We start from the raw sequence: 142,336 nt of genomic DNA on the forward strand, positions 1-142,336 counted from the left end.
CAGATCCTCAGCTAGAAACTTGCCAGCTATTGATTTGATTTCTGTCTTGTTGTCTTTCAGGTGGGGAATGTGAGGTAAGGAGTTTGTCGGAAAAACTTGAGGAGCCACGATATCAAAGCCAACGAACTCTCCTTTGTTTATTTAACAAATACATCGTGGGTGGTTGCGAGGTGCCAGGCTCTGAAGAAACAGGAAGAAGTCATCTAGGATAGAATTTACCTTCCATGAGAAGGTAAAAGATGAAACACGAAACTGAAGGGAAAGGAGGAAAACTGTCAGGAGCCAGCTGAAGAGTTAAATCATTTCGCAAAAGAGGGAAAAGGGAAGAACCGTGCAATTTTATGGCTCAGTTCGTCAGGCAAAACACACTCTTTTTATTAGTTTCAAGAGGATTTCATCATGGAAGAAGTATTTCAATAAGGGGCCTTTGGGCAACAGAACAGATGATTTTTCTTTCTTTTTTTAAGATTTTATTTATTTGAGAGAGAGAACAGGAGTGGAGAAAGAGAGAGAGAGAGAGAGAGAGAGAGAGAGAGAGAGGCAGACTCCCTTCTGAGCAGGGGGCGGGGGAGTCAGGGCTCAGTCCCACACCCTGAGATCATGACCTGAGCCAAAGGCAGAGACTTAACCTTCTGAGCCAACCAGGCGCCTCAGATGATGTTACTTAGTAGCAATTTTTGGTTTTTGCCCCAATATCTTATGATGAACATTTTCAAACATAGAGAAAAGTTGAAAGAAGGCAAACACCCATATACCCACGTCCTACAGTCTGCAAGTAATATTTTACTGTACTAATTGCAATTTTTTTTTTTAAAGGAAGTTCCACCTAGGGCAGTTTCAAGTATCAACTTTTCCTGAGGATATGGTAACCTTGTTTTTCCTAGGACAGGATGGAGTGAAGATGTGGCAGGGGAGAGGGATTTCAGCTCTCTGGGAATCAGACTGGATGGGGTTGCGGTGGGGGGGGGGGTACAGAAAGCTCTGAGAACCGAGTTCTGCTGACCCCTGGGTTCTCGATCTTGCTGTGTGGTCTCAGCTAGTTCACAGAACAGGAGTCTCGTGGCCGCTTTTGGCAGGAGGTCTAAGGGATCATCTTTCTCTTGCTCTAGACTTGCAAAGGGTAGAAGAAGACAGCCATGGCGGCCCTGGCGTCTGCCCTGAGCACGGGAAAGCACAGGAGAACCCTCGAAGAGCTAAGCTGGGACTCCGAAGGGACCCTGAATTCTGCAGCTTGGCAGCCCGCCCCTCCGCCTGGCCACGCTCCCCCGGGTGCTGCAGCCGGAGCGCCCGGGAGAGGGGTGCCGTCCTGCGGCAGCTGCGGGTCTCTGCCCGGCCCAGCTGTCCCCGCGACTCCAGGCTGCCGTCCCGGGCGGAGTGGGCTCGGGGAGGGACCAGCCTCCGCGCTCCACCCCCGGCCGGGCCGGACTCGACTCGGCGCGCCCGGGCGCGCGCCCTTTGCATAAAGCCCTCCTCCCCGGCCAAGGTAGAGGAAGTTGGGCTCCCGCCTGGATGGGAGGCGGGAGGGAGTCCCGCTCCTGTTGTTTTCCGCGAGCGGGAGTGGGTGGCGGGCGCAGAGGGCGGGGTGCGCCCTCCCACCTCGGGGCCGGGCGCTCCGGAGACAGAATCGCGCCGGCAGCCCAGCGCTGCTCCCACCGCCGGACATCGGGCTCAGCCCAAGCATCCTTCCCGGGGGCTGTGGAGAGTGGGGCTCCCCTGTCGTTCTGAGGACCCGGGAGGAGCACTCAGTACCCCAGGGACCGGGGCCCTGGGGAGGGGGACGCGCACCCACCCAGCTGGAGCCTGCGTTTCCTGAGGAGCCCCTGCCGGCATCTGGGGCGAGATGGCCGCGGGTGTCCGGGCGTCCCAGCCGCAGGTCCTTGTCTGCCTCGGGGTGCTGCTGGCCCGCTGGGTCGCCGCAGGTAAGGGGCCGCGATCCGGAGGGAAAAGTTGAGTTTCGCCGGGCAAAGGGGAGAGCCAGGGACCCAATTCCCTCCGACTCCGCGGGAGCCAGTTGTGGCCGTGGCCACACAGCCGCCCCGGGAGGGTCTTGAGTTTCCTGCTCGCTGCTCGGCTGTCTTTGCAGGAAGGAATTTTCCCGGGCGCCTGATGGAGGGCAAGATATCCCTAGTCTCTTGGAGTGGGCAGCCAGCGAGGCTGCAGAGGGCCTGCGGAGAGGCGATGGGAGAAGTGGGGAATTTGAAGATGGAAATTTTGAAGATGGGAAAATTGGAGAAGCACGTGTAGGGGGGAAATGTTATTTTGTTGTGGTTTTTTTGTTTTTGTTTTTTTTTATTTTTTTTGGTTTTTTTAAGCGTTGGATGTAAATTTGCTTTCTGGTTTTTACTTGCTGCACTGGGGCTCAAACTCGAAGCTCCTTTTTTTTTTCTCTCCTTCCTCTGCCCAAGGTTGAATGAACTTGCCTTACACTTGTAACCTTCGGATTTCCCTACACACCCCTGCAAGCGGACCTGTGCGGACTAGCACATTCAAAACCTTGCCTTCCGTCCTTCACCCGAAAGAAACACAAAACAAAATCTTTTTATTTTGAAGTAATTTCAGACTTTCAGAAAACTTGCCCTTCCACTTGACGTGATTGGCAGAAGGTCTTAAATGCTTAATCTGTGCTCGCCCCTGTAATGATAAGTTTACAGGGTTGCTTACAAAAATATATAGGATATAAAAATATTGAAAAAGCATTTTTTAATCGAATGCACCAGCGAATGTGTGTGTTTTGTGTGCAGGGCAGGGTGATAAGCAGTGAGAGCGAGGACTCAGGTACAGGGAAAAGAGATGGGGCCAGGAGGTGGTGTACCTTGCCAGAATACTTGGAGTGTTATTTTCTGTGTTGCCCATGCCCGCACACACTGCTGATTTATTCTTGTAGGTTCCTGCAGGAATTGCCCCGCCTGAGCTTCCTAGCAGCAAGTGCCAAAAGTTCCTAACCATTAGGCTCACTTAAGATTTTCTTTTGTTTTATTTTCAGCAGTCATTTAAAAGCAGTGAAATTTCCCATAATCTAGGTTTCCAGTTTATCTGGAAAAATCCGATGATCTGGCAGGACAGGGCTTTTCCACCTGGAACTGAGCAGTGGTCACCCCTTCTGTCTAGGGCATGCAACCCCAAATTTGTTCCACCTCTCCTGCTGTAGTACTTACCCCTGATCCTCTTCAGTCATGGACCTTACCTGCTGGCCCCTGCTGGTATTTGACTTAGTGGTCACTGTGCTATGGGGAGGAGGGGAGGACAGTCTCCAGTTGGCTCTTTCCAGAAGTTAAAGGTGATTGTTCCCTTCTCTCCGGCTGTCTGCAGTGTTTCCTGCACTGTGAACATCAGGGGCCTTGGGACATCAGAACCCTGGGTGAAAATCATCATTCTGGAATGAACCAGCTTTTAGCCTGGCTGCAGCTCACCACACAGAGACACTTCCTCCACTGCCATGCCCGGTGCCAGGGAACTTCCCTAGCTTGGTGTATTTTTGTTTGTTTTTCAAATTGGGAGTTATCTTAGGGGAAAAAAAAACAACAAACCTGTCCCTTTACTCCAGACAATGTTCATGCCTGCACAGTCACCTCAGCTTGTAAATCCTGGGTCATTGTTTGGGTAAAGTTGGTAGGAAAAAAATAAGTTTTTGGGTACAATCCCAACTCTGTGAATAATAATATGAGGGCAGCATTGGGAAATGGTTGTTTATATTGCTTCCTCCTTACGTCCATATTCTGAATTTAAGGTGGGGGGGCATTTGGGGACCCTGTGGATACCATGTGGACAACTTCTAGTAACACAAACTATTATGATGTCTTATTGTCTCATCCTGTCTGACCGGGAGACCAGGATAAATCCCTATGACCCAAAGGATTGAAGACCTCAATGGCAGTCCCAGCTCTCCCAGTGACTTGTGTGGGCCCTTAAGGAAATCATTTAAGCTCCCTGAACCTCAGTTTTCTCATCTGTGAAATGAGGGAGCACGGGATGATCAAGTGTGGAACCAGTGTGCCTTCAGGGACTGCCCCTGCGTGTACATGTCAGACGGACATCACTAACTGATGATTGTATTCTTTTCCACTGAGCTGGGGCTTAGCCTGTCTCCTCTTGAACCCAGCCCCTCAGGACTGCCACATCTTAGGACGAAATGACCTCCAGGGTCACCTTCAGCTTCAGTGGTTAAAAAGAATGGAGTGAGCAAAGCCAGGAGGAGTGAAATGCCTTAAAATGGTTTCTTTTGTGATTGTGTCTTTCTGCTCCTTGGAGGAGAAGACAATGTTAGCTCAAGTTCCAGAACTAGACTTCTGCCAGGGCTTTTCCAAGTTCTTTCTTTATTCATTTGCCAGGGAGCTGGGAAGGGGCAGGTCCGTAGGTCTCATGAACACATGCTGCATTTGTAATTCTACAGTGTATCTTCTCTCCTCCGTGGGCATTGCCACTGAGACTTGGGTTCTCAGGACTAATTGTTTAAAAATAATTCTCACTTGCTTTTCAAAGTGATTGTTCAAAGTTCAACAACACTTTTCAAAGTGATTGCTGTTTGGGAATCTTTAGCATTAGATGACATTGTCTGCCTTCCAGTGAGTGGCTTAGAGGTTTTTGGTTTTTTGTTGTTGTTTTTTTTTTCATGTTGTCCTAGCATTTGGGAGTGGTGTGGCCAAGATGAGGAGAGAGTTGGAACATCCTGTAGCTCCAGGCTGGCTTCCAATCTTTCTTTCTTTCTTTCTTTTTTAAAGATTTTATTTATTTATTTATTTGACAGAGAGAGACAGCCAGCGAGAGAGGGAACACAAGCAGGGGGAGTGGGAGAGGAAGAAGCAGGCTCCCAGCAGAAGAGCCTGATGTGGGGCTTGATCCCAGAACGCTGGGATCACGCCCTGAGCCGAAGGCAGACGCTTAACGACTGCGCCACCCAGGCGCCCCTGGCTTCCAATCTTTCAAATGGAGCCCCTTCTAACCAGACAAAAGGCCAAAGACGGATCACTGTTACTCTTTCCTTTATAATAGGGAAGGATTTTCAGAGGCAGGTGGCAGTTTATTCATTTATTTTTTTACTGCTTTATTGGGATATAATTTACATACCATAAAACTCACCCTTTTAAAGTATATAATTTGGTGGTTTTTAGTATATTCACAAGATTGTGCAGCCCTCACTACTGACTCCAGAATGTTTTCATCACTCCAAAAAAAAAAAAAAAAAAAAGCCGTATGCTTGACTATTAGCAGTCACTCCTCACTACCTCCTTCCCCCCAGACAAGCCACTTTCCCCAGCCCTAGACAACTGCTAATCTACTTTCTATCTCCATAGATTTGCCTATTTTGGACATTTCATATAAATGGAATCACACAGTATGTAGTCTTTTAGGACTGCCTTCTTTCACTTACTGTAATGATGTCAGGATTCATCCATGCTCTATGTACTCATTCCTTTTGATGGCCAAATAATATTCCCCCTGTATGGATGTACCATATTTTATTTATCCATTCATTAGCTGGTGGGCATTTGGGTTGTTTCCATCTTTTGGCAGTTAGGAATAATGCTGCTATGAACACGCGAACACATATGTAAAGTCTGTGTAGACATATGTTTTCATTTCTCCTGGATGTACACCTTGGAGTGGAATTGCTGAGTCATAACGTGACTTTAACCTTGTGATGAAATGCCACGCTGTTTTCCAAAGTAGCTACACTGTTTAAAAATCCTACCAACAATGCATAAGGATTCCAGTTGCTCCGCATCTTTGCCAATATTTGTTCATTTGTTATGGTCTTTGATTTTAGCCACTCTAGTGGGTATGAAGTGGTAGGTATCTTACTGTGGTTTTGATTTGCATTGCCCTCGTGACTAATGATAAACATCTTCTCATGTGATTATTGGCCTTCTGTATATCTTTTTGGAGAAATGCCTGTTCAGATTCTTTGCCCATTTTTAAATGGTATTATTTATCTTTTTATTGTTGAGTTGTGAGTGTTCTTCATATGTTCTGGAAACAAACCCCTCCTCAGATAGGTGATTTGCACACGCTTTTCTCACTGTCTGTGGGTTGTCTTTTCACTTTCTTGATGGTGTCCTTGGATGCGCAATGATTTTTATTTTGACAAAGTCCAATTTAGCTGTTTTTCTTTTGTCACTTGTGCTTTTGGTGTCCTGAGAAACCACTACTTAACCCAGAGTGACAAAGATTTATTCTTTTTTTTTCCTAAGCATTTTATAGTTTTAGCTTCTATATTTAGATCTATGGTCCATTTTGAGTTAATTTTTTTTTTTTTAAGATTTTATTTGATAGAGAGCCAGCACAAGTAGGGTGAGCAGCAGACAGAGGGAGAGGGACAAGGAGACTCCCTGCTGAGTGGGGAGCCTGATGCGGGGGTTGATCCCAGGACCCCGGGATCATGATCTGAGCCGAAGGCAGACGCTTAATGACTGAGCCACCCAGGTGCCCCCATTTTGAGTTAATTTTTATATATCATGTGAGGTAAGGGGTCCAACCTCATTCTTTTGTACCTGAATACCCAGTTGACCCTGTATGGTTGTCAAAGACAATTTATTTTGTAATGAAATACCACCTTTCACAAACCTCAGTGTAGTCACATACTTTGAAAACTTCTGATATGGTGGAAAAAGAACATTGTAGAGAATAGCAAGAAGTCTAGCTTCTGGTCCCACCCTGGTACCTCCTCCCTGTAGGACTTGGAGTTAGCCCACTTTCCCTTTTGGCATCACACCTTTCTCATCTACTGAGTGCGAAAGTATGAGTAGAAGACTCCTAACAGGTTCTGCCGATTAGTCCTGTGCCTGTGGCTGCTTTGTATTTGGACGCTAGTCGTGGAGGGGGCTGGGAAGTTTCCACACTTCTCAGCAAAATGGGCTGCATTTGTGTCTTGTTACCTGGTGACAATCTGTGCCAGATCAGTTGCCCTTTGCACCTGTCAGTCATGAGTGAGCATCAGAATCACCTGGAGGGCTTGTTAAAATGCAGTGCTGCCTTCCACCTCCACCCCTAGATAGGTGATTTATCTGATTTAAATGTTCTGGGGTGGGACCTGATAATTGGCACTTCTAATAGCAATGCTGCTGCTGCTTATCTGGGCTTTTGAACATGCTGTTCCCTCTACCTGGGAACCCCATCTTCCTGTCTACCTGGCTAATTCCTACCTGTCCATCAGATCTCAGTGTGGCCTCTTGGGGGAAGCCTTCCCTGGGAGTCACCCCAGCTGGACTTAGGAGCCCCTTCTCTGAGGCCGTGTCATGGTATTTATCACACTGGATCATAATTGCCAGTTTATTGTCTGTTTTCCCCACTTGACTGTGAGATCCTGGAGGTCCCTCTCTGTTTTGCTCTTCATTGGCTCCCCAGTGTCTAACACAGGGCATGCCCAAAGCTGGAACGACAAGAGAGCTTTGACTTCCAGAATCGTTTGCACCTGAGATGGCGAGAGCCAGCAGTAGGAAGGTGGGAACAAAGCCCAGGCCCTCTTCCTTCCATCTCTTCTGGATCCAGGCAAATAAAACCGCTTGGGTTCTGTATCGGTTATTTATTGCCACATTAGTACTGCATAACAATCACAAAATGACCGTACGTGCTTATTATAGCTCAAGAGCTGGGGTTAGCTCTGCTGATCTTGCCTGGGCTCACGCACGTGTCTGGGCGTCCACTCGGTGGCTGATCTGGAACGGCCTCAGCTCAGATGATTGAGACACCTGGAGTCTGCACGTGTAGCTTTCACCCTCCTCCTGGGACCTAACCTGGGCATGTCCTGCTCCAGGGGATGGTAGGAGGTCATTGGCCAGAGCAAGTCACGTGACCCAGCTGAGCGGGCGTGGTGCGAGCGCAGAGCAGTCCTGCTGTGAAGGGCACGGATAGCGCGGGGAGGGGGAGAGTTGGGACTATCTCTGCGATTGCCATTTACGGCAGGTTCATTAACATCAGTCCTGGCCAATAATCCCCACAGAGTGTGCTTAAAAACACACACCTGATTTTTTTTTTTTTAAATCCTAATGCGGAGGGACGGTGTGCAAGGGATGGTGTTCAGATTTGAAGGAATGTAGTAACAGCCTGACCTTTCCTCGTACAGGATTGGAGGCTCTGGTCGTTGGAGAGGTTCACGAGAACATTACTCTGCACTGTGGCAACGTCTCGGGACCAAGGGGCCCGGTAACCTGGTACCGGAATGACTCGGAGCCTGTCTTCCTCCTGTCCTCCAATTCCAGCTTCCCACCTGCTGAGCCGCGCTTCTCTCTGGCAGATGCCAGCTCCCTGCACATCAAGGCGCTGAGGCCGCGGGATGAGGGGAACTACACCTGCCGGGAGGTCCTGAACGAGACTCGGTGGTTCCGAGTGTGGCTGCAGGTGGCCAGTAAGTGCGGTGGCAGGGCCCTGGGGCCGGCTGGCCAGGCACTCGGAGCTTTGGGTGGGAGGAGGGCTTTGGAGTCGAGCCCGGGTTTCATTCTGGGCTCTGCTACCTGCAAGCCCAGTGACCTCTCACACCTGGGTTTTCTCATCTGTGAAATGGGGATGAAAAGAATTACTGTGTCCTAGGATTGCTGCGAAGACTGGGTTCTGGTTTATGTAGATAAAGTGCTGTTAATGGCTCCTGGCATATTAGCGATTGCTCCCAGCGTGTTAGCATCATCCTTGCTGTTAATACCATTTTATTATGCGCCAGAGTCAGAATATATAACATGATGGAGTCAGACTGCCTGAGTTCCATTCCTGAGGTTGTGTCACTGTAAGTAGCTTAAGATCTCAGAGCATTAGTTTTGCTTATTTGTTAATTGGGGATAATACATCACGGACCTTGGTACGTATAGTGCTCTTACGCTCCAGTGCTCACTATAGGGCTTGGCGTGAGCTACTATTATATTACATGCTGCAGTTTCCTCAAACAGTATCTTATCTGTGGATATACGCGCATGAATTTAGAATAGGGATTGGCAAACTCTAGCCATATCTGTGGGCCATATCTGGCCTGCAGGCTACGAATATTTTTTACCTTTTTAAATGGTTGAAAAAACCCAAAAGACGAATGATAATTGTGACATGTAAAAATGATATGAAATTCCAGTGCCCATAAAGAAGGCTTTATTGGGACACAGCCACACTCATCCATGTACATCTTATCTCAGACTGCCTTTGGTGCTATCATGGCAGAGTGGAGTGGCAGTGATGCAGGTCATATGACCTGCAAAGCCTAAAATATTTACTCTGTAGCGCTTTGCAAAGAAAGTGTGCTGTTTACTGGTTTAGACGGATACCCAGATTCTAGACCCAGAGTGTGTCATTTAGTAGAAATATACACATGATTCCTATTGATCCCTTGTTCCCTCATCTGTAAAATAATTTACTTATTTCTTTATTCACCATATATCCATTGAAAGCCCAGTGCCAGGCACTGGTCAAGGCACTGGGCCACAGGAGTGAACAGGACAGACAAGGCCCCTGCCTTCATGGAGCTCACATCCTAGTGGGGGAAGATGGACAGTAAGCAAGTACATGAATGCATCAGGCAATACCAGAGTGATGAGGGCTATGCAGAGAGTCGAGGTGCGGTGATTCTCAGAAATAGTTAAAATTGGGGAGGTCAGAGAGAGCCTTTTGGAGGAAGTGACATTTCAGCTGAACGATGAGTAGGAGCCAGTTTTGCAGAGATGAGAATGATTCAGAAAGAACTATATCCAGTCCAAGATGAGTTGAGTGTGGTGTGTATGCAGATGGGGAGAAGGCTGGTGTGGTGGGAACCCAGTGTATGAGAGGGTGGGACTTGTGTTATGGGTTGAATTATATTCCCCCAAAATATTGAAGTTCTCACTCCTGGTATCTGTGAATGTGACCTTATTGGGAAATAGGGTCTTTGCAGATGTAATCAAGTTAAGATGAGGTCAGTGGGGTGGGCCCTAATCCAAACTGACTGGCACCCTCCTAAGAAGAGGAAAATGCGTGTGAATATGAAGGCACACAAGGAGAATATCATATAAACACAGAGGAAGAAAGCAGAGGGATGCACCTGGAGCCAAGGAATGCCAGGGACTGATGGCCACCACCAGAAGCCACGGAAGGAGCAAGGAAGGATTCCCCCCTGCCCTTCTGACACGTTGATTTCAGACTTTTGGCCTCCAAAGCTGTGAGAGAATCCATGAATGTTGTTTTAAGCCACCTTGTTTGTGGGACTTTGTAAAGGCAGCCTCAAGAAACTAATACACCTGGCAAGGAATTGAGATTCTTGTTGTTGCTGTTGTGGGTGCCAGAGGAAACTCCTGGAGCTTTAAGCATGGGTGTGGCATTATTTCAATTACACATGCAGGATGTATGTGTGTGATCTCAGGAAGGACTGATAAAAACAGGGAAGCCAGTTGGAGCACAAGATCTTGGTGCCCAGAACCAGGGCGGTGGCAGCGGCCTTGGTGAAAATGCACAGCTTCAGAAACGATTTTGGAGGTAGACCAATAAGCTCTGCTGGTGAATTGGAAGTGGAGGATGAAGAAAAGCAAGGCTTTGAGGACGCTTCTAGATTTTTGGATGGTCTCTAAGGTTACTGCCAACTCTTAAGGTTTATGGAATTGGGGAGTGCAGTGGTTTTGTGTTTGAAGATGCCACAGTTGGACTCCTGAATGGCCAAGAATGGATGTGGGTGTATTAAAAATCTCACCCATCTTGGCCCAGCTCTGTTCAGTTCCTACTGTGAGCCTATGGGCAGCTCACTCCAGCTGCCGGTCATTAATAATTCCTCATGGCAGTCTCCTCGATAAATGCCTTCTCTTTTGACCACAGAGTAAGACGGCGTTACAACTTGTTGCTTTTTTTTTTTTTTAATCATCCCTCTTTCCAGTTTATGATGACTTTACCTGACATTGATTAATCATTGACTAGGTTTGTTGGAGGGTGGATTAGTTTCATTATTGCCCTGTTAGGGACATAAATGCAAGGCCTTTTTACAATGAACGTAAACTTCCATCTTAAAAGAATCACTAAACTCACATGGCTCTTGGGGCTCCCTGAGTTACTGTGATGTGATTAGTATTATGGAAACTTCTTCATTTGGAAACACACAATGTCCTCAACTGTTGTAGGCTTGTTTGTGAAAACCAGATTCCGACCTTGCTTGGGCTCCTGTAACAAAAGTAACATAGGCTGGGGGGTTTCAACAGCAAACATTCTGGCAGTTCTGGAAGCTGGGAAGTCCAAGATCAGGGTGCTGGCAGATCCAGTGTCTGTGTGAGGCTCACTTCCCCGTTTGTAGATAGGTCTTCTTACTGTGTCCTCACTTGGGCAGAGAGCGAGAGGAAGGAGGGGTCTCTCCTTACAAGGTCACCAGTCCCAACCATGAGGACTCAGCCTCATGACCTCATCAGCTCCTCCCAAAGGCCCCACCTCCACATACCATCATATTGGGGATTAGGTTTCAAAATGAATTTTGGAGGGGATACAAGTATTCAGTCCATAGCAAAGATGTCCTCTGGTTTCCCATGTACCAGAGCCCTCCAGAATCTCAGGGCTTGCTCCCATTCTAGGACAAAGCCTGGCAAACACACACAACCCTCCGGGCATCAGGGAGCCCTGTGCTGCCCCTCCTCAGACAGTGGCTGAAGGTGAGGCCTTGACATCTCAGATGGGACTTGGCCCTCATTTTGCATGGAAGATTTTGGAATATGGATTAGGTTTGATCCGACTGCTATTTCTGGGAAAGGAGGGCCATGGTATTGCTGAGTGGCTAAGAGCATACACTGAGGTCTTGCTGCCTGAGTTCAAATCCAGGTGCTGCTGGCTGTTGTCCTTGTGACATGGGGGAAGTCCCTTAAACTCCTCTCACTTCAGTTTTATCATCTGTGAATCAGCGGTGACAGTCGAACCCAGGCACAGACTTACTGCGTGCGTTCATGAGATTGACATGCACAGCCCTCAGCACAGAGCTGGGCACACGGTATGCACTTGGTTCATGTCACCTCGACCACCTGGTTAAACAGGTGATGGGATTCCCGTGGGAAAAATGCATCTCAGGTTCCCAGCAATCAGTTAACATCCAAGCCTTTTGAACAGGACCTTCTGTGGGTCAGGGATTCTGCCTGTCCAGATCTTGCTTTCCCTGTCTTTTCACTGACATGGTTGATAACTTAGTTTCTTAAGGAGAAAAGTTTGGAAACATTCGAACATGGCCTTGAAGTGAGGGAAGAAAAGTCTGAGATGTGACAAGTTGTTATCTGTAAGTGACTTTGAGTGTGTGAGAGGATAGAGGTGCTGTAGAGGCACAAAGCTGGCTGTATGTGGGCCAGTAGCTTCTCCCTCCTTACTGTTTGGATCTCTGCTTAGTGATCAGGGGGCATTTGGTGTCTCTGCCTTCCGGGGAGTCAGGTTTTCTATGGACTGGGATGATCTAATATGCCTGGAATGGGCACTGCAGCGTAATTTTGTTATTTGTCTCAGGACCCAAGACTGTACTGTATTACTTGTTAATTTAATGGTGCAGTTGAAGAGTCTTGCCCTCCGGATTGGGACTGCTGCTCCTGAGAATACAGAAATCCTTCAGTCCAGAGCAGTTCAGCGCTGCCATGGCTATTTATTTCATTGACTTACCCACCCTCTTCTGCCTCCCAATTGGGGTGGGCAGAAGGTTAGAACTGCTGTGTGTTTACCTGCAGGAGGGCTGGAGGGATGGGCAAGGTAGCACAGACCTGGACACATTCCACTAGACTTTGTTCTTCTTTAAGGATATCAGCTCTCGTGCACTGGGGAGCTGAGTGATCAGATGAGCCCGTGGAAGCCCGCAGTCAGACTTCATGGTACGTGGTGCCAGAGTCTCCCTGTGTCTGTTTTTCTCAGGCCAACCAAGTGTTGAGGGGGCATGTGAGCTGGATGGCACATGGACTGTGAGGAAGCTGGTTTGTATCAACCTCCAAGAATCTCTTTGGAGTCAGCTGGGGTGTGGGGGATGGGGAGTGCTCCCGTCTAGCGAGTAATGTGGCCATCACATCAGGAAAGGCCGGGAAGGGGCCTCAGGAAAGTCCCATGTTCCCTGACTAATTGGGTTCATCTATTTGCCCTCGTCCTACGATGCTGATGGTGACGCTGTGTCTCCTCACAACATAAGGTCCTAGGGAAGGCGTGTGTTGGCACACGGAAGAAAGATTGTTGGTTCCCTTCAGAAAATGGAGGATCCTTGCCTGGAGGTTGATTAACTTGAGTCTTGCCAAGATCATCTGCAGCAGAGATGGATGTTTATAAGAATCTGAAGACCTCTGGGTTCCAGCTCTTTGGATGGGAACAGCAGTCACTAGGGAAATCGGGAAGCAATGGGGTTGTTGCATGTGTCTCTGCGTTCAGTCTCTAAAAGTGATATCGAAAAAGTCTCTGTGAGTTTCCCCAAGGATCTTATCCCATTCTAAAACTATAGGTGTGCCCACTGATTAGCAGAGACTAGCTGGTATATTCTTAGGTCATTTTCAAATCAAAATGCTAGTATGAAGAGCAAATGCCTGACAACAACTCTTCCTGTTGTCAGGGAATCCAAGACATGGAGATGAGAGTCTCCCATTTTGTGAGTCCTTGAGTTGTAAGTCAACCCTTTGAGACGCTTGACTGGCCAAACTATGTTTATGGAGGGGAAGGAGAGAAGTGAGTTGTTCCTACGTCAAGAATGTCTGCAGAGAAGAGGAAGGCAGTGGCACTGGTAGATTGTTCTAGAACAGGAATCCAGCTTTTTCTGTAGAGGGCCACATGGTAAATATTTTAGGTATGATGGCCCAACGGGTAAAGTCGAGGGTGTTATATAAAAACTTACATAACAAGAGTGAAAACACACTTCCACATTTTAAAAAATGATTTTATTTATTTTGAGAGAGAGTGCGCGAGCATGAGCAGGGGGAGGGAGGGGCAGAGGCAGAGAGAGAAGCAGACTCCTCACTGACCAGGGAGCCCAAAGTGGGACTTGATCCTAGGACCCTGAGATCATGACCTGAGCCGTAGGCAGACACTTAACTGACTGAGCCACCCAGCCACCTCTATATCTATTCTTTTCATTTCATATGAGAGAATGAGAGTGATGGGCACTTGTCCAAGATTGTCTCTCTGTAAGTGGCAGTAGGATTTACACCCAGGTCTGTGAATTCAGAGTACAAGCTCATGACCGCTAGGGCTAAGGCATCCCTCCAACAAAGAGCCGAGAACTCAAACTACAGTAACCAAGGCCTCAGACCTCAAACCTTTGTGACTGCTCTCTATTTTTATTTATTTGCTCTTTTATTTTTGTTTCCTCTCCCATCTATTTGTCTTTCTGAGTGATTGCCACCACCACCCCACAAGCAAAAAAGAGCCGGTGGGCTTCTGTTTGGGAATAAACACGTGGGTGGAGAGAGCAGTAGAAGGGAAGGAAATGGGTACCTCCTTCTGTGTAGTAAAGTCAGAGCAGGGGAGGAACCCCAGGGGATCAAGAAGATGGCGTCAGCTTTAATTAAGAAAGCAGACCCAACCCAAGGGGTTTATGTGAGCTGTAATCCCTAAACACTTAATTCAGGAGGCTTTTAAGGTTCTCTCATTTGATTTATTTTTCTAATCCCTCCACCTGTTCCTTCTCATCCATTCCCTGTATCCAACACTGTTTTTTGCTTAGAATTGTGCTGGTCAAAAGCCCCTCCCAGCCAGGTTCTGGGGGTCCACACTGTCCATGCCTGGCCACCGTGGCCCTCCAGGCCACAGTTCAGAAGGCCCAGGCTGTCTAATCTAACGCACTACATTTGCTGGCCTGGGCTTTGATTGTTAGTACTCCAGAGATACCCTCTGCTTCACTGGATGTCTGCCAGCTGTGGGCACGCCCTGTTACCTGTTGGTCTGCATACCTAACCAACTAGCCAGCAGCAGTAAATGGTACCTCCCAACTAATGGCATAATTTTTTCCACAGACCCTCTATGGGAGGTGACATGATTCCAGCAGATCCATACAACTATTAGGAGCGAGCCCCGACCTGAGAAGCATATTGTCAAGAATATTGTCCTGGGAAACCCACCATTTCTGTAGTTATATAATGGCCTCAGACATAAGTGAAGTAGATGCTGTACTTTGAGGGGCTCTGGGAGAGCCTTTTCCTTCCCCCGAATAATTTTTCCCACCGGTCTCTTTCTGATCAAATTCTGCAGTCCTAGTTGTATTCCTTTGGTCAAGCATTGCCCTTCCTGGATTCTTCTTTTCCAAAGGGGAAGTCTTGGGGCGTCTGGGCGGCTCAGTCAGTGAAGTGTCTGCCTTTGGCTCAGGTCATGATCTCGGGGTCCTGGGATCGAGTCCCACATTGGGCTCCCTGCTCAGCGGGGAGTCTGCTTCTCCCTCTTCCTCTGCCCCTCCCTCCTGCTCATGCACGCTCTCTCTCTCTCTCTCAAAATAATAAAATCTTTTTAAAAAGTTGTTTTTATTAAAGATATATATATTTTAATATTTTATTTATTTTTGTCAGAGAGAGAGAGCACAAGCAGAGGGAGGAGTGGCAGGCAGAGGGAGAAGCAGGCTCCCCACTGAGCAAAGAGCCCGATGCAGGACTCGATTCCAGGACCTGAGCTGGAGGCAGATACTTAGCCCACTGTGACACCCAGGCCTCCCTAAATAAATAAAATAAATAAAATCTTAAAAAAAATAAATAAAAGGGGTAGTCCCTGGGAGAGGTAACACACTCAATGGCTTTAGTCTAAGTAGATGTTAGTTATATTCCTTTCATCAAAAGAGATGCCGCATCTTGGGTGCACTGGGTACCAGCCGTGGGAGGGCATTTCTGGGGATGAGAAAGAAATTCAGAAATGTCAGGGGGACCCACATAAAACCCAGCACTTACCAAGTGCTTCCAATGTGACCAGCATTGTTCTGAGTGCTCTCCCGTATTCACTGAATTACCACCACAGCCCCCTGCGGTGGGTTCTAGCACGGCGGAAATGGAGGCTCAGAGAGGTTAGGTAATCTGCCAAGGTCACACAGCTAGTGAGTGGAGTCCAGAGTTGGTCCTGGAGCCAATGTTTCTTGTCTTTCAGTGTGAAATTGTGCTTGGACTCCCCAAGCCTACCCCCAGGCTCAGTGATTCTCTAGGAGAAGTCCTAGAACTCAGCATGTAATTTGATTTATTACAACTAGAGGCTACAAAGCAAAATCAGCAAAGGGAAAAGGCACATGGGATTAAGTCTGAGGAAAACCAGGAGCTAGCCTCCAAAAGTCCTTTCCCAGGGGCATCACATGGGACACAATTCCTCCGGGAACAAGTTATGGCAACATGTGTGAAATGTCTCCCAGGGAAGCCCCTTAGACACCCAGCACCCTGGATTTTCACTGGGGGCTAGTCACATAGGCACCCTCTGCCTAGCACATAGCAAAACTCCAGACTCCCGGAGGGGAAGCAAGCGTTCAGCTTAAACCACACTGTGCAAATGGTTCAGGCCCAGTGAGCCTCACTCTCATCAGTTCTGGGAATGGCAGACACCCTCCTGAAATCCACATTGCGGGCACCAGCCAAGGCCAACCTTGCAAGCAGGCCTGCTATGTTCACTAATGAACAGCCGATCCACTCACCAGTGTTTCTGAAAAGGAGCCATTTGCATTTTTCCCTTTTCTACAAGGAGTGAGCCCCCTACCCCCAATAAGTCTACATTTATCTCAGGATTAGAATGCATACGGATACTTAGCATAGCATTTATCGCATAATAAGTATCTGATAGATATTGTCATCCTCATTGACTGCTCCTTGATCATTTCTGTGTCTGTTAGATCTGGTAAGGAGCTCAAGTTAACTCTTAAGTAATTAATGCTTTCTGCATTCCCCTTGTCATTCCCAGGCGGCCCCTATGAGGTTGAGGTCAATATCTCCAGCACCGGCAGGCTCCCCAATGGCACCGTCTATGCAGCCAAGGGCTCCCAGGTGGACTTCAGCTGCAGCAGTAGCTCCTGGCCTCCACCAATGGTTGAATGGCAGTTTCAGGCCCCAGATTCCAGCACCGAGCCCTTTGGAAACAACCTGACAGTCAGCAGTTTCACTCTGCTGCTGATGTCACAAAACCTCCAAGGAAACTACACCTGTTTGGCCACGAACCTGCGCAGTGGGAGACAGCGAAAGGTGACCACCGAGCTCCTGGTCTACTGTGCGTAAGAAGCACTCCCCTCTCCCTCCCCGACCTCCTCACCTTGACCCTTTGTGAACTGCATGTTTGTGCCTCTTCCTTTTGTCTACAAAGGCATGCCTGCTGCACGGGTCCTAACGTGCTTCTGCAGCTCCCTCAGCACACACGTACACACCCAGGGCCGTGTGTCAAGAGAGGGAGTCGCTTCTAGAAGCTTGCTGCTAAGTAGGGTTACAGGAGAGTCCCTGTGAGCCACAGAAGGAAATTAACGCCAAGCTTCATGCTTGTTTGTTTTTTTTTAATTGAGGTGAAAGTACAGAACAACCGTTTTAAAACACACGACTCCGTGGCATTTAGTACGTTCACAGTGTTGTGTGACCACCACCTCTGTCTAGTTCCAGAACATTCTCATCACCCCAGATGAAGTCCCATCAGCACTGAGCAGTTGCTCCCTCTTCTCTTGGTCGCTCCCTGGCAACCGCCAGTCTGTGTTCTGTCTGTCTGCATCTGTCCGTTCTGGATGTGTTGTGTCAAGGGACTCATAAAACACGTGGCTTGTGTGACTGGCTTCTTTCACGGAGCATCAGGTTTTCGAAGTTCACTATGTTTTAGCAGGTGCCAGCGCTTCATTCCTTTCTGTGACCGAGTTAATATTCCGTTGTAGGGAAGGACCCCAGTTTGTTCATCTGTTCAGCCATCCTCGTTCTATCTGTGCACTCGGGCCCTCTCGCACTGTTAGAACCAGCAGTTCACGAGCCTTTACTCTGGGGCTGAGAACACAGCAGGCTCCTTGGACGAAAACCACCGCAGACATGCCGAGTGTGCTCATAATCCATGCTAATGAGGGGGAGCATCAGAACAACAAATTAGTGGACAGGATAATAACACCTTTCTTAATTCATACGTTATTCAGAGCCTTTATAAGTTTCTATGTTCCCTGTCATAAAGGACATTGATTGTTTATGAAGTCATAGGTGCTTGTTAGGGGAAACAGATGAGCGTAAAGAAGAAGAGAATATTCTAACCATCATTTTGGTGTATTAGCAATAATTTATCTTGTTGATGACATGTATCTCCCCATCCATGTAAGATCCGTACTTACTTCTATTTATGTATATTGTATAAAGTATATAAAACATGATAACATACATATATAATACCTAATACAATATACATATATATACATAATATACATCTATACATTATACAGTATACATAAATATACATAATGTATACACAGTGTAATTCATATGTGTATAGATGTATAATATATGTATAACATACATATATAAAATATATATTATATACATATATTGTATACATTATCTAATGTATACAGGTGGGGGTGAATCCCACCTGTACCTGCCCCTGGGGACCAGCACTGTCCAGTAGAACTTTTTATGATGATGGAAATGTTCTATTCTGTGTGGTCCAGTACAATAGCCACCCACCACATATAGTTCCCGAGCCCTTGAAATGTAGGTGGTGAGGGGCGCCTGGGTGGCACAGCGGTTGGGCGTCTGCCTTCGGCTCAGGGCGTGATCCCGGCGTTACGGGATCGAGCCCCACATCAGGCTCCTCCGCTATGAGCCTGCTTCTTCCTCTCCCACTCCCCCTGCTTGTGTTTCCTCTCTCTGGCTGTCTCTATCTCTGTCAAATAAATAAATAAAATCTTTAAAAAAAAAAAAAAAAAAGAAATGTGGGTGGTGAGACAGAAGAACTAAATTTGTAATGTAATGTAATTAATACAAATTTAAAGAGCCACATTTAATGTCCACTGTGGCTAGTGAGAAATGCAAAGATGAATGAGGCCCACAGCCGTGGAGATTTAACACTCAGCAGAGGAAATCTGCCTGTTGTCACACACTAACTCGTGTCAAGGAGCTATTTCAAGGGTGCTACCTGGGCATGATGTTTCTCTGATACCCCGATTCTGTAATCCTTAGAGCCAGCCCAATGGTGCTCTCAGAGTCTGTGACTAAGCCCACATCCTCTGGTGTTTTGCAGTCCCCCCTCCATCAGCCCCTCATTGCCAAGCAGAGATGTCACAAGGATCGCTCACGCTGCAGCTCACCTGTCGCTGGGACGGGGGATACCCAGACCCGGACTTCCTGTGGACAGAAGAGCCAGGAGGTGTGGTCGTGGGGACGTCAAAGCTGGGGGTGGAGTTGCTGAACCAGTCCCAGCTGTCAGATGGCAAGAAGTTCAAGTGTGTTGGGAGCCACATAGTGGGGCCGGAGTTGGGAGCCAGCTGTGTGGTACAGATCAGTGAGTCTGGCTTGCCTTGTCCCGGGTTGGGGTCCACCCATCTGTATTCTGAGAGAACCAGCCGCAAGGTCTGGAAAAGAAATCCTACGATGTTGCAGTGAACTGAATTGTTTCTTCTTTTCTTTTGCTTTATGTTTTCTTCCTTTCAAACTTTAAAGATGCTTAACCAAGCTTCTGGTTCTCATCCAAGCTGTTTTCCACTTGACAGATACTAATTAAGCACCTGCTAGAGGCCAGGTACTGTTCCTAGGTATTAGAGATGGAGCAGTGAATAAGACGGGTGTGGTTCATTTATTAGCCATCTCCTGTTATATAACAAACACCCCCAGACTTAATGGCTTAAAACAACACATCAATTATTTGTCTTACGATTTCTGTGGGCCAGGAATTCAGACGGCACAGTGGGTTTGTCTTGGCTCCGTGATTTCTGGGTCTCAGCTGCAACACCTAGTTGGGAGGGTTGAAATTGTCTGCAAGATCAACTTCCAAGGCGCTCACGCACACGCCTGGCAGGTTGCTTCCTCTCCACGTGGGCTTCTCCACAGGGCCCCTGGACTGTCTTTACAACATGGCACTGGCTTTCCCCAGAGCAAGTGATGCAAGAGGGAGCAAGCCAGGCCTGCTCTCCTTTCTCTGAACTACCTAGCCTCAGAAGTCACATGGCATCCTGACTGCCTCTTCTGTTCATTAGAAGTGAGTCACTCAGACTGGCTCCACTGTCAAGGGGAGTGGGTGGAATTGGGCTCCACTTTTTGAAGGGAAGAGTGTCACATGATTCCTGGATGTGTTTTTGAAACCATGACCATTCCTCTTTCATAGAGCTCAAATTCTTCTGTGTGGGGATGGGGGTGAGAGGAAGACAGAAAGTCCAAACACAAGTAAGGTAGGTTCAGATAGTGATAATACTTGTGAGGAGTATCCAAAGGGGTGTGTGAAGGAGTCTCCTATAGGAAGAGGGCCACTCTTCCTAGGGAGTAGGGAGGTCTCCTTGTGGCGGTAGCATTTTGAGCAGAGATCTGAAGGATGAGAAGGAGCTGGCCAGGTGGGCTGAGTATTCCTGACAGAGGAAATAGCAAACGCTGAGGCCCCGAAGTGGAAACGTACCTGGCATTTGAGGAACTGAGAGAAGGCCAGTGTAGCCAGAGTGTTGTGCTGAGGTACCCATGAGGCTAGATGGCTATTGCGGGTTGAATTGTGTCTCCCAAAAAATGATCTGTTCCAGTCCTAATCCTGGGTACCTGTAGATGTGGCCATATTTGCAGATGTGATGAGGTTAGGCTGAGGTCGTACTGGGTTAGGGTGGGCTCTGTTCCCGTGACTGCTATCCTTACAAGACGAGGGCCATTTGGACGCAGACACACGGGGAGAATGCCACATGATAATGGAGGTGGGGATTGTAGTGATGCAGCTATAAGCCCAGAATGCCCACGATTGCGGGCAACCCCCAGAAGCTAAGACAGGCATGGAATGGTTTCTCCCTCAGGAGCCTCCAAAGGAGTCAAGCCTGCTGACACCTTAACTTCAGACTTCTGAGTTTCTGAGCTGTGAGAGAATGGATTTCTGTTGCTTTAGGCTAGCCGGTTTGTGGTACCTGGTGACAACAGCCCCGGGGATCTAATACAGCAGTAAGCAAGGAGCAGAGAGTGTTGGGTTTTGTTGGCCACAGTGAGGATTTTCCTCACGGCCTGTCAGGATAAGCCTCGGGGTGGGGGGGGGCGTGGAGCGCTAGCTTGCTGAGAAGTGAGCCTTGCTATTCCAGGAGGTGCTTGTTTTCCCAGGCAAGTGGCATTCACATGGCTGTCCCTTCCCCACTGACTCATTCAGCAAACGTGACAGTGTCTCATCTGTGTCCGGGACCTGGCTGGCCTTGGGTGACAGAAGGGACCGAGACTCACTTTCTGCATTACAACAGGGCTTGGCACACCATGGCCATGGGACAAATCCAGACCAACTGGTAGTCTGCAGTTTTATTTTTAATGAGATATGACTCACGTAACATGAACTTCACTGTGTCAAAGTGTGTTGTATGGTGGCTTTTAGCACATTCACCATGTCATACTTACCATCACCCCTGTCCTGACTCGGGCTGCCCACCTCTCTCTTTAAATTGCTTAGGCCCTACACAGAAGAAGACCACTCAAACAGTGAGAGGCTGAAGCACTAAGCAGCCCATTGTGCAAAGGCCTGGTGTGGTGTCCATCTCTTACAGACCTCTGAGGGCCCTGCATCCCCACCCCTACCTCCACCCCTGACCCCACCCCTGCACACAGCACCCTCTTAAGTGAAAGAAACTCTGAATTTATAGGCGCCACACCAGCTGTTGGGGTGACTCCACTTTTTGAGGGGTAATGGCTGTGTTTGGCAAAAGCACATTAATGTACATGACCTTGGTTTGCGGGGTGAGTTGGGCACCAGGAAGAGAGTTCATTTTGCTCTTTATACAGGATGAGGAGGCCATTTCTCAAGCTTTGGTTTGGGGTCCCCTGAATTCCAACAGACTGTTGAGGCTTGTCAGTGCTGCTGGCTTGGTGACCTCAAAGAAGATAGGAGTTCACCAGAGAGGGGAAGGTGTGATTTAGGAACGGGGTAAGGGACCAGACAGTTGATCCACAAAGGGGTATAACGCATGAGTTTCTTGAGCAAAACTGGATTGGGGGGGGTGGGCGCCTGGGTGGCTCAGTCGTTGAGCGTCTGCCTTCGGCTCAGGGCGTGATCCTGGAGTTCTGGGATCGAACCCCACGTCGGGCTCTTCTGCTGGGAGCCTGCTTCTTCCTCTCTCACTCCCCCTGCTTGTGTTCCCTCTCTCGCCGGCTGTCTCTCTCTGTCAAATGAATAAATAAAATCTTTAAAAAACAAAAACAAAAACTGGGTTTGGGGTTTCACCTTTGCTGACCTGATTTAGAGGGAGAGGCTTTGGTCTGTTCTACATTCCCACCTCGCCACCCTCCCCCCCTTACCGCGCATACATCTCCCCCTTCCCTCTTCCCAGGGCGCCAGCAGTGAAACCCTAGATTCTCTCTTGGAACAACTGCGGGTGGGAAGCGTGGGGTTTCGCTCTCCTGGGCAGGAACCCAACATGCCACTCTGTATCCTTCAGCTGCTGAAAATACGGGCTTAACATATCACACACAATGAATTTGCGACCCTTCCCAGGAAGGCATATGTTTTGGGGAAAGTCTTCTGCCACAAAGAAAATAAATGGATTGCTAGGGGAGACCTTACAGTTCCGTGTCCCACACAGATCAGACCCCAAGGCCATAGAGACTCTGCATTGTGAACTGTCTAGGACAGACCCGTGATAGACTAATGCTTCCCCCACGAAGATGTCCGTGTCCTAATCCCTGTGACTTTACTTATGTGGCAAAAGAGACTTTGCAGCTGGGATTAAGATCTCGGAGTGGGAAGATGATCCTGGATTATTGGGGTAGGCCCCATGTCATCACAAGGGTCCTTCTAAAAGGGAGGCAGGAGGGTCAGACTCCGTAGCAGGAGACGTAATGACAGATGTCAGAGGTTATAGTGATGCAAGGAGGGGCCAGAAGCCAGGGAATGCGGGTGGCTTCAGAAAGCTGAGAGCAAGGAAATGGACCCCCCCCACCCCCGCCGGAACCTCCAGAAGGAATAGGCTCTGCCAACACCTTGATTCCAGCCCCATAAGATCATTTCCACCTTCTGACCTCCAGAACTAGGAAAGAATAAATTTGTGTTGTTTTAAACCACTCAGTTTGTTACAGCAGCAATAGGAAATGAATACAGCTGCTTTATTGTCCCCTCGAGCACTCTTGGCAGGCTGTTCACCCCTTTTTTGTATGAGCAGTGTGGCTATGATGCATGGAAGCCTAGAGCATAGATAAGAGGGTTGTGGGCTACAAAAGCCTGGCAATTTGGGCTTACAGGAGTAACCAGCTCTGGGCTCCTGGGTGGCTCAGTCAGTTGAGCATCCGACTCTTGATTTCGGCTCAGGTCATGATCTCAGGGTTGAGATTGAGCCTTGTGACTGGCTCCGTGCTCAGCCGGGAGTCTGCTTGGGATTCTCTCTTTCCTCCCTCTGCCCCCTTCTCCACACGCTCTCTCCCTCCCTCTCTCTCTCTCTCTCTCAAATAAACAAATAAAATCTTTTTTTTTTAAGAGATTTTATTTGTTTATTTGAGAGAGCACGAGGGGGGGAGGGTCAGAGGGAGACGCAGATGTGGGTCTCGATCCTGGGACTCCAGGATCATGACCTGAGCCGAAGGCAGTCACTTAACCAACTGAGCCACCCACGTGCCCAATAAATAAAATCTTTAAAAAAAAGAAAAGAGTAACCAATTCATCCTGGTTTGCCCAAGGCTTTCCCAGTTTTCTCACTGAAAGCTCCATGTCCCAGGAACTACCTTAGGCTTCGGCAAACTAGGACAGTTGGTCTCCCCAAAATCCTAGGTGCACCGCTGATTTAATGGTGTGACTTTGAGCAAGTAACTTAACTTTCTCTGGGTCTTAGTTTCCTCATCTGCAAAATAGGGTTAATAAGTTGAACAGTGCCTAGCCCATAGTAGATGCTCAATAAATGTTAGCTTTTATTATTACCTGAGACCAAGGGCAGGACAGAAATTCCTGGAGTTCCTTCATCAGGAAGGTAGTAACATTCTTGAAAATCTCAGGCCATGGCTTGAATCTCCCTGTACATTTGTCTTTCTTTACTTTCTGATCACCAGGGCGCCCCTCCCTTCTCTCTGAGCCCATGAAGACTTGCTTCGTGGGGGGCAATGTGACGCTCACCTGCCAAGTGTCTGGGGCCTACCCCCCTGCCAAGATCCTGTGGCTGAGGAACCTCACCCAGCCTGAGGTGGTCATCCGGCCCAATGGCCGCTATCTCATCACGCAGAACAGCCAGAGCTCCACTCTCACCATCCGCAACTGCTCCCAGGCCCTGGATGAGGGCTACTACGTCTGTCGGGCTGAGAACCCTGTGGGGGTGCGGGAAGTGGACATCTGGCTGAGTGTGAAAGGTGAGTGAGGGACGGGGCCCCAAAGGGGGTTGGTTGAGAGCTTCCGAGGACCAGGCAGCAGCATGGGGACAATTTGGTTCTTCCCTATATGCGGGTCACTGCCATCTGGGAGAAGGCGTATCTGCTTGACTGTGACTTGAGAAGGTGGAAAAATTATTATCCAGCCCTAAATCTCTGACATTGCACAGCGGTAAAAAAAAAAAAATTTATGTTGGGGCGCCTCGCTGGCTCCGTCGGAAGAGAATGCAACTCTGGATCCCAGGGTGGCGTGTCAGAACCCCACATCAGATATAGAGATTACTAAAAAAATAATAAAACTCAAAAAAATAATAACTTACTACTTCCCAAAGAATATATATGTTATAAATATAAAAATATATATTTTAAGAATATAAAAAATGCAAGTTGTGAAGTACAATAACAAAATGAACACCTGAGAACGTACCATCCCGCTTAGGATACAGAGCGGTGCCTACAATGCTGAAGTTATTTGTAGGTAGTGTGGCTAGATTTAGAAAATGACAGCGAAGCTAAAAACAACAGGATGCCCACCTGAATTTGCATTTCAGAAAAACAAAGCATTCTTTTAGTGTAAGTATATCCCATATTTTCCATGGGACATACTTATTCTAAAACAGGACTCACTGTTTATCTGAAATCCAAATTAAGTGAGCATGCTGTATTTTTTTCGGGCAACCCTACCGCTAGACCCCTTTCCAGTCTCATCCTGGTCCTCCTGAAAAAGGTAAGCACTATCCTGAATTATTCAAGAAAGATTTTGTTACATAGTGAAATGCTTGGCTGTTCCCACTCCACATTTTGTTCCTAGGGTTTATTCATGCCAATGTGTGTAATTATACTTTGTACCTCTTCACTCCTGTAGGATTTTCTACTGTGTCATGGTTCCACAACTAAGTTANNNNCTAATTTTCCTGCTGATGGACCTTTGGATTGTTTCTGATTTTGTTGTTGGTGGTGATGAACAAAAGTGTTGCCATGAAAAATCTTTTACCCAGCTCCTTCTGTACACATACATAGCAGGTCCCCAGGCAAATATTTCTCTAGGATATGTGTAGAAGGAATAGAAAGGAAGGGTATGCACATTTGTATCTTTCTGGGATAATAGTAAATTTTTTTCCAAAGTGGTCATACCAATTTTCTATTCACAACAGCAGTACTGAAGTTGTTCCACATTTTCGCTTTTAGGCTTTGTGATTTTTGCCCATCGAGTACGTGTAAAATGGAATCTTACTGCTGTTCTAATTGGCCCTTCTGTGGTTACTAAGAAGATCAAGCATTATTTCCTATGTTTATTTGCCATTCGTGTTTCTCCTTTTGACATTTTCCCCTTTCTTGTAGATATGTAGGAGTTCTTTAGAAATTCTGCATACTAATTCCTTGTTAGTTTTACATGTTACAAATATCTCTTTTTAGTTTAGTTTTTTTTTTTTTTTTTGCTTTCTTTCTGGTATTCTTTGATTAGCAGGCATTCTTACTTTCATGTAGTTAATTTCATGAATCTTATATCATTAGCAATTTTTACATCTCAAAAAATCTTATCTCCCCCATGGCCACAAAGATACTATCCTATACTTTCTTCTAAAAAGTTTTAACGTTTTGCCTTTCACAGTTACATCTTTAATCTAGAATGAATTTTCGTGAATGGTGTGAGGTGTGGGGATCAAGTTTCTCCCTTGCCCAAATTTGGATAGGCATTGGTTCCAGCACCATTCTTGAATAATTCCTCTTTTACTCACTAATCTGTCGTATATCAAATTTTCTTTTATGTGTGGTCTGTTCTTGGATTCTCTATTGTGTTCCATTTATCACTGTTTATCATAGCACCAAGAGCTCACCCTCTTCGTTTCTGTGGCCTTATAAACAGTCTTGATGTCTGGAGATTTTAACTTTCCAGTCTTCCTTTGCGTCACATGCTTCATGTGCTTTCCACAAACTGTCTGAGGTAGGGAAATGAAATATTTATCTTGCTTTATGGAGAGGTCATGTGCCTTGCCGAAGATCATGGAACCAAAACAAGACTAAGACCCAGGCAGAGGAAGGGAGCTGTTGCTCTTTGACCAGCACGTGTATCAGATGGAGGAATCAATAGCGTAATTTGTCTTTGCAGAACCTTTAAATATCGGGGGAATTGTGGGAACCATCGTGAGCCTCCTGCTGCTGGGACTGGCCATTATCTCAGGGCTTATGTTGTATTACAGCCCTGTGTTCTGCTGGAAAGGTAAGGATTTCCTGGGTTCCTTTGTTTACCTTTGGGGCTTCTTGAAAAGGTGTGGGTGGGGGAAGGAGGCCCCTGTTGTGCTCCTACCTGAGGTCCCATTCTATAGGCTTCTTGACTGGGTCCGAATGTGCAATAATGAATCACTTAAGTGCCATTCCTGAACACCCTGTCACCTGTCACGTTGGGTCAGTCTTCTCATTTCTCTGTTCTTTTGTAAATGTTAGATTAAAAACTTTTGTGAGGCTGAAGTGGATGTTATTGGATATTAATTTTTTTTCCTTTCTCCCTTCAGTAGGAAACACTTTCAGGTGAGTGTTCCTAGAATCAAGTCGAAAACCCATTTCCATGGTCTGTCTTCCCTGCTGTTTTTGTTTTCTTTTGTTACAAGCAATAGTAGTGGCCACAGTGGAGGACCCACCATGTGCCAGACACTGGGAGAGGGGCTTCGTTAGGCATTATTAGAAACTCTTTCATAAACTCTTCAGGTTGGTGGTGGCCCCTCCATTTTCCAGATAAGGAGATGAACGCTCAGGGAAGTGAAGTAATTTCTGCAAAGCTCATCCAGGAAATGAATGGTGGCGTCTGTGTTCAGATCCAGGTCTGACTGATTCCAAAGTCTATACTGGTTTTATAATGCCAGACCTCAGGGTGGGGCACATCGCTGGGCTCTCATGGAAGCATAAAGACGGTGTGTGTGCAGTGAGCCCAGCCACTTGTGCATTTATTTTATTTAATTTTCTAAGAAGAGCTAAAAGGAAGAATAAGTCATAGTCTTATAGCATGTTTTGGAAGACTAGTCTGAGCATGCCCAGAAGCCCCTCCCAAAAGGAAATCTCAGGGGCGCCTGGGAGGCTCAGTCAGTTAAGTGGTTAAGCGTGATCTGACTCTTGATTTTTGGCTCAGGTCATGATCTCAGGGTCATGAGGTCCAGCCCCAAGTCAGGCTCTGCGCTCTCAGCGTGGAGTCTGCTTGTCCCTCTCCCTCACCTCCTCCCTGTGCTCACTCACTCTCTATCTCTAAAATAAATTAATAAAATCTTTAAAAAAATACTTAAAAAAAAAAACTAAGGAAACCTCAGTAGGGGCAAGGTAACTAAATGGAACTTGTGTATTTCATTTCCTAAGTAGACTTTGGGTTGCAGCAAAGAACTCTTCTCTTTGTCCCTCTCAACCAGTTTATGAAGGGATATTACTGTTCTGGGATGATCTTTCATGGGAGAATGTTACCTTTACTGCTCCGTGTTTGAAGGCCATCTTCCCAGTGAGTGTTTCATTCCCCAGGCTTAGTTCTCACAGAAGGAGGCGGCAAGCATAGTGGAAAAATGGCTTTGGAACTAGCAGACCTGGGTTCAGATCGAACCTCTGCCATTCCTGAGCCAGGTGCTCCTCGAAAATCCCTGACCCTCTCTGAGCCTCTGTTTCCTCATGGGTTTTCCAGAAGGAGACTCCGAAGATTATATGAAAATGTAATGTTCCTAGCACTGTGACTGGCCCATGGCATGTGTAAGAAGTGTACAGGCTGGCTGGGTAGGCAGAACCAGCAATGAACTGGAGAGTTAAATGCTAAACTGCTGGGCATGGACTCCAAGTGCAGTCACGGTTCAGGGCTTGTGGGGAGGAAGAGGCCTGTACCTGGGCCTTGAATAACGAGTAGGAGGTGAAATTTCAGTAAGAAGAGCAGAAATAAAGGGCATTTCAGGAAAGGAACGTAGCATTCGTGTACGTGATACGAGGGGAGCTTAAGTGGTAGGTTCCTGGGACAAAGAGTCACCTACCCCAGAGATCGGGGGAAGTAATAAAACCCACCCAGGGAAGTTTGTGAGTGTCCATGGGAATCTGTGGCAGCATCTCCTTGAGAGATTACCATCACACGGTCCTCTGTTTACCAAGGTGAATGCACAAAGAATTTTCCGTGTTACAAAGGAGGTTGTCATAAATCTAGTGTTTTCTATTCAGCGAGGGCTGATGTTAGGAAAAAAAATGGGGTATCTTCTTGAGTATTTCTCCCCCTTTGGAAATTAGGGGACAAGACATGGGTGATGTCATGGTTTTGGTGGATTCAGAAGAGGAAGAGGAGGTAGAGGAGGAAGATGCTGAAGAGGAAGAAGAAGAGGAAGAAGCAAACGAGAGGGAGGAGTCACCAGAAGAAATCTGTAAGCATGGCCGCATTCACAGAGTGACTGCCCTGGTGAATGGGAATGTCGACTGGATGGGCAATGGACTCCAAGCTCTGCAAGGTGAGCTCTTGTTCCTTCAAAGGGCTCTGCTAGGCTGCAGTGGGATTCCCAGTAGGAATGTCGAAGAGGTAAGTCTCGTTTTTTTAAAGGGTGGGGAAGGTAGTTAAAGTTTAATCTAGGATCTACTCTCAACTCCCGACACCACAATTAAACCGACAGACGTTTACCAAGGACCTACTCTGGGAAAGGCACGATAGTAGCATTGTTGGGGGAATTAAAAAAAAGACCGATCGTGACTGTAGGCAGGGAGCTTTACAAGACCAGTCAGATTGTACCGAGGAAAACTCAGAGAAGCTTAAAACAGAAGATTTAACCATCACTGTTGAAAGAGCAGTAGAGGAGCTGTCCCAAGGAGGAATTTGATTATTGCCAGATGAAGGATAGACTTAAAAATCACCTTAGAGAGAGGTGAGTGCCTTGAGGGATGCATCGGTTGGGAGACGCTTCAGGGCAGAGGAGGATCTGAGGCAAGTCTTTCAGGACAGTTGAGTTTGAAGAAGCAGAAAGGAGAGAGTATTCCAGGTGAGGGGAATGGCACGAACCAGTTGATGCAGGGTAGACCGTATCAGGCACGTCTAGAGGATCTTGAGTGAAAAGAACAGGAGAAAAGGGGAACACACACCCTGCCCCACTCGCTTCCCCGTGAATTCTAGTTCTGAGGCTCACCAGGAGAGGACTAGAAAGTGCAGTGATTGCAAATGGATGGTGGAGATGGAGTGACCTCTTGTTGAGCTCACTCAGACTTGGATCTGCTTTTGCCTCCTGTCCAGACGACAGCAGTGAGGAGCAGAGTGACATCCTTCAAGAAGAAGACAGGCCAGTTTGAAGAAAGAGAACTGTCCTCCATTATCCTGTCTTAAAGCTTGAAAAGCTACGTTGAAGATGAGCTTTTCATTCTGCTTTGACTTGACTTGCACCCCTGCCTGAGGGCTGAAAATGGTTTGGGACGCTCAGCAAAAAAGAAAAACACACAGATTTCCTTCCATTTTTTTTTTTTCCCCTAAATTGGTTTGATTTGCTGTTAAGTTTTCTCATTGATGTTAAAATGTGTTGGGAATGGGCAGCACATGGGGAGAAAAGGTGCCTTTGGCGTCTGAGGTGCCCCCTTCACTGTGACTTCCGGCTTTATCCATGTTGACTGATGCTGATTTGGAGGGGACGGGAGTGGGGGTGGCACCTGGCCTCCGTGCTCTGTTAGAGGTCCGTGACCAGCTTGCCCCAACACATAAGGGAATAGTGTGGGGTGATAGGGACACATCCTTTATCGCTGCCCAGCTAAGCTGGAAAACCAGGCTGAAGTCACCTCCCTGGAAAAGCTGAGGATGTGTCCGCTATTGATGCAAGTCAGTTGGAGGCAGTTTGGCTCCCATATTGGAGTTGCAAACATGTAGGCTTGAATGTGGGCCCTGCTCCTTACTGGTTTCCCGGGCTTGGGCATGTTGCTTTCCCTCTCCCGGGCCTCAGTTTCCTCATCTGTAAAATAGGTGAAATCCTACGTGCCTTACAGGGTGTGATGGGGACGAGATGAGGTACTTGTCGATGTGAAGGTGCCCAGCAGGTGTTCAGCAGATGTTCCTCTCCTCTCCTCTGCCCTCCCTAGCAGAAGAAACTATGTCCACTGTAAGTTACAAACTGCTGCCTGGGCCTCTCCTTCTTCGTAGAATGGTTTCAGAGGAGAGCATTATCAGAGCTCTTCTGACGGTATCTGCTTCCCTGGAGGTGTAATTCTTTTCAAAAGAGGTAGGGGCCCCTAAGAGGAAGTGCCTTTCATTAGAACCTCTCATTTTGTAGAGCTTCATATGTATACAAAAGCCTCTTAGGTGATACCTAGTAGCTTGCAGATTTTCCCATTCTCCCCTTTCTCCTGTGGCTTTGAAAGAAGACAGGAGAAATATTTTACAATGCAGTATCTGGTAATAAGTACCCCTTGGGCAGACTAGTTCATCTGACCTCAGTTTCTCGATCTTAGAAATGGGGATGGGAAAACGTGTTTCCTTCCTACTTTCTAAGGAGACTATGAGGATGCATTGATCAGTAATGCAAAGTTTTGAATGAAGTAACATCTGATGAGTTTAAGCTGCTGTTTCCAGATCCCTGTACAGTCAGAGACTGTTCGTCTCTGATTTCGTCCAAATCTCTTACATGTCAGAGACCTAATAAGGGTGCAAAAGACGTGTGTTAACATGAAAATCTGACTTGAGTTTGCACTCTTTAATGTTCATATCCCACTTAATGGGCAAGAGCTAGGGCTTAAGGGAGAGTTTCCTTCCTCCAAATAACAGGGTCTGGGACTCCAGTAAGATGAGAAGCTGGTTATCTGCAGCATTTCCCTGCAGGTGTGATGGGGAGGGGTCTGTTTTCTTGGACAAAAAGACTAAACTGAGCAAATCACTAGGAGTGAACCCCGTCCCTAGCTCAGAGCCCTGTGGATTGCAGGAGCTGGCTGCAGTTTTCACCCCTCAGGAATAGGTGAAAACTGCGGTTCTAATATGCTGGGGCTGCTGCTGCCCCGGACTTCTATACTTAGCCACTCTGGCCAGTCCAAGTGAGTGTTCCAGAACAGGAGACTTGAGTTGCTTCTAAAGTCACTGAACTCTGAGTCCGTCTCCCTTTAGAATCTTCCATGATTAAATTCCTGACTTTGAGAGTTCACTCTGCAGAGGCAACCGTATTTTTTAAAAAAGAAAAGAAACGGGGGGAAAAAATCCCTAGCTAGGAACACAGAGAATGATTTGCAAGATCACTGAGATGCTTTCAGGAACTTCTCTTGCACACACACCTGATGATGGGATATCTTTGGGGCAGGGTTTTCCCACTAGCAATTGGGGGCTTTAAGGTCTTGTTGCCAAACACTATACACCCTAGATGAGCTGAGCCACGACTTCTGTCACTCATACTTGAGCCCTGTGTGCACATTGATACAGCTGGGTCAGTTAAGAGCGCAGGTACTGGCAGTCTTTGAGTTTTAAGGATTGTTAACGAATTAGGGCTTTCTTTTATTTTAAGATGACTCATCCCTCAAACTACAAGCATGATGACAGTGGGTTACAAACTCCGTGTAGCAAAGTCCAAGTCGTTACATTGTGCTGTTACACAATCTTATCAGAAGGTATTCTGAACTCCACGATCTACTTATCAGAACCAGGAAGATAAATACTTAACCGCTATCACAACTGACATTTCGGAAGGGTATACTGGGAAAGAGCTCCGGCAATCCTGTGGCTTTGGTATTAGTTCTAATTCTCACAAGCACATATAGACCCTATAACTGCAGACAACCCGCGATGGAAGAAGCACTGAAACCTGGAAGATCACCCTTGCCAGGTAAAACTGATTGTGATGCAGTAAGTGCCAACTGGTAATTCTCACTGTGGGGCTGACCAGGAACTGCTGCAAAGAAAAATTAGCAGACCCCTCTGCGTTATTTACATTTTAATATTTGGTGTGGGGTGGGGTGGGGAGGGGGGGTAAGAGAAATTTATTGAGGTTATAATATGGATTTTAAAAAAATTATGGAATAAAGTTATTTTTAAATAAATGATGATCTTGATTTAGACTTCATTAGTAAACTGAAAGATTTGGAGAAATGGGTTTGCCTCCCCCAGTTTTTTTTACTTTGTTTTTTCCCTTTGTTAATAATGATAGCATTCTCATTGCCATTTTATTCTTTGTGGATACTCTCTTGCACTTCCTGAGACACCACCCGCACCTTTCCTGATCTGAGAAATTTGTTCTTCCATTTTTTTCCCTCCCTGCATATGCCTCTTTGGTCAGACTGTGTGCTTTCTAACATTAAAGGGCTAGGGTGGCAGTCTTCAGGCAGAACATAGATTTGCTGGACTGTCTGAAAAGATGAATTCTTTCAGCTGTCCTGTAGTTGTGGGTGGCCTTGGGAATTCTTTACTGGACTCAGCTAATTGTAACCCCCATAATGTCTCACGGTACCTCCCACTTTGCTGTTCTAGGCCCAGGCTAGATAGCAGTTCTTAGAGGAAGCTTCAAGTCAGTCTCCTTTTTAAGTCATTCCTCCTCCCACCCCTTTCTTTATGGCCCTCCAGGCTCGCTCCAGGCTCCCTCCTCGCTGCCCCAGCTTTGCTCCCCAGCTCTTTATCACAGCGGTTCCACCTTAACTTACTTCCTTTCTAACCAAACCCTTGCTTCCTACCTTAACCTCAGTGTCCCATGTTCCTTTCCACCCAGCCCCTCCCTTTGAATGTGTGTGGGTTTAATCCAAGCTGGTGTCTGAGCCCCCACGATACCCCTGCTTGTTTCACTTCTCTCCCTGGTGTCCCCAACATCTCTTTCCGTGGCCTTCAGTCCTCCTAGGTTACACCCATGTTTACCCAGCTTGTCCATATTTGGACCCCCACTCTTCTTGGATTCCCCCCTTTTTTTGTCTGGCCCGCTGCCCCTTTCTCACCGCCCATTTTAACCTTGACATGCTCGTTTTCACCCTCCATTTTCCGCCGGGCTTGTCTTTTTCTGGTTCCCATTTTTAAAAATCGGCGGCTTGCCCCTTCTCTGGTCCTCCGCTTTCATTCCTAGCCCCCGAGCTGGGCTTCTCCACCAGGGCTCCCATTTAACCTCTGAGCTCCCGGCCTCAGTGCCCCCCATTTTATTCTCCAGACTCGTTCCTTTCCCCCCGCCTTCTCACTGCCTCCAGGGTTCCCGGACCCATTCCTCCCAATTCTCTCCTCGGCCCCCGCTTTTTGTCCCCACAGTTCCCCTGATGCCTGGTGTGTCCAGGTCCTCGTTCTTGAGCGACAGTCTCCGTCCTATTCGCTCCGCTCTTCACCTGGTTCCCACCCACCTCCGGCTTTCTCTCCACCTCATCTTCCCCAGTTCTCTCCTCGCCCTCCGCACCCCTCCCTCGGACTCCCTCAGCCCCGCTCCCCGCCACACCCCCTTTTTTGCCTACACCTCCCGCATCCACCCCCATCCCCCGCTGTCACCAGCCGCGTTCCATCCGCTCCCGGTTTCCCCCTCCACCCAGTTTCTCCCCCCCGCTCCGTTTTCACCCTCCCCCCGCTTCTCTTCATCCCCGCAGCCCCCCGTTTTTAGCCTGCCCTGCTCACCTGCCCCCCCCCCGCTTTCCTTCAGCCCCACCCCTCAGATTGTATCTCGTCCTCGTTCACCTGCCCGCCTCCCCATTTTCTCCTCGTCCCCGCCCCCCGGTTTTGTCCTGTCCGCCCGACCCCCGCGTTCCCCTCAGCCGTATACGGTACTTCCCCCGCCCGGTTTTATCCTGCCTCCCCCCCGTTTTCCCCTCGGCCCCCGGGTTTTATTCTGCACCCCCCCTCCGCCGTTTTCCCCTCGGCCCCGCCCCCTTAGCCCCCGCGGCCCGCCCCCCGCGCGTCCCCGCCCGCGCCCGCCGCCATGTGACGGGAAGCAGCTGATGGCCTCTCCGGGCGGCGGCGGCCGCGGCGGGCGAGGCGGCGGGGCTGGGGCGGAGCCGGGGCGGGTGCGCGCGGCGTGGGGGCGGCATGAGGGCCGGCGGCCCGGGGGGCTGAGGCGCTCACGCCTGCCGCGGCGCCGCGCGCGTCCTCCATGGAGGCCGGAGGTGAGCGGGGCCGGGCGCGCGGGTTCCGCCGGGCGGGGCCGGGCCCGTTCCCCTGGGGCGGGCAGGGGCGCGGGCTCGGCCGTGGGAGGGGCGCGGCGGGGGCGCGGGGCCTGGGCAGTCCGCGCGGGCCGGCGGCGGGGGGCGCGCCCGGCGCCCAGCTTTGTTTCACTTTCGCTGTCAGCGGCCGCCACCACGTCTCCCGCCCGCCGCCGACAGGACCTGGGGAGCACGGGCCACTGCATGCCCGGACAGCGGGGCCCGACGCCTACGCCTGAGGGGGCGGGGACGCGGGGGTGCGCCAGGCCCTCAAGGGGTGATAGGGGGCGGGTGCCCAGGTGCCAGGTGACGCACTTGCAGGTCTGGGTGGGCCTCAGGTTTGCCCCTTACAAGCGGTGTGATGGCGCATGGACCACTTAACCCAAGTCTGTTTTATATCTGCAAAATGGGATAATAATAGTACGTGCCCCAGTGGGTGGTTGGGAGCTTCCCAAACTTGCCTGTTCCAAAGAATGGGGTCTGGGTCCCTGTTAAAAAAAAAATCTCTTGCGAGCCTCTCCCAGCGGAGACTCATTCGCAGAGGTGCGGTGGAGCTGGGGATGCTGATCCGTGCTGGCATGTTTCATAGGGCAAGTTCAGGGTACATTGATGGGTGAGGTTCATGCCTCTATCCTTGTTAACAGCTGTCATCAGAAAACAGTGTGGAAGTCTGAGAATATCGGATATACTTGGAGAGTCAGCCCAAATGAACATGTAATCTCAGTGTGCTTGTTATGCGTGCTTATTAGGCAAAGGCAAAACCTCCAGACTCTCCCTCAGACTGTCTTCTCCTTTCCAGCCACCTTGCCTCTAAACCCTACCTATACAGAAATTTGGGGTGGGCTTGGGATTTATTCTGGGAGTTCCAACTCTTGAATATACCTCCGTGCTTAAAGGCAGTTTCTTTAGGGAAAATTCTAAAAAGGGGTCAAGGCCTAGGGTTCAGAATTGTTCCAGAACCTCTTGGTACTCTTCCAGTGAAGTGCAAGCTTGGTCTTGCTCTGGAGGATTCGGATTGTTGATGTTTGCCTTTCCCTGGCTAGTTTGATGGAGTTGGGGATTGTGGGTGGGTAGGTTCAGATCAGGGTATTCCCTGGGGTGGTGTAACTTTTTAATTTGGGAAATGACATTTCTTTGTTTGCCATAGTCAGGCATTCAGTAAAAGGTGTAGAGGCAGCTCTCTCTGCCTTCCCATCTAGATAAGGGCTTTCTTTTCAGTGAGTGCGTTACCACTTTTTAAATGGCCCCTACTGTTTGTCTGAATCTTATGTGAATCTTTTTATAGCTTCCGCTGTTGTTTCCATTGACTCCTTATAGTTAAAACTGAAAGCGATCTGTACCTAGCCTCCCTTTTTAGCTGGAATCTGTTTCCAGTTCTGAGTTTTTCCTAATGATTGACGACTGTGTTTTGGGGTGTGGGCAGAGCTGTCTAGAGCTGCCAAGTTGCTGTAAAAAAAAAAAAAAGGAAAAAAAAGGCCAGAGACTTTTACGTTCTTTTGAAACTGAATAAAGCCCATTGTAATGGGATTACAATGGACAACAGTAGATATCTTCAGAGCAGTGGTTAGAATTCATTTATTCTTTCGACAAATATTTATTGAATATCTACTGTGTGCCAGGCAGCCTCTAGGCCACCACTGGCCAATAGAAATATAATGCAACAGCTGTAACTTAAAATATTCTAGTGGCTGCATTAAAAGAAGCGAAACAGGTGAAACCAATTTTAAAATTTTATCTGTCAATCCAGCATGTCTAAACTATTATCATTTCAACCTGTAATCACAATTATTGATATATTTTAGATCTTTTTTGTACTGAATTCAAAATATGGTGTGTGTTACATACTTAACATGCCATCTCAATTCGGACTTGGCATATTGCAAATGGTCAGTGGTCAAGTGTGGCTAGTGGGTGGTGTATTGGACAGTGCAGGTCAGTTGAAGCGGGTAGAGAGGCAGGTTTGGGGTGTGGGTAGGGAAGAGCTACACAGTAAATGTATAAAAGCAAGTAAGCAATCAAGACAAGACAAGTGAATAAAGAACATTGAACAGAGGGAAAGGAAAGTGACCCGGCCACTACAGACAGGGAGTCCAGGAAGGTCTCTGAGAAGGTGACATCGACACTGAGCCCTGAATGGTAAGATGGCGCAGTCAGACAAGGATCTGAGGCCTGCCAGGCAGTTTTCTGGGCTGATGGAAAGGCCAATGTCAAGGTGGTGAGGCGGGACAAATCACCAGACTCCCTGCTGGCTAGAGTCATTGTTTCCATCTCTGTGTTCAGGTAATTTTCCTTGCACAGAAGAAGCCGATAATAAATATCTTTTCATTTGGCCTGGTCATCCAAATACATCCTAATGTTTAAGTAGAAAACCCTGATCCGTGGGCCTTTTCGCCATGAAGGACCACAGCAGGTACAATCCCAGATGAAAGCTGGATCCTCTCAGCTCTGGTTTTTGGGTTTTTTTTTTTTTTCTTTTTTTCTTTTTTTTTTTTAAGTTCTGCACTTATTATGGCTTCTTCCCCCTAGCAGCCAAGCTTAGTATGGGCCCAGACTCTGCTTTAGAATTTCCTTAGTTCTAGAAATGAAGAGACAGGAGTCACTGAGTTTTTTCTTCTTTTAGCTCTTGGATTCCTGAGCCTGAAATAGCAGGAGATTAAATCTCCAAATCACAGAAATAGAGTGTGAAATCTGGGTATGGCTCATGTTTAAGAAGCATTTCATGTGAAATGTTTGGCATAGGCAACATAATAGTTTAAGGGGCTTCATTTTGTTTATATTTAAAGAGGTGTACCATGTATATTTATTCAACAAATACTTAGTGACTGCCTGCTCTCTGCCAGGAACTCTGCTAGGCACTGAGAATAAACATACAAGGTCCCCTGCTTCCGTGGAGTTGATGTCCTGGTTGGGGGGAGACTGATAGCTAATCATAATGGTGATTGTGCTGTAAAGAACATGATGGGAGGGGTTGTGAAGGAGATTGTCATGGGGTCAGAGAAGGGCTATCCAAGGAGTTGTTATTTGAGCCAAGACTGAATGAAGAGAAGCTGCCAGTCATGGAAGGGCATTCCAGGTGAAGAGACTAGCTGGTGCAAAGGCCCTGAGGTCAGAACTAATTGAGTACAATCAAGGGGGTGAGTGAAGGCTAGAGCCAGGGGCAGGGAAGGGAGAGTTATAAGCCCAGGTGGGAGATGAAGGCCAGGGGCCAGGTTATGTAGGACATCAGGGGCATGGTAAGAAGCTTGAATTTTATTCTAAAAGTGGTTGAAACTGCTCACTCTAGGAGGTGAGGAGAATGGATGGGGGGCAGAGTGGAAGCTAGGAGAGCAGTTGCAAGGCTGCTTAGTGAGAGACGATGTTGATGAGATGGTTTGCATAGATTAGAATAGTAGCCATGGAGATGGAGAGAAGTTAGGTTTGCCAAGCCTTTTGGAAACAGCCTTGATAGAACTTGTTAATGGATCTGGTCTGGGAAGTAAAAGAGAGAAAACAAGGAGGATCCCTTTTTATATTGTGCAGAGTCTCCATGGTGTCAAAAGGATAGATAATGTGCCTGTTGTGGAGGAAGTGAGCCAAGTGTGAATGTTATCAGCGTGGAATAAAGACTTTTTCATCCGGTAGATAAAAATGTACCTGCAGGTCAGTCGATGTCATTTAATATTTGACTACATCAAGTTTCTCAGCCTTGGCACTATCGACATTTTGAGCAAGATAATCCTTCATCGTGGGGGGCTGTCCTGTGCACAGTAGGATGCAGTATCCGTGGCTTCTTTTCATTAGATACCAATAGCACCACCCCCAGTTATGACAACCGCAAATGTCTCCAGACATTGCCACCTGTCCCCAGGGGGACACAATCTGGTGAGAACCACTGGATTACCTGAAGGAGGCACTGGCAGATCAGGGCTAGGTCCCTACAGGAAAATATCTAGGAATAATGAGAATGAAGACAACACCACAGGGGTGCTGGGTAACATTGAGAGACCTGTTTTGGATTTAAAATGTAAAGTAACTTCATACTATGCAAATATTCCCATCCAAAGGAGTATGTTCATATAGACAAATAATTGTATAAATGAAAAGATCCCATGTACAAACATGTACAGGTTTCAGGAGAATTACCTGGGCCTATACAAATGCCAGTTTAGGCAGATCTAATATATTAAAACCTACTTTCTGCATAGAACCTCAGGAAATGAATATTCTCTTTGCAAAAGAAACTTACTTAACTTTAAACAGCAAAGCCCAAAGGCTTGATAGATTAAATTTCTATTTAAGGACAGATTCTTCAGCAACATGTTTATTTTATAAAACAAGGTAATACCTTCATCTTCTATAACGTATATAACCAGGAAAGATTATATATACATATATAAATACCGTATACAGATAGGCATCTCACTATATATGCATGTTTACCGTCGGTTTCATTAAACCCAAGATACCACAGTTCTTGTTTATCACTGAGAAAAAATACTGCCTATATAACCATAAAAATTAATCGTTTGTTAGACCCATCCAGATTTCCGCGAGGTCAGACAGTGAGAAGACATATAAAGGTGTGTCCTAAAATATGTGAAATAGGGCTGTTTAAATTAGTAACTATCTGGTAACAGGTATAAAAGGGTCAAGGTCTTGAAACTACCGAAGTGGAACATAGACCTCAGGAAGTGACCTCATTCAGAGTGGAAGCCAGTTTTTATATTAGTATGTATCATGATCATAATCAGTGGTCAAAAATCAATTGTGAACGCCTTTAACTATGAGCTTCATCAGCCATTGAGAAAAGCTTCCGCTGGAGTAGAGACTCGAGCTTGCCTTCAGGTGGCAAAAGCAGCACCCGTCCAGCACCTGCTCTTCACAAGGCACAGTGCTCGGCCCAGAGAGAAATGAAAATGAAATCATTTTGGTGTTTGAACAGGGTGCTTAAACTCTGGTGGAGGGTGGGCCAGAAAGAAACTCGTAACCGCTGGAGAGAATGAAGCAGGCAGGGTGGGACTTGATTTCCGCTTCGCCAGAGGTAGGATCAGGATATGTGCTTGGGAGTCTCGTAAGTCCGGGTGTGAACACGAAGGAGCTGCTTGGGGCACGGCCAAGTGACTTGGCCAGGTGACTCGTGTGGCCCGAGTGTGGTGGGTGGAGAGAGGTCACAGGTGGAGAGAGGTCACGGGAAGGGGGCGGCGCCCGTGCAGTGGGGTGGGAGGCCCAGGCTTCGCTGCCCTTACTGTGTACGCAGGTGGGAGCCTTGGAATGTATGTGAGAGAAATGTGACGTGTATTTCAGCTTCAGCAGGGTTCCCTGGGGACAAGGAAGCTCAGGGGAGTCTCGTAAAAGATCTGGGCAAGATTGGGATGAAGGCTTGAACCAGAACAGAGATGGAAACCGGAGGCCAGATCCAGAGGTCTGAGCGGCAGGAAGCAGGGCAAGTGCTGAACGTTTTAGCCTCGGTGATGGGGAGGAGGCTGGTGAGCGACGGGGAGCCTTTGAGTCAGTCGTGCGTTCTTGCAGGGTTTTTTGAGGAGACCTTAAATACACTGGAAGGCCTCCTAATCTGTGCCATCTAGCCTGGTCCCAGCCTGGTCCGGCTCTCCTTTCTTCCTCTTCAGGCATTCATAGGAAAATGAGGCCTCCATTCACCCGGTTCACTCGCACAAAGGTTACTCTGAGTCATGGTTAACCAGCAGGGGCCAGTGCCAGGGTTGAGTAACTGCGCTGGAATGCGGCCTGTGGCTACTGTTACTGCTGCGGGTCATTTAAATGACAACTCCCTCCCGGAATCCAAAGTATCACCCCTCGCCTTGGGGAGACAGTGGCTTTCCTGGGTCTGAGTCAGCAAGGTGGCCTGGAGCCTGGCTCCCCACTTTCCCCGCCGGGGCAGCAAGGGTGTTTGTTTGAAGCATATGCTGTCTCCTGTCTCAGAGGAACCGCTGCTGCTGGCCGAGCTCAAGCCGGGGCGCCCCCACCAGTTTGATTGGAAGTCGAGCTGTGAGACCTGGAGCGTCGCCTTCTCCCCAGACGGTTCCTGGTTCGCTTGGTCTCAAGGACACTGCATTGTCAAGCTGATCCCCTGGCCGCTGGAGGAGCAGTTGTAAGTCCCCCCCCCCCCACCTGAGCCCAGAGGAACGAGGGACCTCCCGACGGGGACCTGGAGTGCTTTCCCACCTGACTCCCTGCCCTCTGGGGTCTGCCTGCCCAAGAACAGAAGGAGAATGGCCGAAAACAGTTCAGGAATTGATCATTGGGGTTTCCAGAGCCCCGCGGTCGGTATGTGGGAAAATTAAATCTGTGGAGATTGTGTTAGCCCCGCTGTTATTTTTCAGCAGCTTTATTGAGATGTAATTTACATACCATACAACCTGTGCCTTTAAAGTGTACAGTTCAGTGGCTTTTAGTTCATTCAGGGAGTTGTGCAGCTCTCGCCATGATTAATCTCAAAACCATTGTCATTGCCACAGAAAGCAGCCCCTACATCCCTCACTTGTCATCCTCCAGTCTCACTCTGTTCTCCAGTCCTGAGCAGCCACAAATCCCCTTTCTGTCTCTGTAGATTTGCTTATTCTCGACTTCTCGTATACATTGAATCGTACGCCATGGAGTCTTTTCTGGCGGGTTTCTTGCACTTAGGAGAATGTTTTCAGCCATCCCTCTTACAGCGTGTATCAGTATGTCATTTCCCATTACTGCCAAATAATATTCCATTGTACAGAGACAGTGCACCTCGCGTCGACAGGTGGTTTTCCCTTTTTGGCTATTACTGGTAATACTGCTGTGCACATTTACGTATGGGGTTTTTTTTGCATGGACATAGGCTTACAATGTTTCTCCGCTTGAGAAACAGACCGATGCCCAAGGTGGCTGCCCCATTTTGCAATGCCACCAGCCGATGTGTGAGATTTCCGTATCCCCCACACCCCCACACCCTCACCCCTCACCAACACGTGTTGTCCGTCTTTTTGATTCTAGCAGAGCCATCCCAGTAAGGTGGGCAGTGGCATCTTTTTGTTTGGGTTTGCATTTCCTGTTAGCTTCTGACGTGGAGCACCTGGTGCTTCTTGGCCTGTCCTCCATCTTCTTTGGAGAAACTTCCATTCACATCCTTTGCCCATATTTAGGTTGGGTTTTTGTTTTTCCCTTGATGGACCAAATTTAGTTTCTGGTATTAACTAGTTGCTTTCTTTGGGCTGGTCAGGGCCCAGTGCGTGAGTGCTGTGAGCTCCAGGTCAGCCAGCCTGGCCGGGACAGGACTGCTCTGCGTCGGCCTGTTTGTTCAGGCAGCACCTGTTGGAAATCTTTGCCTGACACGGAGCCTAGGGGCTGGGAACCTTGAACTAAATCAAAGATGGCCTCTGTCCTTGAGGGTCTCATTTGTTTTGCTTTGGGCATTTCTTATAAATTGCACGTTAGATTTAAGTGTTTCATCAGTTCAGTCTGAAACTTGTGGCCTTGATAATAGGTCCCACGGACAAGAGCGTGCTGGGATTGCGGGGTGTGAATCTGGCAGCTTGGCAGGATGCATCAGGGACCTGGAAAATGTTCTTCCCGCTACTAGGAATCTCAGAAATGGGGTCATCTATTTCCATACACGGATTTTTCATCACGGAATTAGCTCTGTAGTAGTGAGAAACCAGAAATCACTTAGAATCTGGTGATGAGAGGATGGTAAGGGAAACAAACGATGGCATTGCTGTAGGATATTTTTTGTAGCCATCAGAGATTTTTTTTTTAAATCATGATTTTCAGTTCCTTCTGTGGTCAGTTTAATGAAAATGCCAAGGTCTTTCATTCTTTATTGATCTCCTACTCTAAACGCAAGAGACTCAACTTTATACCCAGTCCGTAAGCTTATGGTTCGAAAAAGAATTTTTTAAAAAGCGTACAGATGGAAATTCTGTTTTCCTGAAAATTACTCTTATGTTCAAACATATACATCACTATAGGTAAGTACATCTGTCCAGTACGAACTCAGGAAAATGGAAATTTGAGTATTAAGTCTTTTTGTGTATCTGTTGCTTAATATAATGAGAGAAATGTTACTGTTTAATGTGTTAAGTAAGAAGTTACTTGTTCGGGGGAAAAATCACACATTTTGAAGAATAATAACTTAGGACAATGCTTATAAGACTTAATGAAAAAAGGAAGCTATAAAGCCATATATGTAATATCCCAAATTTGTCTTTTAAAAATATATGTACATATGCACAAATAAAAACTCATAGTGAAATGTTTACTGTTTTTAGAGTGATATTAGGATTATGGGTAATTTTAATTTTATTATTTGTCTCACTTCCAAATTTTTCCCACAGTTCTTTATTACTTTTATAATTGAAAATAATTGTTATTTAAAAGTCCTTTAAAAGGGGAAATCTGAAAGTCCTTAGGTTCTTGTTCGGATTGTTACACATTTAAAAAAAAATAATAGCGCTTTTGGTATTAAGCAAATAATTGGTACTAACCAAATAATTGTACTAGTTTTGGAAATAGTTTTGAGGAACTTGAATTTCAGTGAAGTTAAATTCCCCCAGTGACCGCCTTGCCCTTAGCTCTTCCTTTCCCGTGCACGTACCCGCCACCTCCCATGTACCTCATCCCTTCATGACTGGCAAATTCAGAAGTCCAGGGGATCTGTTGAGTAGTGGGCCTGGCTACCCAAGACTTGAGTTCTAGTTCCAATTCGGCCCCTGATTTTGTGAGCCTAGGAAAGTTAACTCTACCCTCAAATGGAGGGTTTAGTATCTCTTTCTAGAGAAATTCAGTTTATGATGTTAAAATGAATTAATATGCAGATGTGCCTTAATTCCTTTGGAATAAAATAGCTACAGATTATTCCTTAATTCAAATGCAGAAATTAGGATTTTATAAAAAATGTAAAACAAATGTAGCTTCGGTGGCACCAAGCCATCCTGCAGAGCTTTCCCTGTGGCTCCGCCTTTCCCGCGCTGCCTCCCTGTTTGGCCGACTCAGGCCCCTGCGCCAGGACCAGGCAGGTTCTGGAGGTGCGGGACTGAAAAGGATCAGTCGAAAAGACAGTCATTATCACATTCAGATGTTTGTCAGGACAAGTTTTCAAACACCATTAGGCCATTGAGACCTGGGGTCAGCACATGTTTCTTTGAAGGCTCAGGTGGTAAATACTTTTGGCTTTGGGGGCTGTCCGGTCTCTGTCCAGACTCCTCCTCTCTGCTGTTAACGGCGTGAAAGCAGCCATGGATGGTATGTGAACAAACAAATGTGGTGTTCCAGTAAAACTTTATGTATAAAAATATTGCTGGTCTGGGCATAGCTTGCCAAGCTCTGATTTGGACTAATAGAGTTTTAGAGCTGATGGAGCCTATGTTTGCCTTAGCTCCTCCCTTCTAATTTTATAGGTGAGCTTGGTTAAAATTCTTTAATATATTTCAACTACACACTTGGCAAAAATGTGATTTACTTCTAACTTTGGGGAAAGAGGTCCAGTTACATACAGGTTGAGTATAGGATTTTTCACGGAACTGGGTTCCAGCTTCATCACCTTCATTTCCCCTAGTTTGATACACCCCAGAGTGTGGTCAGGGTCACACAGAAAAGTAGGACTTAATACTTGCCCTGATAAAGTGTACTGTAGACAGGAAACTTTGAGTTCGGGGGCTGAACCCCAGGGCTGTCCCAACTGCTCAAGCCTGTGAGATGTGGTCTGCTGGGGGAGGGTGGACAGGGCCTAGATCTTAGGGAGTGAGTCTCACGGAGCTTATCTGGGCCTGTGTTTCACCGTAAGTAGAACGTAAAAGCAGTTGAAGCTGGGGGATCTTTGAGGTCAGTGCAGCTCTGCACATTTCTGTGGGCTTTCTGTCCTGGGTCACCCCACTGGTTGGTTCCTGAGCTGGATGGATGTACCCAGAGAAGTAAGTGAGAGAGCCTCACTAATGGGTTGGAGCATCATGAGTGAAGGTGGAAATCAGTTCGTACCAAGCAAACTGTGTGGGCCAGAAACGCATTCATTTCCCTGCTCCTTGGGCCTTTCAAAGCTAGGGGCTCATCAGGCAGGGGAGCGGCAGATGCGTATTCAAGTTCTAAGATCTGTCCTAGTTCCAGACCTACAGCATGCTTTCTTCCTCATGGGAAAAACTGAGGGCATCTTTCCTTCCGTGCACCAAACCTGAGAGAACTTTCTGAGGAAGCGTAGGGCTCCCTGGAGCTTCTGTGATCTAGTTATCCCACAAGGCAGGTCACCCCATTGCAGGGGTATCACAGATGGAATGAACCAAGGCTAATGAAGTCTTTGTTACATGAATTCTAAAGAGAAATTAAGTCACGTTAGAATTCACCAAAGGCCAATTTGTTTCTAGAACCTTAGTATCTTAGATATCATGGAATGAACAGTTGGTTGACACTTTTGGACTCATTAAGGAATCTCTGCTTTCTCCAGCATCCCTAAAGGGTTTGAAGCCAAAAGCCGAAGCAGCAAAAATGATACAAAAGGGCGAGGCAGCCCAAAGGAGAAGACTCTGGATTGTGGGCAGATTGTCTGGGGTTTGGCCTTTAGCCCGTGGCCTTCTCCACCTAGCAGGAAGCTCTGGGCACGCCACCATCCCCAAGTGCCAGACATCTCTTGCCTGATCCTTGCTACGGGACTCAATGACGGGCAGATCAAGATTTGGGAGGTGCAAACAGGTAGGTCATTTCTGGCCGGGATAAGGTCCCAGGGTGCATGCATGTTCTCATCAGGGACCAGAGAAGCCGCCGGCCCCCCAGTTGGCTGAGGGGTGTAGCCGTGACCAGCAGACCGGGTGCCCCCTCTCCCACTGACCAAGTGCTCCTGCTCCCACGCCAGGGCTCCTGCTTTTGAATCTTTCCGGCCACCAAGATGTCGTGAGAGATCTGAGCTTCACACCCAGTGGCAGTTTGATTTTGGTCTCGGCATCTCGGGATAAGACTCTTCGCATCTGGGACCTGAATAAACATGGTATGGAAGTGACGGAACTACTGGGCAGCTCCAAAAATACTCTTATTTGCCCCCTTCTCACTTTTACCTAGAATAGTGTTTCTCAACCAATTTTCCTAAGGACCCTTGTAAGACATTTTTTTCTAATCACGCACCCACCTCATCCCCATGAGATATTAATATCAAAATATACCGTTTATTTTTGCACTGAATGCATATCGATGCTTTGTACATAAAAAAAAGTAAGATTTTTTTCGGCTACTGAGAACCAGTTTTCACCCCTACTGATTGAAAGTAGATGCTGTAGGTAAGTTTTCTCAGCTGTGGTGCACACTGACATTTTGGGCGTGCCGATTCTTCGTTACAGGCCGTCATGTGCATTCTAGGATGTTGAGGAACATCCCTGGACTCTAACCACCAGATGCCAGAAGCACCTTCTCTAGTTGTGACAGCCAGAACGTCTCCAGACTTTGCCCCCTGTCCATGCGAAGGGCATAGTCTCCCCGGGTTGAGAAACACCAGTCTAGAGGAAGTCGTCCATGTTGGTTACTTCCTGTCAGAAATAGTTTCTTTGTGAAGTGGAATCTTTGCCCAGAAGAATTCTCTTAGCTAGAGAGGGTCAACTTTTGTGACTTTTGCTTTGAGCAGAGCTGTATACAGAGGTGGCCCATACATCTCTGGTACTGATCTTTAACCGGAAAGGTGACATGGTGAAGAGGAGTTTATTGCCAGGCCCTTTCTTCCCCACATGGGCAGGGACGCAGGGGCTGGAGGGAGGTGGGAGGAGGAAACGGCGACGTGGACAGTTGATACAGAGGCACACTCACCCGCAATAACGCGAAGGCACCGGTACTCTTGCCTCAGCCGTGATTGTGCCGGCCCCCCACAACCACGAGAGGGGACCTACTCCTGCCCTCTGAGAAGCAAGCCTGATGACTTGTCAGACTGCCAAGGAGGTGCTTGGTGTCCAGATGAGGTGGTGAGAACAAGAGAACTCTAGTTGTTTCTGCTGTGGCACTTGAAGTCACAAGATAGGTCTGCTGTTGGGAAGTCTTCTCCAAGGCAGCGCCATTTTTAATGTGTATCCAGAGGCAGCTTGCCACCGCCTAAGGTAGATAATCTTTCGGTGATTGGGAAGAGAGGACTAGCTGAAGGGGACTGGGAGCGGCCGAGTACAGTAGGGCTTTCTCAGGGGGCGGGGTGGTGGTGATAAAGTAGTGTTCCCAGGTACGGGGCCCTGCCCTTCCATCCTGCCTACATTTGTTTGGTACTCACAACCACCCCGGGGGGCGGGGGGGGGGAGGTTGGTGCTGCTTTTATGTGACAGCTGAAGAAACCATGACTCACTACAAAAATTCCGTGTACGCTCGTATACATACACATACACACAAACTCTTAAATGCATGACTATATGTTCATAAAAGTTCTTTCCCTTTTTCTGTATTGGTTTTCACTACCCCCCCCCCCACCCCCGTCTCTTTTCCTATCTCGTCCTCCACTCTACTGCCTTCCCTGGAATCCCCCTGCAGCCTCAGGACCCATGCTAAGAGCCTTCCGTATTTCCCTCTGTGTCCTACTTACGCTTAACAGACTTTGGGGTCGTTGTTCCACAACAGATTCATATTCCTCACATTTTTTCCACAAACCATGGAAAATCTAGATCCTTAATGGCATCTGAATTAGGGGGGTAGACGGAATCCATATAGTTGCCTGTTCTCTTATGCTTATGGATGGGCCTTTAATTTTTTTCCCCCAGCTCAGAACTGGAGCAATTATGTGAGTAGCCCCGGGGCATATGCCACATGACTCAGCACACTGAGTCATCAGTGGGGTCAGGGTTCAAACCGGGGTTCACCTGACCGCAGAGCACATGGCCCTCATTACTCTGCACTGTCGCTCATCCAGACACCCTGGCAAGGGTGAGAGGGTGCAGTGGGAGCCTTGGGAGAGAGGGAGACCATTACAGAGTGTAGACAACAGAAGTGAAGATAAAACATTCTCAAATTTGGAAGGATGCTCCGAAGTATTAGAGATGGTTGGGGGTGGGGGCTGAAAAGAACATTCTCTGCTATGGGAGGGATCTCTCAGATCTGATCTATGTACAGCCTTTATCCTACCGATCCTGTGGATTTTGGTGAAACAGAAGGTAGTGATTTCCTTGGGGATTACGCTATCGTATTAATAGATTTCAGGTGTTTACATGACACATCCTGGCGTATTTCTTTCTCTGCGCTAAAAAAACTGGGCCTTTGGGCGCAGCCGAGAGCAAACTGGGTGGGTGTGCTGGGGTTGGGGGTGGGCCAGCCTTCAGACGCACTCTCGCTTGCTGGCTCACCAGCTCCCCGTGTGCCCCTCCCTGCAGGTAAACAGATCCAGGTGCTGTCGGGCCACCTGCAGTGGGTTTACTGCTGCTCCATCTCCCCGGACTGCAGCATGCTGTGCTCTGCCGCCGGAGAGAAGTCGGTAAGGCTCAGGCGGTGGCTGCCATTTCCTCCGTTGCCCGAGTGCAGCGAGAGCTGGAGGTTGGGCTCGGTGTGGGAGAGGGTCGGTATGGCCCGTGCCTCCAGCATCGGCGGCAAAGTCGCCCTGGCAGGAGGCACGCTCGCCAGCCGGGCCCTCCTCCTGCACGCTTCTGATTGGATTTGCATGTTGACATAAACCAAAAGAGAGGAGGTGTTTGAGGAGATGCATTGCTCTGTCACTGGAGGAGGGCTGTTCGCCTTCACAAAGTTTTTACATTTCTTTTCCCCCTGGAGTCTCAGATGTTACAAGTTGCAACCCCTCTATGGATCCACGTTTCCCTCTGAACAATTTCATTTGAATCTGGGTCATGGGGATTTCCATTTCAAATCAGAATGTGCGGTACTTGAACTTTGTTCTGAAATCCTGGCTGTTGTTTAAGAAAGTATTAGAAACCCAAGAACAGTTTGGCAACTGTGTGTGTGTCTGATTTTATGTCTGCGTCGAGCTGTTTGCTGTGACTAACTCGGGGAAGTGAAGAGTCCACTGTGTGGTACAGCCCGGGTGGTTAATCATTGATTTGGGGTTTGGAACTACGTGATGGCGAGTTTTCTTCATGGGAAGAAAATAAAATCCCATTTTTCATGATTCTCAAAAAGATCTCAAGTGATGAACTGTGTCAGACATCCGGACAGTTGTCCCACCGTTCTGTAAACACATGGTGTAAAATGGCTCGGCAAGGTGCCACTGCTCTGTTGGGAGCCCTGGAGCTCACCTCTGACCCATATTTTTGTTTTTAACTGAAAGGACAGGATAGTGCTTGGCTCGGGTCTCTGCCAGCACACACTGGGATCTTGCAACCAGGGCCCAGAAGCCAAACTCAGAAACTTCTCCGGATACATTTTTAGCCGGTAGTCTTCCTGAGGTTGGCTGGGTTTCTGCTCCCTTAGACTAGGCTCCTTGAGCTTGTGCACCGGTCGGGTGCCTCAAGAATTCAGACCCGTTGCTTTCCCGAGGCCTCTGTGCCGCGTTCTGGAAGAGCTGTACGAAAGCGGGAGTGGAGAGCTTGGCTCCACCTGGCCGTGGGGCCTCATGTGTTGTTCTCTCACTGTTCACGCTGCGGCCGCCCCTAACCAGGCACCTGTTCCTTTCCACAGGTGTTTCTATGGAGCATGCGGTCCTACACGTTAATCCGGAAGCTAGAGGGCCACCAAAGCAGTGTTGTGTCTTGTGACTTCTCCCCCGACTCCGCCTTGCTCGTCACTGCTTCTTACGACACCAACGTGATCATGTGGGACCCATATACTGGCGAGAGGCTGAGGTTCCTCCAGTAAGGACGGGATCCCTGCTTCGGACTTTGTCGCAGGGGTGACTGTTGAGAAAGCTGCCTTGGGTTAGGCATGGCCTGCGTAGAGTCCGGGGCAGGGGAGGCGGGGGCATGCGGTGGCACTTCATTGTCACTTACGTTCTCAAATTAGACCCGAGTGCCTTCAAGGCTCCCGAGGTAGGAGGCTGTGTGTACTTCTGGATTCAGCGTTAATGAAACCTCAAAGTGACTCTTTCTTTCCATTTACTAATAACCATAGTAGCAAGTTCAGAACGATCCTCTTACTGAAACTGGTATTTCCAAAATGAATTTTCATGTTCTCACAAACTCGGGTCTTTTGCTCTGTCTCTGTTGTTTTCTGAAGCAAATAATAGGTAGTCCTATAATTATCATGTATCTTAGCCGAAAAAAGACTTTCAGTTTGTACTGTGGCATTAAAGTGAGGGCTGACCTACTTTGCATAAGGAAATTAGCACAGAGTGTGAGTAACCCTTCAACCCCTTCCACGAGAGACTTAGGAAATGTGCTTTTTTTCCCTAGTCTGCTTTTCCCAAGGTTTTCTGTAGGGGGTAAGGATGGGTCTTGGAGCCTGTCATATCCCCAGCATTTTGGCCTCCTGCCCAGGAATGAAGATGAAGGGCGAAGAGTGGCCATCACCCCAGGCTGACCGTCTGTTTCTTTCTCCTCAGCCACACCCAACTTGACCCCCCCATGGACGACAGTGACGTGCACATTAGCTCCCTGAGATCTGTGTGCTTCTCTCCTGAAGGCTTGTACCTCGCCACAGTGGCAGATGACAGGTAACAGAGAGAAATCTCGGTGTGTGGCCTCAGACCAGGGCCCTGCAAGCAATGGTAGCATCCCCCTCTGGGGCTGGCCCCACATCTGCTAATGTGCAAATATTTCTGTTCTCTCTCATCCAGACTCCTCCGGATCTGGGCCCTGGAACTGAAAACTCCAATTGCATTTGCTCCTATGACCAATGGTCTTTGCTGCACATTTTTTCCACATGGTGGAGTTATTGCCACAGGGTATGTGTCTGGTAGCTGAACAGATGGGGAGCAGTTTCTGCTGAGTGTACCATGTAGCTTTTTAAGGAAAGCAAGCATCTAGAATGTTCTTGCCAATGACGAAGGCTTTAAGGATATGCAAGAGGACACAACATTCTAATAATCTGTTCTGCCAGTGTAGGTTATCATTTACTCTTAATATTTAACCTAAGAGTAATTAAAGAGCTATGATTGGTGCCACTTAATGGGCCACGTCCACAAGGAGGCCCGTGTCGGGATGATGCAGAATTTCTGAGAAACCATTTAGGGCAGAGGCCACCTTGCAGGGATCATCTATAATTCAGGAGGTGGCACTCTTCCCTCTGTTGCACTTGAACTCACGGTGTGACTCAGAAGGGGCCGAGCTCACAGACAGCACTTTGGTATTGAAGGTGTCTTGAGTTCTTATGATCCTCCCAGCGGCCTTAAGTTATTCAGCATCACAGCCTTTACATCGATTTTGACCATCAGGGCTGCATTTAAGGGCTGCATGGCCCTCCCCGGGTGCCTCCTGCTGATGCAAGTACGAGTAGAAACATTAATACCCACCGTGAAAGCGTGTGTTTCTAAGGTCTCTCTCAAAGCGTCTGTTTTGGTTCCCTTTCAGGACAAGGGATGGCCACGTCCAGTTCTGGACAGCTCCTCGGGTCCTGTCTTCACTGAAGCACTTATGCCGGAAAGCCCTTCGAAGTTTCCTGACCACCTACCAAGTGCTAGCACTGCCGATCCCCAAGAAAATGAAAGAGTTCCTCACATACAGGACTTTTTAAGCCACGCACCATAGTCTTACTTGTTTTCTTGCAGCAGGATCAAGCTTCCTGGCCGAGGAGTGGCTGGGACGATGGGCCAAACAGCTGGTCTTGGATTGAAATGGCATTTCTCTTTGAGGTGGTGAACAGAGTGTAGCAAAAGCAGATTCTGGCGGACTAGTCACCCAGGTTTTTCTCCGTGACCTGTGGCAGCCAGTCACGGAGCGGATCCCAGCTCCGTGGCAGCAGAACATTACCTTAAATTCTCAGTCCACTTAGAATGGCAGCGTCAAACACTTTCTCAAGTCCTTTGGATTCCAAGTGCAGTGACCATGTTGGTTTCGCAAGCAGAGAAACCAGGCCTCGAGAGCCTCTGTTGTGGCAGATCATCCCCTCGACTGGCAAGTGGGCAAGTGTTGGCTTCTGCCTCGTACTTGCCATGGTCGTGTTTCAGACGCAGTGGTGACATTGTTTAAAGTTCTCTCCTGCTGTGTCAGAGTGGCTTTGCTGTTGGCAAGTGCTTTCCTTCCTCGAGCTCCTCTCTGACCAGCAGGACCCAGTTTTCACGGAGCCGTCTGCTGTGAGGTGTTAGCTACATTACAGGCGACTCAGAGGCTGTGCTCCTGACTGATACACTATAAATGGCTTTTTTTTTTTTTTAAATAAGCAGTGGTATGCATGTGCAGGAGATGACCAATGTGTGTGTCCGGTTACGCAAGGATGTATTCCTCAACTGCATGACTGTCCAAGTGGCGACTGAGTTGTCAAGCGGTTTGCTGTTTGTAGCCTATTTATTTGTATTTTCTCAACAGATGTTAAGGTACAACTGTGTTTTCTTCCTGGTATCTAAAAACCATAGTTCTTAAGTCGAACAGTTGTGAAGATGTCTCTTCTTCATTGTGTAGAGAATCGGTGTCGTCGTCTCTCCGGCTGATTGTCACGTACGAGGTCTGACTTTGCTGCTTCACCGCATCGGACCAGTCAGCCCGTTTCGCCTCTACCCCTTAACAAAAATAGCTCCTTGAAAGTACTGTTCTTCAGTGGCGTGTAGTTCTCTGATCAAGACACCTCATTCCAGTGAAATCTGCCTTTGGAAAATTTAATATATTTTAAATTATTTTAAAAGAAACGCAACATCTTATCCTTTGGCTTTCTTACTAGGTGCTTTATGGAGGCCAGTGTTAATGTTGATAAAACTTGTCGCAAAAGTACAAGAGTCTTCTCTACCACCTTTGTTGCTGAAGAAAAACATTTCTTTTCAAGATGAGAGGCTTTCATTGAAGGAAAAGCTAAAAAGCTCTCGGCTCACTGTTTTCATTTTTTCCATAAGAAAAAAAATCACCTTTTAAAACAAGTGAGTATAGCAGGACAGTGGGGAATGGCTTGGGCCAATTTTACATTTTGTGGTCATCTTGAACCATCACAGTGCAGCCTGAGCGGCTCTGGGTGGCTTCCTCGAGGCCCCACCTGGCCATTAGCTTCAGAGTTTGCTCAGGGTCCTCGGGGAGCGAGGTGTATGTGGATGAGGGCAATGACCAACCTCTCCCTTTTGATAGTCGGAGAAGCTGACACCTTGATAAAGAACAGCCTCTGGCGTAAGCTTGTTCTGTGATACGAGGGGGGAGGCTTTTTCACATAAATGCAAGTTGAGTACGTCAGCGTCTAACTGTGAAGGAAAGAGTCGCTTGCTAATGGCCAACACGCAAGCTGCTTTATTTTTACTGAGAGGAACACTATTGTAAAGGCAGCCTGTTTGGTGTGGAAGAAACGGCTACACTGTACATGGGGCCCTGTCCTTCCCACACTGGGAGCTTTAGAGTCCGGCCCGAGCTCACCTGCCCTCCCTGCGTGAACAAGGGAGGACCGTGCAGCCTTGTCCCCGCAGGCCTACAATGACGCTTCACTGTCCGCACCCCTAGTAGGAACCTACTAGTAGAGGAGAAATAAAAAGATGTTTGTAAGGAGAACTGAGCCTGTTTATAAGAGAACAACAGTTTGGACCAGAAATCGATTCACACCCTTTTTTCCCCCATTGATTCCTATTAAAGCAGGGACAGTGTCTCAGGTAAGGTTCATGCACTTAATTGTGGAGCTGTTCTGTTGACCTTGAGTTAGAAGACATAGGCACCACGGAAGACTGGGAAGCCCTAGGTTCTAGACTAAAACAGGGGAGGCCAGTTTCCTCTCATCCAAGCAACCGAATGGTAAAAGCCTTAAGGCCAAAAAAGAACCCCCAACTTTTTGCGCTTTTCCCCTGTCAGACATAAGTGGGCAGTGCAGTAAGAGAGCTGGGCGTTAAAACGGTTTTGTATCTGCTCCAAACAGCCACAGACACTGTACTTTTTAAACCTTGGCCCGCCCATGCCTGGAACAGGGTTTCCAAAACTGGGGGCAACTGCGGCTTCGGTCCCCAGCCGTAACTCAGTCCCCTGTAGTCCAGTCACCGCGGGGCCTGCGAGTCGCAGCCGATGGGCTCAGGCTTGGCATTTAGGCCTCTGTGACTATCAGGTCCCTGGTGACCTGGAAAGCAGCAATGAGGGAACTGAGCTGAATCTTCTCGTTGGTGCCAACAGAGAGTCTGTACCTAAAAGAAATCAGACAAAAGGTAAGAATAGAGAGTATCACGGACAAGAGAACGAGACAGAGCAAAGACAGTTTGCTGCAGGAGGAGCGCAGGTAATCAAACTTGATCCTAGACAGTAATCTTCAGTGTCTCCCCTGACATTTTCTTTTCTGCCCTGAACACTCATTTATACATTCAAGCTGGTAAAGAAAAATTAAATTAAAAATTGCTAGTGATCAATGGCAGCATCCTGAACTTCGTGCTAGCTTCCTAGACGTGATAAGGATTTATTTCTTCCCTCACAAAATGCACTGAGAGAAATTATAATTAAGATTTCCTTCCTTTTAATTCACTTGGAAGAACGGTGGACTGGTTTTGTGGTCTAGGTAGTAAAGCAGGATCCTGGCAGGTCATCTTGCCACCTTTCCAGTGCCCAGCCAGTGAAAGCAAAATCATGACATTCGTCATGTAGGGAGAAGTGACCTCGCGTGTGCACGTGAAAGCCAGTGACAGCAAAGTAGAGTTGGTCCCGTGCTGGTGTCTGTTTTGAACCCGGTGCTTCTGTCCACTCAAGTGATAGCTGCCAGCTTCACTGGGGGCTAATAACTACGTTTACGGAACCAGGCGAAGTGGAAAATTGAGTTTATGTTTACTTTGCCCCCCAATATGCTTTGCTACGCAAAAATCCTTTAATAACAGCTGGATAGCTGCTTGTCCCCAAATGACCGACCTCAATGTCAGAACTGAAGCAGGCCTTCCAAATAATGGCATTTCTAGAACCAATGTGGACCAAGCCTTTGAGGTCTAAGGAGAGGCCTTTATCTCCAATACGTAACAGCCGAGCCTGTCATTGTGTTCATTTGTATGTTCTCTAAATAAGCAAATCATACCCTTCTCATGTTTCTTTCAGTGATCCCACCAAAACCTGGATTGTGCCAGATAGGGATGACGTAGACAAGAAAGCTGGAACCAAGCAGGTAGAAAGAAAAAACGCACAACAGGTTAAAAAAAGGGAAAGATTCAAAATTGGGAAGTACTCACTCTATGTCTGCCATTTTGGTCAATAAATGTACTCGAACCGAAGATGGAAAGTCAACTGGTGGGGGAGAAACAAAATCAAATGAATAAGGGTCTGCCACTCCCTACTACTTAAAAAAAAAAACACTCCCATGACAATTATGAACTTAAACATCGGGGGACACTAAACTTGTCTGGACACCTCAGGTCACTAGCGTCACACCTCTAAGGACGTGAGCACTGGATGACTTTTCCGTTTTTATCCGTTCCGTGAGCAGAGTCCAAAGCGATTGCATGAAGCCAGAAGAGGCCCCAACATGGCTCTAGCAATGGGGCAGCTCGAGGAGGGAACTTGAAAGACAAGTTCTCACTTGCTGTCCCAATTTTAAAAACAAATTATTGATCTTTAAGTCTATTCGTATTCATTTTCCACAATCAAAGCGCAGAGCTGGCCTTGAGCCGACCACGTTCTCGGGCAGCGGTTAGCACGCCAGTCCGCCCCGATGCGGCCCGCAGAGGCAGGGCCAGAAGGTTCACAGCCGTGTCTTGGCAGAGGGAACAGCTGCTCTGACGCGGCTGTGCAGGAGGTCGCCGGAGAGCCTGAGAAAATCCGACGCCCAGCTCCCCGCCGCCCCCCCCAAAAGGCCCAGTGAGCTGGTCTGCGGTGACTCCTACGGGCTGCCAAGGTTGAGAACCAGTTCTCTGTACAGAAGAGAACAGCCACGGGTGGCACTTAAGATGGTTTGGTTAAGGCTGCTCTGCTTTACACCGTGGACAGACGCTCCTCTTTCTCTCCTTTTGGGGGAAGACACCCTTAGAAATGTGAACTAAAACATACCATTTACTGTTGTAAAATACAAACCCTTGGAGGAGATAAAGTTAGCCCTCCGCAGCTTCTTCCCCAGGAGTTTCAGAGGTTAAGAGTAGCTTTGGAACCAAGTTTTAAATAGCAACAAGAGAAAGCTAAAACCACGGGTCCGAGTTTATACTTGGTTCCCGATTATTCGCTTCAGAAGCGAAGCCTCATCTTCCCTCCCTCCCACTCTTAACCGCCCCCCGCTCACCGCCTCCCCCAGCTTCTTGACTAGGGAAGACCACAAATTACCTCTGTGCACGAACAAGTGTATCTCTGTCAGGATATCATGGAGCGCCAAGCCCTTCAGCGTTTTCAACTCCGTAATATCTAGAGAGGAACAGTTAAGGCAAAGGGCCCAGGTTCCGGAACAACACGTGGCACAGAATTTTGAATCCCAACTCTGGTGGGTGACTTCTGGAAGGAGGGCTTCTAATCCCGACATGGCAGTTTTCTCTCAGTCTGAGGCTGCATCGGGTGGACCCCAATTCTTACCTTTCCTAGGTTTTCATCTTCCACAAGGGCTTTCTGATAGGACTGTGTCTCTGCCTAGCAGTGGACAGAGCCGAACACAGCCCCCAGAAGGCTTCCTATCACCGCCCCTGGCTTTGAACTTCACGGCAAAACAAGAGTAACACTGGCCACTCAAAAATGATCGCATCTGCCACCCCCGACCCCAAGGTCTAACTGCTGCTCTCATCCTTGAGGAAGGTGGCCTCAAGTTGTACCCATGTCAGTCCTTCAGGAAGAACTTTAGGGCATTAAAGCCGAGGACCCGCTCCCCCCACAGACACCGTGTTTCCACAGCAAGCGGACCAGACCCACGAGCAGCCAACCGTGTCTGGCCGTCAGGGCCTCAGGTACGTCAGCACCGTCAGCAGGACATGAGGAAGGATACTTCTGTAGGCTGTGGTGAAGTCTTGATTCAACATCCAGTCCAGAATGTTGGCAATGTCAGACTTGAGGGGGTGCCCGGTGCAGGTGTAGACCGTCTCCTCCGTCACCTTCCCGAAGGCCATGTTGGTGCTCTGTGCAGATGGAGGGGGAGAATCGTGGCTGTCACAGTGGTTACCACGTTACAGGCGGGTCAGGAGGAAGCTGAGGCAGTACTGTGGGTGTTCTAGCCGCAGAACCCTTTCCTCGCTTTCCCTGGTTTGCAGCACCTTATTCTTTCAGTTACTCAAAACCCAAAGGTGGGGGGAAATCATCGGTACATGATGAGATCGAGATCTTACCCGTTTCTCGAATTCTGAATGTATAGGTTGGCTGAGCTGCTGCGTTTGTCTTTCCCGAGAACCTCTTCCAGAGCAGCGGCTCGAGATCGGCTACAGTAGGTACCGTACCTGCAAAATGTTCAGAGCCCTTCGCATATCTCCACTGGCAAGGGTCACGAGTGCTTTCATCCCATCTTCACTCAGGTCCACTCTGAAAGGAAAGGGGCAGGGGGATGTCAGAGGCCTTGAGAGAGCACGAGCATTCACCAAGGGAACGAGATGCCCTGGAACGACTAAGGCTTTGAAATAACGAAAGAAAAGGGAAGGACGGAGTTAACGGTACTCTCCCGATCTACAGGGGGACCCCAAATTCACTCTGGTTTGTAGGGCTGTGGGCTTCACATCAGCAGTCACCGCCCACTCCAGGTCGGGAAAGACCCTCACTGAGGACCAAGCATTCCTGTGTTGAGCAACTGGCTTTGAATTCCGTTCTCTGAGGGGCAAGCATGCTGGCGAGACCTGTGGCCACAGAAGCAGAGCACCGCCTTTCAAAAAGCAGCAGCCTGGGCTGGCTGCGGGCTTGGCGACTGACTACACAGAAGGTAATGTCTCAGTACCTTCCCTTCTAGTCCCAAAAGGCTGGAGGCATCTTAGCAGAAGGGGCTCTGGTGGCGCGCGGTTGCCAATGACAAAAGAAGAGTAGGAGGAAATCGGGACAGCTTCCAGGAGAGGAGGATGGAATCAAGAGAAGAACCAAGTGCCTTTTATGAAGACTGTCCATGAGACGCCAGGGAGGAGGGCAGCAGCTCGCAGACCCTGGTGCTGACTCTGTGCCAGGCACCCACCCGACTTAGCTCTACGCGGGTTATCACCTTCGACTGAAAACCCGCCAGCCAGCCCAGGGCCCTGCCCACACCCCCCAGTCCCCAAGGGCCTCGACTTTCCTGCTTTCTCTTGGACTTACTTCTCTTCTTTTATGACATGTTCCAGGCGGGGAACCATGAGTTCCGGAGTCAGGGGGCCGAATCGGAACCTTGTGCACCGGGACTGCAGGGCGGGGATGATCTTTGACAGGTAGTTACAGATGAGGCAGAATCTGGTATTTTCAGTGAATTTCTCAATCACTGGCAAGGGAAAAGAAAACCAGCTCCTGTCCCTTCTGAGCCTTCCAGAGCCCTGGAGGCCGTCCACAGGTCGGGGCACTATGGGAGCGAGTCACTGTGGCCGGGTGGCCAGGAATGGAAGCCAGCCGGGTGGCCAGGAATGGAAGCCAGCCGCGCTCCTCCCCAAAGCTGACGAACATGCCGCCTCAACGGGATTTTATAAAATGCTTCCTTCCTTTCCTTCTGATGTGCCATGATGCTGGCGTTCCTGCCATCCTGTTCCTGGAAGCGATGAAATCCAGTATTCCTGTCCCTTTGCATAAAACTGCACTTGGCAAGTTAGTGACGCCCCACTTTCTAATGGTGGGGGAGGGGGATGGCTTGTTGCGGCCTTCCCAGCGGACTCTGTCTCGAGGCCTTAAAGCCTTCGACAGAGTGCTAACTCGTAATCAGAAAGCTTAGGAAACACCAGGTGTGTTCTGTAGTTACCTGATGTTCTCGCACGGGGATATGCCCAGACTGACAGTCATTCTGCAAAAAAAAATGCTGAAGAAAGGCCACCAGAGCTTTTAGGATCAGAAGACACTCCAACTGTCTTCCCCGTCTTAAACCCGGGCTACAGTCCACTCCTTCTCCCCACAACTCCGCAAGATCATTCCTCTCTCCGGGCTGACCCCGGAGACCACCTCAGAATCTTAATGCGTGAGATTACCAGTGTCCTTTCAAAGAAATCCACCGCACCAGGGCCAACTCACATGATACTCTCCTCCCCTGCCAAATCATCCCCTTGGCAAAGAGAGAAGTCATGTCGGCTTTCTGAATGCGACTACATTTCCAGTATTATCTTCCCAGCTACCGTGTATCTCAGGGTACCGAGAGCCGAAAGGTCTACCCAGCAGTTTAGGAACAACAGACTTTCTACATCCACCCCCCACCCCCCATCTAAGAATACAAATTCCAACCCCAAACTGAACTCTGTGGAAGGGAACGATGGTCAGACTTAAAAGTCCCACCAGGGCCTCTATCTTCAAGCTGCTGAGAGTGCTGAGAGGGGAAACCCCCAATACAGATGTGGTCTCGAGCGTCAGGTGGGATACACAGGGAAAGGTCGGCAGATTTCTCTGGGCCGGAAGATGAATGAAAATGGTCAACAAGCCACGGCATATCTCATGTCCAAAGCTGCTAATTCTCTTTTGAAGGCACTCCTGAGCCAACACACTATACCTGGGAGTTCTTCTTACCTCTCCTCAAGGCATTCTGGGCGTCCTGAGTCATGGCGTCAGCTTCATCCAGGATCACTAGTTTGAAGCCTTTCCTAGGAAAATGAAAGGTACCATCTGAAGATTTCTTCAATCTCACCTCCACTTCCGGGCCCAAACCTACATGTACGTCTGTGCCATCAGGCCCTGCCTCAGACCGTCCATTCCTCCTTGACCTCTGAGCGAAGCAGACGTCTGTGGTCACGCAGAGGACATGCCCGTCATTCTCCACTCTTAAAGGAACTGAGGTCTGACTTCCCTATTTTTATTACATTACTTCTGGCACCTCCGCCTTCCTTCTGTGCACACTCGGTATCCTATTACTCACGCGTGGTGCTGCTTTTTCCACCACCTTCGCCCTTCACTCATGCCTGTCTTTTCATCTTTTCTTTGTTTACCACCATCCCTGTTGTCCATCCCCACCTCAATTCATTTCTGTTTAAATTCAAACTAGCTCCTCCGGTCTTAGGACATAATCAGTCTTCAGTTAGCTAATGAAATGAAGTTAAAGCTTCCCAAGGAACTTGCTAATACAGATTTAGATCATGTTTTATGTTCATATTTACGTTACTTCTTACTAGCGTCCTTGTACTTTATCTCTTTTTCACGGCTACTTTTGACAAAGTCATATTTTACCTTGACAGACTAGCAAAGGGGAGGATTAAAAAAATTAAGCTCTGTCATCTCACTGATTAGAATCTCTAGGGAGAGAAATTAGGCAAATGATTCTTACTTAAATATTGTCCTTGTGCTAGCAAAGCTCAGGATTGGTCCCCGAACGATATCTATTCCTCGGTCGTCTGAAGCATTCAGCTAAATGTGGAGGAGAGAAGCCAGAGTAAATCAGAAACACGTCGGTGTGCTATCTATGAATTTATCTTTTCATCAATCCAGCTTAGCGAGCTAGGTCTCTAGGTCTAACGAAAGCTAAGGGATAAACACTACTGAAAAACCAAGAGCACAGTTGTATTTAATACTCACAACTCTCGAGATCATTACATTACATTCTCAATGGCAAGTGACTATGTTTCCTCCCCCTTTCGAGGACAACCACTGACATGCTCTGGAGGAATAATTAACTGGCCTGGCCACAGTGAACAGCACCCCTGACACGAACAGAATCGTGCTAATTTTAGCTACCACAACCCAGAGCAACCCAGAAGTTACCAAGTAAGAACACTGGTGGCAGCAAGATTCTAAGATCTATAACAAAAAAATAAGTTAGACATTTTCTTTCTTGCAATAGACAGTATTTAGAATTTTGTAATCTAAGTGTATCAGTCAAATCTCAGAGCAAACAGATGGCCTACTCAAATTCAGTGATTTGAAAAGAACTACATGAAGAAATATTTTTAAATGGCAGGGTGTGGAGAAACCACAAGAGCTATGCAATACGGCTGCAACTGCTGGCCCATTACCAACCCCGAGTCTTAAGAGGTGAGAGGGGGAGTGTGTTGGCATCGAGAAGGCTGTGGGATTTGCCCTGCAGATGGGGATGCTGTCAGCCTGGGGTGACCCCAGAGACAGAACCAGGCATCATTCTCCTTCCCCCAACTCCCTCCAGGGCCCCTATTGGCCAAACCTAACCAAGGGGAGCCAAAGAACAAGGCAGCCTGTAGTCGACACAGCTCAGCCTTCCAGGGCAAGAACAGAGGCGAGCCACATGGAGAAGAAATCTGGATGGGCACATGGGAGACAGCAAGCCACCGAGTGACCACTCACTGAGTGACCCGAGTGTTTGCATGTAAGCTGGCAAAGGCAAAGAAAAATATCTAGCCCTACCACTGCCCTCTAGCTAATGCCAGTCCAGACCCAAATGTCATTCTAGATAAAAGCGACTTGAAATATTTTATGTCTGTTTCTTTCCCCACCTCCAGCACAGCAACTTACTTGCAAAGTAAAACAAATCTATGAGAAGAAGTAAAAGACTTGAGTTCTTTGCAGAGTAAGAATAATCCTCCTATTTACCTCCAAGACCATGGAGCCAAATTCCTTGTCTTTGTAGAGCTGTTTTGCACAGGCTAGGATGGTGGAGGTCTTCCCCGTCCCCGGAGGACCGTAGAGAAGCAGGTGCGGCAGGCGGTCTTCACTAATAAATTTCTGAACTGAGGATTGGGAAGAAAGAGAGACCCCATCAGGTTCCGAGAGTTGCCTTATTCACCGTGGGCCCTTGAGTCGGCTTGAATCCTACTTTCAAATCAGAGGCAGGTGCAGCAATGAAAAATCTGAAGGACTCAGCTCTCACGACAACATTCCATAAAGCTCAGTCAGATACTTCAAGGTTATTACTCAGCAGAGATATCACCAAGAAATTTATACACGTCCTCCAACTAGAATGACAGCAACTGACACATGGATGCTTACTGGTACTCAAAATGTCCTGATGAGAAATCAGATCATTCAGTGTCTGTGGCCGGTATTTTTCAACCCTGAAACGCAATTTAGCATGGATTACAATACAGACAAATGCAAGAACATGCTGTCATGTGCAGAAGAATCCTTTCATATCCTAATGAAGAGAGGAAGAGCAATAAAATCGTTTAACTCTGAATACAAACCACTGGTTCTCAACCAGAGGCAATTTTGACCTCCAGGAAACACTTGGTGATATCTGGAGACATTTTCAGTCGTCACAGTTGGGTGGAGGGTGCTACAGGCCTCCAGTGGATAGGCACCAGGGATGTCACGAAACACCCTACAATGCACAGGACAGCCACCATGCCCGCCCCCACCAAGTATCTAGCCCAAAATGCCAATAGCGCTGCTCTCATTTCACCTTTCCAGCTGTCTGCCTATGAATAATCTCAACCTGGATGGGCACCTACTATTTCAAAGTAAATTAAAAATTGAACTCGCTGGGGCACCTGGGTGGCTCGGTTGGTTAAGCATCTGCCTTTGGCTCTCAGTTCCTGAGCTCAGGGTCCTGGGATTTTGCCCTCTGTCAGGTTCCCTGCTTAGCGGGGAGTCAGCTTCTCCCACTCCCTCTGCACCGCCCAGCCCTCCCCCCATCCTCGTGCTTGTGCTCGCTTTCTCAAATAAATAAATAAAATCTCTAAAAAAGAAACTGTACCCAATATATACATCGTACTCGTACCCAAATATACATCAGAAGACGAATAGATAAATAACTGGTGGTCTATCCACACAATGGAATTTTATTCACCCATAAAAAGGAATGAAACACCGACATCTGCTACAATACGGATGAACCCTGACAACATGATGCTGTGAAAGCAGCCGGTCACAAAAGGCCACAGACTGGTTCTATTAACGTGAATATCCACAATAGGCAAATTCAGAGACTACAGATTAGTGGTTTCGGGAAGGGGAGGGTGGGGATGGTGTGTAACTACCAATGAGTATGGAGTTTCCATTTGGAGTAAAATGAAAAATTTGGGAACTAGACCATGACCTGGTAGCGCAACATTCTCAATGACTTAAAGTCACGGAATTATACGCTTTACAATGTTTACAACTGTAAACTGTTATGTGTTTTTTCCATGATAAAAACAAACTGAACTCCTTACTAGACAAGACCAACTTGGAGCTTTCTGAAGACATCAAGCCGAATCCCATCAGTTTTTTTTTTTTTTTTTAAGATTTTATTTATTTATTTGACAGAGAGAGAGCATAAGCAGGCAGACAGAGAGGGAGAAGCAGGCTCCCCACTGAGCAGGGAGCCCAACGAGGGAGGGGCTCAATCCCAGGACCCTGGGATCATGACCTGAGCAGAAGGCAGACGCTTTAACCACTGAGCCACCTAGGTGCCTCCGAATCCCATCAGTTTCTAAAACAACATTCAGACACAGCTGTGGAAGTAGGATGGTTATGAGTACAAGCTCTGAATTCACCTGGGTTCAAATTCCAACCTATCTTTTAGCTCTGGACTTTAGGCAAGTCCTTTAACCTTTTGGTTTTACAACTGATATAATAACTACCTCCTAGGGTCTTTGTAAAGATCAAACATCTAACAGGGTCCCTGCTAATCTAATAGGAAGCCATTTAAATACAACTTAACTGGGGAGCGTTATTATCACCATTATTATTTCAGTTTAGAATTTGAGCAATAATTGCACTAAAGATTCCGGCAAGAGTAGAGAGCATTTTGGCACGATGCAAAGTCAGAAGACGCTCGATCTAACCCCTGCGCTGTCACCCAGTGCGTAAAAGGAATGGGGGCGGTGGGAGTAGGGCAGCGGGAAGACCAGGCAAAAGTCTTGGAAGAACCGAAGGGACTGGGGAGCTGGGGATGTCAAGGCGAAATTCTGGGGCTCCGTCCGGGCCGCAGGTCGGGGGCGGTGGGGCGAGGTCCGGCGGGCTGCGGCCGGGCCGCTGGCCCACCCCGGCCACCGATCCCCTTTCCCGCGGCAGCCGGGCCTCCTCCTACCAGGGCAGGTTTCTGATCCGGGCCGCCGCGGGCTGCTGCTGCTCCTGCTGAGCTGATGTCTCCATGGCGGGGTGATAAAGGTGTCCGGGTCCGCTGGGGTCGTCGCGGCCCCCGGGGACCTGCACAGCCACTAGCCGCGATCCGACCCCGGGACCCTTGCACTTAGAGTTCGCGCGCAAAAGCAACTCTCGCGAGAGTTAGCCTCCTGCTTCCGACTTCCTCCCTGGGTCCCGCCTCCTCTCCGTTGCCAAGGCGCCGGTTACCAGGTTCGCGGGAGGCGCCGGCCGCCCGCCTCCCTCCCGGTCCGCCCTTCCAGCCGCGCGCAGTCCTTTCGCCGGTGTGGCGGGGCTTCCTGAGCCCGGGGACGGGGAAAGCAAGAGAGGCCAGGTCACACCCTGCATCCGCCAGTCGTCGTTACAAGCTAAAGTCTCACGGCCAAAGGCAATTCCAGCTACCACCAAAGTTCAAACACACAGTTCAAAGAAACAGAGAGTCTCCAGCGCTGAAAACCCCCTGAGGAAAAACAACCCCAAATGACGGGGCCAGTTTTTGAATATAGATGCCTTAGGAAAAAAGGCTCGAAATAAGCTGAGAGGTGAGTACTTCGAACTGATAAACAACTCCAAACACACATGACTCCAATCTACCTCCCAATCCATGCCCCTCACCCAACAAAATCTGGAGAAGCAACCTCCAGAAACAACCCCAGAGTGAAAACAAAAAATTAACTCCCAGTTAAGGTTAATATGTGTAACTGGAAAGGGCTAGTTACTAAGCACAGAGGACAGGGTCCCTGTGATCGGAGGATAGGAGAACCAGTATTGAAGCTGTAGTGCTGCTTTTTTTCTGTGATGAGGTGATCACGGACCACTTTTATTTTCTTCTATTTTGCTGGTCTGTATTTCCCACCAATGAGTATGTACTATGTATTACAGATTACATACTTTATCCATAATCGAGCTTTTTATTTTTATTTTTTAACATGCTGAGAAAGACAATAGGGAGAAGAGAGGAGGCTGGCCCGGGGTCAAAAGTGTTCTCATTCAGAAGCAGCTGCTCCTTGCACCTTATTACATCACTGGCACCTGCTCTAGGAACAGAGTGGAGGGACGGTGGGGCAAATAGAGGACTGCTGTTATGCTTCCCGCTAGCCCCTGCCTGGAGATCCAGAAGAAGGGGGGTCAGGTGTGGCTTGTGGTATGACAGTGGCCATCTCTAACTCTGGTTGTTCAGTTCCTGAGTCTGCCACTTGGCCACTTAGCTTTGGGCAGCTGACTTCTCTCCTTGTCCAATAATCTCTACTCCAAAGGTGCCTGCCAGGATCAAATAACACATGTAAAGCAGCCGGCACATTGCCGCCTTACTCCCTCCTTCCCTTCTAGCACACTCTCCACCCACCCTGTTCTTGTTTCAGATGTTTCCTCTCAAGCAAAACCTACTCAAGAATTGGCTGGTGTGACTATGCCCGCGAGGGTTGATTTCATGTGTCAACGTGACTGGACTCTGGACACCCAGAGAGCTGGTAACATATTATTTTGGGGCTATGTCTCTGAGGGTGTTTCTGAAAGAGATTGGCATTTGAATCGGTGGACTGAGTAAAGATGGCCTCACCAGTGCGGGTGGGCATCATCCAATCCACTGAGGGCCTGAATAGAACGGAAAGGCAGAGGAAGGGTGAATTTGCTCTCTTTTTGAGCAGGGATATCCATCTCCATCTTCTCTTGCCCTCAGACACCAGCGCTCTTGATTCTCAGGCCTTTGGATTCAGACTGAATTACACCACTGGCTCTCCTGGGTCTCCAGCTTGCCGACAGCACATCGTGGGACTTCTTGGCCTCCTTAATCATGTAAGCCAACTCCTAGGATATATAAAATATAAACATGAATATAAAAATATAAAACATATAAAAATACAAAAATTATATTAATTATACATAAATGTTATTGATCTAATATATAAAATATAAATAATATATATCAATATACATATACAATGTAAAATATATTTTTAACTCTACATAATGTAAATGACATATATATAGCCATTTTGCTAAGGGGCCTTTGCATTAGAAACATGATGCCATCACCTCCTTGAGCTGGAAGACGTGAACGAGACTGGACCAAGTTCTCATAAAACTCTGTGAGCACCTGCTGTTCAGTTTGCTTGGAATGCAGAATTCTTGTGTATGACATTATATTATATATTTACAAGGTCATGTGTTGTGTGCTTCCCCAGGGGATTTAAGCTCATTGGGAGGCAAGGCTTTGATTTATTCACCACTGCATTCCTGGTGCCTGGAACAGTGCATGGCTCAAAGGAAGCACTCAGTTAATAATTGTTCCATGAATGATAATAGCTAATACTCATTAGGTAGTTACTATGGGTCAGACACTGTCCTAAGTGCTCTGCTTTGCATTTATTTTACTCACTCGGTTGTTGCAGTAAGCCTAAGCCACTATTATTAGCCCCATTGCAGAGACATGTTGCCCAAAAGTTAAGTAGGTTTTCTGACTTGGTGTAAGGGGCACACCTGGATCTAACCAGGACAGTGTGATTCTATAGGCCAAACTCTTAAACTCTCAGCTAGTGTGGTCCCTTGACTAGCAGCAGCAGCATCCCCTGGGAACTTGTTAGAAATGTTAATTATTCTTCTCCCCACCCCAAACCCACTGAATCTGAAACTCTGGGGGTGGGCCCAGCCATCTGTGCTGTAACAGGCCCTCCAGGGGATTCTGATGCACTCAAGTTTGAGAACCGCTGCCCTATACTCCTACAGCTTCTCAGTCCTTGAGCTTGCCATGACTTCACTTTCGAAGAAAGAGAATGGGTACTCACATGCATACTCTGGAAAAGCAGAGGTGTCCATGTAATGTGTGTGTGTGTGGGGGGGGTTGTATTTCGGTTTTTGTTATTAATTGAATTAATTGAAGGCACAGTGTTTTGGGCAAGTTAGTTAATACGTCTTTGGACCTCAGTATTGGCATTGTGAAATGGGCAGGGGTAGGGGGCTGGACTGGAGAGAGGGATGACATTAAGAGCACCTGAAGATTTTACAAAATTCCAATACCTCAAGTCCAGCCAGACCAATTAAATTTGGCCTCTGGGAGTGGGACCAAGCCCGGGCAGTTTTAAAAAGCTTCCCAGGTGACAATAGACAGCCGAAGTCCAACTAGGACCCAATTCTGCCCAATGAGATGTAAGCGGAAAAGAAGAGCGGCACCTCCAGGAAACTTTTCTCCTTCCGAACTTCGTGGATCCTTGCACCAGGTGATCTTTAGCCTCTCTCCCAGCGGAAAAATTCTGTCACCTTGAAGAGAAAGAGATAAAGACCCAAATTACAAGCTCACACGTCTCTAAGCATCCTGAGAGTTAGTACATAAAGCAAGAGGGCTGGGTGGAAACTATGCCCTGCCGCTAGGGGGCGGAGTTTGCAGGTGGAAGAGTTAAGCAGAGAAGAAATGTAGTAATGAAATACTGGCTGGTTCAGCATCAATCTGAAGGCTGGAGACCCCGACTTGGAAAATGGGACAAAGACAAGCCAAGGAACCGAAACCATGATCAAAATTACGCCACAGAACAAAACCAGTAAGGAAAGTGCAGCTGCTTCCAACCTTCGGAGGCCACTGCCTCTGCTGCGCAATGGATGTCGCTTTCACCATTTTTCCTGTCAGGAAGAATTCACCACTTCTGTCCTGCACTGGATACTAACTGAAACTAGCACCCCATTAAAAGTCTGGGGAGACATTGCATATTGGCAGATCCCTGGTATAGAGCTTGAATGGCAGGAAATGACATCTGCCTCCCCCCAAGACTTGTGAATTGAGGACATCCCTGAATATAGATAGGAGAGGGGTTCCGATGCTGGCCACCAAAGGACCACAAATGTCCCCTTTGCCAGTATTCAGCCATGAGGGATGGCAGCCAAAAGTTGCCAGAACGTATGACTTTTAAAGGGAAATCAGAATTTTAGATTTTTACATGAAATTACTGTATGTTAAACATCGGCAACTAATTTTTAAAAAAAAACTGGTGGTCAGGAACAAATGTTGGATCATTTTGTGACTTTTTCTCTCTTAAGCACAGATGATCGGGCAAAAGATACAGTCATTCCTTCTTACCCTCTGCCTAGATTGTAGACATTCTGGAGGAATGAGGGTAAATCCAGCTGGTATCTCCCTGTGAATCGTGACATTGATGAGCATAGGCACAAACTTGTCTTATGTAATCAGAACCAGATGAGGAAATGCTTTACTAAAACAGTAAGTCCTAGGGATGGCAGGATCAGAGGTTACCAACAAAATTACCAACGAAAGGCGTTTGCTCTTAAAATTGAATTAGGGAAAGGGAGCCCTGGATTTTATTACTCTCAGCTTTGGAACAAACTTGGCTTTGGACACAGCACTTACTGCCTTAGTTTATTTTTAAGATTTGTTCTTATGAGAGAATGGGATGCAAGGCTATCTTTGGAAGATGCTGGCAGAAGAAAATCAAACTGGGTCTTTCTCCTGAGCATGTTTATACTGGTGAAATCATGTTTAAATGAAGAGCAAGGACTTGAAGGAGGAAAAAATCTCGAAGGGCAATTTGAAGAGTTTGTGTAGAGGAAGGGTCGTCTTCTTTGGTGACCACAGCAAAACCATTGACTGGTAAGGAATGTGAAGCCTCAGATCTTCTGGGGCACTTGCTGTGTTCCTCGACTTTCTCTTGTGGGAAGCCCCAGAATGCCCCACATCAGGGCTTAGGGAAATCCATTCATCATTCCCTAATGCGTGTTAATTGAATAACTAAGGACTGGTTGTTTTTCTATTCCTGAATCTGATGTTCTCTAAGTTTGAGATTAAAAGGGTGGTTCATATGAGTTTGCTCCAGGGGCTCAAAACATTTCACATTTCTTAATTTTTCTAAATTAAATGCGGTGTGGCTCAAGGTCCTCCACTCTCTGTTCCTCAAGCCAAGGGAGTTTAGAAATTCATTTGGTGGGAGTTGCCTTCCTTCGCATCCCTGGGGTCATTCAAGGAGGCTAAGAGGTTGTGGGGAAACAGGCCAGAACATTTGAGGAGGTCTTCAGTTGTTCCTGTAGTCTGTTGGAATAGACGCTCTTTGTCATCAAGTTTGAGGTTTAGACTTCCCCGTGCCCCTCCTTTGGAATTCTGCCACCTTCTCCTCCTCACCCGCTTACTAACTCAAAGTGAGGTTCCAGAACCAATAGTATCAACACTCCTTGGGAGCTTGTTAGAAGTGCAGAATCTCTGGACCCAGTCCAGGACTCCTGAATCAGAATTGCATTTCAACAAGGTCTCCAAGCAGCTGGTGTGCAGATTTCAGCTGAGAAGCCCTAGATACCACATGATGTATCTCTCTCCCACCATCTTGCTCCTCACCGCTGTTCTGCATCTCTAGCGTGGAATTCTTCAGGGAGTAGGGCCACTGGCCTCTCACGTAACACTCCCAACCTCCTCCCTGCTAAGGGCCTAGCATTTTGATAATTCAGCTCCAAGTCCCAAAGTTCCTAGGCATCTAAGCTCCCCTGAGCCAGGCAAACCCAGTGCTCTAGGACTCTGAGACTTGATTGTTTGGGGAAAAGAAAAAACCCAAAAACCCTTAGTTTTTGTGATGAGCCTTCAGTAGAAAGCAAGTCCAGTTAATTTCTCTATCACATTATTCTGTCACACTAATAATAGGCCCTCTGGGCTGACGAACTTTTAAAAATATTTTGTCTTCTGGAGTCTTCCCTGATTCCCTCTTGTTTGAGCCCAGCATAATTGCCCTGGGCTAGAATCTCTGGGGCCATCTTGATTGAAAAAGAGGAAAAGGTGTTAATAAGGAGGAGATCGATGTGTGGTACCATTATGCTGGCTCTGTTCGGTGCCGGTGCAGCCGTGGACCACACTGCCTTTGGGTCTCTGCAACAGAATTGCAAGGCAGAAAGCAGTGGGGGTATACCTGTTGTACAATCTTTGTGCAAAACCAGGGGACCGTTTCTCTCCACTCTCTCATCATAGCAGGGACCCTGGGGGATGTAGCGAAGTGAGAAATAGACCTTAATATTGGCAAAAGACTGCAGATTCAATTCGAGGATGAATAGTAATAAGAAAATGCAAATTACTATCATTATTTACGTTGCAAGGCAGAGTTACACAACACTTTATTATACAGTAGATGCTACACAAAGAACTGCTATTTATAGACATTTTGTCCTGTTCCTCCAATCCCCCTAAACTCACTCTTTCAAACCATCTGGCCCAAGTTCAATGGCAATGTGATTAGAAAATGCATTTATTTCAAATAAATGCAATCCCAAAAAATAAAACAAGAGAGTAGTATTGAAAATTGAAGAGCCAAGGCTGCCCCAAGTCAACATGGAGAATTTTTAAACTCGAAGATATTTTAAGTGTTTCAGAGATATAGATGTTCAAAATATACTTTTAAAAATTCTTTCAACTTAAGAGAAAGTGTATTTTTTTTTTAAAGGGAGGCACCTTAGAATTCAATCTCATTCCAAACTGAAGATACTTGGTAGATGTGCAGGAAATTAAAATATCTGGCATGTTCATTAATATGAAGATTGGACAATTGTGTCTTGAAAAAGTCTTAAAATTTAAAGGTCATTCAAAGCACAGATTTTAAAAAATTTAACAAAAGCAAATTTCCTTCTTAAAGGGGTATCTAATTAAAGTTTCCTGAATTTCATGGGAGTAAATTATTTTGTACCCTCTGCTTTAATTTTTTTCTTAAATTTTTAAGGGATATTGGACAAAAACAACATATTCAGTATGTCATATTTTGGCAAATGTCAACCAGAACTGGCTTGTTAAATATGGGTTAGCTTCAGTTTGTGCCAATTAATTAATTTAAAATGTTTTCTTAATGCTAAATTCAAATAAGTTCTTGGTTTTGATACAGCTTCTAATTTTCTTCTGTTGTTCAGGTGATTTGAAATTATAATTGAGAATAAATTTTGCAAAATTAACACATAAAAAGGCATCACTGGAAACGTTTTCCACTGCATAATTCCAAATGCCATGGAAATGGTTGGCGTATTTGGATAGTCAGGGAACTTAATTCCATACGTACATATTTCAAAATTATCCATCTGCTTAACACCAGGAAGGGTTTCAATGGTAAGATCTTGGTGTACCCGATTGTGGAGAACTTGGTGTGATAAAATTTGCAAAATCAAAATTGTGTTATTTCTTTAAAAAACAATTAGTGGGATTAGAACGTTGGTCCAAGCCTGCAATATGGTGTTATGGGAACAAGAAAACAAGATCATTTATTCATGTCTCCCTGTATTCCTCCAATGTGACCGCCAGAGAGAAGACACACATAGAGGGAATGAACTAAAGATTCCCCCCAGATCTTAAGGACTAGGTGACTTTGGCTTAAGCTTTACTGTTTTTAACCAAGCAAGACTGTCTCACTTGATATTGTAAGTGCTGAAAAAGAACAGTGACATTCAAACCCTGCCCTAAGTATATTTACATTGGGAAAATACCTTGACATCTTTAGTCCCAGCTACTATAAACTATCTCAATACTGGTACTAAGCTATAGTTGATAAACTTCTCCTTTGATTTGTATCAACTTTAAAAACAGAATGGGTGCCAGTTATTTATAAATGCGTAAATAAAGTGACCATTGTCTACAAAGATGGTTCCTGCCCATTCCTCCCATCCCTAGGGGGTGCAGGCAGTTCCTCCTCACAAGCGCTGGAGTCTATTTCCTCACTCCTTGGAGGCTGGTCTTTGACTTGGTTTGACCAAGAGAACGTGGTGGTATGCTATTTCAGAACTTCTAAGCCAAGGCCTGGAAATTTACACTTTAGCTAGAGGGAATACCATCTGCCATGTCAAGAAGTCCAGGAGAAAGGGGCCAAGGGAAGGGGACTCCAGGAACTCAGGTGACAGCCAGAAGGCCCCAGAGACATGAGGGAGTCCAGCCGACACCACTAGAAAAGAGGCCCAGCTGTCCCATGCAGTCCCCAGTTGTTCAAGCCATTGCAGCGGAAGCCCTATGAGTGAGGCCATCTTGGGTCCTCCAGCCCCACACGGAGCCACCCTAGCTAACACCATGTGAAACACAGACAAGCTGTCCCTTTGAGCCCTGTCCTAGTTCCCGGCCCACAGATTCATGAGCAAAGAAAATGATTGTTATTTTAAGCCATTACATTTAGGTGTGGTCTGTTATGTAGCAGCAATAGATAACATCACAGTGACAATTTTCTAACTCCTTAAAATTGGTATTTACCAACTCTTAAAACATTCTGGAGGTTGAAAGGAAAAGACGAGTAGAATATTCATTAACCAAAGCTGTCATCACTAAGGGAATTTTTTAAAAGTCCTTTTGAAAAAGTTTTGTGGCTGCGCTTATAGCCTATCTCAGTTGCTAATATTTCTGTCATGGAGAGTGATTTATTTATAAGACAGCTAATGTGTAACCTTGAGTATAACAATGACAAAAGTAGTTTCTTCAATACCTATCTCATTTTTACTTGGTTGTTATATAAATGAGAAATTCCAAGGAAGCTATGAGTAAGGAGGAACAGCCTTACCAACTAGACCCTCTGCTAAGCACTCCTAGGCTACAAACACTGTCTGTAAAAGTACACTTGATATACTTGTATATCAGCAGAAATACACGCGTGCATGTATTCCTAGACCTAAGACCACAAGAAATTTATCTAGGCCTAAAACATGTTTTAAGCAAGTTAGAATTTTTATTCAAATTATAAATATGACTTGCAATACTAGTACTGAATTTTTAAAAACTTGGCCACCTCATGTTACCAGATTTGCCGGCGTTTTGACAATGGTATGTATGGAAACATTGCTAGCAGTTTTGTCGACCTCAGGATTTTTTTTTTAATCTGCAAAATTGGGATAGATTTTTTTTTAAGAAAAGAACATTTAAATTAGCAGGTGACATATGGATCAGATACTAGCTATATTTGGTGCCTGTTCACTAGAAAATTACATAAAAGGATAGTTAGGAAAGGAGGTGAAAAAGAACCAGTAATAGGAGCCAAATACTAAGGGAAGAAAAGTCTAGTTTATACATGAGACATTATTAGCATAAGGCATTTTGTTCTGTAATGTAACTGTTGTAAATGTAAGGAGAGAATAGGAGAAAAGTGGTAAATATACAGAAAATAACAGGAGAACAAAGTGACTTAAAAAAACACCAACCAGACTCATGCACACAGACTGAGGGAAAGATCTATAAACTGGTCTACTGGGTTTCCATTTTGGGGCATTATTTTGGACTAGAAAATGTAAAAGCTTTCCCCCAATTAATGGTTATCTAGATAATGCTGGATAAAATATAACACCACCAGAAAACAGGAATAATCTTTAAGAGTCAGAAAAACAGATGGTGAAAACCAAATTGGTAAGGATTGTCTGCAGGGAGCAGGGGAGGGGTTTCAGTTGTAAAAATCCCCAAGGACAGGGTACAAAACTTTGGGGATAGGGAACTGTGGTCTCCACACAAAGGCCCTCAAAGAGCTACACCCTTAGGGAAAAGTGTGGAGGGACTAGAAAAATTCATCCAGCCAACATAGAGAGAGGAAGCTTATTTCTTTTATTCCACACTCTGAGTGGGAAAGAAATGCCCCCTTAGAATTTGTCACAATAAGACTATACTCATATAGGTTCAGAGTTCAAATTTACTCTTGGGGAACCCACAAGCCAAGAAATGAGCTAAACAAACTCCAGAAGTCAGACCTTCAGTCTAGACGTACTGGAGTCCCACAAATAAAGATCTCTGTGTCCAAAATCACAAAACACACAAGGAAACAATCCTCCATGAGCAAGAGTCAACAGAAGCAACAAACAAGATCAGATCCCAAAGGCTTCAGATAGCTGGTTTATTAAAGACCCATTTACAATAAATTGGTCCACAATGATTAAAGCCACAAATAAATTAATAAACACAAGAACAACTCTTAAAATACAGTACTTTTGAAAAAGAAACTGGGATGTCTTCATCTTGGTAAGCGATTTTTCTCTTTATCATTGTCAGTGGAACCAAATATTCAACATGAGAATGCACCTACGCATTGTATATTAACCAGAAGCAGTAAAATTTCCCCATGAGTCATTCATTATCGCTCGTTTAGCAAACATTTATCAACACCTGCAATGTGCCACCAAGTGTGCTGTGCCTGGAGTGGGGGCGTGGGAGGGGGGCGTTCAGCAGGTGAAAAAGACAGACGCCCCCAGTGGGGCAGAGAGAATTGCAGGCAAAACAGACATGAAAATAATTTCTAGCATGATGCATGTACCCAGGATGAAGGAAAGAAAGAAAGATGCAGGCTGAAAGGGGCCTAGGAAAGCCCTAAGGAAGTGATGCTTCAGCAGAGACTCGAAGAACGATTAGAATTTACCCTGATGGAGGAAGTAGAGAAAGCTGTCCAGGCAGAGAAGAGAGGATATTGGACAGCCTGCATTCAAGACAGGCTGGGGCATTTGAGAGCCTGCATGAAGACCACTAAGGCGGAGTGAAGGAAGCCAGGGGGGCCTGGGATGTATGTGTAGGGCCACCATGGGAGGCTGACTAGCTCTAGGGGCCAGATTCTGAAAATCCTTGTCTGCTAGGCCAACCGGTGCAGATCTGGATTTATCCTGCAGGCGCTGGGGAAATCTTGGAGAGAAGACACCATCAAATTTAGGCTTTGGAAAGACCATTCTGGGGACGAGGCGCCAGATGGTTTAGTAAAAGGTGGACCTGTCACTCCTCAAAGTTGTTGTAATCACAACAAGAGGAAGTTCTTATCCTGCAAGTTTTGGGGGAAAACACTTGAAGCTATTTTGATGAATATCAATAGGGGAACGAAACATTTAAGAGGAAGCAAGCTTGGAAATGCATCCTACTGTACATTCCTAAGTGGAAAGACAAGTGTAAGAATAATATATAGAACACGCTTCCATTTAAAAAAAATGGAAACAAAACCTAAAATCACCCCTACATACGTGTGTGTGCACAGTAAATATATATATTAATCTGAAAAAAAAAAGCCCCAAAGAACTTCCAGCCTCCTCTTCTTGTTCTTCAGATTTCTGTTGTAGATAATTGTCCAAAGCAATAACAATGCCGCGGTTTTCGAATTCATCACTGATTGTCTAAAGGAGTGGAAATGGAGGGAAATTAAAAATTACTCCAAGGTCAAAGTCGTGACTCCCTCACTGGAAAGTGAGCTCCCTGGAAATGAGCCACATGTTTTATTCATCTTTGAATTTCTCCAGTGCCTGGCACATAAATGCCCAATAAAAGTTTATTGGATGTGAGAATAAGAATATGGGAATTTGGGAATCCCCTAATGGTTGTGTGGAAACTGGCAAGAGATGACATTCTGGGGAGTACAATCCAACAAATATTCATCGAGCCTTTGTCGTGTGCCACCCTGGGCTGGCATGTAGGGTGAGGGGAGGTTGTTGTGTTTAGCAGCTTAAAGACCTAGCCTTAGCGACAAGCAAAGGAGGGTTAGAAAGACATGGTCAAGGGTACCAGCTTTGGAGACAGGCAGACCAGGGTTTAAATCAGTGTTCTTCCATTTACCAGTGGTTTGACCAAAGGCAAATAGCTTAACCTCTTTGGGCCTCCACTTCCTCATCCGCAAAATAAAGATTATAATAACAGTGCCTACCTCAGAACTGTTGAGAGAAATAAGTGAGATATTCATGTTGAGCATTTGGCACAATACTTGAGCCAGACAAAGCTCTGGATTCACATGAGATATTATTGTAGACAAATGTAGGGATCAAATAGTGTATCTGGTTGGTGCTGCTCTTACCAGCTACTCTAGAATATCTCTTTGGTAACTTTGGTAGGCAGAATAACGGTCCCCAAAGATGTCCACATCCTAATCCCTGGAACCTGTGCCTATGGTACATCACATAGCAAAAGGGACTTTGCAGATGGGATTAGGTTAAGGATCTTGAGATGCAGGGATTATCCTAGATTATCCTGGTGGGCCCTGTGTCATCCCAAGAGTCCTTATAAGTGAAAGAGGGAGGTATGGGAGTCAGCGAAAGGTGTGACAGTGGAAGCTGAGGTTGGAGTAAGGTGTTGCTGGCTGGGGGTCATGAGCCAAGAATTGTGAAGAGTCTTTAGAAGATAGGAAGGGCAAAGCAGTGGATTCTCCCCTAGAGCCAACACCTTGACTTTAACCCAACGAGATGACTTTGGACTCCTGACCTCCAGAATTGTAGGATGATAAATTTGTGTTGTTTTGAGCCACAGTGTTAGTGCTCATTTGTTACAGCAGCCGTAGGAGACTCAGACTGTAATGACGGACAAGGAGATGGGCCGCCCAGACCCTATTCAAGGCAAGGCGTGCTCTCCCGTTGCTGGGAGTACAGTCAAGAGATGGGCTCTGCTGTCAGCTCCTTTGGCTTCAAGCCTCAGCTGTGGAGAGCTGCTCATCCAAGGTCATGTCCTTTCTGGGGTAGTTCATACCAAGTGACTGAGGGAGGCAGGCGTGGGATGGGGCTGCAGGAACCTGTTACTTCGGCCCAACTCCAACAACTCCGATGGGCAATCATCGCTGCAGAGCCTTCTGTGCTTTTGGCGGAGGCTTTGTTGGGCGCGCATCAGAGCCAGGCTTTTCTCTCTGCCCAATTCTGCTTTGTTTAGGAAAAAACCAGTTCTCCCTCCTGTGTTTCTCCTTTACTCTCACAGGACTACCACACTCACAACACTTCTGACACCAGATACGTGTTTTCCCTGGGGGGTTTTCCCTGCACCAAGCAATTCTGCAACACCAGGCGGGTGTCCTACAATTCAACTCAGTTCTGACACTGTCTGTCTGCAGATAGCAACAGATGCCACAAGTTCCAAGCTCAGGCCCACGAGACCGTCCACTCAACTCCCCACTTCAGATGCTTGTTGCAAGTCCAGCTCATCATCTGTACTTCTGACTGATTGGCTATAAATCAGGTTCCCACAACCCCCTCTTCAGGTTCAGTTAATTGGCCAGAGCGTCTCACAGAACTCAGGAAAACAGTTACTTACATTTATCAGCTTATGAAAGGACATGATAAAGGATACAGATGAACAAGCCAGATGAGAGACACAGGGTAAGGTCTGGGAGTGTCCTGAGTGCAGGAGCTTCTGTCCTTGAGGAGTTGGGGCATGCCACTCCCCCACTATGTGGACGTGTTCTCCAGCCCGGAGGCTCTCCAAACCCCAGAGGGTTGGGATTTTATGGAAGCTTCCTCATGCAGCATGATCATTATTCACTTCATTTCCAGCCCCTCTGCACTCTCTAGAGAATAGGGGGTGGGACAGAAAATTCCAAGCTTCTAATCCTGGCTTGGTCTTTCTAGTGACCAGCTCCCTTCCAAGAGCCCATCTAGGAGAGCAGACAGAGTCACCTCTTTAGATCAAAAAATGTTCCAAGAGCTCTTATCTTTTTTAGGAAATCAGGATTTTTAGGAAATTTCCTTGGTTAAGAAATCACAAGGGTTTCAGGAGCCCCATGTCAGGAGCTGGGGGAGAGACTAGCATGGATATTTTCTATTATCTCACATGCTTCCTCTTGCTTCTTTTCACAGACGTTGAGTGCTAACTCTTGTACTGCAAACTCTGTTTCAGTATTCTTCTTCCAGAAAAATCAACCTGTAGCACAAACCCATCTGTGAGTGAAGGACAGTGCCTTTGAGATTATAAACCACTATTTAACTGTCTGGGTTTTTAAAAACTTTTAAATTTCTTTAAAAATAGAGAATACTAGGGGCACCTGGGTGGCTCACATGGTTAAGCATCTGGACTCTAAGTTTTGGCTCAGGTTGTGATCTCATGGGTTGTGGGTTCAGGCCCCATGTCAGACTCTATGCTCGCAGGGAGTCTGCTTGAAGATTTTCTCCCTCTGCCTCTCACCCACCCCTCACACCCTCTCTCCCTCTCTCAAATAAATAAATCTTAAAAATAAATAGATAAATAAATAAATAAAAATAGAGAATACTAGTATTTTATCCATAATCCTTTCACCAATGCATTTCAAGTACTCTTCTGTCCCTTTCTTAAAAATAAAATAAAATAGAAATAAAAGTAAAAATCTTATTCAGACCTGGGGATCACATATTCTGCTTATTTTTTAAAATTTTTTTAAAGCTTTGTTTATACTGTTATTTTGTTTATAATGTTTTTTTTAACTTTGTTTATCAATAGGAAAGCCAAGTCTAATTGCCTTTGTAATTTTATGTGTGCAGAAAGCAATTTGCCTTGTTTAGGTGTGAGCCAAGTTAAGCTGAGGAGTATAGACCTCACAGGAGAGTATAAAGGTGGTCTTCTCTCTTCAGACAAAGAGAAAAGAGGGTACAAAATTCATCCTTTGGAGAGCTCACCTCTGTTCATATGCATGGATATTTTATGATATGATTCAAGACATTTGAGTTTTATTTAATAAACCATTGTGGAATTTCCAATTAAAACCAACATATTGGGAGACACCTTTATTTTCTCTTCCTCCCAAAATCTGGCTGAAAGACTATAAAGGGATGAGAATGTACTAACTCACAAGGATGAAGAGAATGGGAAGAGAGACAATAGTGGATAAGAGATTTCGACAAATACTGGGAGACAAAAGATTGTTGGAGGGATTTCCAGTTAACCATGAAAGACTAAATATTCTACATTTGTTTTTGCCTCTTCCAAAAACCTCACTAAAACAACACTAAGGTGGAGCACCTGGCTGGCTCAGTCCATACAGCAGGTAGCTCTTGATCTTGGAGTCATGAGTTCAAGCCCCACACTGGGCATAGAGTCTGACAAAAAATGTTGAGGCTCTTGGTTGGCTCCATCAGTAGAGCATGCAACTCTTGATTTTGGGGCTGTAAATTCAAGCCCCATGTTGGGTGTAGAGATTACTTTAAAAAATCTTTTAAAAAAACATTAAGGAATAAAAAAAATGCATCTATTAGATATTAATGTGCCACACCTGAGGGGAAAGCAGTCATCAGCTTTCCTTTTTTTTTCTTTTAAAGATTTTATTTATTTATTTGACGGAGAGAGAGCGCAAAAGGGAACACAAGCAGGGGGAGTGGGAGAAGGAGAAGCAGGCTTCCCACTGAGCAGGGAGCCTGATGCGGGGCTCGATCCCAGGACCCTGGGATCATGACCTGAGCTGGAGGCAGACCCTTAACGACTGAGCTACCCAGATGCCCCAAGTCACTACTTCCCAATCTAGAATTCTATACCCAGCCAAACTATCACTGGAGAGTAACATTAGAACAAAGATATTTTCAGTCATGCAGGAACTTAAAAAAAATAGCTCCCACTTACCCTCTTTCAATAAGATTTTGGAAATGTACTCCAACAAAATGTGAGTAAAATAAGAAAGGGCGAGACAAGACTTGAAGGAAGAGGAGATTCAAAATGGGCAATAGACAAAGGAAATTCAGAGGACAATGGCAAAGAGATGATTCAAAATGACAGCTGTGCAGTAGGCCCTAGAGAACAACTTGCCCTGGTTGAAGCAAGAAAACAGACTCTTGGATGAAATCCCCAGAAAAACATGAAACTGACTCTTTGAATGTAGAAAACATTGTTCATAGACCTATAGCAGAGATATTGGAGCCCTTGAAAATTACTTAGAAACAATACTTAGAAAACCAGAGAAATTAAAACCAAGTCAATTATTATTTTTTTGTTTTTTATTATGTTATGTTAGTCACCATACAGTACATCATTAGTTTTTGATGTAGTGTTCCATGATTCATTGTTTGCATATAACACCCAGCACTCCATGCAATACGTGCCCTCCTTAATGCCCATCACCGGCCTATCCCAATCCCCCACCTCCCTCCCCTCTGAAACCCTCGGTTTGTTTCCCAGAGTCCACAGTCTCTTGTGGTTCATTCCCCCTTCTGTTTACCCCCCCTTCATTCTTCCCTTCCTTCTCCTACCGATCTTCCTGCTATTTCTTATGTTCCACAAATGAGTGAAACAATATGATAATTGTCTTTTTCTGCTTGACTCATTTCACTTAGCATAATCTCCTGCAGTTCCGTCCATGTTGCTGCAAATGTTGGGTAATCGTTCTTATTAAAACCAAGTCAACTATTAACTCTAGGAAAAAGCAAAGGTTTTACAAGAAGGGAAGTATGGTCATAGTGCTGCAACTTGATTTGGTAGAAAACAAAATTTGTATGGTCATAATATAAACATTTCCACTCCCAAATTGCTGTGTAATGATGTTGGAGAGATAGGAGGAGGGTAAGTAAGGAGTGGTGTTAGTGTGGGAGAAATGAGCCAATAGACATTCTAAAATTGATAAATTAAGAAAGTGTAGTATAGTGACTAACATAACATAATAAAAAATTATTATAAAAAAATAAAATAAATAAAATTTAAAAAGAACAACAACAAAAAAAGTGTAGTATAAGTTTCTTATTTAGAAGGACGGTAATAAGTACCAGGGAAAAAAGTATAAGGTTCGAGGGTGTTTGTCTCTGGGGAATAGGACATGACAGTGAGATAGGGGAAGGGTAGGATAAAGGGGTCTTTTAAATTATGTGCATTTCAACTATAATCTTTAGAATAAATCATTAAATACTTTGAAGATGGTAATCTATACTGTATTTGACTATAATAAGTAAATGGTATTTTGAAATTTAAAACATGAATTAAAAAGTTAAAATTTGCTTTGGTGCACTTTTAGGAATAGTTAGAATCTTCTCACGAAATTGAAGCCTTGACAGAGTGTTCTCAGCATAGTGGTCAAGCACATAGACTTTGGAGTCCAACAAACTGCTTTTTAGCTTTCACTTTGCCATGTGTTGTGTGGTCTTGGATAAATTGCGTAACTTCTTGAACCTTGCTTTTTCTTGCCTATGCAGAGGGGTTATCAATAATACCTATGTCACAGGAATGATTTCAGAATACGTGAGATAAAAATAACAACAATAACAACTAAGGGACTGTGCACTTTGTACATATTATCCTATTGAATCTTCTTAATCTGTCAGTTTCATGAAGAGCAGACTTACCACAATGCCTAATTGTTTAATTATTAATTCTTTAACAAACATTATTAATTATTTAACAAACATTAACAAACAGTAGTATTTTGATGGGAATAAAGGTGAATAGGAGAAACGATGAGGAAAAAAAAAAAGACAAGCTCAGTAACATTCTGCTTATTTTGAGACCAGATTGGTGATATTCTATGTCCCCCTATTACACATAGTTTTGAACATGAAATAAGAAGAAAAAAGTTGCCAGGGCTCAAAGTTCTGTTTAAAAGTGACACTTTTTGGCTTAGCTCTGCATTCTTTTTTTTAAAAATTGTGGTAGGGGTGCCTGACTGACTCAGTTTGTAGAGCATGTGACTCCTGATTTCAGGGTTCATGAGTTTGAGCCCCACATTGGGCATGGAAATTACTTTACAAATAAATACATAAAATAAAATAAAATAAAATAAAATAAAATAAAATAAAATAAAATAAAATAAAATAAAATAAAATAAAATAAAATAAAATAAAATAAAATAAAATAAAATAAAATAAAATAAAATAAAATAAAATAAAATAAAATAAAATAAAATAAAATAAAATAAAATAAAATAAAATAAAATAAAATAAAATAAAATAAAATAAAATAAAATAAAATAAAATAAAATAAAATAAAATAAAATAAAATAAAATAAAATAAAATAAAATAAAATAAAATAAAATAAAATAAAATAAAATAAAATAAAATAAAATAAAATAAAATAAAATAAAATAAAATAAAATAAAATAAAATAAAATAAAATAAAATAAAATAGTGGTAAAATATACTTAACATAAGATTTACCATTTTAACCACGTTTCATTCTGTGGAATTAAGCACATTCACATTGTTGTGCAGCCGTCAGCACCATCCGTCTCCCAAACTTTTCATCTTCCTAGTTTGAACTCTGTCCCCATTAAACACAAACTCCCTATTGCCCCCTCCCCCAGCTCTGGGCAACCACAATTCTACTTTCTGGCTCTATAAATTTGACTATGCTGGGTATCTCATGGAAGTGGTATTTGTCCTTTCGTGTCTGACTGAGTTCAGTAAACTTAGCGTCAGGTTTTCAAGGGTCATCCATCTCTCGGTACGTCATTCTTTTTCATGACCGAATCATACTCCATTGCACGTATAGACCACATTTTGTTATTCATCCGTCAATGAACACTTGGGTTGTTTCCCCTCTTGGCTGTTATGAATAATGTTACTATGAGCATGCAGGTGCAGAGATCTGTTGAAGTCCTTGCTTTCAGTTCTTTTGGGTATATAACCGAGAGTGGGATTGTTGGATCATACAGTAATTCTACCTTTAATTTTTTGAGGAGCCACCATACTGTTTTCTGCAATGATGCACAAGGGTTCTCACTTCTCCACATCCTCACTAATACTTGGGAGTTCGCACATACAATCCTGTGCCCATGAAGAAGAGATTCTGTTGCATAGATTTTTGTAAAAAATACTTTATTTATTTATTTGAGAGAGACAGATAGTGAGAGGGAGCACAAGCGGGAAGGAGGAGGAGAGGCAGACTCCCCGCTGAGCAGGGAGCCCAATGCGGGGCTCAATCCCAGGACCCTGGGATCATGACCTGAGCCGAAGGCAGATGCTTAATGACTGAGCCACCCAGGTGCCTCTGTTGCATAGATTTTTAGAAATTGAATTGCTAGGTCAAAGGGTATATGCCCCCCAGAAGAGTTGTACTACCATTTACACTACCACTCTTAGGGTATGAAAGTGCTTATCTGCTATATTCTCACCAATCTTAGATAATCTTGCACTCTTTAATATTTGCAATGCTGACAGACCAAAAATACCTCATTGTGTGAATTTGTATTTTTCTTTTTTAAAAAAATTTACCCATGTATTTGAGAGAGAGAGAGCATGAGTGAGCATGAGTGGTGGTGGGGAGTTTGGCAGAGGGAGAGGGAGAAGCAGACTTCCTGCTGAGCAGGGAGCCCTATGCAGGGCTTGATCCCAGGACCTGAGATCATGACCTGAGCTGAAGGCAGCTGCTTAACTGACTGAGCCGCCCAGGCGCCTCTGTATTTTTCTGATTACTATTAGAGTATCTTTTTGCATTTTTATTGGCTACCCATGTAATTTTGCTGTTTTAATCAGTTCTCTATTGGTGGATGTTTGGCTTGGTTATCAGCCCGCTGCATATGTGGAATGGCCAAACAAGGTGAAGATGGGAAGGTGTGAGAAATGCGTGCAAAGACAATAAACTGGCTACAGAGACATTCAAAATGATAGTCTTGAGTCATCAAGTTTCACTGTATTTAGGAAATAGAATAGGATTCTACAAAGAGTTCTATCAAAAATGGTTAAAAATATGAAGTCTTGGTAATTTTTAAAAGCTACCATTTATTGAACATCATCTTCTGTGCTAAGGCTTTTCAAACATCATTTGATTTCATCTTGGCTTGAACAAGTATGTCATTGTATGTTGTAGAACAGAAGGTTTCTGGAGACTTGCCCAAGGTCACAAACCACCGGGAGTGGGTAGTTGTATCCTAATCGAGATCTGTGACACCCTCCCCCTTTGAGAGGGACATCTGAGGGAGGTCCTGGAGACTCATGGACTGCAGTACCGTGCTTACTGGTGTCTTGAGTAGCCCAAGCCATTGTTTTTGTTTTTGTTTTTGTTCCTATTCTTGCAAATCCAGAGTCAGTAGACTTCAGGTGAAGGCTTTATGGCAGCCCTGCACCAAGTGTGCTGTGACTCACTAGGAAATGACTTTAGGTGGTGCTTAAACACAATGTTCAATGGCACTGAATCACCTAGCGAGGAAGTTACTCTCCTTTGAGTCCCTCTCAATCATGTCATCAAGGAGAAAGTCTCAGTCGGTGCTACCAAGTCTGGAACACCTCTCTGGTGCTTGCTGAGTTTTTTCTATTTAAGAAATGCTATGGCAAAAAAAAAAAAAAAAGAAATGCTATGGCAGATTCAGAGTTTCAGCAGGTAACGGTGTCTAGGTAAAATTTAATAACATTATTTTAAAAAAATATTTACTCTTACAGTTATCATCTAGTTATGGCAAGATGTCTGTTTTTCATTTGCACTAAATGAAATAAATTTCCCTTTTAAAATGAATTTGCTTTTGTAAAAATAGGGAGTCACGTAACAGAAAATTGGAAGCATACGCTGTTACTAATTGTCAAATAACTGGACAAAATTGTGAATAAAAGTAACGAATGACGTTTGAGAGACACTGCTTTCCTGGATTCCCAGCAGGCTCTGGGCTCCACGGGTATCACTCTTTGTTAATTCTAATCATACTTTCCTGACTCAAGGGTACATTATATTACATGAGATGCTTGTTAAGAATTCAGATGCCCAGGCCTTGAACCCCAGAGAGCCTCAGTAGGTCTGAGACGGGACCTGGGCTTTGCAATTTTGATTAAGCAACCCAAGTGGTCCTGACGTGAACTCGTCAGCACATGACACTTTAAGAAATTCTGAACTGGATCTTTCCATTTTAAACCAATATCGATTTTTTTGAAAAAAAGATTTATTTGTTTATTTTAGGGGGGCAGAGGAGGAGAGAGAGAGTCCTGAAGCAGACTCCCTACTGAGTGCAGAGCCCCGTGTGGGGCTCAATCCCAGGACCCTGAGATCATGACCTGAGCAGGAACCAAGAGACCCCCCGCTTAAACCACTGAGCTACCCAGGCGCCCCACACTATCGGTTTTTTGGAAATAGATGGGGAAGAATGCTGCGTGCCTGTAAGTCTGGCACGACACATAGCCGTGCTTCTGCCTTTTTGTGACTACAGTGGGTTGGGTTTCAGGCGGTGTTCTAGGCACTCCACACACGTTGAGTCATTTCACCCTCAGCACAGTCCAAGGAAGCAGAAACTATTATTACCTTCATTTTACAGGTGGGGAAACCTGGACACAGAGAGGTGAAATCACTAGCCTAAGGTCACAGGGCCGGGAGGTGACAGAGCTGGGATTTGAACCTGACCATCAGATCATGCTCAGAGCCAACATTCTTGCCCACAGTGGTCAGCTCCCTCCCCTGCACCTGCCTCTATGTGTGATGATGAAGGTCTATCACCCCCTCCAATTCTGTTATCCTATCAGGAAATCAGACTCTTTGCTTTTGATCAGAAACCAATTGATCATTGAATTAAATGAATACATGAATACAGACTAAGTCAACATCCCTGGTCTGAGGACAACTAACCTTACAGCTCAGTTGAAACCGTGGACTAGGCCTTGTCTTTCAAAACGAAAAGCCAACATTTGTACTTTCTATGATGAAAATAAGAAGCGTTCTTAATTTACCAGGTGGACTAAACCAGTACTGATTATCTGATTCTGTGCACAGAAGCCCAAGACAGGGGAAAACCTGTGATCTGTCCCACTCAGCATTTCTCATTTTTTCCCCGTTTCTTCAAAGAAAAGGAAAGTCTAAAAATCACAGAGGAGACTTCTAAAGGACCATCGGTTCCAGTGTTCAGAGCCAAATACCAAACTAGGCTAAATAAACTCACGGTCTGTACCTTCTAGAAGGCAATCAAATTGTGGAGGGTTTGAGGCTCGTCCAGGACAACGTGGGCAATTTCAGTCATTTACCACACGCTTTTCTTTTTTCTTTTTCTTTTCCTTCCCCTCCCTGGCCCCCAGGTCACAGATGGGTGCTGGAAGCCGAGCCAACACTGTGCCACGAGATGCAGACAGCTGTGGTGGGTGCGAGCTGGAAGGGCAGCTGTGGGCTTCCTCTCCGACCTGGGCGCAGCAGACTGCAGGAACGGTGCAGGCCAGGGTAGGTAGCACGCTTTGAGTATGTCCAGACTAGGGAACAGGTTTTGTTTCTCCTGCCAGCGGCTGCTTTTTTGTCCCGTTGGGAGAGCTTGGTGATGGAGCTCACAAGCAGGAGCACATGGAAAATGCAGGGCCAGGATGTCAGCAATTGCATCCCGGTTGCACTCTGGAAAGGGGTGATCACTTTGAACAATGCACACGCGTTCACATGACAAACCATTAAGACTCCAGCCTGGGTAAAGAGCATGTGTTCTTTACCAGATTGCTGCCTCAGTCTATAGCACACTATATATAGGCTAGAGCCCTTCACGCCAATTAAACAAAGGCAGGGTTAACTTTCAGGTTTTTATGAGGTGCTTTCGATGCTGTTTTTGAAAATGAAGCCACAGAGTCCCCTAAAAAAAAAATAGATTATTTATTCCTATTTTTTTTGTCTTTGTCAAGATAACTGCTGAGCAGCTGAAGGTAGCATATGGTTGTAGGGGTAGCTATCGAGAACAACAAAAGATATTTAAAGTAAAAACTGTAAAGATTCTCAACATGTGTGTAGTAGCTCTGTGACACCTGAGGCCAGAAGAGGGGCAATTCTCTAAAAGGAAGATGTAAAGCGGTAGTTGTCAACTTGGGCTCCACATCAGAATTACCCCAGGGAGCTTTTAAAAATCCCGATGCCTGGGTCACACCCCAGACCAAATAAATCAGAATCTCTGGGGGGTAGGACCTAGGCACCAACACTTAAAAAAAAAAAAGTTTCCCAGGTGATTCCCATGTGCAGCTAAGGTTCCGAATCATTGCTTGAAGGGGAAATTTCCTTACCCTTTTGAAAGTCGTGTAACACTTTTGGGGAAATAGAATCCACTGACATCTCATTTCTGGAGGAATGAAAATGGAAATCACCATATCGATTGCCTGATTTCCATATTTTAGTATCTGCCCCTCTTCTAATTGTTCTGTGCAAGTATTGGAAATCCTGCACTTTAGTGCCCATGGGGACCAAGCAGGTGGAGCAGATGAGGGTCCCAGGGGAAGGCTGGGGCAACAGAGACTGGAGGGGCGCCGAGGGTCTCAGCCCCAAAGTTGAGTAGCCTTTCCACCCTCCTCCTGATGCTTCCAGGGGCAGATGCAGCTCAAGTGGGGCCAGGGTTTTGGATTTTTCCAAATAAATTGCTCATCAGAATTTTTGTATGTAAAAGATCCCATTTTGGAAATGTTAGCCACAAATTAAAGAATTTTTAAAAAAAATTTTCCATGCAGCCAAGTGAAACTCTTCTGCAAGCCAAATTTGACCTTGCCGGCTACCTTTTAGATCACCTGATTTACACACCTTTTGGGAAGCAGGGATGATGATTCTTCTTCTTCTTCTTATTTATTGTGGTATAAAATACACTTGCCATAAAATTTACTATTTTAACCATTTTAAAGTGTTCAATTCAGTGGCATTAAGTACGTTCATGGTGTTGTGCACCCATTACCTCTATCTAGCTCTAGAACTCTTTCATGACCCCAAACAGAAAACCCATACCTATTAATCCCCTCCCTCAGCCCCCTTGCATCCACCAATCTGTTTTCTGTCTCTATGGATTTGCCTATTCTGGGGTTTCTTATCGATGGAATCCTACAGGCTGTGGCCTTTTGTGTCTGGCTTCTTTCCCTTTGCATTGTGTTTTCAAGTTCATCCCCATTGTAGCATGCCTCAGTGCTTTCTTCCTATTTACGGCTGAATACAATTCCATTGTATGGATATGCCACACATTGTTTATCCACTCATTAGATGATGGGTAGTTGGGTGGTTTCCACCTTTTGGCTTTTGTGAATAGTGCTGCTGTGAACATTTGTGGGCATGTTTTGTTTCAACAGAGGGATCATCCTTACATAACAGATGCCCCCATGGCACTAACCCCAACTCTGAGCACACTCAGAGGTGCTCACGAGGCGGGGACTTAACTATAGGGGAACCAAATTGTCCCGGTTTTAGCATGGAAGGCCCCACATCCGTAAACCAGTGGAGGGAGGTTGGCAATGGTCTCATCCACCAGCAAAAGCCTTCTCAAGGCAAGGCCAATGGTTTTGGTATTTCGAACGTGATTTTAAAGAATCATTGTGACAAGTCTATGTTTCATGCAGTTGTCTGTAATCGCCACTGATTTCAGGACGCTGTGCTTTGGCCCAAGTCAGTTCCTCGATGTCGCCTGGAGGATTCCCATTCCTTCTTTAGTCTCAGCATCAGAATCATGTTCTCACCAGAGCCTTCCCAGAGCCCCTGCCCTTGCACAGTGGTAAAGGACTCCTCTCCTTTATTCCTAGAGCATAGTGTAGTTACAGGATATATTTGCATGGGTCTCCCCCATTAGACCATGACTCCCTCAAAGATGGTGGAATACTGCTGATGTTTGGTCTGCCCAACATCCATCCCCTCTTCTGACAATAGCATTCCCCTTTTCCTTTGGGGGAAACAGCCGTCCCCTAATCTCAGACAACACGGTTTGGGGAGAGTAGATACCGGTTCCCTGCAACCAGACCTGGCCCGTTTGCACATTCCATCCCCTTGGTTGGCACAACCAGCTCAGGAATGGGTCGCCTGAACCAGGTTAGTGCACAATCAATCCTGCAACTTATGCTGGAGCTAGTGGGAACTAAGTTAGAACTAAGGAGGAAGGAACTCTACTTCTGATAGAGTTGCTAAGCTCTCTGCGGCCATCTTTGCCACCACGTGGGGACAAGCCACCTCAAAGTAAAGCCACCACGGAAGAAAAGAGAACTGAGGGGCAGGGAGAGAAAGGGATGATGCCAGGCAGCAGTGAGTTTCCTCCCTTTAACTTCCTGGTTATATGAATCACTTTTTTGCTTAAACTGGCTCGTTTTGGGTTTTCATCTCTTCCATCTAAAAGAAAACTGAAGAATGCACTGTCTTTTATTAATATTTAAATCCCATACTATCGCCTTGTTCTGGCACATTATAGGCACTCAAGAAATGTGTGAGTCAATGCAGACTTTCCTAGGTATACCGTCGCTATGTTTTTTCAGTAATGAAATGATATCAATGCAAGACGAGTCAAGAGGGGAGGATGTGGAAAAGTTGGAGCCCTCCCATGTTGCTGGTGGGAATGCTAAATGGTGCAAACAGCTATAGAAAATAGTTTGGCAGTTTCTCAAAAGTTAAACCAAATTATCATATGACCCATGATTCCTGCTCCTGGATACACAGGCATACGTTGTTTTATTGCACTGCCCTTTATTGAGCTTTGCAGATGCTATGTTTTTTTCTAAATTGAAGGTCTGTGGCAACTGCGCATCGAGCAATTCTATGGGCGCCGTTTTTCCAACAACATTTGCTCACTTTGTGTCTCTGTGTCACATTTGGGTAATTCTTGCAATATTTCAAACTTCATTATTATTATTATATTTATTATGGTGATCTGTGATCAGTGATTACACCTTGCTGAAGGCTCAGATAATACCCAGCATTTTTGTTTTAGCAATGAAGTATTTTTTAAAAGATTTATTTGTTTGAGAGAGAGAGGGGGCACATATATATGTGCACAAGTCGGGGAAGGGGCAGAGAGAGAGAATCTTTTTTTTTTTTTTTTTTTTTATTTATTTATTTTTTTTTTTAAATGATTTTTTATTATATTATGTTAGTCACCATACAGTACATCCCCGGTTTCCGATGTAAGGCTCGATGATTCATTAGTTGTGTATAACACCCAGTGCACCATGCAATACGTGCCCTCCTTACTACCCATCACCGATCTATCCCATTCCCCCACCCCCCTCCCCTCTGAAGTCCTCAGTTTGTTTCTCATAGTCCATAGTCTCTCATGTTTCATTCCCCCTTCTGATTACCCCCCTTTCTTTATCCCTTTCTTCCCCTACTGATCATCCTAGTTCTTATGTTCCATAGATGAGAGAAATCATATGATAGTTGTATTTCTCTGCTTGACTTATTTCACTTAGCATTATCTCCTCCAGTGCTGTCCATGTTGTAGCAAATGTTGAGAACTCGTTCTTTCTGATAGCTGAGTAATATTCCATTGTATATATGGACCACAACTTCTTAATCCAGTCATCTGTTGAAGGGCATCTCGGCTCCTTCCACGATTTAGCTATTGTGGACATTGCTGCTATGAACATTGGGGTGCATATGGCCCTTCTCTTCACTACGTCTGTATCTTTGGGGTAAATACCCAGTAGTGCAATGGCTGGATCATAGGGTAGCTCAATTTTTAACTTTTTAAGGGACCTCCACACTGTTTTCCAGAGTGGCTGTACCAACTTGCATTCCCACCAACAATGTAGGAGGGATCCCCTTTCTCCACATCCTCTCCAACAATTGTTGTTTCTTGCCTTGTCAATTTTTGCCATTCTAACTGGCGTAAGGTGGTATCTCAGTGTGGTTTTGATTTGAATTTCCTTGATGGAGAGAGAGAGAATCTTTAAGCAGACTCCCCGCTGAGCACGGATCTCGATGTGGGCTTAATCACACGATAAGATCATGACCTTAGCCAAAACCAAGAGTCAAAGTGCTTAACCAACTGAGCCACTCAGGTGCCCCAGGAATAAAGTATTTCTTAATGAAGGTATATACATTGCTTTTTTTAGACGTAATGCTATTACACACTTAATACACTGCAGTCTCATGTAAACGTAACTTTTATATGCACTGGGAAACCAGAAAATTCGTATGACCTGCTTTATTGCAATATTTGCAATATTTATTGTAGTGGTCTGGAACCAAATCCATCTCCAAGGGATGATTGTATGCCACAAAGAACGCATGACAGGTGTTGAGACAACTTGTACACAAATGTTCATAGCAGCACTATTCACAGTAGGATGAACAGGTAATCAATGCAGTCTATGCATACAATGGACTATTATGCAGCCGTAAAAAGGAATGAAGCACCGATCCATGCTACAAGGATGAACCTCAAACACATTACGCCAAGTGAAAGAAGCCAGACACAGAAGGGCTGATATTGTAAGATTCCACTTATACGGGATTTCCAGAAGATGTAAGTCCATAGAGACAAAAAGTAGATTAGTGGTCGCCAGTGGCCAGGAGAAGGTGGGAATGTGGAATGACTGCTAAATGTGTATGGGACTTTCCACTGGGTGATGGAAACATTCTGGAGCTATAGAGCAGTGATGGTTGCACAGTGCCGAGTGTAATAAATGTTACCAGTGGTAAATTTTAAGTTATGTATATTCGACTGCAATAAAAACAAAACAAAAGAATCCGGAACTTCATCAGGGCTGCTGCAGTTGGATGCCATGCGGCTTGTTTCCTTCGTCAAGTGCCCAGACTGGGAGGGAGGCATGGCCTCAATCCAGGCTGTGTTCTGCCCCACAAGATGCTTTCTTCTGATTCACCATTTAGGCGAATGTAGAGCTTCACAGACAAGATGGCGTAAGACATAAGCAAGTTTGGTCAACGGCCTCACTTGACTGCAATTTTCAAAGATGCTCCTTCACTGTGCTCTGAGTAGTTGGCCCATGCCACAGTATACATCCTCTCCCATCCTGAGGGTGCTATCTCAGAAAAATTCACAGTGCATTGTTGAGTGCTTAATTTGTGAAGCTAGCATAAATCACTGGACTAAATTGTCCATTACCACGAGCTCAAGTTATCTTTCCATCAAGAGAGTGATCTGGCTGCTTTGCTTGCACTGGAAAATTAAGAGACAAAGAGGCAAAAGGCCAAAAGGAGAAGAACTCTAGAAAAAGTCTGTTTTCTGATGTTGGAAAGACTGCACAAGGTTAAATACAGGAGCATTCTGCCTGTACTCATCAAAGGTATTTTTTTTAAAAAAGCCATTTATGTTCTGGGGATCAATGAGTTAGAACAGAACAATAATAGTCCTCTCAAAGCTATGGAAGATTTGGTTGTATCCTAGGGTCTGGCATTCTGAAATTGTCCTCCCTTCCCCCATGAATCAGTAGGAAAAAGGAAAAAAGAAAAAAAAAAAAGAAATGCCCTGGGAAAGCAGTATGTCGAGCCCTTCAAGGAGAAGTCAATGTTAATTTTGTTCAGTTCCAGGGGCATTGGTCACCCCGCTACTTCTTAATGTGCCATTTTCCAATTTGGGTCCCAATTCACAATGCAACTTAGAAAATATTGGGGACAGCTTATCGCTAATATAACAAATGTGGAATGAGGCTTTTCCTGTTGACCCAGAACTTCAGCTAAAGCTTCAAAGCTGAGGGCAATGGGTAACAATACTTCCTCCTGTCAAGAGGTGGACAGACTGGTCCCTTAACCATCAATACCCATCAGCCTCCAGCCTATATAAAACAAGGTCAGATTTTATCCAGAGGACATTTCTCTGACAGGTCTTTGTAGGGGGTTTTCTTCTCCCCTCTGATCTCTAACCCAAGAGAGGAGAGCTCAAAGCAGAATCACTCATGAGACTGGGGGGCACCAAGGAGGGGGTGGCTGGTACCTCACTGCCAGCTGAAGGTTGCCTGGGGCTGCCCATGACAGTGGGGCAAGAAGCCATGGCAGAGGGCAGAGGGCAAAGGTGCATCCTATTTCCCAGGGGCCAGAGTATGTTTGTAGGTCTGAGTCATCCTGAAAAGCCTCACCTAAGAGGACTCACCCAGGACCTCAGAAAAAGAATGTGGGGTACTTCCCGTGGTATGAATGGAAACAAGGTGTGCAAGAGGTCACCCAGCACATGCACTGAGTCCCCTCAAAGTCCCCACACAGGGTTCTCCAAAGATCCCCCAGTGCACATGAAAAAGAACCAGCATGTGAATTCTTGCCAGGCCATGGCAGGGGGTGGAGGGCATCTGACACCCGAGAGAACTATACCGGTTCTCAGCAAAGGGTCCCTTTTCCTCGTGCTCCCCTGCTCCTATACTCCTGCAAGGCGAGCTGGGAAAGGGCAGGAGAGGACACACCTGCCCTAGTCTCCACTGCAGATTCCTGAGCCATCTGTGGGTCAGACCAGAGGGGGCGGGGAAGAGGTATTAAACCTCATATGAGAATAGAGGGTTTTTGTTTTTTTTTTTTTTTCTTTGACAAAGAGAGAGACAGCCAGAGACAGGGAACACAAGCAGGGGAAGTGGGAGAGGAAGAAGCAGGCTCCCAGCAGAGGAGCCTGATGTGGGGCTCGATCCCATAACTCCAGGATCACGCCCTGAGCCGAAGGCAGACACTTAATGACTGAGCCACCCAGGCGCCCCGAGAACAGTTTTGATTGGACTGGACTGGACTTTTAATATGAGACTATTCTTACAGTTGAAACTAAGAGCTATGGGATCTGATGTAATATTTCCAAGCTCAGCTTATTTCATAGCCCAGTAAGAATAATTTATTCCCACTATTGATAAAGGTGCTGTGAGACATGTGGTATCCAGAGTGCCATGCATTTCCAGAATGAAGTCCCAACAACCACAGCACAACACACGGTAGTCAGCTCCAGTTCTCCAATCTTGAAATTGGTGAGATTTCTATTGATCTGAGGTGCAAACCACCTTAAGCTATACCAGGGGCAGCAAATGCAAATGCCAACAGGGGCCAGACAGGAAATATAATGAATGAAGGGGGTTAGGTGGAGACCATGGTGAACTGGAGAGCCTGTGTCCCATCCGAAAGGGACAAATGTCTCTCAAATCTAGCCAATTGTTGCCCAATGAGGCCACATCTTCCTGTTTTCCCAGAAATGCCAGAAATCTCCGGTTTTGGTAGTGCACCCTGATTTCGGCATTATTGGTACGAATATTAGTCGGGGTTCATTGTTGCAAATGACACAGGTACGAGTGATTTAACGGGGGAGGGGGGTGTACAATGGACTGAATTGGGTCCCCTTCAAATTCAAATGTTCAAGCCCTAAATCCCCAGTGGACTGGTAATCAGGGTCAGGTGAAGCCAAAGGGTGAGGCCCTAATTCAAAAGGGTGATGGCCTTATAAGAAGAGGGAGCCATGTGAGCCATGCCTGCCATGTGTGGACACAGCAAGAAGACGCCCTCTGACATCCAGAAAGAGGCCTCTCACCAGAACCCGAACATGCTGGCACCACGATCTCCAGTCTCCAGAACCGTGGGAAAAATAAATTTCTGTCGTTGAAGCCACCCATCAGTGGTATTTTGTCAGCCAAGGCAGACTAAGACAGATGGTTAGAAAGCCTGTAGACTCTCCAGGAGGACAAGAGTGCTAGGATCGGACTGTACATCTGGGAATGATGCCCAAACCACACCACCGGACTGCCCCTCTGAATGACATGCCCTGCCTCTCTGCACACAGGCCCCATGCTTACACAGGGGCGGGACACCTGGACGCAGGTGCATGGGCTGCCATGTTACTGTCAGATAGGCTCGATCCTCTTTGTTGCTCACTTCCAAGTATAAATCTCATATGACATATGTAATGGTAGAGCCCAGATCACATGAAACTTGGTTGCAAGGAAGGTTCTGGAAGAGTGCTTTGGTTTCTCTTATGGAGAGGTGGGACTCATAATGTGGGCATTTTCCAAACATAGGAAAGGTATTCAAAGGGGGCTGTATGGATGCGAAGTATAACAAATGTTCAGTATAGCAATTAATTGAACAGACATGGTGGTGGTTATCGGGGGGGGGTCAAACAGAATCCCTTTGTGTGCTGCTTACAGCCCTGCCAGTTGATGCTTCTGAGCTATGGGCTACTTTCATTTTAAAACTTCTACTTCTTCTGGGGCGCCTGGGTGGCACAGCGGTTAAGCGTCTGCCTTCGGCTCAGGGTGTGATCCTGGCGTTATGGGATCGAGCTCCACATCAGGCTCCTCCACTATGAGCCTGCTTCTTCCTCTCCCACTCCCCCTGCTTGTGTTCCCTCTCTCGCTGGCTGTCTCTCTCTGTCAAATAAATAAAATCTTTAAAAAAAAACAAAACTTCTACTTCTTCTGAGAACAACTAGAAAAGCCAAATCAGATCAACATCATCATCATCATCATCATCATCATCACCTACTTAAAGGCATTCAGAGAGCTGCCGAAGCACCCAGAACTAGAGGGGCCAAGATTCTGGAAAGATGTTGAGGTGATCTGACACACTGCAGCCACTTTTTCCCTGGGGCATTTGCAAATTTGGGCACTTGGAATCTAGACTTTTCCCAGGCAAGGCTGCTGCTGTGGAGGGACAGAGAAACCAGCAGAATTTTGGCAGTGTCTTAGGGCTAGAGAGACAAAATTAGGGACTATCCTAGAGAGAAGGGAGGGGTAGGAAAGCGGTTTTCCCCTTAAGATATTTGGCGAATTCTGAAACAGTGCAGGCCAAGAGGCTAGAAGCCAAACAGAAAGCCCCTGAAAAAGACCAAAGTGTCCAGCATTCTTCCCATGTTACGGCTACAAGGATTAGAGCACAGGACCTCTGAACACCTCAAGTTCTCAGCGGCAATCTCTGAAAGGCAAAGCCTTAGAGGTGGGAGCCAGAGTTAGATGGTCTCTTATCAAAACTGCAACCCACCCTCCACCCAGCTCTGCCCCTGACTGGATTAAGACGCTCAGTCCCCATGCCACCTGCTTACAGAGAAAGGGTGAGCCCAGAGTTAGATATCACCCAGAAACTTCATATGTATTTTTTCATACACAGATGTTGTATGGCATTCAACAAAAATTACAAGGCCTGCCAAGAGACAGGACCAAATCCTTGAAAACAAATAGAAAAACAGGCAATAGAAACAGACTGTGCAGGTGACCAAAGTACTGGACTAAACCCAGGGCTTTAAAATAACCATGATTAATATGTTCAAGAGACACAAAGCAAAAGAAGGAGAAAATAGATGAAAAGCGAATTTTACCAGAGAATTGGAATCCATGAGCTTCATAGTCCAAAAGACTGAGGACACAGAGAACTCACCTGAGCTCCTCATCCACAGAGGGATTTTGAAAATGCTGATTCAGCTCTGTATGAGCCATAAAACCTCATGGCCACCGTCTATTAAAAAAAAAAAAAAAAAGTTTGCCATCACTGGCTGTCATTCTCTTTACTTCTCAAGTGGCTTCCTTTAAGGGACACATGTTGTACCATGTGTTCTGAGTCACTCTGCTCCATAAACCCAGTTGCCTGGCATGGAGCTCTGTTTACCTGGAGAAAGAGGAGCCTTTTGCTAATTATCCTAAATACATCCTTTGAGCAATGTGTGTTGGGAGTACTAGTACTTAAGATGATCAGGAAGATGAAGCCTCTCTGGGATGACATTTGAGTCGACACCAAGTGACAAGGAACCAAGCAGGAGAGAATTAGAGGGAAACGTGGTCTGGGCAGAGGGGGATATAGAGAGCAAAGAGCTCTGAGGCAAGAATATGTTTGGTGATTTGGTCAGGGGTGGGCAGACTTTTCTGGAAAGGGCCAGAGAGCACATATTTTAGGCTTTACAAGTCACACAGTGTTTGTTGCAACCACTCACTTCTGCTGTTACAACACAGCAGTAAACGCCGACATAGAACGAAAGGGTGGCAGTGGTCCAATAAAACTTTGTTTATGGACACTGAATTAGAATTTCTTATAATTTTCACACATCACAAAATCTTTTGATTTTTTCCCAACCATTTAAAAATATAAAAACCATTCTTAGCTCTGGGGCCACAGTTTGTTGGTATAAGGTCGTTTAGGTAGGCTGGGGATCAGATCACGCAGGACCGTAGGGCATGTAACAATCAGATTAAGGCAAAGCCCCTTTCCCCCTCCAAATGGAAAACTCACCCCTCAGGGTAACTGGAGGCCAGGATACCAATTGGGGGGGGGGGGGCAGCTTCCTACAGCTCATGGAAGATGATCAGGTTTGTTTTACTTTTCCCCAGTAACAAGAAAGGACAAACGAACACACGCACACGCACAAGCACACGCACGCACTCTGGGAGGCAGCTTCCTACAACTCATGGGAAATGATCAGGTTTGTTTTATTTTTTCCCCAGTAACAAGAAAGCACAAACGAGCAAAAAGACAGACGCACACACATAGGGCTCATGGAAGATGATTAGGTTTGTTTCGTTTTACACACACGCACACACACACGCGCGCGCGCGCGCACCCCACCCCCCCCACCCCCCCCGAGCCAGAAAGCCAGAGAGGACGTGCCCAGGTTCACGCTGACGTTTCTCCAGCACGCACTAAGGGTTTGAAAGTTGGGTGCACACCTGCTCCCAGCCCGAGCGCACCTGCTGAGCAGTACTCCGGCCTCGTCTCGCGAGAGCGTGCTGTAGTAGTGGCCCCCCACTCCCCTCCCGCCCCCTCCCCCGCCCCCGCGCCCAGCCCCCGCGCCCCGGCGCACTCCCCGCCGGCTCCCCCGCCGCGCGCGCCTCCCCCGCGCCCCCGCCCGCCGGCTCGCACGCACGACCGGTAGTAATTGCACTCCGCCACGCTAGCTCCGCAACCCCGCGAATCTCGCCCCCCCCCCCAACCCGCACCCCGGCCCGCGCCCGCAGCCAGCCCCTCCGCGGGCAGGTGCGCGAGCCTGCGCGCGCCGCGGCCGCCTCCTCCGGCGGGTCCCTGGCGCGCCGGGCCGGGGCGGCTGCGCGCACGGCGCCGCTCCACCAACCCGCTCCCCGCAGGTCCCTCTCTCGCTCTCCATCCCTCGCCGGCGCTCGCTCCCCCCCGCCCTTTGATTGACAGGCAAGATGTCGGTGTGGAGCGAGGCAGGAGCGAATGCAGCAGCCGTCACCCCCGGAGCCCGGCGGCGGCAGCAGCAGCAGCAGCAGCAGCGCGAGGAGGAGACAGCAGCCAGCCGCAGTCGCCGCCGCAGCCGCGGGAGCAATGCAGACAGCATCTTGAGGACGCGCTAAAGCACCCCAAACGGTGGACAATGCCGTGTCACTGCAACTGGGAGGGGGGCAAAGCAGATTTTTTTTGACATAAAAGCCAGCCAGCCAAAAATATATACATTTGTCCTTCACGGAGCCGGTGTGTAAAGAGTGAGCGCTGTTTTCCTTTGCCTCGTCCTCTCCCTCCTCCTCTCCTTTGCTCCTCTTCTCCCTCCCCCTCCTCCTCCTCCTCCTCTTTTTCCTCCTCCTCCTCCCCCTCCTCCTCCTCCCCCTCCTCTTCCTCCTCCTCCCTAAGTGTACAGACAGCATCACATCACCTGGTTTGCTTCTGAGAAACAGCATCTCTCCTTTTCAGGGACCAGAGACTCAGAAAGAGGAGACATTCTAATGGAGTCTGCTTGATACCCCAAAATAAAATAATAAATTTTGGCTCTTGTCCCCTCCTCCCACCCCACCCCCTCAACCCTGTGTGAGATGTTGGGTTTCTTCTTCATGAGACATTGTTGAGAAGTCGCAGTGGTTGGAGAGCGTAGGGGGTAGACTACCTCTACTCCCCCCCTCCTTTTTTCTCTCTGGGAGGAGGAGGAGGGGAAGGGGGCTTGCCGAGCAAGCGATGGATGAGGAAAACATGACGAAAAGCGAGGAGCAGCAGCCTCTGAGTTTGCAAAAAGCCTTACAGCAGTGCGAGTTGGTCCAAAACATGATAGACCTGAGCATCTCCAACCTGGAAGGGCTTAGGACCAAATGTGCCACCTCCAACGACCTCACACAAAAAGAGATCCGGACCTTGGAGGTAGGTGTTGCCTGTGGGGGAAAAAAAAGCAATCTTTCCTTCCCTCTCCTTGCTCCCCACCACCCCCTTTCCTTTGATTCTGTTTGTTGGGGGGCGGCAGGGTGTGGGAGGGTAGCAAGGTGGGCACGGTTTGGTTTTCTGCGATTTATCTTCTTTGCAGAGCCTGCTCTGGAGGTCCCTTTACTGTACCGCTGTCGTCTACGCTTGGCTGGGTGGTGGTAGTAGTAGTAGTAATTGTGATTCCTTATGTATTATTATTCTTGCGGCTGTTATTATCATTCGCTTCTTCTCCGAGCGAGGAGTGAGTTCTCTCTTTTTTCCGCTTGTGGATTTGTTTATATGCCACGGGGGCTTGTGTGCTGGGTAAGGCATTAAGGCGCTGCAGAGAACCCACGTGACCTTGCGCATTCTGCAGGTGGTCAAAAGGTGGTTTTGCTCGCAGAATGGGGCTGCCTATAAATATAGACCTGTTCTCGGCCTCCTTCCCAGCCCCGTTTTTGCCCCTTGGATTTTGTTTTTGTTTTATTTCAGTGGTGTACATGTCAGGAGGCAAGATTAAAAAAAAATCCCCATTAAGCTCCCCGTTTCCAATCAAATCTTTTGATGCAGGGAGCTGTTGGAGGCCTGAAACGTGTAAAAAAGATAACAAAATATGCCTGGATCAGCACACACGGGTGATGTGGGAAATACTCTTGAATCTTGGTGGGACAGCGAGCAGAGGGGTCGGAAGAGTCATCTCTGGCGAGTTGTAACATTGTCTCCAACAGAACTTGAGGGGGAGTTGGAAGCAGTTTTGGGGGTGGGGTTGGATGCAAAGTTACTCAAAAAGAAGATGGCAGAAATTATTTCTTACAAAGGCCATTCGGTCAAAGGAGGAAGGTTTCGGGAGGCTTAGAAAATGTCTGGTGTGCACGTAATCATTGGGCACCCACGTTGTTGGAAACGTCTGAAGGGTTCCACTCACTTCTCCCTCACACCAGCTAGCTGTACACATGGCTTGATTAAATCTGGGAACTCCCATTAGCTGGCATTTGCTGAGGGTGGTGGTTGTGGGGCTGGGAGCACAGGAAAGGGGTTCTCCCTCTGGTGAAGTGGGCATGTGCGGTGCTGGGAGGTTCCCTCTCTTTCCAGCCCAGGAGTTTCCAAGGCCTGAACTCTTCGGTCCCTACTGAGTCTTTGAGCCCTGTGCCCCTGTTCCAGCCTGGATAAGCACCACTCTCTGATTCACTTTAAAGTCTTTTTTTTTTCCCCTCCATGATTTTAACTTCAGCTGCTTGTCAGTACACAGGAAGGTCATCAGTTTGAAAGTGGAGTGTGTGTGTGTGTGTGTGTGTGTGTGTAATATGCTGTTTGCTACCCTAGAATACATGTCTGTGTGCACCTGTTATCTGGGAAAATGAGCCTCAGAAATGAAATAAAATAAGTGTTAAGAGGTATCAGAGGAGTGGGACCTCTGTTGGGAGGTCAGGTATTTTCTTTCTCAGAGCTTTGGGAGAATAGTTTAGGACTTTGTTGCTGGAAGAAAAAGTGTGGGATGCCCTGGCCCCGCCTTCTGTCTGTGCGTGAGCAGTGCCCAAGCTAAGATTCTGTTCAGAACTGCAGGCAGTGAATAAATATGTAACTCAACAGGGCCATCTGAGTCCTCTTCTAGTCCTTTGAGTCAGGAGTCCCAAGTGCTTGTCCGTGTATTCCTGTGTGAGTTCCTCCAGTTTTCTTTTCAACTCTTTTCAACATGGCCCATCCTCTGATAGCTCCTTGAATGATGGCCATGGTTACAGTGGACCCTGGACTCTGTGGCTTCTTTCCTGCACAGTAGTTTTCTCTGAAAACCAGGGGATGGACTTGCAAGAGGTTACTCAGAGTGCCTTTGGTTGTTAGTTTCCTGGTCCCAGGCTGCCACAGAGCATGCCCACAACCACTCTAAGCATATTGCGCAGGGAAGGGTCTCCAGCAGTCATGCTAGACTATGCTTCTTGGGTCCCTGGGGCGAGGATGGGGCCACTGAGGAAGGGCTGGTGACTCCAGGTGCAGCCAAGTAAGTCCCTGCGAACCTCGCTTAGGCTTTGGACAGAGGTTCTGTAGCTCCCAAACTGTCACGTTTTGTATATCAAAACCACCCAGGGGAGCTTATTAAAAATGTGCATTCTCAGCGTCTCACTCCGGAGGTTCTAATTCAGGTGGGATTGGGGGAGGGGGGAAGGCCCAGGAATCTTCATTTAAGAAACAGTCCAGGTGTTTAAGATGCGTGTTTTCACATCAACTCTCTGAGAAATACCCACCTATTAGGAGATAGGTAGCATATTTCTGCTATTTGCTGGTGAAAACTCCCTGCTCACAAACACTCATGTAAGCAGTACATTGAACAGACCATCCCCGAAAACTGTGATAATAAGCAAAATTTAGTAGCATGCATATGACCCCGTGGGAACAAAAATACACATCATGGACTGAGTCTTCCAGAAGTGTCCTGCATGATTAGGGAGACAAGGCTAATAATATATGTGTGAAGTAATGATCAAGCTCAAACAGCAAATGATATGGGAGGGCAGCATGTGGGTCCGTGAAGAATATGTTCAAACTGCATGAAATGGAAAGTCCAACCACAGCCGTTCAAGTGAACAGTGGCTTCTTTTCCTTGTGTAGCAGCAAGTCTAGAGGGATATGGCTGCTTGAGTCAGCCCAAGTAAGGTAGTAACATCGGGGCTGATGTCTCTCTGAGTTCTCAATGGCCTCTTTCTAATGGTCGCAAGATGGCTCTTGAAGCTTTAGCCATCACACCCCGGTTCAAGGCAGGGATGAGGGGGACCAGGTGAGGAGTGTGCAGGGATAAAAGGTTCATGTCTTCGTTTCGCTTCCCCAGAATACCTCCTGCTACCTACTGCATAGATGATGTTTAACTATGTCTTCTTGGCCAAAACTCAGTCAGATGGCAATGCTGGGAGGTGGGGAAGTGGGAACACCATCATGAGTGGTTTAGATGGGTCGTGGTCCATTGCCTCGGTTGACCTGTTGCCGCTCCTTACACAATCAGGGTTCTGCTGGGTTCAAAGAAATCAGGAAGGGATATTGAGTGGACAGCCAACAACACTGGCCATGACATGTTATCAGGGGGTGTTCTGGCAGAGAAGAAAGACCGTGAGCTTTGAAGTTAGACCAATATAATTTTAAATTGTAGCTTTTCTACTTAACTTTATCTTGGGCTAGTGATTTAAATTTTCTGACCTGTGGTTTAATTTTTGGCAAAATGGCAAGAAAAGAATAACATCACCTACTTCAGTGCTTATGAGGATTGAAAGAGAGGACACTTTCAAGGGTCTAGTGCTATCTCTCGCACAGTGTGCAGGGGCCGAATAAATGATAGCTATGAATGTGATATGATTAGCATTCCGTGGTGTGGGAGAGATGACATGGAAGGGAGCAGCTCAGATCAGAGGGAGAGAGGGACGAGTTTGAGCAGCATTTCCACTTTAATGTTCTGTGCAACCCTAGTTCTCTGGGCTGTTAGCATTTTTCATTCTTCCAACAAGTACTAGAAATCCAGGCGCTGTACTAGATGGTGGTGGTCAAAAAGTACTCGGAAGACAAGATGAATCCCTTGGTTGATCCGTCTGAGCAAGGTTGAGTTAAACAAAGGGAAACAGAGACTTCTTGGAGGCTTTACTCTACCAAATTCGTGCGTGGTGACTCCAAGAGAGGGTAGAGCCCTTTTTCCAAGGATATCCCTTGGAATACACCCAGGAAAACATTTGGCAGGGCAGTTAGGGTAGCTTTCTTGGTTGGGGAGTTGGGGGCCCTAAGTGGAGAGAAGGACGGGGAGGGTTTAGATCACAGCAGGTTGGGAGAGCCTGCTCGGCGAGAACAGCTAACCGGCTGAAGGCATTTCATGCCAGTTCATGCCTTCGTGGGGCCGCCGAGAGACCAGTTGGTCCAGAATGGAGAGTACTTGATACAGTGTCATAGGAAATGAATTTAGGTCACAAACTCTTGAGATCTGACTAAGGACAAGGGAGTCAGACTGACAAAGTTTCACCCCTTTGAGGAAGGAGGTAGAAGTCTTCAAAGGTTTCGGAGTGAATACGATAAAAAGTTGTTTAAAGGTTGGTTCGATGGCGGCCTGCAGCAGGGGCCAGCAACCTTTTTCTGTAAGGGGACAGATAGTAAACAGTTTAGGCTTTGTGGGTCACACGGTTTCCATCAAAACCACTTGGCTCTGCTGTTATCGTGTGCAGCAGCTATGGACAGACTAGATCCCCAAATGAACGTTTCCCTATGCAGCTTCGTTTATGGACCCTGAAATTCCAATTTGATATAATTTTCCCATGTCCAGAAACATTATTTTCTATTGTTTGTTTGGGGTTTTTTTGACATCTAAAAATGTAAAAACTATTCTGAGGTTTTGGGCCTTACAAAAAACAGGTGGTGGGTCAGATTTGGCCCACAGGTGCTAGCTAGTTTGCTGATCTCTGATCTGTAGGGTGCAGGATCTAGTTCTGCTGATCTTGCCTGGTCACTCATATGGTTGCCATCAACCAATGGTTCAGCTGGGCTGGATGGTCCAAGATGGCCTTGCTCACATGGCTGGAGGCTGGTCAGGGTACTTCAGTTTCCCTCCACATGGCCTTTCCAGCAGGACAGCCAGATTTCTTCCCTGGTGGAAGCAGCAGTGTTCCAAGAGAACATGCCCCATTGCACAACCCCTCTCAGGCCTCTGCTTCCGTGACCTTGACCAATGTCCCATTTGCCAAAACGGGTTAAGTGGATAAGCCCAGAGTCAATGTAGAAATTATTATCTAGGAGGTGTGGTTCATTGGGGGCCAATGAACAATCTAATGTAACAAGGTACCATAGCTCTGGGAATCCCCCCCTCCAAAAGAAAACCCCAAAATAAAACCAATAGCATGGGAAAGAGGGAGGGTCATGGCATGAGCAGCAAAAGCTCCCTCAAGGAGGTTTTACTGACTTGAGAAAGAAGCCAAGACCTATCTGGGGAGTGCACCAGGAAGAGGAAACAGCAGATGCAAATTTCTTGGGTGGGAATGTGCTTGGCATGTTGTCAGAACAGCAAGGAGACCACTGTGGTTGCAGTGGAGTGAGTGGGCAGGGAAGGGGTGAGGGGCACCATGGGAGACAGAAGCAGGGCCCTGGTCATAGAGGGCTTTGATAAGTTACTTGGATTTTGTTCTAAGTGTGAACAGGGAGGTGACTGATTTATGTTTTTAAAAGATTCTTCTGATTACTGCAGGGAAAATAGACCGTAAGGGGTAAAAATGGGAGCAGGGAGACAATTTGGGAGGTTGGTGTGGAAACCCAAGCCAGGAGTGACTGTGCTTTGGACTGTTATGCTGGTTAGGGGGGTGGGGCAGGGTATGGCTCCTAGATTCAGGAGGTCAGGCGCGTAGGAGGTGCCCGTGAATAGGATATGGGGAAAATAAAGGATAGAGGATTATTCCTGGGTGTTTGGTTTAAGAACTGAGTGAAGGTGATGCCTTTATTTGAAATGTGAATACTAGAGGTGGAATAAGTTGGGCTTGAGAGTCAAGTCCTGTTTGGACATGTTCCATGTGTCAAGTAGACAGCTGGGTATTCGAACCTACAGCTCTGAAGAAGGCTAGAGATACAAAACGCACTTAATATGTCAGGAACATCTCATATTATTGAATATTTTTAGTGGATGTGGGATATTACACGGATGTACCATAATTTAACAAACCCTACTGTCAGGTGTGTATGTTTATAAGTTTCCATTATTATAAATAATACCATCGTAGACATCCTTGTGGTTTGTAGCAGTCCTTCAATTCCAGGGGAATTGCTGAATCCAAGGATATGCAAGGGGTCAGGACTTATGATAGGTTTTCCCAAATTTCCCTTCACCAGCCATGTGAAAGGGGCCTATTTTCCCCTATCCTCAGTGTGAGTTTATGCTTTTTAAAAAAGATTTATCCACTTTTTTTTATTTGTTAAAACAGTTTTTTAATCCACTTATTTGGGGGAGGTGGAGAGAGAGAGAGAGAGAGAGAGATAGGAGAGGGGCAGAAGGAGAAGGAGAGAGAAGTTCAAGCAGACTCCCCACTGAGTGTGGAGCCTGATGTGAGGCTCAATCCCACAACCCATGTGATCAGGGCCTGAGCTGAAACCAGATGCTTAGCTGACTGAGCCACCTGGGCACCCCTGGGTTTATACTTTATTTTTTGGTTGCCTATGTTTTGATGACTGAGAGCTCAGGGTTAAGGAGGCAGTTGCCTCAGGTTAGAATCTCATCTTTCCTGTTTCTAGCTGGGAAGGATCTGGGGACTTGTGGACGCAAGAGGAGTACTTGGTTTTCCACATGAAGCAGCCAGCCTGTGAAGACCTAGCCTCGCTCTTCTGCCTTGTTCTCATAAAGATATGGTGGGGGGTGCTCTCACAACTCCAAGTCAATGGCAAAAGTTATTTCTGAAGGGTTCGTTCTCCCCTCTGGGTTTTTGGAGCGGATTCTGTTTGGGAGTTTGTTATCCTTCTTCCTCCAAAGGGCAGAAAACTGGGGAGTCTTTCTCCTCCCCCAAAGAATCAGTCATTTTCTGGGCTCCCACCCACTGGGCTCCTACTGTTGGGACCTGGCCTTCGTCCTTGCCCTCAGAGTGCTGCTCTGGAGCTGGGGAATAAGGGGTATTCAGAAGTTGAGGGAGACAAGAGACACATGGCAGCTGGGACGGAGGATGGGGAAGCTGAGGGATGGGGAGGAGAAATCAAAGCAGAGTATCATTGTCTGCAGGGTTTCAGTGACCCTTGCAACATCTCTCCAGTGGGCAGCGACAGCAATGGTGGTTGTTCCTGTTTTACAAGTGAGTTTACTGAGGTTTAGAGTCATTGATTTGTCCCAAACTGGAGGCTAAGAGCCACAGATCCAGGAAGAGGTTTACTGCTCTACTGTGGGCTCCCCAAAGGTAGCATGGCCTGGAAAGGAAGAAAGGAAGATGAGAGTGAATAGAAGGCAAAGGGAACACGCAGGTGATCATGGTGAGGCTGTTAGAGGTGACAGCTCTTGGGTTAATGAGGCCCATCATGGAGGCATACTCTGTCACTCGGATACTTTCATTCTACGGGTAACTTTTATAGACGGAAGATATTGGGAAGAAATGTAGAACCAATGGAGACAAAGCAGGGCATCCACAGAGACAAGGAAGGATGAGGAAAAGAGAGGGAAACAGACTCAGGATGTCCAATATGGCAGCCACTTGCTACCTTGGCTATCGACCAGTTGAAATGTGGTGACTTCTGACTGAAATGTGCTGTTGGTATCAAATACACACCAGGTTCTGAACTCTTAGCATGAAGAAGAGAATATAAAATATCTCATTAATCATGTTTTATATTTACAGCATGCTGTCCTGATGTTATTTTGGACAGATTGGGTTAAATGAAATCTTTTAAAATTAATTTCTTAGTACTCTTTTTTTCCTGAGGCTACTAGAAAATTTTAAATTACACAGGTGCCTCACTGTCTATTTCAGCTGGACAGTGCTGTTTTTGGCCATTGAGGTAATTTCTCTGTTTTGCCATAATAGAAATCTTGTTCTTAGTACAGACTGAGAATATGGGTCCCTGGGTTACTAGGCAGCCATTGATTAAAGCAGTGGGTGTGTTCCAAAGGCACATGCCCCCAGTTTCCCTGGACCAGTAGAAAAGTGAGATGAAGACTCAGAAATAATAACTTAATTGGGTCTCTAGAAATTTTCATGGATGCTTAAAGCAGTATAACCTAGTGATTAGGTGGGCTCGGGATCTGCCATAAGATTGCTTGGATTCCAGTCTGAGTTCAAGATACACTAGCCAAGGGGCAAATGAGCTCTCCTTTCTGAGCTTCAATTTCCTTGCTTATAAAATTAGGATCATGTTATGTAGGATTGTTATGCTGATTATGTGGAATTGTGCATTAAGGAGCTGAGTGGGGCGCTTTGCACATGGCAAATGCTTACAGCATTCCCCCCAATAGGTTGGCATGGGGAGGTTAGGGCATCTCAGCCTTCCAGGTGTCATCCTTGGGTGTATCATTCATTTATTCAGTGAATCTAACTGAGCTCCCAATGTGTGAGAGCAAGGTGTGAGGAGAAGAAACCCATAGAAGCCTTCGATGGGTTAATGGCACACCTGCTGGGCTGCAGGTGACGTAAGTGAACAAGATTCTGATACTAGGTCTGGATCTTTGAATTCGCCCACAGATGACTCACTTCCCATCAGTGCCTGGCAGGCTTTAGTCTTCAAACCATGTGCTCATCACAACTCTAAGTTGGATAACAGTTCTGGGATTGGGCCTTGTAGCTCCTGAACTTCTCTTAAGCTTATCTGGTAGAAAGAACCATGGTATCCAATTGCTTGAAAATCATATCCTCTCAAGGTCGGAGGACCCTTAAGAGGTTGGCTGGGCTTACCTCTTGGCCAGCGTCCAGCTTTGGCATGGTGATTTGGGGTGAGCACCACCTCGTAAGGCAGCCTTTTAAAAAAAATCCTTTTTTTTTTTATGGTGGTAAAATAGACATCACATAAAATTTACCATTATAACCATTTTAAAGTGTGCAACTCGGTGACATGAAATACATGCACAGTGTTATGCAACCATCATCACTGTCTATCTGCGGAAACTTTTCATCATCCCAGATAGAAATTCTGTACCGATTAAGCAATAATTCTCCTCAGCTGCATGGTAACCTCCATTTCCTGTCTGTATGAATTTGACTATTTGAGGAAGGTCCATCCACGTTGTAGCAGGTGTCAGTGCTTCACTCCTTTGTATGGTTGACTAATATTCCATTGTGCGTAGAGACCCCATTTTGTTTGTCCAGTCATCTGTTGATAGACACTTGAGTCATTTCCACCTTCTGACTATGGTGAATGATGATGCTTATAAACATTGGATGTACGAGTATCCATTTGAGTTGCTGCTTTGAATTCTTTGGGGTATATATCTAGGAGTGGATTTGCTGGGTCATATGGTGATTCTATGTTTAATTTTTTTTTAAAGATTTATTTATTTAGAGAGAGAGTGTGTGTGTGCAGGTGCAAGCGTTGGTGGGGAGGGGAGGAGGGTAAGGGAGAGACGATCTCATGCAGACTCCCTGCTGAGCACAGAGTCCAGCATAGGGTTTGATCTCACAACCCTGAGATCATGACCTGAGCTGAAACCAAGAGTCAGTGCTCAACCAACCTCATCACCCAGGTGCCTCTCTATGTTTAATTTTTTGAGGAACTGCCATACTGTTTTCCACAGTGGCTGCACCATTTTATATTTCTACTGGTAATGTACCAGGGTTCCAATTTCCCTACATCCTTGCCTATACCTCCTATTTTCTCAAATTAAAAAATTTATTTTTTAGATTATAGCTATCCTGCTGGGTATGTTGTGGTATCTCATTGTGGTTTTGATTTATAGTTCCCTAATGACTAGTGATGTTAGGCATCTTTTCATATGCATATTGCCATTTGTATGTCTTCTTTGGAAAAATGTCTATTCGAGTTCTTTCCCAAGGCAGCCCTCTGATTTGGGTGAGTTATAATGGTTAGAATTATTCTCCTTGTGTTGGGTTGGATCTGCTCTCTGATGACTTCTAGCCTTTGACTCTACTCTCTGGAGCAGAGAGAAGGAAGCCACTCCTTATTTTGGCTGAAAAAAGAAGAGTCTGCATCTAGATCCGGAACCCACCAGGTAGACACACAAGGGAGCCTGGCCCACAGACTCCTGACAAGTCTCTGATCCAGATTTGGCAGCCACCACTTCCCTGCTCTGTCCTGTGTTAGTTCCATTACAGAATTCCAGAATCTGGGGTCATTGGCAATTGCAAAGTTCCCTTTTCCTCTACATCTCTCCTAGTCAGAGTATCATGCTGCTTAGAAGTAGTCATGAATGTTTCCTTGTGCGCTCAGCCCCAAAGGCACCGGGATGGTGTTTGGGCGGGGTTGGGCAGCTTGGACTCAAGCAGTGAGGCAAATAGGTATAAAAAAGAACTCATCAATCAAGTGGGACATCCAGGGGTTTGTTTTTATTAGGAGGCAGAGCAAGTTTATTTTATTTTTTAAATTATTTATTTATTTTTTTATTTAAGCACGAGAGAGAGAGAGAGAGAGAGAGAGAAAGAGAGGGACCCAGGGAGAGGGAGAGAGAAAATCCGAAACAGACTCCACGCCGAGTGCAGAGTCTGACATGGGGCTTGATCTCATGACCCCGAGATCATGACCTGAGTCAAATACCAAGAGTCAGACACTCAACTGTCTGAGCCACCCAGGTGCCCCAGGAGGCAGAGCAAGTTTAGATGCCACTTTTTGTATTTTTACTTTTATCTAGCTTGGAGAAACAGTGCTTTGTGATAAACCCTAAAAGCAATATTATTCTTTTCATACGTTACTAGATTTAATGCATTAATATTTTGCTGAGGAATTCTAGGTCTGTGTTCATGAAGGATATTGTCTGTGGTTCCCTTTCTTGTACCATCTTTGTTCAGTTTTGGTATCAGGGTAATGCTGCCTCATGAAATGTGTTGGGAAGCACTCCCACCCCTTCTCTTTTCTGGAAGACATCATGCATACAATTGGTGTTATCTCGTCTTCACATGTGTTGAGTGCTGGTAGAATTCAGCAGTAAAATGATCTGGACCTCAAGATTATTATTGCTATTTTTTTGCACATGGAAGTTTTTTAACTACAAATTCAATTTTAAAAATGTATTCTTGGGTGAATTTTGGTAGTTTGTGGCTTTTAAGGAATTGGTACATTTTATCTAAATTGAATTTACATGCCTAGAGTTGCTTATGGTATCCCCTTACTATCCTTCCAGTGTCTGCAGGAGCATCCATTCATCCCTGAAGTTCGTAATATGTGTGTTTTTCTCTTTGATTCTTCGCCAGTCTGGCTTGAGGTTTATCAGTTTTACTCATCTTTTCAGAAACCCAGGTTTGGGCTTCATTTATTTTCTCTATTTTTCTGTTTTCAATTTGATTGGTTTTTATTTTCATTATTGTTCCCTTCTGCTTACTCTGGGTTTATTTTGCTCTTTTTCTCGTTTCTTGTGATAGAGGCTTAGATTGTTGATTTGAGACCTTTCTCCTTTTCTAAGTATTTATCACCACAAATTTCCCTTGAAGGGCTACTTTAACAGCATCCCGCAAATTCTGGTGTTGTATTTTCATTTCTTTTGTTTCTTCCTCTTTGGTGCATGCATTCTTTAGACGGGTGTTGTTTATTAATTCCCAAGTGTTGTGGTTATTTTCTGGTTTAATTCATTTAGGGTCCATAAGCACGTTTTATATGGTTTCAATTATTTTCAAACGCTTAAGGTTTATTTTATGACCCAGAATATCTTCCCGCTCGGTGAACATAATATGTGTCCTTGAAAAGAATGTGTGTTCTGGCGTTACAGGTGCAGCGTTGTATAACCGTCAATTAGCTCCAATTGGGTGATGGTATTGTTGAGACCCTCAATATCCTTGCTGATTTTCTCTCAAATTGTTTTATTGATTACACAGAGAGGAGTGTTGATAGCTTCTACTATCATTGTGGGTTTGTCCAACTCTCCTTGCAGATCCATCAGTTTTTGCTTCACGTACTTTGCGCTGTTTTGTTAAGTGTATACACATTTGGGATGGTTATTTTCTTAGTGACTTGACCTTTTTTCATTATGTAAAGTTACTGTTCATTCCTGGTACTTTTCCTTGCTGTGAAAATGATTTCTCTGATATTAATACAGCTACCCCAGCTTTTACACTTTTAGGTTTTTAAAAGTTGAGGTAAAATTCATGTAACATAAAATTTACCACGTTAACTATACAGTATGCAATGGAATGGTTTCTGGTAAATGCCTGATGTACAGTCATCACCCTTATCTAATTCTAGAACATTCCCATCATCATCACACACACACACACACACACACACACACACACACACATAAATACCTTGTATAAGCACACCTCGGAGAATACTGCAGGTTCTGTTCCAGACCACTGCAATAAAGTGAATATCGCAATGTGATTTTTTGGGGTTTCCAGCGCTCATAAAAGTTATGTTTACACTACACTGTAGTCTGTTAAGTGTGCAGTAGCATTATGTCTGAAAGAGCAATGTGCATATCTTAATTAAAAAGTCCATTATTGCTAAAATATGCTAACTATCATCTGAGCTCTCAGCAAGTCGTCATCTTTTTGCTGGTGGAGAGTCTTGCCTCCATGCTGATGGCTGCAAACTGATCAGGTCGGTGGTCATTGAAGGTTGGGGAGGCTGTGGCAGTTTCTTAAAATAAGACAGTGATGAAGTTTGCTGCATTGATTGACTCATCCTTTCGCAAACAATTTCTCCAAAGCGGGTGATGATGTTTGATAGCATTTTACCTACAGCAGAACTTCTTTCAAAATTGGGGTCCATCCTCTCACACCCTGCTCCTGCTTTATCGACTAAGTGTGTGGAATGTTCTGAATGCTTTGTTGTGTCAGCAGTCTTCACAGCATCCTCACCAGGAGTAGATTCCATCTCAAGGAACCACTTCTTTGCTCATCCATGAGAAGCAGCTCCTCATCTCTTTAAGTTTTATCCTGAGTTTCTAGCAATTCAGTCCCATTTTCCGGCTTCATGTCTAATTCTAGTTCTCTTGCTATTTCCACCCCATCTGCAGCTATTTCCTCCACTGAAGTCTTGAGCCCCCCCCCCAAGTCCTCCATGAAAGTTGGAATCAACTTCTTCCAAGCTCCCATTTGTGTTGATATTTTGACCTCTTCCCACAAATCACAAATGTTCTCAATGGCATCTAGAATGGTGAATTCCTTCCGGAAGGTTTTTGATTTATTTTTCCTAGATCTATCAGAGGAATCACTGTCTGTGGCAACTATAGCCTTAGAAAATGTATTTCTTTTTTTTCTTTCTTTTCTTTTCTTTTTTTTTTTTTTTAAAGTAGGTTCCATGCCCAGGGTGGAGCCCAGTGTGGGACTTGAACTCATGACTGTGAGATCAACACCTAAGCTGAGATCAAGACTCTAGACGCTCAACCGACTGAGCCACACTGGTGCCCCACAAAATGTATTTCTTAAATAATAAGACTTGAAAGTTGAAATGACTCCTTGGTCCACGGGCTGCAGAATGGATGTTGTGTTCGCAGGCATGAAAACAACATTCGTCTCATACATCTCCACTCCATCCAAGCTCTTGGGTGACCAGGTGCATGGCCAATTAGCAGTAATATCCTGAAAAGCACCTCTTTTTTTTTTTTCTGAGCAGCAGGTCTCAACGGCTGGCTTGAAATACTCAGGCGGTCTTGTTGTAAACAGATGTGCTGTCATCCCGGCTCCGTCGTTGCGTTTACAGAGCACGGGCGGAGTCGATTCAGCATCATGCTTCAGGGCCCTAGGATTTTCAGAACGGTAAGACACCAGCTGCATTAGCCAGCCCCTCACAGGAGACTCAGCCTGCCCTTTGCAGCCTGGAGGCCAGGCACTGACTTCTCCTCTCTAGCTACCAAAGTCCTACCTGGCATCTTCCTCCGATCGTAGGCTCTCCAGCGACACTGAAAATCTGTTGTTGAGTGCAGCCACCTTCACGGATGAGCTTGGCTGGCTCTTCTGGAGAACCTGGCGCAGCTTCTGCGGGAGCACCTGCTGCCTCCCCTTGCACTTCTGTGTGACGGAGATGGCTTCTTTCCTTAAACCTCGTGAGCCAGCCTCGGCTAGCTTCAGATGTTCCTTCTGCAGCCGCCTCCCCTCTCAGCCTTCACAGAATGGAAGGGAGTTAGGGCCTTGCTCTGGGCTCGGCTTTGGCTTCAGGGAGTGTTGTGCCGGCTTTGATCTTCCATCCAGACCACGCGCACTCTCTCCAGATGAGCAAGAAGGCGTTTTCTTTCCTTAGCATCGTGTGTTCACCGAGTAGCACCTGTCATTTCCTTCAAGATCGCTTCCTTTGCCTCTGCCACTTGGTGAGTGGTTGGCACAAGAGGCCCAGCTTTCGGCCTCTTTTGACTTTTGATGTGCCTTCCTCACTAAGCTTAATCATTTTTGCTTTTGATTTAAAGTGAGAGATGTATAACACTTCCTCTCACTTGAGCACTTAGAGGCCACTGTAGGGTTATTAACTGGCCTGATGTCAACACTGTTGTGTCTCATGGAATGGGGAGGTCTGGGGAGAGGGTGAGAGATGAGGTAACAGCTGTTGGTGGAGCACTCAGAACTCACACATTTACCAATTAGATTTGCTATCCTATATGGACATGTTTTGTGACACCCCAAAACAACTCCTGTAGTAACCTCAAAGATCACTGATCACGGATCACCATAACAAATATAATGATAATGAAAATGTTTGAAATATTGGGAGAATTACCAAAAACGTGACATGGAAACACGAAGTGAGTGAATGCTGGTGGAAAAATGGCGCCCGTAGACTTCCTCAACGCAGGATTGCTACAAACTGTTAATTTGCAAAAAAAAAAAACCAAAACAAAACAAAACAAAGTTCATCCTTTTGTAGCATGTATCAGTACTTCATTTCTTTTTATGGCAGAATCAAGTTCCATCGTATGGGTTTATCCATTCATCAGTGAACATTTGGGTTGTGTCCACCTTGTGGCTATTGTGAATAGTGCTGCTACGGACATTTGTTTGGCGAGGGCAGTAGGGGCACTTTGGGAGTAAACTGATTTTCCTCGGCCGGAAACTAAAGAAATGTTCCCAGATTCAGGCTGGAACATGGTAAGGAAGTCTGGAGTCAGAAGTTCCTTGCATACATTTTGTGATTGTTTGTAATGGTCTGTATGATGCTTTCCTGGAGCTCTTGTGGGCGATCATCAGGTTATATATGCCAGGTTATGAATTGTTCACGCAGACCTCAGAAATAGAAGTCATTAAATAAAAATGTCATTTTAAAAGCATTTCTACACATCAAAGCAAACCATAATCATTACAGGAAAAATAGAGTATGTGCTGAATTAAAAAGAAAAAATGCACACACTTCTACTCCCACCACCCACAGATGAACACTGTTAACACCTTTTTACAGAGTCTTACAGGCTTCCCCTCATACAAACAGGGGTTTTTATGTGACTTTTAAGAATAACTGTATTTTATATATTTTTTAGTGTGCTCTTTTCATCTTAAAAGTCTATTTAAGATGTGAATGTTTCTCCCTGTCAAAAGCATTTCAAATAACTAGTAACATTCCAGCATAACGAGAGAGCATAATTGAGTTGACTGCCCACCTTTGGTGAGTTATTTGGTTTTTTTCTTATTCTCATAAACACAGCCTTAATGACTACTTTCAAAATGAAATCTTTGTGAAGTGCTTCTATTTGGTTCTTTAAGAAATGTACCGAGATGTAGAATTCCTGAGTGCTCATAAGGCTTTTCCTGCTCTCTGGCCCAATGGTCCTTTAGAAAGATCCCCGTTTATATCCTTCTTAGAGTTCACAAGAGTCTGTCACTTTGTGTCTTCAGGAATGACAACTGTAAGAGGGAAATGTTTCCAGTAAATCTGGGACTTGATAAAAAATACATAAAGTCACTTTACTGCATCTGTGAGTCAACTTGTAATGAGCTGAGAAACTTGAGGCAAGCCCGGTGTTTGCAAATGCACCCTTTCTGTTGAAGGAAATACAGAGTTAGAATCAGGTCATTGATAGCCTAACGTAAGATGAAATCTTTTCTGAAATGACATCAGAAAGGGATGTGCGTGTTACAGATGAGGCTTCTGAGCTCCAGCGATCGCACAGTTGGTTGATTTCTGGGACCAAGCAGGAAAGGAAAAGGGGAAGGAAAATAGGCCAGGGGTAGGATACTTGGGAGGTGACATCAGGGTCATGGTCAACTGGAGAGCCTGTGTCCCATCGGCAGATATTGCCGGTGGGTAGGATTAGGCTTAATATTGTGGGATGTTTCCATTTTCCAAAGGAACCCCCAAATCAAATCTATAAATAAAAAGCAGATGTTGTCTCTTTGGTATCTGATCAAGAGTTTTACCATCCCCCCCCTTTGATTCACACATATGTGTCTATGTTTAAACAATACTGAGTGAGGAAAAGGGAGGTACAGATAACATCACTGAAGTAATTTGTGAACACCACAAATTGCTAATTGTTTTTCAGATGTTTTTCTCCCCACCCCACCCATCTATGGGTTGTAAAAAAAATTAAGGTCATAGTGTTGAGCCTGGAGAAGGTAGGATGACAGTGACCTCTGGATTTTATGATCTTTGCTTATTTTCAGTCTACAAGGAGGGGGAAGTAGGAGTTGTGACTGGGGCCACACACACACACGCACACACACTTCATACCTATACAAAAATAGGGAGAAGAGCATAATGGACCCTTAGGTACCCGTCACACAAATTCAATAGTATCAAATTATAGCCAATAATCACCCGGAGATTATTTTGAAGCAATTCTTAAACTATCATAGCATTACATCCTCAAGCAATTTCAATGTGTGTTCCTAATAAATACGAAGTACCCTGGTTTAAGCAGAACCGGATGACTCGTCCTGCACCAACAATTCCTTAGTCAGATATTTCCCTAAACTACAAACCAAAATACCCATCCACAAAAGAGAACTGCACTTTTTGAAGCAGCCACAGCAGAAGGCCTTTGCCTTGCCCTAGTTCTGCTGGTATTACTGAAGACATTCTCGAAACCCGGCTTTAGAATCACTTTATGAGAAAACACGTCTCTTTATTTTTTCTTTACCCCCATCGGTAAAGCCTTCACGACGGGTGTTTGATTCCCAATGACTTTTGTCTATTTCAAACATAAAAATATTCAAGTCTGCTCTCAACAAGCAGGATGTGTTGCCGCTGAAGACGATCCCGACAGTGTTGTGGGCACGGTGTCTGAAAGGAAGCTCAGAGAGGAGTCACGGCTTTGGTGTTGGGATATGTCTTGGCCACTTCCAGTGTCTGCTCTGATAGGGCAGCTGGCTGGCCAGCTTCAGCACGCGCCCACCCTCCTTCCGCCCCTCCGGCTTTGTGTTAAATGCCTTAGACGGACAAAGGCATCTTGCCCCCAGGGGCTTACGATGTACAAACATATATACCTCACGTCAGGCGCTGTGCTGGGTGCTGAGTCCTAGGTACCGTGCTAGGTCCTGGGACACAGTCTTTGCTCATGGTTCTAGTGATGGGATATTCACGCTAAGACTTGAAGGATGATGGAATTCACCGGAGATGAGGAAAGGCTGTTCCAGGCAGAAGGACGGTGTGTGCCAACACCTAGAGGTAGAAAGATCATGGGGTGTTTGAGGGACCAAGGAAGTCCAGCATGGCTGGAGTATAGGGAGTATTTCAGGCCCGTTTGAAGGCGAGGGAATGGGGCAGCTCTTTTCCTTTCTCTAAACTGGGTTCCTTTGCGTCCTTTTCCTGCCTCATCTCCTCCTCATTATAGAAAAACGAGGCGGTCTCATTTGCCAAATTGAATCAAAGTCTAATCTATGATCTCCATTTCTGAAATACGATTTGAAAGCATAACATGAATTTATCGGTCCCCGAAGGTAGAGGCGGGTCCTTCACCACCACCACAAACACAGGCCATCCCATAATAATAACACATGGACAAGACCTCAAGACGGGGCAGGGGGAGGGGAGGGAGAATAAAGCGGGGAGGAAGGAGGTGGTGAAATGGAAATACATTTAAAATCCCATGCTTTGTGGTTTCTTATTAACAGCAACGCAGAAAATGTCTCTACAGAGTTATGAAAAATGCATTAGGAGCATGCTACAGGTCTGAGAAGCTGGTCATTGTTTGATCAGATTAACGATAATGAGAGCAGTCTTAAATTAACTCAGATTAAGAGGAGGACTCTTCCCCCTTGCTGTTCAGTCATACGTGTGTAATCACATTTCCTCACGCCAGTCGCCCTTAGTTGTCTGCTAAGATGGGAATGGGGGGCTCTTTGCAAAGGTAATACCAGGCCGGCAGAGGGTGGGCTGAGCCCAAATGCCACCTGGAGACTGGGGTCTGATGGAGCAAGAGTCCCTGGACACTCCCTCCCCTGTGCTCCAGCTTTTGTCTCCTCTCCCTGACACTGCTCTTAGGTTTGCTAGACATGTTTCCTTCTTCCTGGGTCACGATTTCCCAGCATTGACCACCTATAACACGTGGTGCAGTGTTCTGGGGGCAGGGGGATACGTCCGTTGAGTAAAACAGGCAGAGTCCTGCTGTTGTGCCTAGTCAGGAGAGACAGACAATAAATAAACAGAAGAATAAGGAAAACTAATAGAAGAATAAGGAAACTGATCGAAGGTAATAAGTATAGCAAAAAAAGAAAAAAGAAAAGAAAAAGAAAAAAGAAAAGTAGAGCAGCCTTTAGGCAAAAGGTGACATTTGAGCAAAGATTTAAAGGAAGTGAGCAAGTGAAGATATCCAGGGCAGGCAGAAGAACATTCAGGGTGAGGCAGCAGCTCATGCAAAGGTCCTGAGGTCTTGGGTCTTAGGGGAGCAGCCAGGAAGCTTGTGTGACTGGAGTTGAGCATTGAGGATCATGACAGAGCAGTGAAGTAAGACTAATATAAAGACTTTTACTAAGTGAAATGAGGTTATATTGGAGGTCTTTGAGCAGAGGAGTAACATGATCTGACTTGAATTTTAATACTATCCTTCTAGCTGGTGGTTGAGAATAGACTGTAGGGTAGAAGCAGACAGAGGAGTTAAAAGACTATTTAGGTGAGACACAAAGGTGGCTTATGCCAGACTTCTGAGCCATGGTTAGATTTTGGATATATTTAGAAGTTACAGCAAACAGGATTTCCAGATTAATTTTTTTTTTTAGTATAGTTGACAGACAATATTACATTAGTTTCAGGCGTACAACAGAGTGATTCGACAATTCTGTACGTTATGCTTCACCACTAGTGCCACTACCATCTGTCCGCAGACAAAGCTATTACAATATGTTGACTCTAGTCCCTATGCTGGAAGGATTTCCAGATAGATATATTGTTTACCTTTCCTGTTGATCGATGTGAAAAATCATGGTAGTTACTGGTTGTGTTAACCTGAACTTTTTTGGTCGCAGGTGACAGAAACATACCTGAAATTGCTTATGCACAAAGTAGGACTTCTGCTTATACAACTGGGAAGTTAATGGGTAGCACCAGCTTCAACATGGCTGGACCCAGGGACTTAAAGAATGGAGACAGGGACCCTTCTCTCTGTCCCGGAGCTCTGTTTTCTTGCTGGATTGCTTTCACTCCAACTGTCTCTCCTCGTGGTGGCCGAATGGCCACTGAAGTGCCACTCCGATATTCTGTCCCCTTAGCTACTGTGGAGGAAGGGCATGACTGTTTTTCCATTGACTCTGACAGAAGCCCTTTCCGCTGGTCACGCTTGGTTCATTTCTCAACCCCTGCTGTCAGGAGGGCTCTGCATTCTCATAGTTCAGTGCTGGAGGGAGATCAGCTCTTCCCAAGCTCCCGTGGACTGAGCAGGGAGGTTCTGCAAAGGAAAGCTGGGGTGTTATATCCAAGAAGTAGTAAGCTCGGCTGGAGGAAACAATAGATTCTGTCATCCCAACATAGCGGGAATTCTTAATCTAGATTTCCTGCAAATGCATGAAATTCTAAGCAGGGTATAGGGGTCGAAAGTGTCAGGCATACCCTGGGTATGTCTGGATATTTCAGAGACCTTTAAACTCAGCATTCACAGAGTTAGCTGGATTTACATAAGAGCCCCACTCCACTATTACATTCTGGGACCAAGAAACTTTCTTCTAGCATGTTCTCATGTCTGGCCTCCCAAGACAGGCCATGTGCCTTTGTTGGGACAGAAATTGGATGGCAGACTGGGACATGGTGCCTAGTCCCATCTCCACCACTCTCTTGCCACTGTCTGGCTTGGGCAAGTTACATAACTGTCCTGAACCACGGAGGGTACCGGAAGAATCAAGGGAAAGAAGGGATTTTAAAAAGTGCTGGGGAGACTGTGGACCCACAAGGCAGGGTCTGGCTGTATTGCTTCTGGTTAAGGAATGCTTAACATTTGCTGATCATATGTTGCCAGTAAAAGGTGGGGTGCTTGGTTAAACTTGAATTTCAGATAAATAATGAATACTATTTCAGTGTAAGTACGCCCAAATATTGCATAGCACCTACTTATTTTTGTTTATCTGAAATTCACATCTAACTGAACACCCTTTTATTTGCTCAGTCTGGTAGCACTAAGTGATCATAACAAGGGAAGTGCGTTATTATCCCTGATCACTCACGACTACCCTGAGACAACCACTTCATGTTAGGACCAGGAACAACGGTACTCTGAAGTATAGACATCATTCATGTTTTCAGATTGGATGCGAGTGAACGTTTTGTTCTGTCTTTTGACTATGGGTTTTTTTTTAAAAAAAGATTTATCTATTTATTTTAGAAAGAGAGAGCGAGAATGAGCAGGAGGGGTAGAGGGAGAGGGCATCTCAAGCAGACTCCACACTGAGGGAAGAGCCTGACACGGGGCTCGATCTCACAACCCTGAGATCACGACCTGAGCCAAAACCAAGAGTTGGCCACTCAACCGACTGATACCACGCAGGCACCTCTTGACTACGGGTTTATGCTAGCTTTAGATTCTCAAATTTGACTATATATATATGTCAATCCTATAATATCACATTTAAAAATGTTCATTTTGAGATAGGTTTAAGGTTTGGGTAACAGTGTTGGCACATTCAGTTTTGAGCCATAACTTTGGGCTAAATCTCAGCATCTCTGTTTCCCCACCTGTCCACATAGGAAAATGACATGCGTACCTTGTAATGTAGTTATGAGGGTTAGCTGAAGGGCACAAAGCGCTTAGCTCAGCATCTGGCCTGCCACAGGGCTTTTAAGTGTTAGATGCTACAGGTGGCGCAGATCTGTAGAGATTCATCTGGCTGGTCTAGAATAACCTGGGTTTGCTTTTCCAGATGAACTTCTCAGCTCTGTCTGAAAGTTTTCTAATTGGATTGTTCTTCCGGTTTGGGGTCACACTTAGCAGGTCGAACCCCTGAAGGAGAATGATAGTATGGAGTGTTGAACGTGTTACGTATGGGAGACTTTCAGCTCCAAGTTGGTGGGGAGGAGGGAGGAAGGGGAGAACTGTTGTTTCTAGGTTCAGTGGGCATGATTTTGACAGTCTTGACTCTACATTCTACCCCGAGTCCAAACAGACATGCCCTGGTTTGCAAGGGGGATGGACATAGGAGCGTGGCTTGAATCTAAGCCATGAACATGTGGTCCCCTTTGGAGTCAATGTCTGCAGCCCCTGTCCCTATTTCCATGTATTTCTCACTTGAAGGCCCTGAGCAGATGCTGGGGACGGGGTCTGAAAATCATCTCCAGGGTCTTCAGAAGTGTGGGGGGGCCGCCCAAGGACAGGGGGTAGACAGGGCTAGCCCGAGGTTCACGCCGTGTGTTATGCATGCTTCTTTTTGCTTGAGATCATTTAAAATGGAAATGTTTTTCAAGCTTGGTGTTTTTATCCATATGCTGCTTAGGGAGAAATGTTTTTAGATGACTGTGGGAGACACAGCCGCTGAAGTCTCTGTTCTGCAAGGCTCTGGTAGCTTCTGTAAAAAGAATGTGCTCAGGGGTTATGAAATTTCAGAGGCAGATCAAAATGTGCTTCTTTCTTCTTGAAATGAGCATTTTACCAGTGAAAGACAAAGTTGTTTGAAAAGTCTGTATCGACTTCAGTGTTAATCTTGGAACCATTGCTAGCATTTGCCTGGCTCGGGCTGCATCCTGGGCACTCGCCTAAGCTTCTCATGCATAGCTGCCCAAAGCGCGGTCCGTGGGTGGGTGACATCAGTGTCACCCAGGAACGGGTAAGAAATGGAGAGTCTCAGACCCTGGCTCAGATGCATTGAATTGCATTTTAACACTACCGGGTGATTTGGGTGCACAGCAAAGTTTGAGAAGCACCAATTTAAGCCTCAGAACAACGCGGTGTTATTAATTCCATTACAATTTTTATGGTGGCAAAATACCCATAGTATTTATCATCTTAACCGTTTGTAAGTGTATGATTCAGGGGTGTTAGGTACATTGGCAACGTGGTGTAATCATCACCGCTAGCTATGCCCAAAACGTTTTTGTCATCCCTGGCCAAAACTCTGTACCCATGAAATAGCACCTTACTCTTCCCTCCCCCAGCACCTGGTAAACTCTACTTTCTGTCTTTATGAACTTGCATGTTCTCGGTACGTTGTATAAGGGGAATCATACAATATTTGTCCTTTGGTCTGGCTTATTTCAGGCAGCGTACTATTTTCCGGGTTCATCCGTGTTGTAGCGTGTATTACCCCATTCCTTTTTATGACCAAATACTATTCCATTATGTGGATAGACCCCATTTTGTTTAGCCTCTCACCTGTTGATGGCTATTGGTGCTGGTTCTATTTCCTGGCTTTGGGAATAATGCTGTTATGAGCATGAGTGTGCATGTATCTGTCTGACTCCCTGCTTTCAGTTTTTTTTTTTTTTTAAGATTTTATTTATTCATTTGCCAGAGAGAGAGAGAGAGAGCACAAGCAGGGGGAGCCGCAGGCACAGGGAGAAGCAGACTCCCTGCCAAGCAAGGAGCCCAATGCGGGACTTGATTCCAGAACCCTGGGATCATGACCTGAGCTGAGGGCAGCCGCTTAACTGTCTGAGCCACCCAGGCGTCCCCCCAGCTTTCAGTTCTTTTGGGTGTATTCCTGGGAGCGTTATCTCCCTTCACATATGAAGAGATTGAGATGCAGAGATGACAAGGACTTCCCTGAAATGACACAGCTGTGCGGGAGCGGCGCTGAATTTCTCAATTTATGTGGTCCCTTCCCTTGACCCCCAAGGCCACATGTGTACGTACCTCAAGGAGAAAAATGGGTATTTTTCTTCCTTCCTAGAGGTGACAACACAGCCTGGTGGGAAATGTTGGGCTTTAGAGTCTTCTAGACCTGAGTTCAAATCCCAGCATTTACCCTTGCTAAGCTTGGTGTCTTGGACACATCACCTACCCAGTATCAAATAGGTCCTGAGGTCCATTTTCTCATCTGTAAAATTGAAATGATGATGCCCACTGCAATTGCTGGGAGGATTAAATGAGGAAAAAAAAATAATCCAAGTGCCTGGCTTATAAGTACTCAACAAGTAGAAGAATTCTGCTTGCTAGTAGAAATAAGGAAGTTCCTCAAAAAACAAAAAAATTAAACACAGAATTACCATATGATCCCACAATTTTACTCCTGGGTATATACCCAAAAGGACTGAGAGCAAGGGCTTGGACAGATGTTTGTACACAATTGTTCATACCAGCATTATTCATAATAGCCGAAAAGTGAAAACAACCTGAATGTCCATTGACGGACGAATGGGTAAACCAGAGGTTGTAGGTACATACAGGGGCATGGTAGTCCGCCATGAATAGGAGAATGCCACAGCGTGAATGACCCACGAAAACATTAAGCTAAATTAAATAAATTGGACACAGAAGACAAATTTGGCTGGCCCTTGAACAACACAGGAGTTAGGAAAGCTGACCCCCCCCCCCATGCATTTGAAAATCCACATAAAACTTTGACTCCCCTGAAACTTAACTATCGATAGCCTACTGTTGACTAGAAGCCTTACCGGTAACATAAAAAGTCAACAAACACATATTTTTATGTTGTATGTATTATGTGCTATATTCTTATAGTATATTTTTATATAGTATGTTCTTATATAGTATGTATTATAGAGTATATTCTATGTGTTACATAGTGTATAGTATATTCTTACAGAATAGTCTATAGTATATTCTTAGAGAAAAGAAAATGTTATTGTGAAAATCATAAGGAAAATGCATTTACAATGCTGTACTACATTTATCAAAAAAAAAAAAAAAAAGAAAAAAGTCCACGTATAAGTGGGCCCACACAATTCAAACCCAAGTTGTTCAAGGTCAGCTTACTGTATTCTTCTGTTCCTATGAGATACCCAGCATGGTCAAGTCCATAGAGGCAGAAAGTAGAATTGTGGGTGCTCGGGCTGGGGGAGGGGCAGTGGGGAGTTAATGTTTCACGGGGACAGAGTTTCAGGCTGGGAAGATGGAAAGTTCTGGAGACGGATGGGTCACGTGATGGTAGCACAGCAATGTGAATGTGCTTCATGCCACTGAACTGTACTCTTACAAATGGTCAGAACTGTATATTCATTGCTATGAATCTTTTACTACAATAAAAAAAAATCGGGAGAAAAAAGAAGGGAAAATGACCTCTAGGTACTGATTTTCTACTGGAATGCATCGATTACTTTGCTTTCACATAGCAGTGGTTGGTTGGTGCCTGGGAAAGGCCGGATTATTTTTTTTTTCTTTTTTAATAATATAATGATGATCAAATCATTACCCATGAATGATCGGTGATGTTATTTGGCGCGGACCATGTGTCAGAGACTGGGCAAAGCATATCCCATATATTATCCTGTCTTCATCCACGCAGCAACCCAAGAGGTGGGTGCCATCATATTTCACACACGACACAGCTGAAATATGAAGTAAGTTTTCGGGGACACGCAGCGAGTCATTGCTGCAAGTGGGATTTTAGAGCCTTGGGATGTGCCATTCACGGGCCACACTGTGTTGCCTCCCGGGATGCCTGCCCAAAGACCATTTACCAGGGGCCCTCTTTGATCTTAATTGTGCCTCCATATCGCAGGGAGAGGGTGGGTGGTAAAGGTCACCAGGCCACCTCTGCCAGAAGCAAGGCCATCATCTGTGGCTTTCACTGCTAGTTCTCCTCTGGGTTGGTGTAAACACATGGTCAGGGAAACTTCCTTGGTGCCAAAAAGTGCTCTTGGAAATGGCTCCACTAGAGTCCCTTCTGGGAGAGACCAACCAATTTCCTCCGTCTAAAGCAGCCCTGACATATGCAAACCAAACTCGTAATTTACCTCCAAAGCAGCAGCTTCCAGATTCGTAATCGAGAAATGCTAATTAGGAATTATGGAGCGTTTGTCATCCTTGGGGGTGCTTTGCATATGATGGTCGGTGCTCATAGTGTCCTGTCAACAAGTTACCAAGACTCCTGTTTTTGTTCCAGAAAATAGGATGGGCTAGTGAAGCTTTGTGTCATTCCCTCAGGAGCAAAACCAAGGCTAGGATGGGGAGAGAGCTGGTTTTTCTTTTCTCTTTTTCTCTGTTGTTTGAGTCCACAGGTACATGAGAAAGATCAATAGGCAGCCATTACTTTGAAAAAGCTATGTTGGGCCACGTTGCACGGTAGATAAGCATGCGCTTTGGAATCAGTCCTGCGTTCAAATCTCGGATTCGCTGTTTATTAGCTGTGTGTCTGCAAACAGCTCTGTGTCTCCGTTTTTCCATCCGTAGCATACAGATAATCACAGGACCTTTCTCTCAGGGTCAGGATTTCATGAGAGGACACATGTAAAATGCTCAGCCTTGTATCAGGCATTCAGGAAGTAATAATATGAATAACTTATGGTTGCTGCCATTATTCTGTAATTATTATGTAAAATACCACCACATGTCAAAAAACATCAGCATGAACTCTCTTCCCCTTTAAGGAGTGAGGTCAATAGGAGACAATGTATTATTTTTGAAGTCCTTTTTTAATGGAAAATTTTAGCATAAAAGAAAAAAATTGGAGAATGAGCTTTTGTGTATATATCACCCAGATTTAACGATAATCAACACTTGGCAATATTGCTTCATTTGCCTTCATCCCACTGTGTGTGTGTGTGTGTGTATGTGAAAGAGAGAGAGAATTTTTAGCAAATCTCAAAGATTATAAACTTTATCTGTAAATACTTCAGCATGCATCTCTAACAGATAAGGACTATTATATGAACACAAAGCTCTTACCCCAGCTTACAAAATTAAAAAAAAACACCCTAATTTCTTAATATAATTTAATACACAGTCCATGTCCAAATTTCTCTGGAGGTTTTTAAAATCTCCTTTTGCAGTTGATGGGTTTGAATGAGGATCCGTAAGAAAATGTCACGTTGCATTTGGTTGCTATGCTTCTTAAGTTCTGAATCTTCACAGTTCCCCCTCCCTTCTCCCCACATCACTTCTTTGTTGAAGAAACGGAGTCATGTGTCCTGTAGAGTTTTTGTGCTTCCTTAGTGTATGGTTTCCCTTGTTCTTGTATCTCTCCATTTCCTGTCAGATGATGGCTAAATCTAGAGATGGCTGATTCGATTCCGGTTTATTTATTTATTTATCTTTTGCAAGAATACTTCACCTTTATTTGTCATGCTCACGGCAGAAGGCCCACAATATCCGGATATTGCACCCTTAGTGATGCCGAGATCGATCCAACAGGATCAAGTGTCGTCAGTCTGATCTACCCATTATAATGTGTCCCTACAGTCTTTTACTCAGTGATAACTGTATCTGAATTTCTTACCCCATTAGGAGTTGCAGTATGAGGCTTTTCAAATTCTATCATTCCTCCTGCATTTGAAGCTAGGATTACTTTATAAGTAACTTGTGTATCACCTTTATGGTTACCCCAAAATCCAGTTTATATGGAAAGGCAGTATAAATGCCTGTCCTTTCCCTTTACTTACCAATTTTTCAAATGTAGGGTTGGTATACTAGCACATCCCAAGATGACCAGTGATTTTTAAGAATGTTATTATAAGTTAATGGATTAAAAAATTGTACTTGATGTGTTTCAACCTATTGCAGCCATTACTCTTTTTTGAAGCTCAAAATGTCCAATTTCTGGCCAATCGGAGCCTCTTTAAGTTGTCTCCCAGGTTCTTTGGATATGATCTCAGTTGTCTTGAATGGTTTCCATGCCTTCTGGTGCAATAAATTGTCCCAGGATTATTTTGTTCCCCTTACCTCTGGAATCAGCTGTTTCTCGAAAGAAGCCCTGATTCCAGGGCACCTCAGTGGCTCAGGGGGGAGTTGAGTGTCCCACTCTAGATTTTGGTTCGAGTCATGGTCTCAGGGTTGTGGGATCAAGCCCCATGTCAGGCTCCACACTCAGTGGGAAGCCTGCTTGAGATTCTCTCTCCCTCTCCTTCCCCCTGCTTGTGCATTCTCTCTCTTTCTCAAATAAATGAATAAATCTTAAAAAAAAAAAAAAAAGAAAAAAAGAAACCCTGATTCCTTTTAGAGAGAATGGTATTTAGGAACCACAGCTGGGCACCACTGGTGCTCATTGCTACTGGGTTATCATTCCAGTAGATAGAGTTGGAAAACACGTACTTTTTAGAAAGAGAAAAATGAATTCATAATAATATTTTCAACTTAAATGTAAGATGGTACGATTTTATTTAACTTTTGATTTTCTATTTGTATCTTGTTTCTCTTAAGCTAAGAATCTTGGTTTCTAACTACATTAACCTGGATACTCATTGTATATGTTTTAAAATAATGATACTTATACTGTTATTACAGAACTTTCTTTTTTTTTTTAAGACAGTAAAACACATCTGCTCACACTGCACTAATGGTAGAAATACAAAAGCGCAGCATTTCCAAGGAACCACAGACATTTTGTTATTATTAAATAAGAATACTTAATATAATTACAATAATACTATAATTTTATGTTTCAAAATAATATTTATATTGTTACTATTAAATTAAAATATAATTAAGATAATACTTAATATAATTAATAATTTTGAAGTTCTTTTTGTCATTAGGATGCATCCTGCTAGGTACATATATGCTCAAAACACTGTGTTTTGAAAGAACTATCTGTATAGTTTTATCACCAAGTTGACATACAGATAAGTTCATTTGTTGAGTTTTTATTTTTTTATTTTTTTAAATTTTATTTTTAAGATTTTTTAATTTATTTGACAGAGAGAGACAGCCAGCAAGAGAGGGAACACAAGCAGGGGGAGTGGAAGAGGAAGAAGCAGGCTCCCAGCAGAGCAGGGAGCCCGATGCGGGGCTCGATCCCAGCACCCTGCGATCACGCCCTGGGCTGAAGGCAGATGCTTAACGACTGAGCCACCGAAGTGCCCCATTTGTTGAGGTTTTAAATTTAATTTTAGTTTTAGCCCTCATCAAAAAAACAAATATACATGTATGTATTAAAACATTAATTAATATTACCTCTTTCTTACACAAAGCTCGACTGCCATTAACACTACATACTCTAATATAATCTAAAGTAGGGCACCCCCTGTTTAGTGCTATTTCAGCTTAGTTGTTTGCTTTATTGCATTTATAGATTTGAATTACAGTCGATTCTCATTATTCACAGTACTTATGTTCTATAAAGTCATCACTGAATTAATGAGCGCTGAACCGTGGCTCCAGGGGATACAGGGTGGGGTTCTTGCAATTCTCTGGTCACATTTCCACCAACTGATCAATACATAACCTTGTTTTTTGTGTGTTTCTGTTCAAAGACACCTTATTTAATGTACATTAATGTTGAACTCATGGCCAACACTACTGTTACTCATGCTTGAATGGAGCTTTTCTAACACAAATTTCCTGTGTAAGACACATCACAGCCTTCTTGTGCTTAGGAACACTAGACAGCATGTCACCACTATGCTTGGGGACCATTTTAAACAGTGAAATCACCAAAAACAAAACAAACAAAAAACAACCCCCACAAAAATGTGGTTCTGAATAGACCATAGAAAGAGAGCTGAAACAGGAGACCAGAGCATCACTTGGTTTGACCTCAGTGGGCAACTCAAATTGTTTATTGCTCTGCATTTGTCCCCAAATGACTGAAAACACCATGTGTATTGATTTTGGGGTTACAAATACATTTTAGCGAGTAGGCAAATCTTCAATAGGAAATACGTGAATAATGAGGATGGATTGTATTTGATTTGCTTATATTCATTCTCTTTTTCCTCCATCTCCACAAAGTTGTAAGCCCCATGAAGGGAGAGACCATGCTTGTGCGTGTCTTGTACATGGGAGAAGCTTAATAATGACAGATGAATGAATCTCCAAATGAGAAAGGATATTTTCTCCTCTGGGTCTTACAGCTCTAAGTATTTGTGTTTAATTTGGTTTAGATGTATTTCCCATTCTTCTGAAATAGTAGTTCTTGGTCAATAAGACACTGGTCTGGCACATCAGTTATCAAATCTATGAACTCTGTTAATTCTGGGTCTTTAGAAATGACTTACGCAAAGCCAAGCTCATGTAAAATTCCCCAAGTCCTTTATTTGTAACTGTTATTCACTCTACCATATGATCTGCCTGGATTTTCTTTAACTAGGGAACTCTACTAATATGTCAAACTGCTTTCATTTGCCCGAAATTGACCGACATGTACTCTTTCAGCCATCCGGACTCTGACCAAGAAGCTCATGGTCCTGATGGCTGGTATTTGAGTCATGAACTTTAGCCTGTTAGGGAGAATTTCTCACAGAATTTCTCTGAGCGGAAGTCAAAGCATTTGCATTAGATTGGCTGATGAGATTTTGTAGGATGTTGCTAATTTGAGACTCGCTGGGTTTGCCCTGTCTTCAGATAGGTGGGAACATTTCTGGGTGTGATTAGCAGCCTAAATATACCACATCAACATGCCTGCAGAGGAGCTAAGCTTCCAAAGAGCTTGGGAAGGAGCCCTGGCTTCTGTCTGGGGAGTGCTTCTATTAGAGTCTTCATCATACTTTGTTTACATTTAGTGCATCAAATTCTAGGCAAATAAAAGTATACAGCCTCCATAAATAGCTATCACACAAACATACATTTGCAAAACTCTTCAGGGATTTGCATTCATATATGTAAGAAGAACATCTACTATTTACTGATTACTTCTTTTTATTTTCAAAGGTTCAAACTACTTTACTAGCTAGACATCCTCGGTGGATGCCATTATCACATTATTTATTATGGAAAGGTGTAGGGTTAAGTGAGTCCAGCGCATTGACTTAGTTGTTGATAGCAATTACTGTCATTTAATGAGTATATGTTAAGTGCTAGGTATGGTGCAAAGAGCTGAATATTGATTGAATTTAGTTCTTACAGCAGTTCTGAGTAGATAATATCAGCATCTCCATTTTACAGATGAGTAAGCTGAGGCTCAGAGAGGTGAGGTAACCGACCCAGAGGCACACAGCCTGTTAAGTGGCAGAATCTAGGACTTCCTGACTCCAAAGCCTGGGTGCTAACCACCTCCGTTAGAAGTGTCTGTAAAAGTTTCTGTATGATAAAGTCTCACCGTGAGGTCTCAATGACAGTCTTATTCAACTTGCTTAATATTTACTGAACGTTTATCATGTGCCAGACACCACAAGTGGCATTTGTGCCATTAAGAATAACAGCAGCAGCGGCCAGCACTTACTTAGTATTTAATGGGCCCAATGCTGTTCTGAGGATTTTACGTATATTGGCTAATGTAATCATTAGAACAACCATTTGAGGTAGGTCTGATTATTACACTCCTTTTACAGATGAGGAAACTGAGTCCCAGAGAGGTTAAACAAGAAATTAAAGTCACACAGTGAGTGTCCAGCAGCCAGGATTCATACTCAGCCCCCAGGGTCTCTGAGCTAGACCACTACGCTGTGAACTCCCTCTCAAAGATAAATAAAACACTAGTGTCAGGAGTGAGAACAGGACCTAAGTAGATGTAATTCAGTGAGGGTGTTATTGTGTGTTCGGCTATGGTGGGTCCACAGTTTCCTAAGTTTACCCCCTTAAGACTTTGCCACCTGTTGCTGCAAATCCATTTTGAAGCCTGGTGGGCCCCAAATTCAGAAACTCTGCATCTTTGTGCTTCAGTCCTCTCTCCCTTCCACCCTGTTCTGGGCTGTGGGCAGCCGCACTGGGAACCTGCCACCTCCACCCTAAGCACTGCATTTATTTACTGAGGTTAAGAGACTGCATTATAGAATGTAAGCTTAAGAAAGGCATTTCAGCTCCCTGAATTGCCATTCTTTTATTTAAAAATGGAAAATAATAAAAAGGCTCTCGTGAGGTTTCAAGTTAATGCATGTGAAGTAGCTGGATTAGTGCCTGGCCTATAGTAAGTGCTCAATAAATGGCACCAATGCATTACTATCATTGATCTGTTTTATTTCAGTATAGGCAGTGGTCTTATTCTTCCTTTATTCGAGGTCAAAGCCACTGTCATAGGACCTCCTTTATTTTTCTTTCATCTAAGTCATCAAAAAATTATTGATGGAATGCATGACTCATTCTCCTGGTTAAAAATTAGACTATTACAAATAGTGCTAAAATATCCTTGACCACCCCTCCAGTTCTGGGTGCTTGTTCCATGCTCCCCTAAACTAACTAGTATTGCCAGTTTGCGGTGTATCCTTCTAGACTGTTTTCTATGTATTTGCATACACATCCTTGTTTTGTGTATAAACATATATTTTACACATTTACCATACACACCATTCTGTAATCCTCTTTTTTCACTTAGTAACATTTCCTATTATTCCTTGTTTTTCATGTCTTCTCTGTTCTTACTGATTTTGTCTAGTTCATCACTCATTGAAAGTGGAATATTAAAATATTATTAAATATTAAAATATTTAAAGGATTAAGAGTATCCAACTATTGTTATTGTTTAGTTCTCTCATCGGTTCTGTGAGTTTTTATTTCATGTATTTTTGGGCTTTGTTGTTAGGTGCATATATGTTTATAGTTGTTAGTCCCATCGTTTAGAGTGCCGCATTATATTCTCTAGAATGTGTATCAGTCAGCATGGGCTAGGATATGCCGCAGTAACAAAGAACCCTCGACTTTCAGTAGCTTCACACAACATGAGTGTGTTTTCTCTCATGTGTTCAGTGTAGGTCAGCTGGGGTCTTCACTAACCAGTCACTCATGGGCCTAGGCTGATGAGGGGGGTGGGCTTCAACCTCACAATCACTGAGGCAGAAACAGGAGATGGAGAGACTCCCACCCTGGCTCTTGAAGGTTTCCATTTGGACGTGATACATGTCATTTCTTCTCATGTTTCATTGGCCAGAATGGGTCATATGGCCATGCCTTACTTTAAAGGCTATGGGGAGGAATAGTCTTTTATGAGAAATGAACGAGGAATTAATGAGTAGCATGAATGACAACCATAATAAGGACATTAGGTAGCTTATTTAACCATTTTTCCTATTAAAAGTCATTGAGGAGATTTCTAATTGTTATTATGCACAGCGCTGCAACAGGTAGCCTGTACATGCCTACTTGAGGCTTTACCTTCTGCCACATTGTGTTTATTTTTATTTTTTTAATAATATTTTTTTATTATATTATGTTAGTCACCATACAGTACATCCCTAGTTTTTGATGTAAAGTTCCATGATTCATTAGTTGCATATAACACCCAGTGCACCATGCAATATGTGCCCTCCTTACTACCCATCACCGGCCTATCTCGATCCCCCACCCCTCTCTCCTCTGATGCCCTCAGTTTCTCAGAGTCCATAGTCTTTCATGGTTCATTCCCCCTTCTGATTACCCCCCCCTTCCTTCCTCCCTTTCTTCTCCTACCGATCTTCCTACTTCTTATGTTCCATAAATGAGTGAAACCATATGATAATTGTCTTTCTCTGCTTGACTTATTTTGCTTAGCATTATCTTCTCCAGTTCCGTCCATTTTGCAGCAAATGTTGAGAAATCTTTCTTTTTGATGGCTAAATAATATTCCATTGTATATATGGACCACATCTTCTTAATCCAGTCATCTGTTGAAGGGCATCTTGGCTCCTTCCACGATTTAGCTATTGTGGACAATACTGCTATGAACATTGGGGTGCATATGGCCCTTCTCTTCAGTACGTCTGTATCTTTGGGGTAAATACCCAGTAGTGCAATTGCTGGATCATAGGGTAGCTCAATTTTTAACTTTTTAAGGGACCTCCACACTGTTTTCCAGAGTGGCTATATCAACTTGCATTCCCACCAACAATGAAGGAGGGATCCCCTTTCTCCACATCCTCTCCAACATTTGTTGTTTCCTGCCTTGTCAATTTTTGCCATTCTAACTGGCGTAAGGTGATATCTCAATGTGGTTTCGATTTGAATTTCCCTGATGGCTAATGATTTTGAGCATTTTTTCATGTGTCTGTTAGCCATTTGTATGTCTTCATTGGAAAAGTGTCTGTTCATATCTTCTGCCCATTTTTTGATTTGTTTATTTGTTTCTTGTGTATTGAGTTTGAGAAGTTCTTTGTAGATCTTGGATACCAGTCTTTTATCTATAGTGTCATTTGCAATTATCTTCTCCCATTCCATGGGCTGCCTCTTAGTTTTTTTGACTGTTTCCTTGGCTGTGCAGGAGCTTTTTATCTTGATGAATTCCCACAAGTTCATTTTTTTCTGCCACATTGTGTTTAAAGCTGATGATAGCCTGACGTATTCCTTGGAATGCTCCTCTTATCTGCTATTCTGTTCAAGGCAGTTAGTTCTGTAGTTGTAGACAGCTACAAAGAGACACAAAGGCCCTGCAAATTAATCCCGTGCTTAGGACCAAGGTAGAAATCCTGACTGTCTCTTCATTGTCGGGGTCTGAGCAGTCAGGGGGCTCTGGGACTTGTTTAGCAATAAGCTACAGTTAGAGCACAGGAGTTATTCAAAGCAGGGACAAGAGCATGCCTGGTTGGAAGGAAGGGAAAAGGTTTACAAGAGACAATATTTGAAATGGGCATTGAAAGATCAGTAGGAGATGTTAAGGGCGACGGAGTAACAAGCAAGCAAGCAACAGGGCAAGGGAGTGCGGGGTTTGTAGCTGGAGCATGCGGAAATTGGCCATCAACACCGGGACCGTATTGGCTTTAAATACTCAGTGGGATGGGCACTGGGAGCCAGTGAAAGTTCATGAGCAGGGGAGTAGCACGATCACGGGTGTGTTTTAGGATGCCACACGAGATACTACGTAGGGCTTCGCTTTGCACATCTAAATGCTCATAGGTGCCAAAAAGGCCATCAAAATGAATGAGGCAGAGTCCCCTGCAATAAACGTATAGTCTAAATAACAGTAGCTTGCTTGCTCGGACAGGGCAGTTCAAGTCGATGATCAGCCTCCGCTTTCAGTCAGAAAGCCATCCCCAGTGGAGTTGCTGTTGACTGGGTGTACGATACTAAGGAGTGAGGGTGTGGGAAGGAGATGGGACAGACTGGGAAGTTGGGGACAGCCACTACTGTGTGCCAGCTGATGTTTCTGTGTAGGAATGCAGACTCAGAATTCCCAGATCTTCTGAGTTTTTCAAGAGAAGCCAAACATTCAGATTTTATGTGATTTCTCCTCATTTTTAAAGGTTGGAAAACCAATGCAAAATGGAAAGAACACTTTTGTGGGCTGGATGTGGCCTGTGAGTGGCCCGTCGTCATCCTCTGCTGCTGGGGAGAGAGTGGAACACAGGCCACATGCAGTAAGGATTCAGAGCATTGATTATCGTCCACTATACCTGCAGATACATCCGTCCGTCAGGGCTGCTACTGTGTCAGTCGGGGTTTCTCAAACCCAAAGAATATTTCTCTTGTAAAGGAAAAAAAGACCTTTAGATATGTTCTATAGACTTCATTATTATAAGGTCACTTAAATCTCTACCAGCACAAGACTAGTTCTTAGCCAGGGGTGATTTTGCCCCCTCCCAGAGGTCATTTGGCAATGTCAGGAGACATGTTTGGTTGTTACAGTTTGGGGGAGCATGGCGTAATACCAGCATCTAGTGGGTAGAGGCCGGGATGCAGCCCAACATCGTGTAATGCATAGGGTGACCCCCACAACAAAGAATTGTCCGGTGCCAAATATCAATAGTGCCCATGCGGAGAACCCCAATAGAAATCTAGATATAGAAGTCCTTCGTAGGGGCGCCTGGGTGGCTTAGTCGTTAAGCGTCTGCCTTCGGCTCAGGGCATGATCCCGGCGTTCTGGGATCGAGCCCCACATCAGGCTTCTCCGCTGGGAGCCTGCTTCTTCCTCTCCCACTCCCCCTGCTTGTGTTCCTCTCTCGCTGGCTATCTCTCTCTGTGTCAAATAAATAAAATCTTTAAAAAAAAAAAGTCCTTTGTAATAGATGTTGAACAATTACAAAGACGAGCAAATTTGTAAAAATTAAATATAAACTATTTTGCAAGCCCAGTACATTCCAATGGATAACATCAGTGGGGCAAATGATATTTTACTGAAAGTCACTGAAACTTGCATGGGATTCTACCTACTCTTATACAGGTGGTTTTGTCTTTGGTGAACCTCGTGTGTGTGCCCTTGGTGGCTTAGTTCTCCTGTAAGACAAGGAAGGAAGAGTGGTAGGCATGACTTCATTTGGCCTTCACTGGGGGTGGGTTCATTAGCTTGTGATAATTAAAGCAAAACAACTTGGCACCAAAAGGCTCATAAATTACAGGCATTCAAATTGCCAGGGAGGACTGGTTTATAAAGTGGGCATCCAGTTCATCCAGCAGGTGTATATTCTGTGTTCCATTTTTAAAAATTATCTTTGAAGTGAAAACTCAAGTAAAAAAATTCTTGTATGGAACTGATGGACCCCTGAGAATTCACCCAAGGACCGTCTGATTTCCATGCGTCCTGTCTTGAGGGACACTAACATGGACAATATCAGAAGGCACTGGGTTGGGGGAAAAAAAAGTAAGAGGTGGTAGTGAAGTTATTTGCTAATCGTTCAGTTGGCAAAGTGATCAATTGGCCGTTTCCTCCAAGTCTACTTAGTGGTAGGGAAGGTTTTGGTAATTCTGGGTGTGGGGCAGAAGGTGGGAGGGTGTTCTGGGTGTGAAGACCAGAGATTATTCATCTTCTCCAAGTCTTGGAGAAGCTTCGAGGAGGAAGAGATATTTGAATCAGGTCTTGGGAAAAAAAAACAGGAAAACTTTTTAGGATATATCTCAGGCTAAAGCTTCTAAATTTGTCAGGATCCATGGACACACAGATAGGACAGTTTTCCTTGGATTTCCCAGGGTAAGTTTAGCCTGTGGTCAGCCTGACAGCAGAGGCCCCATCAGTGTTGGTGATTACTATTTCCCCACTGCCTGGTAGGTATGCGGACACAGTGCATACAAGAATGCAGTTGCCTATTGGCCAAAAGCGTGAATGCATGGTCATCTTGGCAAAGTTCTCTGCGCTAATATCTCCATAAGGGGCTTGTTAGATCCTGAATCTTGATTCTGGGGGAGGAAAAATACCCACTGCAGGCACAGACTATTCCTCGGACAGTAATGGCTTGGGATGAACTTGGATCCCAGGGGACATGCAATGTTGCTGATTCTCACTACATGGTCTCTAATCTCTGAGATGCCCTGTGGACCCATAGCCCTCCACACTTTGAGATCCATCCCTGACTTCAGACTGTATTTAGCTTATGCATATGAAAATGGATCACTTGCCACTTTCATCTAAGTAGTGTTGAACCATTACTACCAAAGAGTAAAGCACTTGCTATTGCCAGGCACTGAGATAGGCGCAGGGATGGAAGGGCCAAGAATGAGAGATCTTGTCATCTCTCTGCAATAGGACAAATCTGATTCGTAAGACAGCAGAGAAGGCACAATCAATGTTTGTTGAATCTGAATTCAACACTCTGAGCTTCTGTTTTTTTTCCCCACCACTTAAGGGGGATAATGACTTCTACATCGCGGAGTTATTGCGAGAACTGAACAGATCACGAAGTGGAAATAGTTTGCAAACTCTGAAGTGGTAACGTTTCTGGGATTTAGTATTTAGTAACTGCAAGTTTTCCTACACCGTTCCGGGAAGCCCAGAATCCTTCACTAGTCTCTCAGCTCTGCTTTTGTCCAAGGCTGTGCAGATGGACCCAGGAGGAAGTGCCAACAAGAGGGGTGTAGCAGCTGAGGAAAAGCATTACTGGTTACCATAGGTAAAGTCAGTTGAGTGTTTCTGAAGGGTCAGGTGTGCTGAAATGCTTTGCATGGATTACTTCTTTGCCTCCCGCATAACAGTGCATGTCCAGAATGCCATTACTGCTGGTTTGCAGGTGGGACATCTGACGCACTGAGTCTGTTGCTATATATCCAGTGCTACACAGCCAGTAAGTGGGCAGGACCCCTCAGGAGCCTTGTGGAGCCACTGGTCCCATTGAGAGTGAAAAGAGGAACAGAGAAGAAAAGTCATGGGAGAGGGTGATCTGTAGGAGCCAGTTTCCAGAGGCAAGGCGGCTGGGGCAGGGGAGGGGGACCACAAGGAAGGTAGGTGTATTCATTTCCTGGGGCTGCCGAAACAAAATTCCACAGACCGGTGGTTCAATACAATAGAAATGTATTCTCTCATAGTCAAGGTGTCTGCAGGGCCAAGCCTCCTTCTAGCAGCTGTAGAAGGAGGATCCTTTCTTGGATTTTTTTTTTTTTTTTTTTTTTTTTTTTTTTTGCCCCTTCTGGCTTCTGGGGGCTCCCTTGGCTTCTGGCCACCCTCCCTCCAACGTCCCCCTTCATCCTCACATGGCCTTCTTCCCTCTGTGTGTCCTATTTCTGTCTCTTACAAGGACACTCTCCCTGGATTTAGGGCCCACCCCAATTTAATATGATCTCCTCTTGATTCTTATCTTAATAACATCTGCAAAGATCCTATTTCCAAATAAGGTCACATTCTGAGGTCCCAGGGGGACGTGAATTTTGGGGAGACACTAAACTCAGGGAGGATGGACAGATTTCAGGGAAGGAGAGGCACAGAAGGGGAGGGAGCCATGGCACTTGGCGGTGGCGACTGCTTCCTTGGGGGAAACTTCGAAGTGCCCCCCAACCCCCTGACGTGTGAGCTGCTTACAGCAGAAGGAAACCAGGTCCCCGCGTCCTGGTCTAGAAACTCACTGTTCAGATCGGACGATGTTTCTCCTTTGGGGCCACCTGGAGATCAAGCACTCCGCTTCTGAAGCCGACTCAGGGAGAGGTCAGGAGATGCCATTCATTTTCTAGTTGAGGATGTCACAGGCACCCCATCTTTATTCCCAGCTCCCCTGCCCCGGGTAGGGCCTCTCACCTCGGGCCGCTGGAGACTCTCATCAAAAGGTTAATTTGGAACACACTGTTTTCAGAACTGCTGGAAACAGTGTCTGCCCTGAGGGGACTGACTGCCAATGAATTTTTTTTTTTTTTTTAACTAGGTAAGCCTCCCTGGCTGGCATTTCACTATCTTTCCAGGCCCCCGCTTGATCTCTTCCTGAAATACAACATTCAAAGACCCGCGATCAGAGAAAATTCTGTCCTCTGGGGTGCTGAGCCTCCCCTCTACTGGGTGTTTTAAAATCTGACTCCTTGTTGAACATTTAGACAGTATGTCAAAGTGCGAGGAAGTACAGAACCGTCCCATAATCCCACCACCTAAAGGCCTTCACTGAACCATTTTGCTATTTTTTTTTTTCCCTTAACATATCGGGGTCATTGACCTGCAATGCTTTGCGTCAGTTTTTCTGGCTTTACTTCACTTTATTAGCCTCTCTGTATCATTTTGAATCTCTCAGACAACCTTAAAGCCCTGTGGACAAACAGAACTACTGTTTTCCATAAGGGTACTCATTAGAACACGATCCTTTCATACTGGCACGGTTTTGCTGTTTCCAGGCTTCCAAATGGTCGGAAGGTCACAGGTATATGTTTTTGTGTTTCCCAGAACCCTAGAACATACCATTATTTGAATAATATGAATCTCTCCTTTCATTTTAACAAAGGAGGCCATGAGACAGCACTAAGCAAGGTTCAAGATCCAAACAGCCAGGACCAGGGAAGTAGATTTTCCCACTCAACGTGGCTGTTTCGTTAGATCTTGGGAGAAGTTAATTTTCATATTCAGTACATAGTGGCATCAGAAATCTAAGACGCTTGTTTACTGCATCCCGTTCTAGAGGTGGAGAGAGGCCCAGGCCACTTATGTTCTTTAAGTTTCCTGTTCTTTTGGAAAGAGAAAAAAAAAATGGAAAGGCCCAAACAGAATCATGCAAGTTGGTGATACATTCTAAATGTTTTCACTTAGAAAATCAACATGTTTATCACACACGTTACAGTGACTAACGATTCACATGGCCTTTTGAGATGGCATCAGATGTCTGAATTGGAGCTCCTTTCTGGCTTCAAGTCTCAGGAGAAGTGGTCCTCTTAGTCTAAGAAATATAAGCCTTGGCTTCCTCTCAAGCAGCATGTTGGGGTGTTTTAAATGTTCCTGTGTGTGCTCCTTATGCCCGTAGTGACAGAGAGTTTGTGATCACTGTGGATCATGGTATTTGGTCAGTTCTCCAATGTATTCAGCAAGTGTACTGACTACCTGCCTTATAAGACACTGGGAGAGATATGGTTCCTATCTTCAAGGAATGAAATGTCTCATGAGGACATGGACTCGTAAAGAAAAAAATTTTAAGTATGATGAGAAGTCCTTGGTTGGAGATCCCTTATGGTACTCTCAGAAACAGAAGAGGAAAGTCTTATTTAGAGAACGTATTAGTCAGTTTTTGCTGCAGTGACATATAGCCCCCAACTCCAGTGATTACTGCAATATTCTTATTTCTTGCTCACTAGTCTGTGAGCCGCTGCATCTGCTGTGCTGTAAAGCTGTGGTTTGGGTTGAAGTCTGCTCCATGGGCTCTCATTCTGGGACTCAGGATACAGGAACAGCAGCTACTGGGGCATCTTCTTATGACAGATCACAGCAGTATATGAGGTCAAACCAAACCAGGTGTATGCTCAGTGTGGCAAATGTCGTGTCAATTCATGTTCCATTGGCCAAAGCAAGTCACCTAACCAAGCCCATCATTAGTGGAGTGGGGGATTATTCTCCTTGTGTGTGGTGGGGGGTGGGGGAGAGAAAGAGAGAGAATGTTTGCCAGTCAATAATACAATCTACCATAGAGAAGATTTAACAGATGAGAGAACCTTCAGTTGGGTTTTGAAGGATGCATAGAAGTTCATCAGGCACAACTGATTTATGGAGGCAGAGAAACACATGGTATCTTAAAGGCAAAGTAGTGAATACTACAACCATTTGTTCTAGTGGGTCCTATATGGCCTATATGGCAGGGGTGTCTGGTAATGAATTTCAAATATGATCAGTTGTAGGAGACACTGAGCCCTTCTGTCTTTGTGAATGCTATCCTTCCCTTTATTAATGACAAGGCAGCACAGACGAGCACACAGATGTCCACCTCTTTTCTTAGGATTCCACTATGTTATCCTTCATGCTAGACTCACGCCTGCCTTTTAAATTGACATTTGAAGAAAGATTTCCCAAAGCAACACACTCTAGAAGCTCCTTTTAAGAATCCCACAGTGCTATATAACACCATGCCCCGTAATAAGAGCATACAGGTGAAGCTCTGGACCTGCCTGTGCTACTCAGAACATTTCTCTAGTTGTCTACAAGGGATCCTGTGAAATCTTGAAGCTTTTCTAAAAGCGACGTAAGTTTAAATTATGATACCATAAAAAATAATGCCATGGCTGGGGACATGCCCTTTGAGGGCCGGGGCATTATTCAACCCTGCTTTCCTGAGCCTTATGCAGGAGTAAGTACAAAGCAAAATCCCATTGGCCAGCATGGACTTTTCTATATCAGGCACTGTGCTGAGCACTTTTCACGCAGTCTCAGATTTGAACCTCATAGCCATCCTACGAGTCATGTATTCTTATTACAAATAAGGACATTGAAGCCGTTTTTTGGTTAGAAGGAGATTAGCAAACACTGGGGAGTTGTTAAGCACTAAACAGACTTTCTTGGTATGAACTTGATGTAAGTGCAAAAAAATTAGAAAAGGGAGCAACTTTCATACCATGTGATTCAGGGTTTTGTAATGCCCTATGCACCTTCCAGCTACAATGTTCCCTGATAGTAACAGGTGTGCACACACCACACTTGGGGAAATGGCATCTTAGATAATTGTGCTGGAGGATAAAGCCAGTTAAAAGACATAGAAGCTGGGGTTGGGAGCTGTGGAAGGGGACCTGTAGAGGCCTTAGCACATAATTTTGGTAAACAATGTCAGGCAACTTAGACCTGGTAGGGAGGGAATTTGTTTTATAAAAGACAACCATGGATAGGGGTAGGAAAATGATGTGCAAATCTTGTTCAGGCTGTGGAGTCCCTCTTCCCTAAGTGAAATCTTATGAAGTAGGTAAAGTACAGCTGCTAGGTTAAAACTGTTGGGGGTATTGGAATCTTGCCTGCTAGCCTCTGCATGGAACCCCTGAGGGGTCCATGGAACCCAGTTTGAAAACCACGAGTATAAGGCCATGTATATTGGCCTTGGGAGTCAAGGCCAAGTATGAGTCTTGGTGCTGGGATAACTTGCTTCTCGGCTTTGCATGCCCTGCCCCTCCTCTATGTCTCACTTTCCTTACCTGCAAAATTGGGTTGGCTGCACTTTTAGTTGCAATATTTCTATATAGTGATGGACCGCAGTGAATTAAATATGGGAACCAAATAGGACGTTTCATTGCTCAGCTACCTTGGCCTGAACCAAATATCCTGCAACTTGGTTTGGAAACCCAGGTGTGACTTATTCCAAGCAGATAGCTTTTCCCTGTGTGGTGGTAGAAGGTTTTTTTGTTTACAGTAGTAGGTGCCTTAGTAGGCTATGCTCCCCCTTTCCTGTGTGAGTCAGAGCGCATGTTGATGTCTGTCTGACCTCAGAACTCTATGGATTCTCTATTCAAATCCCGAAGATTGAGTTATTGTCTTTATGTGTTTGGTCATCGTGATACTTAAGAGCTACACTGAAGACATCCTTCAGGTAAGTAGAAAGGGCAGCTTTCATATTTGGCTTCTGTTTACGGTTCTACCCCTACGGCTGGTTGCTTAGGAATATTTTGCCTTGATGATGTCCCTTAAAGGTGAAGGTGGGTGTGCATTTGCACATTTGTTCAGACTTCAGAAGGCTTGTTTTTCTCACAGAGCGGCCTCAGTCCATAAACAGACCGGCGGATTTGAAAATGTAATTCAGAAGAAAGCTAAACTTCGGTAAATAATTAGTCTTGCCAAAAACAAAACAAAACAAAACATCCACGGAGCCACGGTTAATGAGTTTTCTAGTTATTCGTGACTGATGTTTATTTGGAAATGCATGTAAAATGGATATATGACAAACTCATGTAAATCAGTTCTGTGCTTTGCTTTTCCATTATGAATCATTTTCATTTCAACACGAAATACAAATTGAAGTTATTGAAACGGTGCTGTAAATTGATTGCTGTCAACCACTCTGTCTTGCAAATACCCACCCCCAGAGGGCTTTTTTTTTCTTCTTTCTTATTACCTTCTTTTTTCTTGGAAACTCATTATCACTTCACTTTTAGCCAACCTGAATCTTCCAGTATTTTCCAGCTCTCACCAGGAGCCTCCACTTGATTCTTCTCTTTCTAGAAGACAAGTAGTGTGATTGTATCGAATACCTTCTCAGTCAGTTGGCAGCTCCCGAAGAGGGTCAGTGAAAGGATAATTATGAAGTCAGTGTTATAGAGCTTTACAGGAGGAAAAAAGGAGACTTAAAAAAAAAAAATGCAAGAAAGATGTGGCTAAAATTCCCCCTCCAGATATTTCTGGAAAGCGATCACATTAATTTCTCTTCATTTGCATTTCATGACTAAACGGTGTGAGGTCAACTTACTTTAACCTTGTACTCTTAGAGGTGATTGGTTTGCGTGCAGATTTTTCCATTCACTTTTTCTGATATTTTCTCTCTCTCTCTCTGTGTTCTGTGTTCTCTTAATCTCTAAACAGGTCAGGGCAGGAGAGCAGTTTCCATTGGGGCTGACGTCAATCCAGCCCTGCAGATTAGTTAGCAGAGGGTGTTGGGAGAGAGGTGCAGCTGTTGTGCCTTCACCTGGAGACCAGATCTCACCTGAGGTGCCTGCCGAGTGTCGTCTTGGGCTCTCAGATCTGGCACATCCAGCTTCACAGGATGGAGGACTCGTTTCTTTGAATTTTGTAAATTCTGGCTGAAAGAAAGTGCACCTGTTTGGTCTGCCGAATAGTGTGGCAGAACTCCCATCCCAAACAAAGACGGATCGCAATGGCTGATCGCCTAGACGTTGTCAGAAAGAACAAAGCATGAATCTTGGTGTTTTCACGTCCTGTGTTGACCTGATGGAGTAATTTGGCCTTTCTGAGCCTCAGTTTCCCTATCTGTCCAGTGAGGAAAATAAAAGTCCCTATCTCATAAAATTGCTGAGGGGCAGTGGGGTCCCCGACCAGCAGCATGGATTAGCATCGCGTGGGCACTTGTTAGAAATACAGATTTTCAGATTCCACCCCAGACCTACTGAATCAGCAAGTCTAGAGTGGGGCCGGGGCTCGGTGTTTTTAACCAGCTTTCCAAGGGATATGATTTGCTCTGAACTTTGAGAGCCACTGCTGTAAGGAGTCAGTGAGACAATCGTGGACACATCCAAAGCTTATACCTGCCCAGAGTCGAAGCTGTGTGAAAGCAAGTGATGTAAAAAATTTTTAAATTTCAATATAATTAACATACAGTGTTATATTAGTTTCAGGTGTATGATATAGCGATTCAACGCTTCTATACGTTGATGGCAAGTGATTTTTATTTTCGATTTATTTATTTTTAAAGATTTTATTTATTTATTTGGGAGAGGGGGAGAGAGACAGCATGGGTAGGGGGAGGGGCAGAGGGAGAAGCAGACTCCCTGCTGAGCCGGGAGCCTGTTGTGGGGCTTGATCCTGGGATTCTGGGATCACGACCTGAGCCAAAGGCAGATGCTTATCCGACTGAGCCACCCAAGAGTCCTGGCAAGTGATTTTTAAATGTATATCATCCATGTGTTCTCAGCCCCTGGAACAGTGCCTGTGCATTGCAGGTCCTTGTAAATATTTGTGGAATGAATGAATGAATGTTAACTATGATCGTGATCCCTATTGCCATTTTTATTACTATTACATACTATCTTCCTACTTTTAATTGATGTATTTATTTTTTTTCCTACTTTTTTTTTTTTTAAAGACTTTATTCATTTCTTTGACAGAGAGAGAGACTGTGAGAGAGGGAACACAAGCAGGGGGAGTGGGAGAGGGAGAGGCAGGTTTCCTGCTGAGCAGAGAGCCCGATGCGGGGCTCAATCCTGGGACCCTGGGATCATGACCTGAGCTGAAGGCAGACGCTTAACGACAGAACTTCCCAGGTGCCCCCTTTTCCCCTACTTTTAAAATCATGGGATCAGGGGGTGCCTGGGTGGCTCAATCGGTTAAGCATCTGCTTTCGGCCTAGGTCATGATCCCAGGGTCTGGGGATGGAGACCCACATCAGGCTCCCTGCCCAGTGGGGAGTCTGCCTCTCCATCTGCCCTCTCCCCATGCTTGTGCACTCTCTCTCTCTCTGTCAAATAAATAAATAAAATTAGAAAAAATTAAATCATGGGATCAGATCAGAAAAAGGGGAACTTGGTGCAATTTAGTCCAAATCTCTTCAGAAGGACAAGGACATATGATTCCTACTTTGTGGTTATTTTATTTAGTATTTTCCTTTTGTTATGCTCTGTGTCTCGTCCCCAGGCAAAAGCAGAGCTGTGATTCCCACCCTTGTCACCTAGCTCTTCAGCATAATGTGTTTTTCTGCTACAAGGTGCTGTCTTTATTGGGAAGGGAATATAGTCACAGCAGTTCTTGGTTCTGCATAATTTTTCATTGCTTGTGTACCATAGCTATGGTACATAGCCTATGAAGTGCACAAGCTTTTTCTCCTTCCTCCTCTGAACACCTGCCCTCCTGCATTGCTTTTTCTAGTTCTGGTGTTCCAAGCATCCCAGAGTTTGGTGCCCTGACCACTGAGGTACACACGGAGTTGGGGCTGGGGTGTGGCATGTGGGCAAAACATTTTGCATTTTAATAACCACATGGTCCATTTTATTTGTGTTAGAAAATACATAACTACCATAACAAAATGA

The 142,336-nt window shown here is 45.5% G+C and overlaps 4 protein-coding genes and 1 long non-coding RNA gene across 10 annotated transcripts in view; 4 read left to right on the forward strand and 1 right to left on the reverse strand.

Moving 5' to 3' along the window:
• Positions 1-1,502: 1,502 nt before the first annotated feature.
• On the forward strand, positions 1,503-29,894 carry VSIG10 (V-set and immunoglobulin domain containing 10). Of its 4 annotated transcripts, none has more exons than XM_040619869.1 (9): positions 1,506-1,919; positions 8,060-8,341; positions 16,780-17,082; positions 19,069-19,329; positions 24,024-24,317; positions 26,446-26,556; positions 26,852-26,864; positions 28,578-28,792; positions 29,563-29,894. In XM_040619869.1, the coding sequence occupies exons 1-9, from the start codon at positions 1,841-1,843 to the stop codon at positions 29,616-29,618; spliced, it is 1,614 nt and encodes a 537-aa protein (XP_040475803.1). In that variant the 5' UTR covers positions 1,506-1,840; the 3' UTR covers positions 29,619-29,894. The 4 variants fall into 4 exon arrangements, with proteins under 4 accessions (XP_040475804.1, XP_040475805.1, XP_040475803.1 ...); XM_008689015.2 differs by having other exon boundaries at positions 1,507-1,919; positions 26,849-26,864; XM_040619870.1 differs by lacking the exon at positions 19,069-19,329 and having other exon boundaries at positions 1,503-1,919; positions 26,849-26,864.
• A 4,407-nt stretch (positions 29,895-34,301) lies between these two features.
• On the forward strand, positions 34,302-51,763 carry WSB2 (WD repeat and SOCS box containing 2). Of its 2 annotated transcripts, XM_040619872.1 has the most exons (9): positions 34,302-34,352; positions 40,308-40,476; positions 44,791-45,035; positions 45,196-45,327; positions 47,669-47,769; positions 48,924-49,096; positions 49,783-49,893; positions 50,017-50,124; positions 50,750-51,763. In XM_040619872.1, exons 1-9 carry the CDS (start codon positions 34,340-34,342, stop codon positions 50,910-50,912), a joined length of 1,215 nt encoding a protein of 404 aa, XP_040475806.1. In that variant the 5' UTR covers positions 34,302-34,339; the 3' UTR covers positions 50,913-51,763. The 2 variants fall into 2 exon arrangements, with proteins under 2 accessions (XP_040475806.1, XP_008687163.1); XM_008688941.2 differs by lacking the exon at positions 34,302-34,352 and having other exon boundaries at positions 40,192-40,476.
• Positions 51,764-52,580: 817 nt separating this feature from the next.
• Positions 52,581-63,473, reverse strand: RFC5 (replication factor C subunit 5). Of its 2 annotated transcripts, XM_040619873.1 has the most exons (11): positions 63,288-63,473; positions 61,265-61,329; positions 60,869-61,005; positions 59,634-59,713; positions 58,883-58,956; positions 57,503-57,662; positions 56,668-56,749; positions 56,223-56,352; positions 55,577-55,654; positions 54,496-54,550; positions 52,581-53,475 (listed from the first exon to the last, which is right to left on the reverse strand). In XM_040619873.1, exons 1-11 carry the CDS (start codon positions 63,350-63,352, stop codon positions 53,379-53,381), a joined length of 1,023 nt encoding a protein of 340 aa, XP_040475807.1. In that variant the 5' UTR covers positions 63,353-63,473; the 3' UTR covers positions 52,581-53,378. The 2 variants fall into 2 exon arrangements, with proteins under 2 accessions (XP_040475807.1, XP_040475808.1); XM_040619874.1 differs by lacking the exon at positions 61,265-61,329 and having other exon boundaries at positions 63,288-63,415.
• A 54-nt stretch (positions 63,474-63,527) lies between these two features.
• On the forward strand, positions 63,528-86,293 carry LOC103661223. Its single transcript, XR_005831718.1, has 3 exons — positions 63,528-63,882; positions 64,702-65,134; positions 84,915-86,293. It is a non-coding gene; the product is annotated as an uncharacterized LOC103661223 (long non-coding RNA).
• A 10,221-nt stretch (positions 86,294-96,514) lies between these two features.
• The window catches only part of KSR2 (kinase suppressor of ras 2), a 391,016-nt gene continuing 345,194 nt past the window's right edge, over positions 96,515-142,336 (forward strand). The window contains exon 1 of the mRNA XM_040619875.1: positions 96,515-97,584. Within this exon, the coding sequence (XP_040475809.1) occupies positions 97,405-97,584 (180 nt within the window). The 5' untranslated portion in view covers positions 96,515-97,404. The remainder of the gene's footprint in view (positions 97,585-142,336) is intronic.

This window comes from Ursus maritimus, unplaced genomic scaffold, assembly GCF_017311325.1.
Source record: "Ursus maritimus isolate PB19 unplaced genomic scaffold, ASM1731132v1 scaffold_33, whole genome shotgun sequence".
NCBI lineage: Eukaryota > Metazoa > Chordata > Mammalia > Carnivora > Ursidae > Ursus > Ursus maritimus.

What these genes read in the sequence shown, in the direction of transcription:
- RFC5 (XM_040619873.1), bottom strand. Translation starts at nt 63,352, where the DNA reads ATGGAGACATCAGCTCAGCAGGAGCAGCAGCAGCCCGCGGCGGCCCGG. An exon ending in CATGTCATAAAAGAAGAGAA is followed by an intron (nt 56,750 to 57,502) that starts GTAAGTCCAAGA and finishes CTTTCCTTTCAG; the next exon opens with AGTGGACCTGAGTGAAGATG. An exon ending in CTTCACCACAGCCTACAGAA is followed by an intron (nt 55,655 to 56,222) that starts GTATCCTTCCTC and finishes GTTCCTCTCTAG; the next exon opens with ATATTACGGAGTTGAAAACG.
- VSIG10 (XM_008689015.2), top strand. Translation starts at nt 1,841, where the DNA reads ATGGCCGCGGGTGTCCGGGCGTCCCAGCCGCAGGTCCTTGTCTGCCTC. An exon ending in AGTGTGGCTGCAGGTGGCCA is followed by an intron (nt 8,342 to 16,779) that starts GTAAGTGCGGTG and finishes TGTCATTCCCAG; the next exon opens with GCGGCCCCTATGAGGTTGAG. An exon ending in CATCTGGCTGAGTGTGAAAG is followed by an intron (nt 24,318 to 26,445) that starts GTGAGTGAGGGA and finishes TTGTCTTTGCAG; the next exon opens with AACCTTTAAATATCGGGGGA.
- WSB2 (XM_008688941.2), top strand. Translation starts at nt 40,289, where the DNA reads ATGCTGTCTCCTGTCTCAGAGGAACCGCTGCTGCTGGCCGAGCTCAAG. An exon ending in TGGCCGCTGGAGGAGCAGTT is followed by an intron (nt 40,477 to 44,790) that starts GTAAGTCCCCCC and finishes TGCTTTCTCCAG; the next exon opens with CATCCCTAAAGGGTTTGAAG. An exon ending in CTGGGACCTGAATAAACATG is followed by an intron (nt 45,328 to 47,668) that starts GTATGGAAGTGA and finishes CCCTCCCTGCAG; the next exon opens with GTAAACAGATCCAGGTGCTG.